Raw genomic sequence first — 122,162 nt, 5'->3', positions numbered from 1 at the left:
TATATATATATATATATATACATATATATACATATGCGCTACAGAACCAAATCGTTCTATTTTGTACGACAGTATAGCCTATATAATACAATTCGTTATGACAAAAGAAGGAATAGCATAGCCTACAAAACTGGCTGTACTCTCCAGGATCTGTTGGACACCGGCTATAAGGGGGGTTAGGCAAGGCAAATTAATGTTATAGACCTAATTAATCTGAATAAAACGTGGCGTATGATCAAAGGGATATATAACAATAACATCACAATGCAATAGCTATATATAACAGGCCTATATATATAATACCCACCCGAACCGGAGTGTGAAGCATGTGTGCACGGCAAGGTCACCATACTTATATTTGTCCCATGCACATAAAAAGCCTATATATAAATGTATGTCCTTCTCAGTTTAAATGCAGAATTTAATAATAATAATAATAATAATGAGAAAAAAGTGATAGGCATACATGTAGCTCATGCAGGCTTATGTGTTTTATATGGTGCGTGTGGTCTCTGTGTGTGTGTGTGTGTGTGTGTGTGTGTGTGTGTGTGTGTGTGTGTGTGTGTGTGTGTGTGTGTGTGTGTGTGTGCGTGCGTGCGTGCGCGCAAGGGAAAAGGGGGTTGTGTTCAATTCAAAATTCAATACACAAAAATGTTGTCCACTCGCAATTCCAACCGGTGGCTATATAGCTATATTAAAACGATACTGCGGACTGTTGGTTATTATAATAATTCATAATGGCTGCCAACAGTATATATAGATTGAAAAGTGTTGATGTTTGTTGGAAAACATAATCACCCCCCCCTCCCCCCCGTATATTATTAATAATACAGAAAGAAACTAAATCCGAGACACGAATGTTTAATTTATTATTATGTAAGCTATTTGGAGGGTGATTATATGGTAATTGCTCATTAGTCTTATTTTCGCTGTACCTTATGTCAAGGCCAAGGGAATTGTGTTGTAGAGGGTTCAATCTCCCGTTTCAAAGGATCCATTTCAGAAGCAATTTGTGAAACAGGAGAGATCAAGTTTTGTGTCCTGCATGACGTCACATTCTGACAGACATAATGCGACGCCATGGCTCTCTCTCTCTAAAGTCAAGTGGCACCTCGGAAATATTGTATCCGGACATGATTAACTTGGCATATATATACTGTATTTGGCTTAAAGGAAAAATGAATAAAATAAACTAAAGGGACCTTTCTTGTGTATACGTCAAAAATGGTGTGTCGACATTCAACCTTGTAAAGTATATACCAAACATCATGGACATATTAATGACCAATTATGACGCAATTAAGCGACCCATCCATCTAAGATTCAACAAGTTTTTTTTCCCCGTTTTTTTTAAATAGACTACAAGTCCCAACTTGTATTTCAGGCACGCGGGGGAGCATTGACCCATAATCTCCTTCTTTTATAGGCTGCGGGTCTATTCTGCGAGGAAGGAAAACGCAGTGTGAATAGCATGCAGTCTCTCCCTCTCCCTCTCCCCTCCCCTCCTCTCCCCCCCACCCCACCCCACCCCGCCCCAGTCTCTGTGAAAACTACCATTCACATTAAGCGGTGTCAGCGGAGGTAATTATACCTACTAATTGCAGATTAGAGGTTTTGGGTCAGTGGGGTCATTTGATAGTACTCTGTTCAATGGCGGATAATCATTTCACGTTGGTAAGCAGCCGGTATGTGCTTTATACGCGGAGAAGGCGTGCGCATGCCCACATGGATTAAAATACAGGGGGGAGAATAAAAACATGATCGTGAACATGGTTATATCGACACTATCAGTTGGGGGGATGGGGGGGGGGGGGGGTATTAAAAGCTATATAGTCGATAATCAATCCAGAGGCTCTGATTGATTGATTGATTCGTCGTGCACCTCGCTCTGAAACACGTGTGACCCGACCCGGCCCGGACTCGACTGGACTGGAGGGCCCATGACAGCTTATATGTTAGATAAACGGGTCACAAAAGGTCCTCCACGCACTCCACTGTACAACAGAACACACAGCGCTGCAGGGAGACGGAATCTGATATATCTGAGGGCCTTCATGCCGTATAACATAACATATAACTTAGTATTAGTAACGCCATTATAAGTGGAATTCAGTCCAATCCAAGTATACAATTCTCTGACATTAGATTAGGGTCCCATTCAGCATATATAGTCACGATTATATTGTAAAAGGATATTAATTAATTAATAGCCTATACACACTTTGTTCTTCCCCCTTTAAGCCATACCGTTTTACTTTATATATAGTTCCTGCATTGTTTTTTATTTCGATTATAGACTGTCTATCATAGCCTACTTTTATGACTACATAAAAAATGACTGTGAAACCGCATCAGACTATGATGAACACAACACTGTGCATTTAAAATAGAGTGTAGTTTATAAGCCCTATAAGTAGCCCATGTCTCAGTATAAACTACAGTATAAAATAGAATAGTTTTATAAGCCCTATAAGTAGCCCATGTCTCTATAAACTACAGTATAAAATAGAATAGTTTATAAGCCCTATAAGTAGCCCATGTCTCAGTATAAACTACAGTATAAAATAGAATAGTTTTATAAGCCCTATAAGTAGCCCATGTCTCAGTATAAACTACAGTATAAAATAGAATAGTTTTATAAGCCCTATAAGTAGCCCATGTCTCTATAAACTACAGTATAAAATAGAATAGTTTATAAGCCCTATAAGTAGCCCATGTCTCAGTATAAACTACAGTATAAAATAGAATAGTTTATAAGCCCTGAGTAGCCCATGTCTCAGTATAAACTACAGTATAAAATAGAATAGTTTATAAGCCCTGAGTAGCCCATGTCTCAGTATAAACTACAGTATAAAATAGAATAGTTTATAAGCTCTAAGTAGCCCATGTCTCAGTATAAACTACAGTATAAAATAGAATAGTTTTATAAGCTCTAAGTAGCCCATGTCTCAGTATAAACTACAGTATAAAATATAATGTAGTTTATAAACCCTTATAAGTATGTCTCAGTATAATCCCTGCACAGCCGGTCAAGAGAGCGACCTCAGCTTTTCAATTTGACCAAAAAAAAACGAGGGGAAAAAAGAATGCCACAACAGTTACAATTACATTACTAATATACTGACATATGAATTGAATTTTCATGGTGAAAAATACTATTTTATTTTTACATGCTGACGCTGCATACGCTTATTATGGAAGTGTATATTTGTGTGTGTTTATATACGTCTCTTGTTCTGATGAATTGAAAAGGGTGGACCCTATTGTAAAACGAGTGTAGGCTAATGCAGTTTTTGTGCTTGAAATGTACCTATTCGGCATATACTAATATACTTCAATCAATCAATCAATCACCCTTTTTTAATGTAGACACATGTAGATATTAATAATAATAATAATCTGTCAAACTAGTAAAAACCCCTAATAAAATGAGGGCTATGTCCTCTCTCTCTCTCTCCTCTCTCTCCGTCCATCGAGGCACCAACACAGAGCAGAAAAAGGAGAGAGAGAGTGCAGCCAGCCAACATTTTGTTTGCAGCGGATCAAGGCTCACCGCCTTCCATGCACTGCACTTTCTTTATCTTAATTCCAACTTGAAAAGATATAATTATCTAGTTTGAACAGGACTGCTATCAAATCCTTCTTTATAGGCAGGGCTAGGGGAAAAGCTCGAGTGGATTGCCGCGGCTCATGAGCCGCCTCGGTGTTGCCCGAGATAGGGAGTAATGAAGTTGTGGAGTCCGGAGATACAAAGGGCATTAACCTCATTAGCATGAAACCTTTTATTCCAACTATTGTGGGACCCTTTCAGGCCTCTAATCCTCCTATTTCAAAGCTGGGTTTGTAATAAAGCTTTTAGGTTTTTTTTTCCTTTCTCCCTTCTCCTTCTTTCCCCAAAGCTAATGGTATTCTCTAAAGATTTTTATTGCTGTTATAGTCTTATGTATATGGGCCGATTAAAGAATTCCCTGTATAGTTTTTGCGGGGCTGCTTATATGCGGGAGCCTCCTCATCCACCCCCACACTGACTGACTGACTGACTGACTGCATCCATTTGAAAAGATGTGAAACAATATTAAACAAACACATGTATAATACGCTGCTATTCACACCCCGCATCATATGTAGATATTTGTTTGCATATATATATACTCACAATACAAATCTATAATTTTAACGATCTGGGTTTTGGTTTTTTGCCTATAGGCCTATATATAAGGGTTGAGAGCTTAAGTTTAAATACATGTTTAAATATGGAGTAATTGTTTAGCAATAAATACATTAGCCTATAGGCTATTATGTAATATGTATGTCATTTTTTTTTGCCCACAAAACAAAAAGAATCCTGCTGTATTGTTTCTATGTTCAATTAAAAACAACAGCTTGCGAGCAATGCAGCCTAAAAAAAAGGACAAGATTTTTAACAAAGATCCCCGGGTTTTTTTTTTTTGCGGCACATTGCAACCTTCCCTTATCGCGTCGCGAGGGGTAGTCAGATTGTACTAAATTATGTCCAGCCAAGCCCCCTTGGTTCCATGGATTAAGAGATTAGAGTGGACCACTGGGCAATGCAGCCCCCCCCCTTTCCCCCCTCATATTACCCGCATGATAATTGCCTAAACTGATTTGCACTTTCACAAAAGCTTTGCAGGACTCTTTGTAGCTCGGGCAGAGCAGACGCCCCTCAAAAACAAAACTCCGTCAGATTGGAAGACCTCAATGCAATAATAAAACACTGAGGGGACAGTGTATGTTTTAATTAAATACATTCTAGAATGCCCCAGCAGTGCACCATACCACCATGACGTGACGTCCGAATAGGTATAGGTTATAATAATGCCTAATTTATTATGACCCGTCAGTATGACGGACGGTGTCGCACACCGAAAGATATAGCCGATCTACAAGCTCACAGTGCCCTGCATCTGCAACCTTGCGACAGATCGGCTATTTTCGGTAAATATAATTATGCTTAATCCTGAATGATTTAGATTTTTAGTGGCAGACAAAATGACATGCAGAGTAGACACAAGGACTACATTTGACTATAAAAGCATAATTGTGTCGATCACGGCCTCTTAGACCGATGCCATATGTTATTTAAAACAAAAAACATATTACTTTCACTGCGCGCAACATATTGATAAAACTTTATTGACAAAATATTGACAATTACATACTTCTTGGAAGTATACTTTGTGTTAAAATTGTAGCAAACTTAACACAAACACAAAATTATTTACATTCTGTAAAAGAGGGTTTAACAGAAACATTAAATTTTAGTATTTCTGTACATGGAATACGCATCAGTGCTTGTTGAAGTTTTCTCGCCTCGGCTGTCAATTCTTGCAGTTTTTAGTCCTTTTCGTGGCAACTTTCACGGGAGGGTCAAATCCTGACAGCATATATAGAGCCAGGATAGTGGGTTGTTATAAAGCTTTGTTTGGGTTAAAGGAACGTCCCTTTAAAAGTATAGCCTATACTCTATCTGCATGGCATGTGATAAACTTTTATAAAGTTTATTTTTTTATTTTGATTTTTTTTTCTTATTTCCCAAAATTTATTTTTTGTTATCTTTTTTTTTCTTTAATAAAAACACTATAACGCAGCATCGCTTTATACTTCATTGTTTGTTTTGTTCACAATCACTTTTACACGAGAATCAATTAATTAAAGACTGCACACTGTGTAAAAAGGAAAGAATCACGACAACACCTCTCAGTTTGAAAATAGAGTTAAAAGTTTGTTTTTGAGAAATAATTTTTTTCGTCAAATTAAAACAGCTACTATAGAAGGAAAAAAAAGAAGAAAAAAAAGGAAAAAAACTATACCATGCAATTCAAGTTTTACAAAAAAAAAAACAGTTTTTGTATTTTGGTATCTTGGGTGGACATGTTTTTTTCTTCCCTTTCTTACTTTTTTTTTTTTTTTTTAACTGCAGAAGTGCAAATGTCCAATGTGAATTGGAGGTGGGGGGGGGGATTGTTGGCTGATGGGGCGGGCGGGGAGGGAGGGAGGGAGGGGTATAGTGTAGTGGTGGTACCGTACGGTGGGTTCGGATGGTGCGTGGTGGTGGTGGTGGAAGGTGCTCGGATGCGTATAGGTACCGGTATAGGACCGCGACACTGTCAATCACTTTATGCCAGGGAGGGCAGTTTGAAACGGACTGACAGACGGACAGACGGACAGACCGACGTACGGACAGTGTGTGTAGTGTGGTGACAACAGCACTGCCACCAACCAACCACCGGATCCCTCTCACCCTCCTCAGCTGCCGATCTATCTCCGTAGATATTTGAAATGTGACATTGGCTTTACCCTCTCTCTCTCTGTCTCTCACTGTCCCGTTTCTCTCCACACACACACACACACAGCATCCATTATCCATGTCATCCTCCACTCCACGACACTGCTTGCTGCTGTCCCCACGTTTATGTATAATAGTCTTTTTTCCTTTTTTAAATATTAATCGTCTGAAGTGACGTCAATTTCCTCCGGGCTCTGCGACTGTTTGGTCGCCATTCTCCAACGGTTTATGTGATGTGTCCCTTTCTTCTTGCCTTGCGACTCCGAGCCCTCCTCTTCCAACTTTTGCCGTTTGAACTTGGTTCTTCGGTTCTGAAACCACACTTTTACCTGCACGGGGGAAAAAAACGAACATTGAAGTCAGGAATGGATTCAAGTAAAAATAAACAAAAAACAAAACAAACAAAAAAACACGCCCCTGCCTGCTGTGCGCAAAGCCACGCGTAAAGATTGTATTTGGATAATGTAAATAAATATACGGTACAAAGGTATATATTGCCCTAGAACAAAGATAATTCAGCTAAGTATAGGCTGTAGGAAGCCCTTGTAAACAAAACAAGTGGACGCGTGTGTTTTTGACGCAGTGACAAATGTAGGTCAGATATGCTACTGTGAATAACCCATTCGAGTAGCTATATACATTGATACATGGCGGAATGAATGAACGCGCTTCAGACCAATTACTATTTAAAATATATATTTTTATAGACACGTCCCATTGACTGACTTGGCTTCCTTTGAACAATACCAGGGGGAGTCTATATAATAAGATAAACAGCCTTAAATCGATAAACTGCCTTTTGCCGCTTTGTTATAACCCCGGCCTCAGTTCAGTCCCCTTTATACGGGCCTGTATGGCAGCTAAGGTGCATTTAATATGCCTTCACTCAGCTAATTGAAGTAGGTGATGGTTCATTTATCCCTTCAGCCCCTCCAAAGGCCCCCGTCCGTTCCGACAGACAGAGAGAGAGATAGAGAAAGCCCCGACACTGACACACGGGGACAAAAGACACTGGCCTCGTCCACACAGGGCTGATATATAGGCTCAAACACGTTCTTAAATATGGCATGCGGGGAATTCATTGAATCCTCCCTCCTTTCTTTCTTTGTATCGCCGTCGTATCCCCATAAAAAATGCTTAACTTGGTTAATTGCCCTCCATTTTGAATGGCAACATTCCACCCCAAAACAAGCCCTCCTGGAATGAGGTTATATTATAGACCCGTGTATACAATGACGGTGGATTTGATCCTCTGGCGTTTGTTGTGTTCGATTGAAAAACATTCATATATGCGCATCGTGCTAAAAAGCACGCACTGTAGTTATTGCCCGTGTTTTTATTCACTTTAAATGTATATTCAGCGCTCTCTGCCACCCCGCACCAGGCGCACCTCCAGCTATATCTAGGCCTATTTGTGTATAATGTGTATTAAAAAAACGACGCCTTTCTTACATCAAGAAATACACTGCACTTAAACAACACGAGTGCTCTCAGCCATGCCTTGAACAATGTATGTAGCTATTTTTTGTTGTTATATTGATTATTTTTTTATAAATACACCGAAATGACCAAGGCGGCACGTTGCATTGTAGTATAGCCTACTATAACCAAAGATCTATTTCACTATATATGAAGTGCATTAAAATGTCATAACGTGCGTTATTTGGTGGAAAAAAACAATAACAAAATGTATATGAAATAATATAGAGAGAGGCCCCAATGAATTAAGGCCGATTCTTACCTGAGTTTCTGTGAGACTAAGGCTGTGCGCGAGCTGTTTCCGTTCGGCTCCAACCACGTAATGGTTTTTTTCGAAAGCGTGCTCGAGCCGCAGTAGTTGTGACGGAGAAAATGCTGTCCGAATTCGTTTGGGCTTTCTGGCCAGTGCATTGTGCAAAAGGAAGCTCTCTGGACTTTGTTCATTACCTGTGAATCACCATAAAAAAGTGTATATACGTTAGGACCTTGTTATAATTATTGTTATGATTTAGATCAAGGTTATAATAAGACAATATTTCCATTAACTGGGCTGGCCTATATGATAAACACCGTCAGAAAGCAGAGCAACCTTTTTTAAAGGCCTATTTAGATCAATAAACCTTCGCTGAAGACATATAAAAGCAAAAAACAATAAACAATGTCCCCAGATAATGTGCTCTTGCTCTGCTAAATATGCTTAAAATAGGTAATAAGGTGGTTTGTTATTTTATAGGTTTGTTGAATGCAGATATTTTAATACCTTTGCGTAGAAAACACTGACAAAGCCACCTGGATTAAACCCATCGACGCAGCAAACAATAGTCAAAGACTTCACAGGTGTATAATTAAATTAGCTCAAGGATATATTTTTATTGGATTTTAGCTCAAGGATATCCTCGATAAATGCAGTCAAAAAAATGTATACGCAGCAAATGCAAATTATACAACTAGCGACTATAGGGGTTTACACAATAATTAGCCCAAATGCTTATCATTGAGCTGCAGATAGCAATGGCCGTTCCTTAATTTAGCAGGGCATGTTGGCAAAACATGTCGTTATTGTTGACAGAAATACAAAAAAAAATGTGCAACCACAAGCAGAAAAAAAAAGAAAAGAAACGAATGTGATTGCATTTGTTAATGAACATGTAATATGGATACTGCTTTGACATAATGACCCAATAACAATAGTAAATTTACATTAGACAATTTGTTTAAATTGCCAGAAACGTGAGAATGAAAAACACCACCCACCCAAATTTATCTTCCATCAGAACTGTTCCCAAATCTGTGTATTTATTTTAAACACCAAATTCTATATGGAGGGTTATGTAAAGTGTTTTTGCTGCTATTATTATTATTCGTTCAATAATTCGCCGGTATCACATTTTTTTGTGGTTTTGTTGGTTTTAGTTTCGCCACGCATGAAATTAATCAAGTTTGATCAAGAATTAGACCAAAAAGTCTGCACAATTTTTTCAATGAAATAACAATAAGGTTCGTGTTGAAAAGGCCGGCCTGTCAGCAGGTCAACCAACGGCAGCCAAAACACAAGACACGGGGAGAAATCTATAAATATAATTCGATCGTTTCAGAGTTGCAAATCTAATCTAATCGGCCTTTTTTCTTTTTTTTTCTCTCCATAAAACATACAATGAAATTATAGCAACCAGGACTCACCTTGGAATCTGTGACCCAAGTACCTATATCTATGTATTAACCAGGGGTAGAACGTGGAGGGGTCCCGTTGCTGATGGCTCGCGAAAAGAGGGTGCGGACTTCCGTGCGACGACGAGAGCGGATGGCCGGCCAGGGCGTGCGCGTGCTGCGGCGGCACCGAGTGCACCGGGAGTCCGCCGGAGTTCGACCCGGGGTGGCCCGCGGAGACCGCCTCGGCGAACACCAAGTCCGGGTTGGAGTAGACGCCGCGGCCGCCGGAGTGGTGGAAGCCGTTCAGGAAGGGGTTCATCTGGCCGGAGTTTGCATAGCTCAGCGCCGCCGGTCGTATGGGCTCCTCGGCCCTCGACAGCGGCAGGGGATTATCCTTCGCGACCAGAGACTCTATCGTGAAACACCGCTTGGGTGTCGGCTGAAACATGGCTTGATAGTCGAGATTCCCCAGCTTAAGTTTGGGAGTGTTGCAGCAGGGCGTTCTCGCTAAAACAATACCCCACAAAAATTACTCCACTCCACACTGCACTACACACACACACACACACACACACCCAAGAAGAAAAGTTTCTCGGCAATAAATAAGTTGCGGAAAAGGGTCGACGGGGCTTGGAGGAAGGAAGGAAAAACAAAACAAAATATAAAGCCCCCCAAAAACGGCAACGAAAAATCGCGACGAAAAAGTGGTCGCCTTTTACTCCAGACAATCCATAGATGTGATCGTTTTTCCTCAGCCGGGTTGTGCAAGCGATTTGTTAGTTCATGAGGCTAATTAGCGCTGGAGTCACATAAACAGCTTCCTCTGAAGCCTGTAATGGCATGGTGATTGGTCGACTGCTGCTCGCCTTAAGGTTGAAGAGGGAAGAGGCTTCAAGTGCGTCAATAGGAATAGGGGAGAGAGAGAGAGAGAGAGAGAGGGAGAGAGAGAGAGAGGCGGACTCGAGCGAAAACGGAACGGATTCGTTCAGAACCCACATCATCATGTTCAGAAACAGTGAAAACACACTCAGCTGAGCCAGTAGAAAAAAAGCATGCTGGTGAAGGTATACTTACGTTTGCATTTCTCTGTGTGTGTGTGTGTGTGTGTGTGTGTGTGTGTGTGTGTGTGTGTGTGTGTGTGTGTGTCGCCGATGAGGCCTATACATCATGACAGACTTGTTCGACTTCAACTATAGGATAGAGGGCATGATGTAGGCCAGGGTTATAGGACTTTAGTGGTCATTTCAAATATATAAGGTGAGGTCTATACATGGATATACATGTACTGCATGGTGTGTGTGTGTGTGTGTGTGTGTGTGTGTGTGTGTGTGTGTGTGTGTGTGTGTGTGTGTGTGTGTGTGTGACTGTGTATGTGTGTGTGCGTGTGTGCGCGCATGTTGATTAAACATCCAATGAGCTATTTTTAGGGACAGGCCTATTATAATTAGCAGATATTAATTAATGGATGCAGAAGAAGCACGATTAGACCATTATTTGTCCTTATAGTTTATTTTTAACGTTTTATTTTATTGTATTATTATTATTATTATATATTTTTTTTACACCAACCCGGCATATAGGCTATACTCCGTCCAATTGGCTGCATGGATATTTAGGTCGACATCGGTGCTGTGAGCCTGTGTGACCTGCATGGGGTTGTTATAATAATGTCAAGTGTATATGCTAAGATATTAGGCTATATATGCAGTCAGTGAATGAATTGCCTGGAAATTGTAATAATGCACATTCGATGTGTTCATCGAATATGGGACGTTTTGGTTTTTTTAGCACATTCATTCATGCCAAAATGTGCAGGTGTTTGTTGGAGTGCATGGCTATAGCTACACCTAGGCTATAATCTAGGCTACACATGGCATATATTCTCGCAGGGAGTAATGATTCAGACAACCAACACGCGATGGGGACTTAAGCTTTTTAGAGACCATTTATACGGTCTAGTGTAAGCCCTATCGTTTTTCACAGACCTCCGTTTAAGGCCCTTTATAAATTGATATAGGTGGGCTAAAGGGGGGGGGGGATTTCCCGTCATCAGTTAAGCTATAGTGCTGCTACTGTTGAGAAATCAATAAAGATGTAGGCCTTATAACACTAGAGAGTCTGGGATTACAGAATGATCATAGGCGATGTAATGGATTCATGTACAAATGGTGTTCAGCCTGAACCCCAGCGTTCAACTGCACTGACGGAGCGATGGTTGCTGTTTAGCCTATATATCCTTTAGGGAGAACGTTATACAGGCCTGGAGGATCTGTTGTTGATTTCAAGAACACAACATTAATTTTCGTAGATAGCCTACTATTTATTTTAAATTATACAAATAATATACATGTATTAATATTATTATTAGTATAGGTCTATAACGTTAATGGTAAACATACAGGGTATTATTATTATTGATTTATCCCGGGTGCATCTGTTTTAATGTAGCGTAGACCTGAAGGTAAATAGAAGTCTAAGTTGACAACATCTCCAATTTGTTCCAGTCTTTAAAACCAGTAAGCTGAAAAGCATACATGGATATACATGAATGAACTTGATACAATTCAATATTTTATAGGCTAACGAATAACGCTGTAATAATGTCGTATCATCAAGGCTAAAGTATCTCTTCCTTATAGGAAAATATATTGAGCTATATTTAAAAAAAAATCAAACACGTGGGTCAGTGACAGTGAGTGTATGTTTCGACATAATTTTACAAATATCAAATGCCAGCGTTATAGGTTATATCTCACTAATATATAATATTATATATTATATTAATATATAATATTAGATATAATATTATATCTCACTAATGCACTACTATAGCCTATGGGGAAACGTCCATAGAATTATTCAAAATACCGTATAGGGCTATACTGGCATTAAATCTATATTTAAAAATCCGATATACAAATGATTATATGACTATTTTTGGATCACCTGTCAAATGTGCAAAGCCTAATGTTTCCACAGCGACACTTTGGGCATCATTTCACGGGGAAATGCGTTGAGCGGTTTTTAATTTTCTCCACACAGCTTTGATTGATTGAAATATGTATTAACAGTTTGCAGAATTACAGTACATTTCCAGCACAACTCAATACAAAGACTGTTAACTGTGAGTGGAGGACGACTCAATAAAGCATTACACTTGTTTACAAGAGCTGGGTCCACCTTGTTCAATTCATTAAAAAAAGAAGCTTAAAACAAATCAATACATCAACCGGTTATGCCACACGTGTAGTTAAGTTTAGAGTTAATGAGTTGAGAGGCCTGATAATGGGAAGGAATCTAAGGATATTAAAACGCATTATTCTGACTTTATGACCTGCTGGCGCCAAGGGCAACATCACAACTTTCCTTCCTGGAAAGAAAGTGAAGCGCTCTGGTGACCCTGTCCCGTCAACATAGTGCTTTAACGCCATCCAGTGGACACAAGGTGAAAGTGCGATTTGAGTCATTTGAGGCATAGTCTCTTGAATAGCTTTCATTTAGTTTTAGTCACATTTTAGTCACCTGGAATGTTTTAGTGTTAGTCTAGTTTTAGTCGACTAAATATCATGAGATTTTAGTCGACTAAATCTGCAGTTGATCTGCTATTTTCAGCATACACCAAGTGTAAAATGACTTATACTGGATCTCTTGTCCACTAGTCAGTCCCTTCCTAACATTTTAGTCTAGTTTTTAATCTGTTGACGAAATTGTCAGTATACATTTAAGTCTTAATTTTAGTCACCATAGCTTAGTTTTCATTTAGTTTTTTCTTTCTCTTTATATGAAGTTGTAGTCTTTAAATGTTCTGATGAATTGAAAATGGTGGACTCTGATGTAAACAAGTGGTGTGCTTTTCATGGTTTAGTCCACAGAGTAACAGTTTTTTGTATTGACTTCTTGTGCCTTCGATTGAAACGTACCCATTCTACATACTGTGAAAAATAATAAGAAATAAATCAATACATACACACACACACACCTTGTACGGAAGTGGTATAGCTGTGGACGGACAGACATTTAACATCTGGAAAAAGATCTGGAAAACAAACAAAAAAAACATCTCGAAATCTTCAACGTCAAATCCGTAGGTCTCTACTGTATGCTGAATCACACCACCAATAAACTGAAGACTTTGATGATCAATCTCTGGCCAAACTGTATCGATAAGACCTGAGGTCGATTCTAAAAAAGAATCTTCTAAATCCTAAAAGTTTTCTGAAAAACCTATGTTTCTATGTCAGTGGTTCTCCCTACCTTTTTCATGTCAAGGACCCGCAGAATTATGTGTATTTGGCTGCGGACTCCCATCTGAAAATGTTGTTCCTGAGACCCCCCCAGAAGCAAAGATTTGTGTTAAAAACGTTCGAATAATACATTCAAAGATTTGTGCCACATTTTCACGATTTAAAAAAATCTATATGGTCTTGTAGATCTGCTATTTTTCAATAGCTGAAGTACAACATGATGCTTTAAAACACCAAAAGGGGTTCCGGTCCAGAATGGGATAATGTCAACCTGTGGGAACGCACCAGACAAGAACCAGATTGGTAGATGGTACACGAGTGGAAAATAATCATCAATGGCCTATATGTTCTGAAGGAACATATGTCGTCAGAATATCTTCTCTACATGTAGCAGAAATTATATCATATATGTAGGCCTACACTGACACTACTATCTATGCCCATCCGTGTGGGTATTAAGTCATGCTGACATTTCTACTGGCTATTTCAACCTTTATTTTAATTGGAAGACTTTTCAACTTGAACCATTTATGATTCGACTTCAAATAAAAAATACCAAAAATAATAAACATCAACTCACTCCAATGTGCAAATCAGTTTTCAATGTCAAACACACTCACTCACAGCCGACATCAAAACACGAACTCACTTAAGACGGACCTCATCTCGAGGCTACCAAAATGTTTTGTTCAATTTGAGCAGATGCTGAATCTACCAAAGCATGCCATTTGGGTCTAAAGATCGGTTGCATTATGCCGACTGGTTCCTCCAACAGTGGTTGTAAACAAATCATATGTCTAGTATCCACTGACCATGGTTTCCCTAACCGGACCACACAAGAATGATATGAATGGAGTTGATGTCACACGGGCGTCGGGCAGACGACATCAGTTCAGTCACACGAGAGAGACTCTGCTCACATTTTAGAGGATACCATTTATTTTGTTAGTTTAGGCCCAATCTGAGAATCCCATCATCAAGTATTAGGGAAAACAGCGACCCCTGTTGTTACTCGAAGTTTGTTGACGTGAGGCAACAGTGTCTTGAGAGACTAGCTTAAGCCTACTGCAGGTGACTTGAATGAGAGAGTAGCTTAGGCCTACTGCAGGTGACTTGAATGAGAGAGTAGCTTAGGCCTACTGCAGGTGACTTGAATGAGAGAGTAGCTTAGACCTACTGCAGGTGACTTGAATGAGAGACTAGCTTAGGCCTACTGCAGGTGACTTGAATGAGAGACTAGCTTACACCTACTGCAGGGCCCTTTCTGAAACCAGTCCCTTGACTTGAAGTGCTCTCGGGAGGTTCCCTCGTCAGGAAGTGGCCCTCCAGCTGAAGCTGGGTATAAAAAAAGTAAACTGTATATACACTTGCCCTCCTTGTGCAGAAACAGGAAACAGACACCATTCGTTGCCAGTTATATTGCATTGCATATGTTTGTGTGACATGTGGATTTCATTAATATGGAAAAAGGAAATACAGCGTGACTGTCATATACATCCATTTCCATGCGGACAGACAGCAGGGCTGCACAAGGCAATCGAGTCTAGATCGGCACAGACTCGCTCTTGAGGGCTTCATAAAGCCCAACACACACCGGGTGCGCAGCGACGCGGCAACGCCTGGAAAATAGAACGGTGGCGTATCGGAGCGTCAGGCGAGGCGTGAACGCGCGTCGGACGCCGCCGGTGTGCGATTAGGTTCATTGAAAATAACGGAGGCGGCTGTTTCGACGCGCGGCGTTCGCAGACGGTGTGTGAGGCCCTTAAGCCACTTCCACTCAAGGCTGCTTGGTTTCGGACGACACTTAAAATATGGCGCAGCCTCGCGTGAACACGCATATCGAGGGCAAGTGTGTAGGGCGAGTCGCGAGAAGCTGGTTTCAGAAAGGGGGCAACCAGGCAATCATATTCAGCATTCAGGTTTGAATCAAACGGACTCGTGTAAATCTGCATCATGTTGTCTGTGAAAATATGGACATAAGGGACAAATGCAAAGTGGTGAGCAAATTTGCTTTATTAATAAAGGTCTTTATCTATACACACGCAAACTCTGTGTCATACAGTTGAATGCTGCAAGATAGACGAATGAATGAACGAAGTTGAATGAAAGAATTTGAATTAAAGATAGACGTTGAATTCAACAAGATATAAGCTGAATGAATGAAAGATAGAAGTTGAATGCTTGCAAGATATATCGCCATTAATTCACCACCGTGGATAACTTTGGTTAATTGGATTCTTTTTTTCTTTTCTTTTTTTTTTTAACATGAAAGAATTTTTGCCTTTTTTTTTTCTTTTAAAACCAATTAGTTACCACACAAGCCATTGGTCGGCAGAGATGGAAGATGGGGGAGGATTCTAGGACTCAGCGGCGGACGGTAGTCCAACCGTCGTCGTCCACCTCCTCCTCTTCTTTCTTGACGGCGGGGGCGGGACGCTCTTTCTCTTTCTCGTCGCGCCAAGAGCCCTTCTCGCCGTCGGCCTCGGGTTCGGGGTCCTTCTCCCTGGGAGGAGGAGGAGCCGGTCTCTCCTCTCGGCGAGGCTCCTCGCGCTTCTCCTCACCAGCACGACGCCAAGTTGACCCTCCTGTTTGGAGACAGAGAACAGGTTTGGATGTCAAGAAGAGATTCAGATTCACACACCACCAGCTGGTGGTAAACAATAAACTCCTACTGAAACGAACCTTTTTCCAGGGTAAGGTTCTGTATCTTTGTCCTGATGGCATGAGGTTGAAGAAGCGATACAGGGGATGATGATCAGCGTCACGTGATATTGAGAGTGCTAGCCGTGTGATGGCATTATTGTTCATATCAGAAAGTGTTGGTGTGGGAAGTCCGATAATCTTGGAAGCAATACGGGTAATACTGAAAAGTTTGTTTCTGTTAGGCATCGTTCTTGCATTTTGTTTTTATTTGATTGCGATTGCGTTCACACTGCACTGGAGCAAGGAACCACAGCAGGGAACCTTATCAATGTGTTCTAGGCATGTAACGATATATCGCATATTGATCGATATTAATCCCCACAAAATAGAGATATATATATATATATACACACACAGCTCCATCTCACTGAATTAGAATATTTTGTTAAAAGTTCATTTTCTTCTGTAATATAATTTAAAAAAGTGAAACTTTCATATATTCTCAATTAATTGTGCATAAAGTATTTAAGACCTTTTTTGTGGGCAGGTGCAAAATCTAACTGGAAAGGTGAAATTAGCATCTCCATGAAGCTGGTCAACACACTGAAGCACAGTGTACTCTAAAAAGATGGCTGTGTTGAAACCATTGTTAAAGTTTTCACTGTCAGACCAACACCATGCAGATAACATGGCCTAAATCAGTGTGTGTGTGTGTGTGTGTGTGTGTGGGGGGGGCCGATATGAAATGTGAGCTTTAATCATATGCCATTATATTCAAGTGCTTCTGGAGAGAAATGAGACAGACTGGAGTCACTTTCAGTAGTAGAAGCCTGCAGAGGGGAGCTGTGTGTCTGTGTCTGTGCCCAGGTGATGGTCGTTGATGCTCATTAATACATCAAGGAAGGCAATTATGTTTCTGCACTGTCATCTATCCTAGCTCTGGTCCATAGCTCTAATGCTTTATATGATTCTGCCATAGAAGCATTAGAGCTATGGACCAGAGCTACATCTATCCTAAGATGTCATCAAAGAAAGCCTTTCTTTTGTTTTTACTCGAGCTAGGTTCTAAACAAGAAAAGCATGTTTACAGTTGTTGCACAGGAATTTGGTAGGAAAAAACTCTACACTGCTCCACTGGTTTATTGATTCAACGTGGGATCTTCTTCAGGAATCTTGAAGAATAAGAAGATCCCAGTGATGGAAACGTTGAATCAATAAACCAGTTTTTTTCTACCAGTGTTGCGGACTCCATTTCTGTCTCAACCACTCCTAAAGAAACATACGTTTTTCAGAAAACTGTGTGATTTAGAAGACATTTGTAGAATCTTGCCTAAACAACTTAAGTTTGTTTAGAATGGTTTGGTTGGAAATACCACCAAAATGTCCAAACCCTAAATAATAACATCCAGGCCAGTATCTTCAGTATCTACTGAAGAGTAGACATACAAGTACGTTACTCGTTTTGTGACGTCCTTATTGCAGTATCAGTATAATGTATGATTCAGCTCAGCCTCCAGTGTACAGATTTGACATGAATAGTATCTCAGTTCAACAGCATTGACAACATTTACAAGGTTATTAGTGACATCTAGTGGCTCTGAGGAGTACTCCACCTCGATCACCAATCTGGAAGGGAGCTTTTCAAGACTGAGAGACACTTCTGACAAGGCAGGCAGTGTGGCCTATTTAAGCTTTACATACAGTAGTAACTGCCACAAAATTGTGATCTTTTTTTCCAAAGATGTGATTTTAGCTCAATGCTGAAGTTGGACCGTTGGAGCCAACCGCCACACATGTCTTTACTTTGTGCTGGCTGGATCAGACAGCTCTTTCTATTAGAAGCTACAGAAGACATGACACGACTGGAAAGAGTCTCATTTTAATGATGTTTGGGAGACAAGAAACACTTTCCTGGGTTTTTTTTATGTGGGTAATGTGTTTCTAGATATTTTAGTATTTCGAAAGTGTCCATGGACTCCATGATGTCATGGACACTGGGCTCACTTACTTCCTGGACTACATGTTGTCTCAGTAAGACAGCCCTCCCCCTATCCACAAGGAGGAGCAGTGGACCAAAGCATTTTGGGGATTGTAGTCCATGACATCATGGAGCCCATGGATAAAAACACAAATTACCGACATATAAAAACCCCCAGGAAAGTGTTTCTTGACTCCCAAACATCATTAAAATGAACCACAGGGGTCCAAAAAAAAACCCTAGTTTCGGTTTTGGTGGTGGGTGAGAAAGCCTTCATCCAATCAGGATAGAGGGTAGCCTTCCTCCAATCAGGATCGAGCGGGGGCGGACCTTGGTGTGCGTGCTGTTGGCATGTTGCGTCCCCCCCCCCCCCACTGTAGAGCGTGTGCACATATTGTTACCGGGGCGGACCGGGTTTTTTATCCAAATCACTGAATTCTCCTTTAAAGTCTGCAACCGACATCATGCTACATTAAACCACGTTTAACCGCCGAGCACTTGGTACGATACAAGTGCACTTCTGCAGAGAAGCAGGCTTTAACCCATTCTGAACGGGAACACATTTTGGTGTTGGCATCATGTCGTGCTTTAGCTATTGAAAAATAGCAGATCTACCGCCACGAGCTTGTAGGTCTGCTATTTTTGAAAAATCGCCACGAGCTTGAAAAATCGCCACGAGCTTGTAGGTCTGCTATTTTTGAAAAATCGAACGACTGACATTTTTAGAATCTGATCTCAGGTCAGAATGGGTTCATCAGACCAGTGTGTGCCTAGTGGAAACCTCGTATGTGAATCTGATCTCAGGTCAGAATGGGTTCATCAGACCAGTGTGTGCCCAGTGGAAACCTCGTATGTGAATCTGATCTCAGGTCAGAATGGGTTCATCAGACCAGTGTGTGCCCAGTGGAAACCTCGTATGTGAATCTGATCCCAGGTCAGAATGGGTTAATAAAGCTTACCTTCTTCTGGCTCTTTGGGCGGCGGGGCTCTAGTGATCTCGCGCTCGGCCTTCACGGCCTCGCGGGGGCGTTCGGCGGCGGGGCGTTCGGCGGCGGCGGGGCGCTCGGCAGCGCGGGGGCGCTCGGCGGGCTCCCGTTCACGGTCGTCGGCGCGGGGTCGAGGGGGCGCGGCGCGCTCGCGGGGCGCCTCGCGGTCGCCGTCGTCACGCTTCAGGTCTCTCCAGCCGCCGCCGGCGGCGGGGGCGTCCTCCGTACCGGCGCCACCTCTCCTCCACACGCTGGGCTTCTCCGCGGGGGGCTCCTCTCTGGGAACAGAGAACACAACGTTAACACATTTAGACCATCATCCTGGTCCCTAAACTGCCTCCCCCTGGCCAGCCGGGGCGCCTGATGGAGGGGAAAGGAACTGGTTGGAATAACGTGTTCCTTCCACGCGCTACGTCCAACCAGGGAAACTCCCCCCTGTCAGGTGTAAAGGAGCAACTTGGACACTCAGGCATGAAGGGAGCATGAGTTCAAGTCCGTTGCTCTCCCCTTGTCCCCCATATATGGGGACTAGGTTGGTGGAGGGTGTGTAGAGCCCAGGATCACATTAGATGATTGACACAGGGGTGAAAAATGGGCTACAAAATCGAGGGATAAAATATATATTTTAGAACACATTTAGATCACACTGGGCTTCTCCGCGGGGGGCTCCTCTCTGGAAACAGACACAACACAACAACACAATCAGCGCCAGGATTTCTTTCAAAATAACAGCTCGGGGTGCCGCGCAGATATGGCCACTTTTACTCTGTAAAAGCGGCCATATCGCTTGAAGCGTCCGTACTTCAAAAGGAGACGGGAGTTAGTGGCAGAATATATGGAAGCAGAAGCTACAAATGACGCTGACCAGATACACCAAATTAAAAACTAAAAATATATAGATACTCTAAATTAAAAACCTCCACATATCACAGTGAAAAGTAAAGTAAATATCCCCCAAGGCAAACAATACTATACAATATATTATTTTTGTTTTTAGTTTTGTTTTCTCTCTTTTTATTGTAATGTCATTTATTTTACTTGTAAAAAAAAAAAAGAAAAGAAAAGGAAATGTTCAGTAATATGAAATGAAATTGCCTGTACATGATTCTATAATGGCAATAAACAAGTTAAAAAAATTGCCATATCGACCATGTGACATGAAAAGGTTTGGGGGAACCCTGGTTTTTTGCACAAAAGCTGGACATAGGAAGGAACTTGGAAGGGGCTAATTAACACCCCTCAAAAACACAATAAAATAAAAATAAATAATAACAACCTTGGCGGCGGGCGGCGCTCTCTGGGTCTCTCGTCATCGTTGTCGTCATCTTCGTCAGCCCCGCCTCCACGGGGAGGACCCCAGCTCTCCTCGCGGGCCTTCTCCCTTTCACGCCAACCGCCGCCGCCACCACCGCCTGCAGGAGCAACGCACACACATTAACACGTTAGAACGCCCACCACCACCAATGTGTCTTAGTTCACAGGATTCGAAAATAACGTAGCACCCAAATATTTCAACGGTTAGTGATACTCACAGGCACTACACCAGAGGGAGCCCTATACTGATTTTAAACCCTGCCTTTTTCACAACAATAATGGGAAAAACATCATTCCTGTACTCGGCAGCAGTTCAGTGGAATGGCTTCATGCCTTCCAGCCTCAAGGTGACCAGTTCCTTTGAAATTTTTAAATCCACATTAAAAAGATGGTTGGCCTAATTTTTATTTTAGCATACTAACTTTTATAGTGTAGAATAGATAAATGGCAAATGAAAAAAAAGGGGAAAAAAAGAAAAAAAATCCAGTTTTATTGGTCAGTTTTTATGAATTTTGTCCTGTTTTATGTTTGTTTTTTACCTCCTGTTTTTGTCTGTATTGTACTGTTATTGTCTGTTGCTCCCCTTCCCCTTTCCCCAAGAGGACCACAATGGAAACAAGCCTAACGGCTTTCTTGTGACTCTATCCTTTTGAAAATATATTTTTCAATAAAGTAATCAATCAAACCACCTGCAGGAGCAACGCACACACATTCACAACACGTTCAACCCCCTTTTTCACATCAAGGTCCATTGTTTGGAAAAAGAGGAACTAACCACGGAGACAGCAAAACGTGACGATGATAAAAAGGTGCTCACGCGGAACAAACACGGGATCAAGACATGGATAAAAAGAGAGAAGGATCCGTAGATCATAAAGTTAAAAAATGAGGAAAGCCTGTATTGATTTAAAAAGGCAACTGTTTCGACCAACAAGGTCTTCATCATCAGGGCCCCGATGAAGACCTTGTTGGTCGAAACCAAATGGACCCATACTTGCGTCAAAGACCTATAAAAGGTCCATTTGTTTACCAACTAGCTGGGGACCACCTGGAAACCCCTCAAAGGACCACTGGTGGTCCCCGGACCACCACAGAGAAGAATAACCCTAAAACAAATGTATCTAACCTGTGGTGTTACAGATGCTACTAATTAAAGCTCTGTTCCATTTAGTGGTCCTCAAACTTTTAAATTTCAAGGACCCCCACATAACTCTTTCAATTTACAATTTACAATTTAGGCATTTAGCAGACGCTCTTAATCCAGAGCGACTTACATTAAGCAAGAACAAAAAGCATGGGGAATACATCACATAAAAACATTTATCATGAAACATGCGTAAGCTAAGAAAGTAACAGTGGAATATCTATAATGAAACTATACATATAAGCTATACATCTATACTACTATGATATACATTATGTACTATGACGTGCTATGACTACATACAATGCACTTATGCTGTTTACATAACATGCTATAAGTCTGTCTCAAATGCTATCTAAGTCTACAGAATTGCTATCTAAGGGGGTGGGGTAAGTGCTATGGGCCATGATGGAGTCTGAACAGGTGGGTTTTCCCAAAATGGCGTGTGAGGAGCACAGAGCCAATCGGTGGTCTATGTACATACCACCAGCAGCAGCAGCAGCAGCAGGAGCAGCAGCAGGTTTAGCGATTGGCTTCCAGGGCTTGGCGTCATCTGCGCCCCGACGAGGGCCATCGTCGGCCCTCTTCATCACGCGGTCGTCGTCACCTCCGGTACCTTCAGGAAGGAGATATGGTGTTAGTACCAACATACAATAAGGTCAGACTAAAGAGGTCCTTCCTTTGTCCACCAGTCGACCTTGAGGCTTAATCAGGAGTTGTAGTAGCCACAGGATAATCTAAGCGGTGGATATTGCTCATGTCTTTTATGTATGTAAATTGTCTTGTTCTTTCAGTGTTATGTCAAATGTGTGTGTATATGTGTTCTGCATACTTGGCTGCTGTGTCGCAAGACAGATTTCAGTGTGAACTAGCCTGAGCTAACGTGTTAGGTTTCTGGTCTAGAGGGGGCGGGTCACGGCTGAGATTTGTGCGCACGCCCTGATTGGATCTCATCGATCTGTCCGTCACCCCGGCCCCTCCTCTCCCCCCCCTAGTGCAGCGCTACGTCACATCATTTGGAGCGACGCCCACCCGGAAGGGTTGACTCCCACTTTTAGACCAGAGCGGCCAATGCGTCCCTCCAGGCTTTACATTTTTTGCACCAACAAAAATGAAAGCCTGGTACCGAGGCTAGTGTGAACTGACAATAAAGTACTGTATCATATCATACCTCTCCTGGGACCCCAGGAGATAATAAAGTACTGTATCGTATCATACCTCTCCTGGGACCCCAGGAGTCGTCGTCCGCTCCGCCCCTACGAGGCCCGTCGTCGGCCCTCTTCATCACGCGGTCGTCGTCCCCTCCGGTGCCTCTCCTGGGACCCCAGGAGTCGTCGTCGGCCCCGCCCCGCCTGGCGGGGGGTCCCCTGGCGTCCGCGTCTCGGCGGGGCGCCCTGTCCTCGTCGAAGCGGCGCCGGGGCGGGCCGTCGTCTCCGCCGCCGAAGCCGGCGCTGCGTTTGGGACGCTCGTCGGCGTCGCCGGCTCCTCCGCGCCACGTGGGCTTGTCGTCGTCCAGGTCCCGCCGTGGGGGCGGGGCTCGGTCCTCGCCGCCTCCCCGGCGCCTGAAGGGAGGGTCTCTGTCGTCTTTGTCGTCCTCGCGGCCTTCCTGTCTCCGAGGCTCCCTGGGGGAGACGGAGAGACGGCGGACAGGGTTTGTTATTAAGAGGCCTTTATTCAGACACATCCGATGCTTCTGGCTTACGGAATGTACCTCACTGAATGGAGGGTGCGTCAAGGGACACTTTCCTGCGAGTCTGTGTGTGTAATATGTGGTTTTTTTTTTTTTTTTTTTTTAACATATGTTTATTCATTTTCTTTATATTACACAAGTATTTTCAACAATTGACATATATTCCCCCCCCCACATCCCTCTGGCAGCACAAATACAAACAAAATCTTAAAACGAAATGAATTGACAATAATAAATACAAAACAAAAATAAATAAATAATGACAAAACAAAAAATAAAACGAAAAACGAAAATAAAACACATTACATACAGTTAAACAGATTCACAATGTTCATCACAGTTCCCTACCCGGCTACCCCCACCCCCCAGCTGACTACTCGGATAACCACTATACATCCAAAGCCTCTTCAATATCACCTCGCCTAATGAAGTTCAAGAAATTCTCCCATATCTTATATAATACCTCAGGTTTCTTCCTAATTACATAAGTTAGTTTCTCATGTGCCAAACTGGTTGTAATATGTGGTTTTAGATATTTTAGACTCTGATGTCTTGGACACGCTGATATGGTTCCTTCTTCGCATTTGAGTAAATGGTGCGCTGTGACTGGCCAGTCGCTGTGATTGACAGCCTACACCTAAACCTAACCCTTACCTTAACCTCAGTAAAACTATACCTAAACCTAACCCTAACCTCAGTAAAACTATACCTAAACCTAACCGTAACCTCAGTAAAACTATACCTACACCTAACCTCAGTAAAGCATACCTAAACCTAACCTCAGTAAAACTAACGCAGTGGCTGGGGGCGTTTCCAAGAACCCGAATGCGAAGAAGATACCATATTAGCAATGGACACTGGGCTCACTTCCTTCCTGGACTACAATTCCCATAATGATTTGGTGCACTGCTCCTCCTAGTGGATAGGGGGGAGGGCTGTCTTACTGAGACAACATGTAGTCCAGGAAGTAAGTGATCCCAGTGTCCAAGACATCAGAGACACTGGGCTCACTGCTACAATCTAAAATATCTAAAACCACATATTAAGACCCCCAGGAAAGTGTTCTAAATCTTCTAAACGTCATTAACATAATATAAGGGTGAAGTGTGCCTTTAAGGAGAATTCTAGGAGTTCCATACCTGTCACCTCCCACAGGACGACGCCATTCTGAATCGTCATCAGTCTTCTTCCTCCACCCTCCTCCACCACCTCCTCCTCCTCCTCCTCCTCCTCCTCCACCCTCCTCCTTCTCAGACCTGTCGGACCACTCCTGAACGGGGGAAAGACATAACGCAACAGTCTTAGAGACATTGTACTGTATGAGACCCATTGGGTACTCAGGAAGGGGAAAGCTATTACTAGGGACAATAGAATACACACCCGTTACACAGCCAATACCATCTTTTACCATCAGGGGGCATCAGTGATGTGATGCCTCCTGGAACTATGACTGGTGGCATCATTTCTTTACTGTCTATGTACCGTGTGATCTGTTTGTTTCCATTATGTTTTATGTATATCCTGATGACTGCTGTGCACAAAACTAATTTCCGAAAGGACGAATAAAGTATCTATCTATCTATTGAGGTCCTCATGTGGCAAATTATGTCAAAGTTATTTTGATGCCCGAAAGGGTCCTGAAAGGGGTACAGGCTTTAGTTCCGACATACTATTGGTCCGACGGTACCGTCACTAGACCGACAGCCTACCTCAAACCCTAACCTGACCCAAAACGCCAAGCACGGGAGCAGCGCATGTTCCACCCTCGTTTACGTATGTCGGTCCGTTGGGGTGTCTAATTGCATGTGCTAAAAAGGCTGTCTATTTTCATGCAATTTTAAGGATTTATTTTAATAACCTGCTAAATTAATGCATTAAATTTACTTCGTTATTGCCATTATTAATTATTATTAATATTATTTTATTAAATATAAGGGGCTAATGTCAAGTTTTGTTATGTTTCTAAATATGAATGTCTAATCTTTGACCGTGACCCCTCCATATCACATTTACAGTTAATTAACGGCAGAAATCCTGCAATGAAATCCTAGCGTTTCTATTCTGGCCATAATTCTACAAAAGTAGGCAGGAATTATGATGAAAACAGGGGACATCAAAAGAGCTGATCTACAAGCTCAAATATTAGTGAATATTATGATATTTGTACATTTAAAAACAATAATCTAGCATTCTAGCTGATCTTGAGGCCTACAAAAAAAGGTAACAGTGCAGCAATAAATCTCTCTCTGTTTCTGGCACAACAGCGCCACTTTTGTCCCTACTGGTACTCATAGTCACATAGGTGAACACGGAAATTGCTGTTCCTTGGAGTGGTTGCACCACTCAAAAAAAATTGTTCTCTTTTTCTTATCAACTAGTCAACTAGTATCAACAAGGTCAACTAGTGGATTCACTAGTTGACTAGCTGAATAGTGGACTAGTTGAATAGTGGACTAGTTGAATAGTAACTAACGCACCGGTTTGGCTGACTTCTCCTCCGGGGCCTTCCTCTCCTGTTCGCGGCGGCTCTCTCTCTCCTCGATCTCCTGCTGCCGGGCGCGCTGCTTCCTCTCCTGTTCCTCCAGCTTGGCCAGGCGCTCCTGGTACACGGCCTCCTCGGCCTCGCGCTGCTCCTGCTCCACACGCTCCTTATCCTCTCGCTCTGCAACGGAACAACAAGTTAATTCAACCCCATTATGTTACGCTGCTCCTGTTCCACACGCTCCTTATCCTCGCGCTCTGCAACGGAACAAATGTAAATTTGAGCTCTGCTCATAGGACATTATTTGATCCATTTAGATTCTTGGCAAAAAATGTATCTTAATTTTGTGGAAGACAGATGAAATACCCTCATGTGGATGGCCCAAATAATGTCACTACTACCACTGTAGAGACTCAAGTATGAAACACAAAATAAGGCAGATGTGTTTGTAGAGGTATAGACCCCCTTTTTGGATCACATCGAAGAGCGCATTTGATTCCGTGTAGGACGGAACCCACCTTAACGTGCACACATGAATTATACAACCCATGTACCACTTGGAAATTATTATTTTCTCTATTCATTTTTTTTGTCTTTGTTTCTTCATTGTTGTTTTTATGTAAGTAACTGTGTATGTAAGTCTGCTGTGTTGTCCTTGTGTCTATGTAAAGAAAACCCTCAAAATAAATAATGAGGGGAAAAAAGCAATGGAACAACAATGGCCACTTCTTTAGTTCATTCAACCCCATTATGTTAACCCATTTAGGTCCGACGTAAAAATAAAAATAAAATCTTCTAAATCGGTTTTCTGAAATCCCCCCGTTTCTATATCAGTGACAGTGGTGCTCAATATTTCATGTCAAGGACCCAAAAGATGATGTTTTTGTTATGTTTGTTATGTTAATTGGCCGCCAACCCCCCCTCATCTGAAAATATATTGTCCCAGGGTCCCCCCCCCCCAGAAGCAAAGATTTGAGTTAAAAACGTTTGCTCTGAAAGAATATATATTCAAAGATTTGCGCCACATTTTCAAGATTTTTCAAAACAAAATAGCAGATCTATAAGCTCGTGGCACGGCACTCGGTGTCACGTTACGAGTTTGTAGATCTGCTATTTTTCAACAGCTAAAGTATTGTAGTAAAAACACCCTTCCCGTCCAGAATGGGGCTAACCTTTCTTGAGCGACTCCTCGTGGATGCGCTGGGCGTCGTCCTCTTTCTGGCGGTAGTAGTTGTTACGGCGGTCCTCTTTGCGTTGCTTCTTCCGTTCCTCCAGACGCTTCTTCCTCTCCTCCACCATGCGCTCCTGGAACGTCGCCAGTTTTTCCTTTGAGACGAAAGAGAAGATCGGAAAGGATGTTAAAGGGGAGTTTCGCACAAGCTGTTTTCTTACCGTATATGAAGACACGTATCCATTAGTCATCAAACAAAAAAACATGCCCAGCGTTCCATAACGAATTAGCAGATTTACTGTCCATGTGGGTCAAACGCTAGAACTCCTATTCAATCGCGCAATAGTTTTTTTTTTATACATCTGTTCTAGCTGGTATGACAGGTTAGTCCATGCATTGTTGTCGACACTGCACTCTTCCTGTTCTACGTGTGCTGACGTTAGACCCCTCCTACGCTTTTCTTAAAGGACTGCTGTTATAGAGCGTCGCAGTCCCTCCCCCTTTCAGAACGACGAGTGGCCCAGGAAATGAAATGCAATCCCATAGGAGTTTCAGAAAATATTTATTTAAAGACGGTTACGCCGCGGACAAAGCCAACTCGGATCGTGACAAATCATGACAATGAACACAATATTATGGGCCGATCAAATCATTAGAAAGAAGAAAATGAAGTCAGGAGACACAACACTATTTGTTTTGTTTTTCTTCTTATAAATTATTTGATCGGCCCAAAACATTGTGTTCATTGTCATGATTTGTCACGATCCCAGTTGGCTTTGTCCGCGGCGTAACCGCCTTTAAATTAATACTTAAAGAAAATCCTATGGGAGAAATGCATTGCGATTCATTTCCTGGGCCACTCGTCGTTCTGAAAGGGGGAGGGACTGCGACTCTCTATTACTAGTGGTGGGGGAAAAAATCGATTATCGATTAATCCCGATGCCGTCATGGGCGATAATTCATCGATGCACAAATGTCAAAAATTGATTATATAATGTATTTTTTTTACCAGAGCAAAAGGGCAGAACTAATCTGTGACTGCGCTGCGTCGTCGTACCGGGCCGTTTAGAGTGACGCACACAGCGCTCGCACACGCTTTAGCTTTCAACAACCAAAACAGAACGAGTTACCAACGCGGAGGGGAAGAGAAAAAAGATGACAGAAAGGGAACATTTTGGATTGTATGAGGTTGAGGGGACACGAGAACTCGATAAAACTCACACCATCGACCGCCTGTGAAATGTGGCCGAGATGGGACGATGTAGTGTGGCTCCGAAGTGCTAACATGGCCCGGAATCAGTCGCTCCCCACGACCGAATGTGAACGTAAATCCTTTGCAATAAAAGTGCTGATGGACTTCTAGTCGCCTTTTCTGAGTGCATGGGCAGCTGTCCGTGTGTTCGGGATCGGGGTGGTTGTCTTGACTGCATCTCTGGATGTCAGTGGGCAATATGGTCTTGTATACGTTGTGAGTTGTATCGAGTTCCCGTGTCCCCTCAACATCATAGAATCCAAAATGTTGCCACACATTTGTAAAATACTTTAAACCAAATGCTCCTTAATGTGTGCAAACAAACTGAAAAGTGCAACATATAGTCTCAAGAACTGACCCAAAGCTTCCTTAATGACACTTCAGTAACTGAAAATTAAATCCTTGAACACAAAGAAAAGCACCTTTTTTGTCCCAACAAAGAATAAAGACAATTTGACAGAGTGCTGCTGACCTCAACCGAAATCCTGCCCATGTATTTCTATGACATGACATCTTATGTCATTATTAATATATATTTATTGTATGCTTGTACAAACTCATTCTTTTTTTTAAAGAAAGCTGCTTATTGCTGTTCTGTATTTGGCCACGGACACCCATCTGAAAATATTTTCTTCTATGGACCCCCCCAGAAGCAAATATTTGAGTTAAAAACGTGCACTGTGAAAGAATATTATTATTCATAATCATTAGAAAGCACTTTGTTTATTAGTCACACAGTGACTGAGTGATTAACAGTGAGTGATTAATCATGATTAAATCGAATCGTAATGTAGCCCAATTAATCGGGATTTATTGGGATTAATCGAATCGTGACGCTCGGAATCGATATGTAATCGCATCGCCAGGTACCTGGCGATATCCGCCCCTAGTTATTACCTCATAGAAGCAGCTGTTATTACCTCATAGATGCAGCTCCGGGCTGCCGTTATCTTGGACACAAAGTTCTCCTTGTCCTCCATCATCCTGGACATGCGCTGCTTGTGCTCCAGGGCCTTCTCACGCTCCACCTTCATGTTGCTGATCTGGAGACGGATCAGAACGGCACCGGTGATGATTCAACTGGGTGGATCTTTGTTGGTTGTAAAGTGTCTTGAGACAACTTGTTATGATTTGACACTTTAATAAAATTGAATTGAATTGAATGTTTCTATGTCAGTGGTTCTCAAAAGATTCCATGTCAAGGACCCCAAAAATTATATGTATTTGGCCGCCGACCCCCATCTGAAAATATGTTGTTCCAGGGACCCCCCCAGAAGCAAAGATTTGAGATAAAAACTGAAACTCTGAAAGAATATATAAATATATATATTCAAAGATTTGAGGCACATTTTCACGATTTTTCAAAAATAGCAGACCTACAAGCAGTGCCGCGCTATGAGCTTGAGTTTCTTTTCTTTTTTTTATCCCACGATTTTGTAACCCAGTTTTTCTTTTTCACCCAGTGCCAATTGTCTAATGTAATCCTGGGCGCTACACTTCCTCTGCCAACCTGGGGGGGGCAGCGGACTGACCTCATGCCTCCTTCTATGCATGAGGAGTCCAAGCTGCTTCTTTTCACCTGACAGAGGGGAATTTCCCCAGCCGGACGTAGCGCGTGGAAGGGACACGTTATTCCGACCAGTTCCTTTCCCCTCCATCAGGCGCCCCGGCTGGCCAGGGGGAGGCAGTTTAGAGACCAGGATTACGGCATGTTTTTGTGAGGGTATCTACCCTAGGGGACACGGGGAGAACATGCAAACTCCACACAGAAAGGCCCCATCGCCAACCCCCGCCTCGGGTATGGGCACTGATGACGCGGAGGAGGGAACACGCCGCCAGTGCCCACAGCGTCCCCAGTGGGAATCGAACCCAGGACCTTCTAGCTGTGAGGCGACAGCACTACCAACTGTGCCACCGTGCCCCTGTGATCTTGAGTTTCAATAGCTAAAGTATAACATAATCCTTAAAAACACCAAAAGGGGGTTCTCGCCCCAAAATGGGTAAAAAAACGCCTTACCCTCTCCTCCTCCTGCAGCTCCCACAGCTCCATGTCCTTGATGCGTTGCTCTTCGTAGGCCTTCTTGATGAGGGGGATCTCCTCCAGGCGCTTGGCTCGCTCAAAGTAGTCAATCTGAAAGGAATTAACCGCCACACAACGCAGACGGTCAGTCCCAAAGGCTACATCTAAAGGTATTAACAGCCACACAGAGCAGACGGTCAGTCCCAAAGGCTACATCTAAAGGTATTATCAGCCACACAACGCAGACGGTCAGTCCCAAGGCTACATCTAAACCAGAGGTTCCTAAAACGTCTTCATGTCAAGGACCCCCAAATTGACACTTACTTTTTTCGTCAAAAATCAACTAATCTGAACTGAGAGTAAACATACCTTCTTCTCCTGGTTCTACTGTATATATACATAAACATACCTTCTTCTCCTGGTTCTACTGTATATATTTAAACATACCTTCTTCTCCTGGTTCTTGAGACGCTCTTGGAGCTCCTTCTTCTCCTTCTCCAGCTGCTCCACCTGTTTGGCCATGATGAAGTCTGGGTCCAGCTCCTCCAAGTCCTGCAGCAAAACAACACATTTAGACCCGAGAACCGTTCTACATATTGTCTTCTAAATCCTGACAGCTTTCGGAAAAACCCTATGTTTGTATGTCAGTGGTTCTTGGCCTTGGCTCCCAGCCCTTACCTCAATGTCGATGTCTTTGAAGGCCTTGGCTCCCAGCTCGGTCTTCTTGATCTGCTCCAGGCGCTCGCGCACCGTCTTCTTCTTGATCTGCTCGTGCTCCTGCATGATGCGCTCCTTCTCGCGCTCCTTGGCCTCCAGGCGCAGGCGGTCCTCCTCCGCCTTGCGGACCTTCTGCAGCTCGGCCTCGCGCTGCTCCAGCTCCTCCTTCTCGCGCGCGATGTTCAGGCTCTCCAGTTTCTCCTTGCGCTCCTCGATGGTCTGCCGGCGGGCCAGGATGCGCTGGTGCTCCTTGCGGCCGTTCTTCAGGTAGGCGGCGATGGCCACCTGGTGCTGCTCCTCACGCTCTTGCTGGAAAAAGCACAGGACAAACAAGGTTGGAACGCATGATGAAAAAAGAACATAAAAATCATAAAATCTGACTGAAAATGTTATGTTTTAGGCCGACCGGCTGAAGAAATCATTTCTGAAACCATTTATATTCCATTGCTAGTTTGATCACTTCAAATACTCTATCTTAAAGGAGAATTCCATACTAAAAGGCTTTCTTACCTTTCTTTGTAGTTGTTACGTCCCGGAGGTCCAGGTGTTATTTTGTGCAAAAGCTCCTTATTGGCCGTTTCCCCTACCATAAGCCCTAGATCAATTGAATTGAATGGGAATCGAATGGGGCTATGGGGTGTTGTGCTAATTCGCTTATTTCCATCGCTCAAAATTATCATTTCTTTGTATATATCGTCTCTTCATAATGTAAATAATATCCCAAGCGGCACACTTTACTACTTCTTTCGATGGAAATAAGCGAACTAGCATAACACCCCATAGCCCCATTCAATTCCCATGCAATGCAATTCATTGAGGGCTTATGGTAGGGAAAATAGCCAATAAGGAGTTTTTGCACAAAAAAACACCTGGACCTCTTTGGTGGGGACGTAACAACTACAAAGAAAGATAAGAAAGCATTCTAGCATGGAATTCTCCTTTAAAATAACTAATGACCAAAAAAAAGCCAATCTACAAGCTCACAACATGTCGCAGCTTGCAGATGTGCTATTTTCGGATAGCACAAAAAAAGTATAAAGTATCAAAAAGTATAAAAACACGAACATGAAAAGTAAATACTGTAACTCACCAGGATGGATGCCGGTCTGATGACCACGATGGCCTTGGCCAGAGAAGAGGACATGGCGGTCAGCTGGTTCCTGATCTGCTCCGAGGGCATGTTCTGCAGGAAGGGACCCACCGGGGAGTCCTCCTTAGCAGAGTAGTTCAGGTCCGAACCGAAGCTCAGGGTACGAGAGCTGTGGTCAATTCGAACCTTCAGGGGGGGAAAATAAATACAAGTTTAACTAATGCCTGAAAGCTCCATTATACCTTGAGATCAAAAGGAGTCTACAGACACGCCTCAAGCCTAAAACAGCTACTTTTTGACAGTTTGGTCCCTATAAAAGTCGATTTTAGCAAAACAATCCTACGGATGTACACCTTGGCTTGTAGCACACTATAGTCCGGTGCTTCACAGGAACAAGGACACTTGATGCAAAAGGAGGCGAGGACACTGGAGCAGCACGGACATTTAGAGCCTTTTATTTAGGTGCTAGTCTACAAACGACTAAAAGGTCTTCATCAAAGTCATGAATAATGATGACTCTGATGAAGACCTTTTAGGTCTAAACGTTAGTCGTTATTCTGTATACTTTAGCACCTAAATAAAAGGCTCTAAATGTCCGTGCTGCTCCAGTGACCTCTCCTCCTTTTGCTCCATTATGCCTTGGAGCAATACCTTGCCAGAAATAGCAGATCTACAAGTACTTTGTGTGTGCAGGGCTGGTCTCACCTGCAGATCACAGTGCCGGGCAGCGTCCACGATGGAGCGCTCCAGCTGGAAGGCGTCCACGAACGGAACCAGGGAGGCCAGACGGCTGAACTCGATGCTCGTGTAGATCTGAGCAACCTGAGAACGGAACCACATCACAGAGATCTGTTAAATCCTTTTAACCAGATTTAGAACCCTGAGGACGATTCTACAAAATGTCTTCTAAATCCTGACGGTTTTCTGAAAACCCCCCCCCCCATGTTTCTAATGTCAGTCGTTCTCAAAAGATTTTCATGTCAAGGACGCCCAAAAATATCTGTAATTGGCCGCCGACCCCCATCTGAAAATATGTTATTCCAGGGACGAAATAAAAATTTACCAACGTTTCGTTTGGAAGCGCATTTACTTTTTTGGCATCAGGACTACGAGTTTGTGCGACCTCTCCTTTCCATTTTAAACAATTAAAGTTGAAAATAATGTTTAAAAAGTGGTTAAAAGCTAAGGTGATGGTCTGGGCCGTGGCTCAGCGGTCCAGGCATCTTGGCTGGCAATCCAGTCTGGCAGTGTGCCGCGGGTTCGACTCCCGACGGCCTTTACTGCATGTCTTCCCCCCCATTTCTCTCTCCCCATTTCCTGTCAGCCTACTGTCTGTCCCTCTATAAAAACATATAAAATAAAGCCGAAAGCCACACAAAAAAAACATAATACAAATTTAAAAAAAAGTGACACAGATGTGTTCCAGGTCTTTAAAATGGGATAAATATGTGTAAGAAAGAATTCTAAGTGAAGACAAGTCTTACCTGCTGCAGGAGCCTCAGGATGGTGTTACACTGCAGGTTGGGAACGTACTGCTGGAGGTCAGACTCCTTCTCTGCCTGGTCTCTGACCCAGTCCAACACCTGGGAGGAGGAGGAGGTGATTAGAACATTAAAACGTACTGCTGGAGGTCAGACTGGTCTCTGACCCAGTCCAACACCTGGGAGGAGGAGGAGATGATTAGAACATTAGAACGTACTGCTGGAGGTCAGACTCCTTCTCTGCCTGGTCTCTGACCCAGTCCAACACCTGGGAGGAGGAGGAGATGATTAGAACATTAGAACGTACTGTTGGAGGTCAGACTCTGCCTGGTCTCTGACCCAGTCCAACACCTAGGAGGAGGAGGAGGAGATGATTAGAACATTAGAACGTACTGCTGGAGGTCAGACTCCTTCTCTGCCTGGTCTCTGACCCAGTCCAACACCTGGGAGGAGGAGGAGGAGGAGGAGGAGATGATTAGAACATTAGAACGTACTGCTGGAGGTCAGACTCCTTCTCTGCCTGGTCTCTGACCCAGTCCAACACGTGGGAGGAGGAGGAGGAGATGATTAGAACATTAGAACGTACTGCTGGAGGTCAGACTCCTTCTCTGCCTGGTCTCTGACCCAGTCCAACACCTGGGAGGAGGAGGAGATGATTAGAACATTAGAACGTACTGCTGGAGGTCAGACTCCTTCTCTGCCTGGTCTCTGACCCAGTCCAACACCTGGGAGGAGGAGGAGGAGGAGGAGGAGGAGATGATTAGAACATTAGAACGTACTGCTGGAGGTCAGACTCTGCCTGGTCTCTGACCCAGTCCAACACCTGGGAGGAGGAGGAGATGATTAGAACATTAGAACGTACTGCTGGAGGTCAGACTCCTTCTCTGCCTGGTCTCTGACCCAGTCCAACACCTGGGAGGAGGAGGAGATGATTAGAACATTAGAACGTACTGCTGGAGGTCAGACTACTTCTCTGCCTGGTGTCTGACCCAGTCCAACACCTGGGAGGAGGAGGAGGAACAGGTGATGATTAGAACATTAGAACGTACTGCTGGAGGTCAGACTGGTCTCTGACCCAGTCCAACACCTGGGAGGAGGAGGAGGTGACCATTAGAACACCTTGGCTGCCAACAGAAAGTGTTGATTTTGTCGACTAAAAACGAAGACGAAAAATGTTCGTCGACTACCTTTTTTCCGCTGACGAAAACTAAGTGAAACCTAAGATATGATGACTAAAACTAAGACTAAATATTACTGACAATTGTGTCAACAAATAAAAACTAGACTAAAATGTTAGGCAGGGACTAGTGGACGAGAGATCCACTATATTCTCAGCAAGTGTCAAATCTGCCATTACGACGGAATCAAGGCCCTCCAAAATACATTTTAGTCGATTAAATAAACTGTGGATTTAGTCGATTAAAATCTTATGACATTTAGTCGACTAAAACTAGACTTAAACACTAAAACATTCCAGGTGAAAAATGTGACCTGGAATGTTGAAACTAAATGAAAAAATGAAAACTAAATGAAAAAATGAAAACATGAAAACATGAAAACGAAATGAAAACATGAAAACTAAATAAAAAAATTAAAACATGAAAATGAAATAAAAACATGAAAACTATTGAAGAGACTACGACTAAAACTAAAATCTAAATTTGCTGCCAAAAACAACACTGGCTCTGATTAATACTTAATACACAGAGTGTTCACTTTAACGTCATTTGCTCACCTCAGTCACTCTCCCGCTCAGCTTCAGAGGGTGGAATTCCACCTCCAGCCAGTTGTAGAGCTCCTTCACGTCAGGTACGATGTACTGCAGCAGGTTGAATCTCACCTGGAATGGCAAAAAGGACACGCCACAGAACTCTGTCAACACAGCACACACTGGACAGCACACCATGGAACCAATGTTACGACAGGTACAACTGCCTTCTTCAGGGTATATGAAAAAACACACACACATATATATATATATATATATATATATATATATATACACAAGTTAGGGCTAAACATTCAACCAATCACATAATGATAGTGTTGCGGGCAATCAGGATGTCAGCTGTCTCACATTCCTGGATTATTAGGGAGGAGTTATGCCTCATGAATAACTGACTTTGGAAGGTTAATTCCTTGTCACTAAGACAAAATATATCCAAGATATTGTCTACACATTACAGTTTAGGAATATCAATTAGAGATGGAACCACACAGTAAAGACAGAGCACACACACACCCGACACGACACACACACACACGGCACACACACCCGACACGACACACACGGCACACACACCCGACACGACACACACACCTGCAGGGGGTGGGGCTTGTCGTTGCTTCAGAAGCGTACAGGGAAAAGCTCAAATATGGGGGTTTTTACAGAAATTAATGTGTAACCCATTTATGCCTGACGTCGAAATGTTAACATACCATGTCATTGATGAGACTCTGGCGTGTGGGAGGAGACTGCAGCCCCAGCAGCGTGGCCAGCCGGCGGTGTTTCTCCACGATGATGCCGTCCATGTCTAGGAGACGGGCGATGTCGGTGCGCTCCGGGGTGATGGGGATGGACAGCGTGGCCAGCAGGACACGGGTGGACATTCTGGACAGTGGCAAAATGGGAAGGGGAAGCATTAGTTTGTACAGCACATAGTCTCGCGGTACCAGACTGTTGACTCTCGCGGTACCAGACTGTTGACTCTCGCAATTTCCAAATGCTTCATCATACAGTCTGGAGCAACGGAAGAGCTGTCACGCGTAAGCGATAAAGCGGAAGTGGAGCCTCCTCCCCACTTCCGTTTCGTCTTTACAGTCGCACACATTTCATTCTAATATTTATTCTAAGCATATATAGCTTGTTGCTTAGCAGAAAATAAAAGAAAACAATAAAATGTAAAGATATTTTAAAATATATTTTCGTGGAAATGGCAGCTTCCGTTAATCAGCTCATGGGGGCTATAGTTCCAGACTCTATCACAGTAGGCTGACAGGAGAGACCAGACCAGGCCCTACATGATGAAGGGGCTCACCTCTGCATCTCCTCCTGGGTCAGGTTTTTGCGCATCTCCCTGGAGAGATGGTAGAGTCGGTGGAGGGTGCAGGCGTGGAACAGAGCGTTCCCAGACTTCCAGAACACGGTGGACACCTTGTTGTAGTAGTTTGCCATCAGCTGGGGCTTGGGAGGCTTCTTGGAGAGGGCGAACAAGCCATGGATGTCCTCCACGGCCTTGAAGGCTTCCTGGAACAGACGGATTAAGAAATTATCATCGATTCGGTGATTCTGTGAGATCAATGTGCTTGTGACAGTGCAATATGACAGTGCTTTCTCTGTAGCAGCCGGACACTTATCTTGGAATGGTCTCCCTGATCAGATCAGCTGAGCTCATTGATACTTTTACAAACCTAGCCTGAATTTAGCCTGAATCAGATCTGTGTCACTTCAAGATAGAAATCACATGGTGACCATTTTTTTCAAATGTGACTCCAGTCACATCCAGGTGGTTTCAAATCTGATTTAAATCTGATCTGAGGAGATCTGTCTCTGAATGCAACGACCAGATGAAGTGACCTGAGTCACATATCAAACTATCCAAAACATCATGTTTATGTAACCTGTCCTGCCTCTGAGATGCACCAGACTGGCCTGCCATAGGCTAGAGGCGCGGTTGGAACTCCTTTCTGCATATCCAAACGCCACCCGCAGCGCGACCCAAGCGCTACCAACATCATTACAGAGCACGAGTATTTTATAAGAAAACAACCAAACGAGAGCAAAAGAAAGAAAACAAGCGAGAGGACAGAAAAGAGAGAAAACAATAGTGCAAAACATGTTTGTTTTATAGGAATAATGTCACTTCATTATTATGTCAGCACTACAGCGGACATCTGTACCAAAGTCACTACGGTGAAATCTGTACCAAAGTCCTGACGTCACACTCGCTCATCCCCTGGGCTGGGTCGCAGAAGTTTCATTTATATGAATTGTTGTCCAAAAATAAATAAAACTGTCTCAGTGATATTGTCAGGGAGGCGTCTCTGTATCGTCACAACAGTCAGTCTTATTTGATACAAGGCCTAATGGCACACGGTGAATAGTCTGCAAATGGCCATCCCTAATTGACTCGACCTTAAACCTTGATCTTAAAGTTGACCTTGTATGCATCAATCCATCAAACGTGCTTCAGGCAAAGAACCGGGCAGAGCTAGTGAGCTACTGTACCGAGGATATTGAGAGAAATGGGGCTACACTGGCGGATAAAAGCCGTCAATATGCTGACCACAAAACCACAACATGTTGGTTTTCATTCCCCACTCAGAACTCCTCTCTGCTTGATAACCGTCATCAACAAAACAAGACACTGCGGGATATTACAGTTAACACCCTGATCGCCCCAGGACGACGTTCACCGTCCTTTCTATTAGTTTTATCCAAAAGACGAAGTTTATTGATATGAAAACCGATCGCATCGCTCTAATCTACAGCCTATAGGAGCGCCTGTTGCGCAATACTCGATGTTGCGTAACAGTGAGACGTCATCGAAAATGTCTCCCCCCCCCCCCCCCCCCTGTTTACCTGACGAGAACGAAAATCTTAAAACGTTAATAACTCACAATCTAAATCATCCCGTCAAAATTCTAAGAAAAGATCATTTGTTAAGACTGTCCAGTCGCTAGTCGCGATAGATTTAATACCTTACCTCCCGTTGTCGATCGCCTTTAGAGTGTTTTGGCTACATTTATCTGCTACAGCCACATCCGGGATAACATCCGGTCCGTTGGTAAAGGTGCTCCGTTGCTATAAATCGATTGGGCGCTATCATTTAATGGATTAAATAACCCTGTAAAAGACAGACCAACCTGCCAGAGCTCCATGGCTATGGCGCTGTCCAGCTGCACCAGGCGCGTCTCCAGGTGCATGGACTGGCTCTCGGGGTTGTTCAGGTTGATGGCGGTGCTCTGGTTGTGGTGGCGCTGGATCTGACCCAGGTGCATGCGCAGGTTATCACACAGCTTGCGGAACTCGGCCTTGCGGGTGTACTGGAGGCAGAACTTGAACGCTGCAGAAAACCCAACAAACAGTTATTGTTGCAACTAACTGGCTGCTCTCTACTCAGTCCTGAATAGCAAACATTAATTTAAACCAGGGGTTTTTCACATGTAGTGCCCCGTTTTCATAGTCAGTGCCATATATAATTATGACACCACATCAAAATGAAATATTTCCAACTGATTTTGAGTGTCCATATACAGTAGGATACACAACAAGCTAAGAAATATTTTCTTTCACATCAGGATGTAATGATTATTAAACTCAGAGCAGTAGCCCACCTACAGTATGTCCCAGAATTCCTCCCCAGTCATGAGTTAGAAGTTTGAATGAATGTACAATTATGTGCAGGATGTAAGTTGTACATGTGAGTGTCAGTGGAATAATTTGAACTGACTAAACCTTTTTTGGAATATTTAATTTTAAAAGAAAAATAATTCTCTGTCTCACTCTTATGCCAGTGTGCCAGTGATAACCCTCCCCTGTGCCAAGGTTGCCTACCCCTGATTTAAACAGTAATACAATGAATAATATGGATGCTAGCAGAGAAACGGTATGAATTTGTGTGTCCGCTGCGCACCTTGCTGGGCGATGTCATGGTAGAGGCGCTCCACCTTGGAGTTGTTCCGCAGCAGGTCCAGACACTGGCGGTAGGACTCCCACAGGAACTTCACCCAGGGCGTGAGGAGAAGGCGGTCCGTACGGTCCTGAGTGTCCTCTCCGCTCACAGCACTCAGAAGCACACTTTAAAGGAAATGTTCAAAACGGGAAGCTTAATGTCAACGGCCTTCTTTTTTTCCAGATCATGAGACCGAGCATCTAAGCAGCGTTGACTTTTAGTTTTAGTCATAGTTTATTTAGTTTTAGTCACCTGGAATGTTTTAGTGTTGTCGACTAAATATCATAAGATTTTAGTCAACTAAATTTACAGTTGATTTAATATTTATTTATTTGACAGGGACAAAGCTCATTAATCAACATGCAACCAAGTGTAAAATGACTTGTCTTTTACTTATATAGTCCTTTACTAATATTTTAGTCTAGTTTTTATTTGTTGACGAAATTGTCAATATATTTAGTCTTAGTTTTAATCATTTAGTTTCCATTTAGTTTGTCAGTGAAAAAACTGTCATTGTATTAGTCGACAAATTCAACACCGCATCTAGGATCTCTTCTAAGTTTACCACACCCAGGGTCACTCAACGCCCATCTACATGATCGATTCTAAACCTACATGTAGTTAACAAGAGATGTGGAAATGTTGTCCCGACACATACAATTAACAAAATGTTGAGCATCAAATGGTCAATGCGGACAGACCTCTCTGGGGTCTGGATGTTGTCCAGATCCTCGATGTCCAGGACCATCTGCTGAGACTCTCCTTTGGCGGTCTCCGTCTTCTCCTCGGCCAGCTTCAGGTACGCCCTGACCACATCCTCAAGGGATTTGATGTTCACCTAATAATTAAAGACAAAAGCTTCAAATGTAAACACTGAAAGTCTGAAAAGTAAGCAGCAAAGCGCTCTTATCATCATACACAGTGATGTAAATAGGTTTTCAGTGTAATGAGTCCCAGGATGCAGGGATGGCCTTTTTTATACTACAAGTAACAAAACAAACAAACAATACTACAGTTGTCAGGCATGTTGCACAGATGCTTAACATTGCTCTTATTTGCGGCCGCCCTCGTTGAAAACCATGTATTTCCAACTCCAGCTCGTCTCAATTCAGGGCTTCAGGCTGCATGAACAGCGCTCCGTTTCTGCCCCCCTCAATATCGTAACTCTTCTATTAGATGGCTCTGGTGCCCCTCAAATAGAGCACCGAAGTCTGACGTCACTTTCAGTAGAGGGCGTCAGTCCCCAGGTTCATGGATTTGTTTAGTTGCATTGAAATCCCCATTGAGGCGATTTTAGATCGCCTCATATAACAACTGTGTTTGAAAAATAAACATGTCACCCCGGCCGCTTCACTCATATGGATATGAAGAATCAACTGACTGAGAGAAAACGCTATTGTTACTGCTGCTGAATTAGTTATATTTTCGCTATAGAAGCAGACTGTATCATATATGAGTGACTGACTGTTGCAAACGATACAGAGACACCTCCCTGACAATAACGCCGAGACAGCTTGTTTATTTTTGGACCACAGCGCTTATAGTAGACGATATTAAGATCACCCCATGTTATTCTCCATAGAGAAATTACTTCCGCGAACCAGGGGAATTGTCGGGATGAGCGAGTTACGTCAGGACTTCGGTGCTCTATAGTAAATCCTTTACACACACACCTGCTGGCAGATGTTCTTGTACTGGTAGAGCCCCTCTTTGGCCAGGTGGCTCTTGCGCAGATCCACGCAGAGCTCCAGGTACTTGAGCATGATGGGCTCGTGGATCTTCTGCCATGTTCGATGCTTCTTGCTCTTGATGACATCGTAGAGAACGTCCAAGGCCGGCTGCTTCTTGCCAACCTCCAGGAACTCTGACCAAACAAACAAACATTGGATGGCGTTACTTTGATTGATTGAAATAATGTATTAACAGTTTGCAGAATTACAGTGTACAACAAGTATTTCAAGCACAACTCACAACTCAACACCAGAGGGAGTGCATTAACAAACCATCTGTACAACCCAGATTCGGCACAAACAAGGGACTAAATTATTTTCGCTCCTATGCCACCAAAATGTGGAACGCCCTACCAACAATCATTAAGACATGTGAATCCCTTGACTCCTTCAAAACCGCTCTCAAAGGGCACCTACGGACGGCTGCAATTCGAAATTGACCCCCGTAAAATCTGAATCCCCCCCCACCGCCCCCTTTTTCCCTCACTGTATAAGTTTCTTTTCCCTTTTTGCTTCCTTTATGATGAATTCCTGTTCTGTAACTATATAGAAGTGTCTATTTGTACGTCTCTAAATGTTTTGATGAATTGAACATGGTGGACCCTCTTGTAAACAAGTGTAATGCTTAATTGGGTCGTCCACTCACAGTTAACAGTCTTTGTAATGTATTGAGTTTGTGCTTGAAATGTACTGTAATTCTGCAAACTGTTAATAAATATTTCAATCCATCAAACATAAAACAAAGACTGTCAACTGTGAGTGGACCGACCGAATGAATAAAGCATTACACTTGTTTACAAGAGGGGTCCACCTTGTTCAATTCATCAAAACATTTAGAGACGTACAAATAGACACTTCTATGTAGCCAAAAGAACAGAACAGGAATATACTAACTACCATGTTATTATTGTTAACGTATCCCCTGGTTGAACTTGAACCTGACGCCAGCCCCATGTTCACTACATTGGCCACACACACACACACACACACACACTTGTCAAGTGCATCCATCCATATGTCCAACTAATCTAGGCCCACCACCATCACCACTGCCAGGACATTCACATGACATAATGACATTCATGGCAAATAAACATCTTGTGAAGCATCAACATCTAGCCATCAACACTTTGGACACTTGATAACCGCTTTTACAAACAACCAAAAGACTTGCTAGCATTCTTTTAACTTTAGGAACGCTGGCCCACTAACTAACTAGCTAGCTAACATGAGACCGCCCGGCCTAGTAGCCGCAGCAGTGACTGTGTGCAATATGGCCTCCCCAGTCCCCGCCATTCCAACGGAGCTTTAGCATTTAGCATGTTAGCAGAGGAGGTACGTCAACCGGGGTGTGGGGGGGCTTTAAGTGTGTCTCTATTCCCCGACATCTTCGTGAAATAATGGGCACCCTGTACTCACCGTTTGCTCGTTTGAGAGCATTCTCCGGCCGTTGAAAGTAGGCCGGCATGGTGGTTTTACGGGTGTAAGTGAATGCAGTGAATGCACTCAACCAAGCCGGGCACTGAAGGCAACGAACACACGGTGCCGACTCTCCGAGAAAAGGATGGAGGAGAAAACCTCGTGAGAATGAGAGAGTCGCGGCCCAGTCGGGGTTGCCAGGTTCAGGGTCCTAAGTAACACAGGTTCCTAACACAATAGAAGGGTATACGAATGCATAAAATGAATGGCAGTTCGAGTGGCAAATCGAGAGGGGCAAAGTGAGTGACAAAGTGAATATTAATGTTGTGTTGTAAAGTAATTTAATGCAATCAAATAAGACCTTTCTGTTTGTGACATCACGGTACTGGGGAGGCACTAGGCCAGGGGGACACTGGGGAGACACTGGGGAGGTACTGGGGAGGCACTAGGGAGGCCCTGGGCAGACATTGGAGAGGAACTGGGGAGGCACTAGGGAGGCCCTGGGCAGACATTGGAGAGGTACTGGGGAGGCACTAGGGAGGCCCTGGGCAGACATTGGAGAGGTACTGGGGAGGCACTAGGGAGGCCCTGGGCAGACATTGGAGAGGTACTGGGGAGGCACTATAGGGAGGCCCTGGGCAGACATTGGGGAGGTACTGGGGAGGCACTAGGGAGGCCCTGGGCAGACATTGGGGAGGTACTGGGGAGGCACTGGGGGGACACTGGGCAGACAGAGTTGGGACAGTAAGAAAAAAGGGGGGCTGCTTTGTCGGCCTGTAGGAAGGGCCTGCCGGCCAGAAACTCTTGTTGATCTGACCTCATCAAACCCTGTACACTCAAGACACGCTCCATATAAGGCCAGTACAGAATTCATTCCATATGTTGATCTGACCCCCCCATGCCAAAGCGCCAGGGCCGATTTACATTACTGACAGCTCTCTAGGATTTATCTGTTCCATTCTCCTTATATGGCTTTGGTCAGTCTGCCCCATCTTTTACTATATTTTGTTATTTTGGTTAAATCTTTCACTCAGTGACTGCCGGTTAGTGTGACAGTGTGAGCGACACACAAGGCATTATCTATCCCTAAACAACAATGCAAAATGGAGCGATTTACTGTGATAGCTTCCAAAAGCACTGCCAATGAATGATTTAGTTGTTAAATAAATAAATAGTCTAAATTTATATATAATAGTAGATTGGTAATTGGTGGTGAAAAGGGGATTTTCTACAAACCTGGCAGTTCTATAGGGAACAATCACACAAAAGTTCCCGTATGTGCTCTTCTGAAGGTGCGTTCAAAGTCCCGTCTCAACCTGGTAATTATGTCGACTGAGATTATATATTTAAAACAAAATGTGTGGATCAAATTAATATTGGTTTTAATGTTCTAATTTTCTAGGTTTATATATTAGATCTAAATAAGCACTCTAACTGGTCACGAATACGTGGTTGTGGTGGTGATTTAAGGCGAGTTTACGGGTCACTATATCAACGCACCATCACCCGTTATATCTGTACTGCGCATGTGTCGTTCCACATAACGTGAATGGTTGTGACAGTTCTTCTGACTCCGCCTTTCATTTGATTCCTCGTCAAGAAGAAGAAGGAACTACTATCCTGTTGACAGCAGCACTGTTTAATTGCTACCAGTCCCTTGGACTACTTTTCTATTTACATTTAGTTAATTCTTTGATTGATCTCACCACCAGGCATCGCATATTCAGGCTGGTATAGGCAGGAGTTCAAGGTAACGTTTTATAGCTGTATTGTTTTATGATGGGTGATGACTTCAGCAAGTTTTTCTTATTTATATTAAAAATAGTTGTGATTGTCAACTCTTTTCAGGGATGGAACATGGCAGCAACTGAAACACAGTTTATGCTAAGTGTCGGATTAATTGGTAAGCAAAGTTTTATTTCACAAGCTATAGTAGCTACAGCTGTTCCTTTTCTCTTTTTAAAGACTTATTAGTGTTGTTTTCCTGTGAACTTCGTCCCAGGATCATGGACTGCTGCATCACATGATACTGATGGCAGTGTGTGATATAAACTACCCTGTCAGGCTGGGCTCTCTATATTACACTGGACCACTCTTGGTCAATTTAAGTAATAATATCTGCATGCTTAGGAGCCTAGGACTAATATGTAATTGGACAATTCCATTAAATCTAATTTAATTTAATAGGCAACAAGGATATCACTTAAGGATTTGGCCTTTTTTAAGCACTGTCAGCAGTGAGCGGAAAAATCCTGAGGGTTGATTTTTAACTCTGAACGTGGTGTACACATGGTCCATTTGTACACAGTTACAAATGTAACAAACATTAAAACGGAGGATTTTAGGGCGGCTGTGGCTCAGGAGGTAGAGCAGGTTGTCCAATGATCCCTGGGTTGGCGGTTCCAATCCTGGCTTCTCCTGTCTACAAGTGTCCTTGGGCAAGACACTGAACCCTACACTGCCTCCAATGAGTCGGTCGGTGTGAGCTCGCCACCGTCGGTGTGTGAATGTGGGCAGTGAGGACGCTGGCGTCGACTGTTCGCCGCTTCACCTCCCAATGTATGAATGAATGAACCATTGTAAAGTGCTTTGAGCAAAAGTGCTATAAAAATTCATTATTATTATTACTGTATATCACTAAAATAAGTGATATATCAACCATTACCCTTTTGAAGAATGAAATCCTGCTGTTTTTCTTTTAGTAGGTTCGAACCTGTGTACACAAACAATGTCTCGTCTCTCGCCTCCCTCAGAGAAAGACGTGAATGGAGACACCCTGTGGGTGTGGAGCTTTCCCTCCGTCAGTACAGAACTGAGAGAAGTGTTGCTGAGAAAGTGCTGTCTGACGCACGACAGCCGAGGCCTCAACACCTTTGTGTTTGGTCAGTTCTGTCGTACGTGGTTCTACATCTCCACCGTTGAAGTACAGGAGCCCAGTGCCCTGAATAAGGTATAAGTAGTGCCTTTTTAAATGGACACTCCCAATCATTTTATTTAAAATGATCTGAACAGTAATGACTCTGGCATGAGTTGCTATTATAATGTATTTGCATGTCTATGAAGGTTGGGGTAATTGGGTAATGCGGTGATAATAGTAGGAAAAAAAAGCCTTAAATGACTTTTGTTTTTTGTATGTCATTTCATTCTGTAGGTCACGCATTTTTCAATAGTTGTTACAGCAAAAGACTTCAACCCTGAGAAGTATGCTGCGTTCAGTAGAGTACTATGCAGGTACAGTCAGTGTACACATGAAATAATCCAAATAATGTTTCCAACTCTTCACAATTATTACAGTGGGATTCAAATGGCACTTAATATTCATGTTGCTGTGGTTGTTTTGTATGTTTTATTATTATTATTCAGAATGTACAACAAACATGGCAGTCCGGTGAAGATGATGGAAGGTTACATCGCTGTGCTCACCAAAGGCATTTGCCAGAGCGATGAAAATGGCTCATTTCTCATCAAGGATTACGATGTCAGGAAGGCATATTTAGCAGGTTCTGTAAAAGGTAAAAGGTTACTGTCGCTAAGAGGCCCTGAGCCATAGCCTGTCAAACTTAATCTCAGTGCACTTGAATTATGAGTCGACGTTTAGATTGAAACAGACATGTCCTGTGATGAATTACTGTGTGTGTAACATGTTAGGATCATAATCAGTTATTGGCAGTTATCTTTCATGGCCACACCACTGGCAGTTATGTGAGGCCGAAATGGCAAGCAATCCGCATGCCTGGGCCTGAAATACTAGGTTTTCAAGCTAACATGTCATGTCGAAGTTCTCTTTAGCGAGTGACACAGCTGTGAGTGACAGTATAGTATACATTAGGATTTAGCTATGTTTCGCACTAGATGGATAGATGGAAGATACCGGTAGTTACCTTTTATCATTCCGTGGGGGAGTTAAGGCTATGTACAGTTAAGTATATAGAAACATAACGTTTTTGTAACTTTTGAATAAATATTTTCTCAGAAAAATGTGGTCAGGATTAAGAAGGCGTTTTTAGAATCTGCCTCAGTCCTAAGTAATTCAGACCTTCTCACTGTAACATAATTAAAATGAGTAGAAAGATCACAACACTATTCAGATTACATCAGAGATCTAAAGGGGTTATTGCTGTGCATCATTCTCTCTTTCAGACGTTGTGTCCCAATTTGGAATGGAGACCATCATTCTATATACTGCCCTCATGCTGAAGAAAAGGATTGTTGTCCATCACCCCCGTGTTGAAGCACTGCTTGAGTTTACCAGGTGAATATTGAAAGGAGAACGTAAACATCTTGGTTTACAGTTTGATAATCATTAGTAATGCATATTATTCAGCCATGTGACCATAATGCTATTTGATTGGTTATATATCTTACAGACTGACATACTATATACTGAGTTTAAGGTTAGGGTAACAGAGAACGTTCAGAGCACATGATGCTCTGAACAGAACTGCAGCCTCACTCCCAATCTTCCGCCGTAGTCTGAAAACCCACCTGTTCAGACTCCATCATGGCCCGTAGCACTTACCCTATAGCCCCTTAGAAAGAACTTTATGTAGACTAAGGGCCGATTCATACTCCTATTTTAGAGCTGAATAAAAGTCGGTTCGGCTCTGTAGAGCCTACAATGTGACGTCATTTGAGGTTCGGGGGGGGGGGGGGGGGCGGGTACCGTCCTGAAGTCGGCTCTTCGGTGCTACTGAAAATTTCTGACGAGCCGAAATCATTTCGGCACTACAGCGCCGAAACAGCGGTAAAAATAGGAGTATGAATCGGCCCTTAGATAGCATTTGATACAGACTTATAGCATGTGATGTAGACGGCACTAGAATTGCATTGTATGTAGTCGTAGCACTTTATAGTGTATATGTATAGTTTATGTCTAGTTTCATTATATATAGATTCCAATGTTACGTTCTTAGCTTACGCATGTTTCATGAAAACTACTTTTCATGTACAGACAGTATGTGATGTATTGCCATGGTTAATGTAACTCTGGAGCGTCTGCTAAATGCCCGAATTGTAAACATGATGGCTTAACGGCATTTTCCTTTACCAGTGCCATGTGGACAGCTAACTATCCACGGCCGTAATCAGTTTTGCCAATCATGTTCATTGGAATTATTTTGGATTTCCTGCCAGAGTTCTACCAGCTCTGACGTGGCACAGGAAAGACTGGTCAATTCTCCACCCATATGTGCACCTGACCGACATAGAACTGGATGACCTCAAGAAATGTCCAGGTGAGGAAAACTGCTGCTTCACGGACTCAACTTTATGGGTTTTAGTGCTTTCCGATGTGTGCTGTGCTGTCGAAAGAGAAACATATTTTGTGAAGAGGCTCACGCTCACGTTTAGCGATTAGCCAGTATAGCCACCATCTGTATTATTGCCAACCTTACAAATGTGCATTCATGAATCTGTGTCTTCGTTCTCCCTGTAGGATACGTGGCAGGATTTACAGACCCAGAAGTGAGCAACAAATTGGACTTGTTTGACGTGTACGTGAACCTCCCCGACAACGTCATCACAGTATCGCAGAGTGCCAAAGGTGTGATTCATTCATTGCAACATGAATATGTTTTCCAATGATGACTCTTGGAATCAAATCATGGTAAAGCAAGAGAGGGGTTTGTTTTTCACCGAATACCGTTGTGTTTAACAGAGGCCATGGCTATGGGAAAGCTCCACAAAGACATTGGCCAATGTATTGTCCAGTCTGCAGAGGACGCCGACAGAACGGACGGTCAGGTTATCAAGGTGAGGACACACTTTGAATACCAATAATGTTTATCAGTGAGACCTTTAGTATTTTCAATTAAATTCAAACTGTATTCAAGACACTCACAGGGGGGTCCATAGGGCAGAACACATAAAACACAAACTACTAGTAGTAGTAGACGCATAGCAATATGACACTGTCTGAAACCAGGGATGCATCATGTAGAACATGAACCGTGTAATTTATACACTGAATATTCTATTGATTATGAAATGAGTAGTACATATGGACACATTTTGATACATAATAAAATAAATCAGTATACAGTAAATCATTACTTTTTTTTCTCTTAACACTTAAAAAAACCGAACAAAACATGTATTTTATATACATTTTTAGGACCATGAAGTTTTTGTAATTGTGTAACCTTTTTAATTTACTTACTCATTCTGTTCACAGGACATTTCTGTAAAGACAAAAGAGATACTTGCGAACTTGGTTGCGCTGGCGGACGAAGGAGAGAACTCTAAGATCACACTGGAGGGTTTGAAGCAGCGTCACTTCCCCCCCGCGACGGAGAACTTCCTGTTTCATTTGGCGGCGGCTGAGCAGCTTCTAAGAATATGACGTTGACCTACTTTCACATTGCTTTAAAAAAGAAAAGTAATTAAAATGTTTGACATTATTGCTTAACCTCTTAACAATATTTTTTTTTGTTTAAAAAAAAAAATATTATTTACAGCACCTTTCTAATGGAATAAACTAGTCACATTCATCCTTTCTTACGCCGGCTGGCACATAAGGCAGCAACAAAGTTTCTCCACTTGTTTGAGGCAGCGGTGGCCGAACGGTTTGCGGAGCGGTCTTGATATCGTGAAGGTCGCTATAGTTCGTATCCCCGGACCGGCACGTTAAAATTACCACCGCTGAAGTGCCCTTGGACAAGGCATTGAACCCCATACCATGAAATGTTCTATGAGCAGGGCCTGGCTGTAAACAAGTTCTTGAGCTTAGTCCAGTTACCCTGGGTAAACATAGTACCTTTCCTTTCCTTTATCTGTCTTTGGCCATCTTCTCTGTTGTTGCTGGAGCTCCTTCTCTATCATCGTCCTACGCCATGTCATTTTAGGCCTTCCTTTCCTCCTCTTGCCTTCTGGGGTCCAGTGAAAGTCAGTGTAATGTCTTCTGGGGTCCAGTGAAAGTCTGTGTAATGTCTTCTGGGGTCCAGTGAAAGTCCGTGTAATGTCTTCTGGGGTCCAGTGAAAGTCCGTGTAATGTCTTCTGGGGTCCAGTGAAAGTCAGTGTAATGTCTTCTGGGGTCCAGTGAAAGTCAGTGTAATGTCTTCTGGGGTCCAGTGAAAGTCCGTGTAATGTCTTCTGGGGTCCAGTGAAAGTCCGTGTAATGTCTTCTGGGGTCCAGTGAAAGTCAGTGTAATGTCTTCTGGGGTCCAGTGAAAGTCAGTGTAATGCGACTCTTGGGATCGCGTCGATGTCCATTCTGAGGACATGTCCATCAATGTCCATCACATTCATTCAGTCGAGATAAAAATATGAATTTCTGTGCCGGCATACAGTAACGTGACAGCATGTAGCTACCATTGCCAACAAGCGCAAGTGTGATATTAGCATGTTATATTTGAGGTAGGCCTAATTCAACCAGGGTTTTGGAGACTGAGTATAAAAGTGTCAATACAGTGCCTGACAATGCAAAGCTACCTGTGCGGCCACGTGTTGCTCTGGATAGACAGAAGTTACAATTCATATTTTTGTCTTTTGCACCAGTTCCATTCCTCCAGTGAATACAAAAGAATGATTGTGCTTTGATGCCAGCTGAAATTATAAGGATGTATTCTTTACTTATAGTTTGTTTTACAAATTAGTTATGAGATCATTAAAACGAACATAAAACATATGGAAAATAAATATTAATGTTTATTTTTATTAAAAATATTTTAATAAAGTTTAATATACTAACCACAGTTCCAGTCACAACTTTATAATGCAATAGAATAGATAAAGTAATTTGTCATGGGTTTTTTTTTATACCATGCGTTCTCATTGATTGATATTGTGTACATTTCATCCACATTATGCCTGCAATATTTCAGATTGGTCACGTTTTGTAATATAATTGCTAATTTAATAGATCAAAATTAAAGTATTTTTATGAACTGATTAATATCTTTGAATACACAATGTACTCATTAAAGAAATGTGATATCACAAATGTATATTTTTATTTCAAATAAATAATCTACACATTTATTGCAAGGGGGGGGAAAATATATGAAATTCCATGGATTTGATCATAAATTCCATTGCATGCACTAGACATGCAGTAACACAAGAGTTAAGTTAACAAACAATTGCATTAATTATTTTGGTATTATGCAAATTACATTTCAACGAGTATTGCAAGTCTAAGGGCCGATTCATACTCCTATTTTACAGCTGTAATGCCGAAATTATTTCGGCTCGTCAGAAATTTTCAGTAGCACCGAAGAGACGACTTTAGGACGGTACCCGCCCCCCACCGAACCTCAAATGACGTCACATTGTAGGCTCTACAGAGCCTAAAATAGGAGTATGAATCGCACCTAACACCTGGATGTAGGTTTACGCCCAGGGATTTTATAATGCCACTGTAGAGAGCACCGAAGTCTGACGTCACTTTCAGTAGAGGGCGTCAGCCCCCAGGTTCATGTATTTTTTTAGTTGCATTATAATCCCCATAGGCGGATTTTAGATCGCTTCATATAAGAACTATGTTTGAAAAATAAACCGACCACCCCGGCCTTTCTGTCAGGGGGTTGGCTGTGTGTCGTTAATGATGTTCATTAATATTTGATACAGCCAGTTTCTGGAGAAAATGGAATTAATGTGGCCGCAAAAGCCTTGAAACTACATATGAAGGCAATGTCGCTGCTAATATACGTCACGCCCAGCTGTGAACACATTGCGTTCCTGAGATTCCTCGTTGACGTAAGCTCAGCTGGTGGTGACTCAACTCGTACTAACCACGAAACATTAAATATCAATGAAATAAAAATAAACGCCTACCCAGAAATGTAGTCTCTGGGTTATTTGACTCGTTTTTAACGCTTATTTTGTTACTCTTTGGGGATATTTGTACATTTCCACCTTCAGTCGATGCTTCATATCCATATGAGTGAAAAGGCCGGGATGATCGGTTTATTTTTCAAACGCAGTTCTAATATGAAGAGATCTAAAATCGCCCTATGGGGATTATAATGCAAATAAAAAATACATGAACCTGGGGACTGACGCCCTCTACCGACAGTGACGTCAGGACTTCGGTGCTCTATTCCCTGGACAAGCAGACTTGTCTCCTCATAATCCTCTATGATAGAACAGCTGGCCGTCTGCAGCCGCAGCCTGCAGATCCTTCTCCACGTTTTCCTTTTTGATCTGCCAGGTTGGATGAGGTGACGTTGAATTGCAGTCAGATGGAATTAAAGGACAGGACAGAAAATAAACACAAATTCACTTTTAACCCATTCTGAGTGGGATCCCCTGTTGGTGTTTTAAAAGCATTAAAACACCTTGTAGGTCTGCTATTTTTGGAATAAAATCCTGATAATACGGCACAAATCTTTGAATATATATTCTTTCAGATGACTTTTTTTTTTATTTCGACGTCAGGTCTAAATGGGTTAACAAACAGCCTTACCGTTCCCAGCTGTGGGAAGAGGCTGAAGGAGACGGGGATCATCATTCCCAGGATAAGTGCAGTGCTGAAGTGGCGTAGAGGCGTCATTAACATGGGGTTCTTCTGGAACACTCTGGTCCTGTGAGGAGTGGTTGCAACGGACCCGGGTTACTACCGAACTGTACTTCTACCGCTTCCTTCCGTCTACACCAGAGGTGCCAACACTGTTTTGACTTGCGAGCTACTTTCAAAACGACGAGATCTACCCACCAAAAAACAGTATTATCCCATTTCAGATTTTTTCTGTTTTTATGTACCTAGTCTAGTGTGCACTTGAGGAATAGAGGGGCGGAAATGGAACTGGTAGGGTTTAAAAATATATAGCTGTATGCTACTGACATCTGCGCAACACACTTGAAAACAAAGACTTGCATTGTGGGTTTGAGCTGACACGCACTTTTTGATGTCAATCAATCGAGTCAAAAATATTTTTTTATATTTAAATTATATATATGTATTTTATCATGTGTTCTACCTGCACAGCCTTTGTGATCTACTGGTAGATCATGATCTACCTTTTGGGCACCACTCTACACCAAACAGACGACCTATAAGCTCACAGCGTGAGTTCACAAGTCAACACACGTGTTGTGAACTTGTAAAGCAGCTATTTTTGGAGAATGTTCCAGCTTGAATATAGGCATGCTGGGGTTCAAGTGGTTTGCACGATGGTGTTATTCACTTAATTCCGAAGCAGGGTGGATTAATAATAGGACATTTTCAGTTGTCTGCTCTACAATAACATTATTTAATCATACTTAATGATTGAAATCTTCATGTAATTATTAATTAAGCATCACACATAATGTTGTCAACTATGCCTGGGAATAGCAATCTAACATTGTAGTGAATACACCGGTTGGAAACGGGTAGTTACTCACCTTTTTAAGAGGAACAGCAGGAGATTGGGAAGGGCAGCGGTCGTACCCATCAGTGTAGCTCGTGACAACGCAGTGTCCCTTACAGCCTATAAACACAGAAAGGGAAATCAATAAAATGCTGTCATTTATTCATGTAAAAACAATACAAATGGTTGGATCCGTACCTTCTCTCCTGCTGCTTTAGAGACACCAACAGCGTTGCCGTTAGAATCAAACACTTGGACTCCATTCAGTGACTCCTCATTTCTGATAACATACACATTGAAGGCGGCCAGAACAGCTAGGGGGAGACACACTTAGATTATACCTTTGTCAATCAATTATGAGCACTCGGATGCATACACATTGTATAGACTGGGTACATTTAAAAAAAAAAAACTCTTAACTCTGAAGGCAAATTTTAATTATGTTCATTTATGGCATATATGGGTTTTAGGGGTAATGAGGTTTGTATTTGCTATACTGTATGCCCAGCTCAAAAATGGCATACTGCCTCTATATATGCCAGAATTTGGATGGAACTACAGTATACCAGGCATACAAGGTTCATTTGGATGGAACTATACCAGGCATACAAGGTTAATTTTGTCTGCCCTCAAGATGATCAGCTAACGTTTCCTAGAAAGTGCTCCTCCGACTCTAGCCTTTCTAGCCGAGTCACGTTAGCTACTGTACAGTACAGTACCGGCTGTTAGTGTTCCACACTTCTAAGAGTTGGTGCCATGGCTGCAACATATGCTGAAAGCTTTCAGGAAGATCACCCCATGCCGTTTATTATGTATGAAAAGGTGATTCAGCCAATGCTGAATGCTGCAGCCGAAGGTGATTTGCATGGAATTGATCCAGTCACACAACAGCGAAACTGTAGGAAACGTATATCTGCCGTAACACTGATGATGACTGGGAATAAGTTAATGTGTGCACTGCACATCCACCTGTATACAATATGACAGACAGAAAGATTAGACAGCACATTATGAAAAAAGCTATTTAATAAAGCCAACCACTTTTGCTCTTTTTTATCAAATTTAGTTTTTTTCTGGTAATGTATAGATGTGTGTCTACTTTCTACACTACCTGCCCCAACACCCCTAAAACCCATAAATTAACACGGATTTGCCTTCAGCACTTTAAATAAGCACATGTTCTTAAATTCGGGCCAAGTTTAGTAATATTTCACTTACCAGAGAGGGGGATTGGCAATATTGACCTAAGGAAAGTATGGAAGGGTGAGCTGATAATTCCAAGTCGACTAATGACTATTTGAGGGATTGCCTGAAACACAAGGCATGGTGATGTGATGTTTGGTTAGAATTATACGTTTTATACCTTTCAACCGCTCTCAGTGGACTATTTAAGTGTATAGTGTATATTATTTATAGGAAAAATATGAAGCGATAAAATAAACATTGTATAGCACACAATATTCACTACAGTTATACACACCCCAGCACATGTTGCATATGTAACTGATCCAACAACCAATAGAAGCTGCTTAAAAGACGTCTCCATTCCCTGGTGATGTGATGTCGACACGAAGGAGAAACATTAATAAAACAAAACTGCAAAAAATATATATACACTGGTTGAAAGTGAGAAATTGATAATACCTTCTCTGCAGAGGAATTTCTGTTTGCATAGTTGAATCCAGCACTGTAACTGTGAAGCAAAAACTGCAAGACACATTTCTCCTTTATATAGAGTATAAAAGTATATACAGTATATATATATATATATATATATATACACCGGTACATATATACACACACCATGTATTTTGTTAGTTATTTGCTGTGACAGGTTTTAGTATAAGCCACTACATCGAAACAATATATAGTGCCTTTAACCAAGGCACTTTACATTCATTACATTCACCCATTCACACCGATGGTGGAGGAAACCATGCAAAGCACCACCAACCTAACCTGACTCTACCGGCCCCATACAGCCGCGTATCGCTCCGGCCAGAATTCGACCGGAGTACATCGTCTCTGTCTGAGAGATTCCAGACTCACCCAGCTGGCAGAATGCAAATGTTGTCCAGCAGGGGGAGTGGTTCTACCAGGCTACCACCAACCAGCATATCAGGAGCAATTAGGCGTTCAGTGTCTTGCTCAAGGACAGTTCGACACCAACTCTGGGGGAGCCCACAGGGTTCGAACTGGCGCCCTTGCGGTTACCATCAGGCCACTCTACCCCTGATCCACCGCCGCCCGCTAATGCCGGGCCACTCACACACTTGCCCCTGCCTCGTTCCTTTCGGTTCGGCACGCCGACCCACCCCCCGAACGCCCTGGGCCACGGCCCGAAACAGGGTGCTGCTCGCCCCTTTTTCTCCCTTATACTGGTTTCTTTACTTGTACTGTAACATATAATACTGCCTGCATTTGCCTATTTGCATTATTGTATTTACTGTAGCTGGGCAGCATTTCCTTTTCGGGTTTATGATCCGTTCGGGAGTAGATGAAATCGCTACGTCATGTTGTAGTCATTGTTTTGTAGTCATCAGGATGATATCGCTACGTCATGTTGTAGTCATTGTTTTGTAGTCATCAGGATGATATCGCTACGTCATGTTGTAGTCATTGTTTTGTAGTCATCAGGCAGGAACCATCAATCTGGAACGTCCTTTTCCCTCTCTCAATAAAAGCTGCAGGCTACGAGAGCTTTTATTGTCATTCTTCCGGTTTGAGGGAAAGGAAGTTTCTGATGATGGTTCCTGTTGACTACAAAACAATGACTGACACTAGACCGGTTCACGCGGCAATTTTGTAACACAGACCAGGCTTTCCTCCGAGGTGGAAAGCCTGGTGAATTTTTTAGAAACATAATTCAAGACCTACCTGCCAAAACAATGCTGGATTGACTCCTCTATATGGAAGAAGGCTTGCAACAACCTGAAAAAACAAACAGAAAAGGTCAAAACAAAAAGAAACACAGACTTTTCATTAACACATCAAATGCAAAATATATTTTCTTTAATACAGTAACACTTACCAAAGGGGCTGATATTGGTAATAAAGCTAGAAGAAAGAAGAATACACAGTAAAAAAGGCATATTATCAGCTGCTGTCATTCAACCACACGGTACTATAGCGTGAAATACAATAATACTCGTCACAAAAGGTGCAAAATATGCACAGCGCCAACATTGCTCTGCATATTGCATATAACATAAAAACAAAACCAACTGTACCCGGAGGACGGAACCCTATAGGGAGCACAGCACCAGAATCAGCATGTACAGAGGACTGTGAAGAGGAGAATAATAAGAGACAACGTTTTATATAGTTTAACCCACTCTGTACGGGAACCCCTTTTGGTGTTCTAAGCATTAACTTATGCTTTAGCTATTGAAAAATAGCAGATCTACAAGCTCATAGTGCCGCGCTACGAGCTCGTAGGTCTGCTATTTTTGAAGAATCGTGAAAATGTGGCGAAAATCTTTGAATATATATATTCTTTTGGAGCGAACGATTTGAACTCAAATATTAGCTTCTGGGGGGGTCCCTGGAACAACATACCACAGACGAAAAACAGTCTAAGTCCAAATTTCATTCTGACCCCTCCACGAAAAGGCCTCGTTGTCCTGAACCCTTATCTATCATTTATACATTATGGATCAATAGTGTGGACTTAGACTGTTTTTCGTCTGTGGCATTCATTATCTTCAGATGGGGTTCTGCAGCCTTGACATGAAAAAGGTTGAGCACCACTGACAACATTCAGAAAACTGAGAACTTCAGTCCTCAGCCTCAGGTCGAAATGGGTTAAATGACATTGGAATTCTAAAATGAATCTAAAGTTTTGATGATGTCTTCATGCGGGTAGATTTGCTGTAATAACTGTTTTATTTTTTTATTCTAGTGTTACTTACCATAGAAAGAGCCCATGCATCTTTATCCTGGAAGAGACATAGAAACACACTGGTTTTATGCATCAGGAGGACAGACATCAAAGAAAAACAACTATAAGCTGGTAGGCTACTGTATAGAGACTATATTTCTATCATTATTTAATAGGCCTACCCTTTCTTTTTGTATTTCTCCACTTATGAAGACAGCACGTGCATTCTGTATTTCAGCCTGAAGAGAACAATCATAATTTGATAGGTTTTTAATTCATAATACATTGCTGTTGTTATTTATCATTAATACTATACTGCATGCATGGAGTGGATGCTACTCACATCCGAGGAGAACAAACAACTAGGATCCAGAATACTAAGACAGATTCGTAGTCGACTGAAGAATGACTGCAATGAAAAGAACATTCATTTAAGTGTGATATCCTCATTCCTTAACCATAATCAATGGGATGGCATGATACTGATGAACTTGATGAATTGAAAATGGTGGGCCCTCTTGTAAACAAGTGTAATGCTTTATGGTGTCGTCCACTCACAGTTAACAGTTTTTTGTATTGAGTTGTACTTGAAATGTACTGTAATTCTGCAAACTGTTAATAAATCAATCAATAAAGAAAACTAAACATAAACAATGATGCGCAGCAACGTTACCTTTCCTTCATTTTTCCAGTGCAATAAATTAGGATCCATTCGTCTGTTCTGTTATAGACTATGAACTATGGCAAAAAAAAAGGGGCAAGATAATATTAAATGAGCAGTTATTGATCATGCATTCATTGCATTGATTCGAGCCTTCGAGGTCATATTATTCTATTCTTCCACTTCCGCACTGAGAATCTCACACATGGCCATTGTGGGCGTGTTTTCCAGCTTGTGCCGTAGTGGTTCTAAAAGCTGCGCAAAGTATCATTTGCATCACTGCACTGCAACTCGACGTCTTCTATGTACGTCACAGCTCAGCTGCGCCTCTCATTCATATAATCCAACATGGCGACCTCCATTGGAAGACTGCTCAGGACCTCTGTGAGTGACAATGAAGTTATACTGTCTCTTAAAAGTGTTTATTCGATGTTTGTAAGTAAAAGTATAGCGTTGATAAGCGGGACGTGACGTTGTAATTATAATAAATACGTGTTGTCGTTCATGCATGCGTCACTGAAGTCTTGTCACTCACAGATCGAGTTGACAAGCGCGAGCGCGTGAATCATTCATTAATACTGGCGTTATGAGTTCTGTTCTGTTTGAGTAAATAAACAATACATGGACGTTTAAATAAACGTCTTAAAAGTACACGTGTATTGCTATAATCCCTTATCTTGACATATATAAAACATTTACATTCTGACTCTTTATTTCTTAGGCAAGAGTTGCTGCAGGAGGACTGAAAGTTGCATCACTCAGTCCCCATGGAGCCTCAGTCTGTTCTACTGTCCATAGGGCCTGTCTGTCAACCAGTATGTACTGTAATTATTGATTGATAACCTAGTCTGTCAACCAGTATGTACTGTATTGATTGATAACATGTTGTTCACCTAGTCTGTTAACCACTACTATAGTCTACTTGCCAGCCCATAGAACCTGGACATGTTGAGAACACCAGGGTTTTATGTTAGAAATGTTGAGTATGGGTCCCCAGCATGTAGAAACTGCCGGATGCTAACTTGCATAATGAGAATTTTTCATAATTGGCATAATATCATGTGACCATACCATTAACAACCTATAGAAGGAAAAAATATGCAACATTTCATCATGCTTTATGTTGCATGTGACGTGTCAATCTAGGGGGTTTCGAGAGTGTTTTTTGTGCAAAACGAATGCATATTCACCTATTGTGAAGCACTATGTACTGTATAATAATGGCGAAGATTATATTCACTTCTGTATATTGTAATGTTAGCCGCAATTTGCAACTCTAGATTATTTTTATAATGGAATGAATACCCTGATGATGAAGTGATTACCCTGCTTGTCTTAAATTACGTTTGAAATGACGAAATGACAGTTATTTATGTCAAAGATCTATTACGTTTAGATTCTACTAAGTGTGTCTACATTAGATTTCACCAGGTGATAATTCAGGCCAGGCCAGGGCAAATAAAAAATATATAACGCAAGCATTCTTTAATTAATACATTCTAATTGCCTCTTCCCAGGTGCTCTCCGATTGGCCCCAGCTGTCACTCAGCCGGCACCACATTTTAAAGCTACAGCTGTCCACAATGGAGAGTTCAAGGAGATGACCCTGGACGACTTTAAGGGCAAATACCTGGTCCTGTTCTTCTACCCCCTGGATTTGTGAGTCATTGTGTTCATTCTCATAACATACACGGTATTAGCGATAAAAGTATAGTTCATTTTCAATGAGACCTGCGTTTTTTTTCTCGCAAGCGTATTTACGTGAGCGCCGCCCCGTGAATTTGTTGCCCGCGTGCTCGTTTCGTGCACACGCCCGCGACTCACCAGACCTGGATTCGGTTTCGCTTATTTTTTACGCTTGCGTTGTCGCGCCCCTCTTGAGCAGACCTGTCGTTGTTCGTGTTATGTTGATCGTGTGCATTCCTCGCTCCCTGTTTGCAAGGCCCTTTATACTGTAATATTAACACCATTGTGCTTTGAATGCATTAAAGCACTTGTCTAATTTTGTACCTTAAATACTTATGCTTAGCATCTGGTTTGTTTTGATCATTTTGGTAGATTTGAGCACATTCATGTTCTATCATTGCTGTGAATGGCTCAATTTGTGTGTTTGTTTTTTTTCGTAGCACGTTCGTGTGCCCGACAGAGATCATCTCGTTCAGTGACAAGGCCAGTGAGTTTCATGACATCAACTGTGAGGTGGTGGGGGTGTCTGTGGACTCTCACTTCACCCACCTGGCATGGATTAACACACCACGCAAGGTACACTTCAATTATAAACTCATCGTGCTAAGCATGGTTCTTCTAATCTCGAGGGTCTCAAACACACACACAAGCTCACAGTTCATCACATTGCAACAGGTTGTGAGCTTGTACATCTGCTATTTTTAAATTGTTTTGAAATGTTCGCCTAAAGCCCTACGGTTAACTTAAAGCCTAAAGGTTAACTTGTTTCTGGTAGTGGTTGTCGTAACCACTTGACTTCTGAAACTCCTACTAATGTGTCCTGTTTAGGCTGGAGGCCTGGGCCACATCCACATCCCCCTGCTAGCTGACCTCACAAAGCAGGTTTCTAGAGACTACGGGGTTCTTCTGGAAGGTCCAGGCATTGCACTGAGGTACAGCATGTCCATGTTGCCTACATAAGAACAGACATGTCAAATGTCAAACTTTGAGCATTGCTTTGGAGCATACTAAACCGTTAATTCCATTATTTCCCTCCAGAGGGCTGTTTCTCATTGATCCACAAGGCGTGGTTAGGCACATGAGCGTGAATGACCTGCCAGTAGGTCGCTGTGTGGAGGAAACCCTTCGTCTGGTGAAGGCGTTCCAGTTTGTGGAGACCCATGGGGAAGTGTGTCCCGCTAGCTGGACTCCAGACTCTCCTACAGTGAGTTAAATTGACAAACATAGATATTGCTTAGACATTACCAGGACCGTGGCGATGCAAGTATTTATTTTGCAGACATCTCATGTGTTAAAACTAAAAGCAAATATGAATTAATGCTCTTGAATACTAGAATTGCATTAAATGTGCATTCAACCAATACTTTGTTTATTTGTTTTTTAGATCAAGCCAACCCCTGAAGGTTCAAAGGAGTATTTTGAAACGGTCAACTAATGAAGACGTCAACTCACAGCTCTTACGAAAAAAGAAAGTTCTGTTTTAAGAGGAATGCCACCCTGTTGCTCTCTCTCGTTAAAGTTGCTTACCTACTTAATTCAGCATACATCGCACAATGCTGTTGCTTGCTGAAAATACTTTGTCGGCAAGCGACATAAACTTACTTCACAGCTAGCTCTCAATATTGTCAGTCCAGACGATCCAAACTATTGCACAAAGCTCCAGCGTACTGATTTCAGCCCGAAGGTCTTTGCAGATGAAAATAGTTAAAACAGGGAAAGCTGGTTTCTTTAGCTTCATTTTTGTAAGTGTGTAAAATAGGTATTCGCCATTCTGAGGTATATCCTGCTACTGTTCAGATATTGCATTGTCCAGCAACATGTTTTCTTTGATCTGGTCGATTGTTTGCATTGGTGTTCCCTTTTAAATACTAGTTCAATTACAAAAAGTTGCATCTGTTCATACTCAAGTCTGTAATAAATATATTCTTTATAAATTATTTTGCTGTATTATGAGTTAATATCTGCAGAATGAACATGCATTCTTGAATAAAACAATTACCGATGGGTTACTCCCACTGGTGCAGTTTCAAATTTAGTTTTAATAACTTACTCAATTAGTGGTGCCACCATGTTTAATACCATTTCGAACAGCAACATTTCAATATACTATGGCGTTATCTGAAATCCCTGCATACAGCAGTTTACCTTTGGTTATATTGAAATGTCCATATTTAATCCTCCACATAGTGATATTACTTCCAAGCATTTTCTTTTGTACTTTAATAGTAAAATCACATTTACATAACCCCTGTACATAAACATGTTTATTTTGTTTCTTTTTACAGCAAGTTAATATGCAGGTTCAAAATGTCTAATCAGACATTATTATTATTGGTACACAACATGAGGTGCCAAAATCAAACTTCAGTGGGGAGAATTCAAATTAGAAAAAAAACAAGGCATTGCCACTTCTCATACATGTAAGGTACATACTGTATTTACACAAAGATGGGGGGGAGGAAAGCATTTGAAATACTCTGCAGCACTGTTGTGGTTATGAAAACATCTAGTTAAGTGTACATAAATTTCACTTTGTACAGTATGTTTGCAGAAACAAAGCTATCGCGTCGTTCCTTCCGACATTCACGATGACGTATCAGGTTTAGGCAAAGGAAATATGAAATGAAGGGAAAATGGCTTCACCAGGAGTACAGAGAGAGCCTTTTTAAAGCTTTAAATAAATGGGGTGTCAAAATAACACAAGATGATCATGAAACAGCAGCTCATTTCCTGAACGGCTCTCGCTACATGTCACCGAAATATACCTTTTTATACGCTTTTTGAGACCCGACTCGAGATGCTCACAACGGGGGCGACGCTAAAGTGAACGGATAGCGCCGAACAAAAGAGAATCTGATGAGCGGATGGTTTTTAGTGAAAACTTCATGCAATTTCAGGCAAGATGTAACAGCGCCACCACCAGCCCCACCCCAAGCACCGACAACAAAAAGAGGAAGAAAAAAAAAAACTAAATATAGTTTTTGTTTAGAACTTGTGATTCATTTAAAAAAAACACCCTGTAGTAAATCTGTACAACGAAAATACATTTGGGATCTACATCTAAAGGTACATTGTTTTTTTTTAAGGTTATATACACTTTTTCCCCCCTATCCATATATTATCTTTACAAGTAGACTTCATTCAAACCCAAACATTAAGAAAACGTAAGACTAAACAGGGATATGGGATCACATTAAACATCCATTTTTAAAACAAACTTTTATTTATACTGTACCTCAACCATTGATCAGTCCCTCTTTTTCCCATCTGTACAGTAAGGACTAAAATATTTGGATTGTGGATGGATTTATACTGTAGCAGAGAATAAAATTTGTCAAAATGGCGGGGTGAGGTCTCGAGAGATACTCGAGAGCGCGTACGTCCGATCCGTAACCGTAGCTGAAGTAAATTTCAACAACCAACTGTACTCTGATGTCACTTGTTGTAAAGTTATACGGAGACCAAAATACAATAGTAACGATATTTAGATTGACTAATACAAAATAGAATCAAGTCAGAGCACAGACACAAACCCAACTCTCCAATATTCTAATACAATAGAACAAAGGCTTTCAATATACGTAGGCCTCTTCACTGAAGAGAGCGAGACTATTCCATCAGTAAAGATCTAAGGTCTAGATCTCAGGTGGGACTGGGTTAGGAAACAGAAGCCATGTTATCCTTTTTTTAACATTTGTTCTGAAAAGCAAATTGATAAAAACAGAACAAATGTTTTGATATCTTTTTTTTCTCTCCCCGCAGATTTGCTCTTGTTCACTCGTGTTGTTTTGCGGCGTTCAGACTCATTCAGAAAAATGGAAAACTACATTGTTACAAAGTGAGATTCTCCACAATCTCTTTTTGCAAAAGGTGAAGGAAAGAAATGACTTGTGCCCGTCGCCTCTCGTTAGGACGTGCCCGGGTGGATCCATGGATGTCCCCGTGATGTCACTTTGCACTCAGTCGATTTTCACATTTGTGTAGATCTTCCTCACAAAGGCACTCGTTCCCATGTATCCGACAGCACCTATCAAACACATTACAGTGGGTCAATATCTGCATATGTTGTACCTACACTATTCTTCAAAGTCAATCACTGGTTAACTCATTCTGACCTGAGACCAGATTCTAACGTACAGAAGAATGGTGGTTCTTTAACGCATTTTGACCCGAGATCAGATTCTAAAAATGTCTTCTAAATCCTGACAGTTTTCAAAAATAGCAGACCTACAAGCTCGTAGCGCGCCACTCGGTGGCGCGCTATGAGCTTGTAGATCTGCTATTTTTAAATAGCTAAAGCACAACGTAATGCTAACACCAAAAGGAGTTCCCACACCAAAATGGGTTAATGAGTATTCTTGTTATTAGGGTCTTTGTTTAAAGAATATTTGGTGACTTACCCTGGCATGCCCAAAAAATTGGGATGCCAGGTTTTGAGGTGGTTAATAATGATGCACAACTCACCACACATGATTCCCAGGGAAGTACTGAACACAGCCATGTAGCCGAAGTAGAAGGAGGTCTGGAACAGCCCATACATCCTTAGACACAGAGGAATGACATGAGGTCAGAGTTTCTGCATATGACGATCTCTTCATTTTGCATGACGTCTGACTACTGTAAAATGTATCATTTATGGCAGTGGTTTCCAAAGTGGGGTCTGGGGCTGGGCTGGGGACCTCACTGAGAGTGAGAGTGTACATATTTGTACTCTCTCAGAGTTAAATTAACATTGATTTTACAATATAAATTGGTTCTCAGAGACAGAAATGCCATTAAATGGGGGCCTGTAACCTAATGCATATCAAACTGGGGGAACTTTAAATAAAAACGGGTTGATCACTGCTAAAGTCGTAAGAATCTTACGGGGGTCCCTGGCATATCTTTTCAAATTGAGGTCCGCAGGCCAATTAGTGTCAATTTGGGGGTCCTTTACTCCTTGACATGAAAAGGTTTGGGAACCCCCGATTTATTCATTCATTCAAACCTTTATTTATTCTCGAAAGACAGTGAGGTCACCCTCGTTTGCAGTGTCGTCGAGATGCACATCGTACAACATTTCAAAGCAATAAACAAAACAGAAGAGCAACACTTTGGGGTCAAGTCTGCAATCAAAGATTTAAATTGACCGTATCTTATGGGAGAACAGATCATTTAAGCTGTAGGTCATTCCACGTGGTTGGGGCACTACAACAAAAGGCTGTTTTTCCCAACTTTTTGGGACATTCAGAACCTTTTTTTTTAAATTATATTTTTTATCCCACGATTTTGTAACCCATTTTTCACCGCTGTGTCAATCATCTAATGTGATCCTGGGCTCTACACACCCTCCACCAACCTAGTCCCCATATATGGGGGACAAGGGGAGAGCAACGGACTTGAACTCATGCTTCCTTCATGCCTGAGTGTCCAAGTTGCTCCTTTACAACCTGACAGGGGGGAGTTTCCCTGGTTGGACGTAGCGCGTGGAAGGAACACGTTATTCCAACCAGTTCCTTTCCCCTCCCATCAGGCGCCCCGGCTGGCCAGGGGGAGGCAATTTGGAACCTTTAGTGTGAGCCAGTGACTGGCTATGTGTTACAGGATTCCAATACAGCAGAGCCTTAATATACAACGGTAAAGTTCCATCAATTGCTTTAAAAATAAAACAGATAGTGATGTTTATTTCGCCTAGCTGTCGGCCAAGGAGGGCCAACCCACTCTGTCATATAGGATGCAGTGATGAGTTCTGTAAGGGATGCTACATTGGTACCAGGAAGGACAGCTGAAACTCACTTGGTTTTGAAGAAGTAGTAATAAAAGGAGTACATGTAGACATAGACAGCAGTAGACGCAGCGGAGAGGAAGCTTGTCCATTGCCTGGCACAGGAGAAAAACAAACAGAAAAACAACAAGTCAAGACCGTTTAGAGGCAAGGAAGTATGTTCAACAACAACAAGGCACACAAGCAGCCAGCCTCTACTGTGCACTGTCACCACCGAAGACTGCATTGTGATTTGTGTGACTTTTCTCAATATTAAAAACTATTCACAAACTGCACTCACAGTAATCTACTATTGATTGGACAGCAAGGCCACACATACACTGTATGAGCAGCAGTACTAGTATATATTCTGGATTGGTACCAAATCCAATATTTCCAACCTCTCTGTATTTATGCCCCATTCTGAGATTTGTAGGGTTTTCATGTCTATCCAATTTTAGTAAAGTCCACGTCTATCCTATTTTTAATAGTGTGTCGAGTACTCTGCTGCCAACTAATTTCTATTGGGCTGTCCCTTTTTTAGGAGACAAGAAGTAGGTTGAGAGTAGAGATGTCCTGATGCTGTATCGGATCGGCCCATATTCGTCATATCGGGTCATGTCGGTATCGGCGAATATGCCAGTCTAACCACCGATCTGACACAGGGGGTAAGGAAGGGGTCGACACCATGACAGGTAAATAAAGTGTTGGGGCATCATGTGGAGTTTGCTTTGGAGTTGCCCAAACTGCAAGTGCATGTTTGAGTGAGGAGTCAGCTATAAACACAACAGGAGATATATAGCTAGATAGCTATAAACACAACATGAGATCACAACACTGGTATCGGGACATCCCTAGTTGCGAGTCTATTATTCCAACCGAGAAGGGACAACTAGCACTGGGAACCATTCTGCACAAGTCCCAATGTCCCAGACATAATTTTATGTTTTTTTTTATGTTTAAAAACAAAACATGTGACTAAATTTGACTGAGGGAATGCCATTGGATTTTTTTTTTAATTTATTTCTTTCATGCCATATGAAAGCAGGGAATCATAGCTTCAAATTGACATGTTGGTTGTTCAGTTTGACAGTTTTGGAGATATGGCTTATAGAGTACGGTAATGTCTTGCAGAAAACAGCGAGTTGAGAAAACAGGCTTGAAAGGTTCACTTCTGGGGTCTCTAACATTACACCTAGCTAGTAGCTACATGTTTAAGCAATTATTTCATATTTACATGTCTTCTGTGGTCTCTAACATTACACCTAGCTACATGTTTAAGCATTTATTTCATATTTACATGTCGATTTCAGCTCTGACACTTATTTCCGACATGCTAGTAGTATGTGAAGAGTCTGCCTGTGCTATGAACATATTTTGGGAAAAGCTGGAATTTGTGCGACGCTAGTCTCACAGTCAAATCTGGTCACATATGTTGCGATCATTCTGACATTCAAATTGTATATTTTGTCAGACAGAAGAATTAGAACGTCATTAGATCTTTGGTAGTCCTCACCATCTGTAGTCCTCGGCGTTGAGCAGGAAGTAGGTACATACGATGGTGACGCACACGGTCACGATGCAGAGGATGACCAGGACCAGCATCATGAAGCCGTACACGTAGTAAATTTTATAGGCCCAAAAAGACGTAAAGATGAAGTACCTGAAAGAGAGAAGAGAAATGAGAATAATAACAGTGTATATCTCCTGTTGCAGTGTTGTTTTTGGCAGCAAATTTTGATTTTAGTTTTAGTTTAGATTTCAAGTCTCTTCAATAGTTTTCATTTAGTTTCAGTCACATTTTAGTCACCTGGAATGTTTTAGTGTTAGTCGACTAAATATCATAAGATTTTAGACAGTTGATTTAGTCGACTAAAATGTATTTGTGGGCCTTGATGCCGTCGTAATGAAAATAGCCGATCTACAAGCTCACAACGCGTCACGCTGCGACGCGTTGTGAGCTTGTAGATCGGCTATTTTCAGCATGCAACCAAGTGTAAAATGCCTTATACTGGATCTCTTGTCCACTAGTCCCTTCCTAACATTTTAGTCTAGTTTTTATTTGCTGACAAAATTGTCAGTATATTTAGTCTCAGTTTTAGTCGTCATGGCTTAGTTTTCGTCAGTGGAAAAAGGTAGTCGACGAACATTTTTCGTCTTAGTTTTAGTCAACGAAAACAACACTGTTGTCCTGTTGTGCTTCATCTACCAGGCCAGGAAAATGTACTTACATTTCAATGAAAATGGACCCAAAGGGAAGGATCCCTCCAAGGCAGACAATGACAGCTGGCTCCATGAACCTAGAACATCAAAGGTTTGCGTCAGTACACCAACCGTGAATGATTCTATGGCCTCTAGTTTGAGGTCAGCGATCTCTGCCTTTTATCAACCACCCAGCGTACCGTTTCCTCTCTCAAACACAATCAGATTTAGTTTTAGTCATAGTCTCTTCAATAGTTTATTTAGTTTCAGTCACATTTTAGTCACCTGGAATGTCTTAGGGCCGATTCATACTCCTATTTTACCGCTGTTTCGGCGCTGTAGTGCCGAAATGATTTCGGCTCGTCAGAAAATTTCAGTAGCACCGAAGAGCCGACTTTAGGACGGTACCCGCCCCCCCGAACCTCAAATGACGTCACATTGTAGGCTCTACACTACAGCACCGAACCGACTTTTATTCGGCTCTAAAATAGGAGTATGAATCGGCCCTTAGTGTTAGTCTAGTTTTAGTCAACTAAATGTCACAAGATTTTTAATCTAATCTAAAATGTGTTTTGGCAGGCCTTGATGCCGCCGTAATGACTGTTTTTACACCTGCTGAAAATAGCCGATCTACAAGCTTGCAGCGCGACGCGTTGTGAGCTTGTTGTGAGATCTGCTATTTTCAGCATGCAACCAAGTGTAAAATGACTTCTACTGGATCTCTGTCCACTAGTCCCTCCATAACATTTTAGTCTAGTTTTTATTTGTTGACGCAATTGTCAGTATATTTAGTCTTAGTTTGTCAGTGAAAAAAAGGTAGTCGACGAACATTTTTGGTCATAGTTTTAGTCGACGAAAACACTGGTGTGGAAGTGGCGATCCTGATGTCAAGGGTGTCAATATTCCACAAGCACTCTAACCGGTACTACAGACCACATTCCACAATTAAGGCTACAGTACAGACACACCCAGTCCCCATTGTGTTTCGAGTGGAAAAATCACATCAATCATCTTATCATCATACATCATGACGTAGAATGTCTATTTGCTCAGACACATATTACGTGAATGCATCATCAATGGGAATTTAACAAAAGATACCGATTTGCTCCTCAGACACATGACACAAATAGCCAATTTGCTCGTCTACATGTGACGTAAATCCTCCATTCATTGTCCATTGCATTTAATGCCAAATCGGCTATTTTAGGAGACCCTCAAAAACCCAGAAGATAGATGTCTGAAATTCAACCACGGTCTGAAAGTGCCTACGATCTAATTGGCCACAGTGAAGCATCAGCTCAGTGTGATTTAGGATTTCTCCGTTCTCAGTGTCTCTAGAACCCTGTGGACTTCTGAGCTACTTCATGTCAGAATACTACCACAGAAATAAATAAATACTTCAATGCCAATCAATGCTCTATTTCAAGAACGTAAATTCACATGTGTCACACAAAGACGAAGTTTCTATACTTTGTCGTCTGTTGACGGCGACAATGATGAACTACAAATATGATTGTACGGTATGTGGAGTCACACGTACCATTTCTTCTCTGGGATTGGCCGTGGCACCGCGTTGACCCGGCAGGGAAAGTTTGGTTGGCCGGACAGATTTCTCCCCAAAATGGTTCCCACCAGATTTAGAGGCAGAATGACAAAGAAACAAATACAGCAAACAGCAACCTGTCAGGAGACATAACATAGTTTGACATACTTAAGATTTACATTTAATTTAAAAAGGAAATCTCCTTTTCTTTTTTTGACTTGCACCTCTTTGTCCCCGATATCAATGTACAGTATTAATTGCATGAATTGAATATGTGTATACCGGTAATTGATGTACATCTCTCACATGTTGGAACTAAAACACAAGAGTTATGGTGGGAATCCAGGTGTTTCCAGACCACTTTTACACACAGCACCACTTAACACACATAAAACATGTAAAAGCTCATATTTCTGGTAGTTAAGCCAGCAAGGTGCCCAATACATAATTCTCCAAATTATTTGGCATAGTACTGATATTACACTTGGTCCGGCGTAGTGTGGAAGGATTTCTTTAACGATAAATGAAACTCCAACACAATTTAAAAAAAAACACCTCGTTTAAATGTAGTGGTCAATGTTTCTACAGTATAAACACTTTTCTCAAGAGTCGAGACATTCATTCTCCATAAAAAATACCCTAAAATGAATTGGTCTGTAATGTGTATACCTGCACAGTTGTTCAAAAGGCCGAAATACTGACACATGTCAATGTATGATGGAACAAAACTGTTCATAGAAAGAGAAATAAATTCTTTACCGCCTGTACTGACACAGATTCGACTACACAGTTGTTAGAATAACTTTGTGATGCTTTGTATGGTCCCCGTTAATATTTCTTTAAAGCACCATCGGATGCTTCATAGTCTGGATTTTCGGTGGTGAGGTGACCACCGCTCCGGTGGTGAGGTGACCACCGCTCCGGTGGTGAGGTGACCACCGCTTCGGTGGTGAGGTGACCACCGCTCCGGTGGTGAGGTGACCACCGCTTCGGTGGTGAGGTGACCACCGCTCCGGTGGTGAGGTGACCACCGCTTCGGTGGTGAGGTGACCACCGCTCCGGTGGTGAGGTGACCACCGGAGCTGAAATAACGTTGAGCGGTGGTGAGTAAAAACAGAGCTGGGGCGGTGGTTTGCTCTTCGCCGTGGCTCGTGATGTCATGTTGTAGTTCAGTGGTCACCTCACCACCGAAAATCCAGACTAAAGGCCTAATAGTCTGGATTTTCAGTGGCGATGTGAACACCGCTCCGGTGGTGAGCTGACCACCGGAGCTGAAATAACGTTGAGCGGTGGTGAGTAAAAACAGAGCTGGGGCGGTGGTTTGCTCTTCGCCGTGGCTCGTGATGTCATGTTGTAGTTCAGTGGTCACCTCACCACCGAAAATCCAGACTAAAGGCCTAATAGTCTGGATTTTCAGTGGCGATGTGAACACCGCTCCGGTGGTGAGCTGACCACCGGAGCTGAAATAACGTTGAGCGGTGGTGAGTAAAAACAGAGAGAAGGGCTGGAGAGGTGGCGGTGGTTTGCTCTTCACCGCGGCTCAGTGACGTCATGTTGTAGTTCGGTGGTCACCCCACCACCGAAAATCCAGACTATGTATGAGCCTTTAGGGGGCCATTAGCAAAAAAGAAGGTTTACAAGACTTCGTTTGTGCCAACTTCAGTGGACATTGAAAAAAAAAACTTTAAAAAGCTCTACCACCTAATCCCCTAAGCCCGTGATCACTGTTGCTGCGTTATGGTAATGTATTTTATATAGTATTGTAATGCATTTGTGTATTTTTATTATGTAATTATGTTTTTATTGTTTTATACTGACTGCCAGTGTGCCAAAGGCAAATGTCCATTTCATGTCATACTGACCTGACGAAGACCTGTGAAGATCGAAACGTTGTCGATTCAATAAAGTAATTATTTATTACTACCTCCTTCCATGTCAAATGTAGTGGACAATAAAGTTTTCTTTATCTTTAAGGTCATTTACACACTGGCGAATTAGCGACGCGATGCGAATAAGCGATCTGAAAATGCGAAATATTGCATGTTGCAGTTCGCCTGCGAATCTCTGCAAAATACGACACCAGAGCGAACAAATAAAGAGCGAAAACAGTCGCATTTTCGCACATTCGCCACTGATGTGGAAGCTTGCATGGACTTAAATTGTTTTAAACCAGTTTTAAACTTAAATTATTCGCACGAATATATCGCGTCGCCAATTCGCCAGTGTGTAATGACCTTTAGAACACACAGTTAAAAGTACAGCATGCCGTGCATCTCTTACCATGGTGCCGAATGGGATGGCTCTTGAGGCGTGGTAGTAGATGGCGATGAAGTTGATGAAGAAGGCGGTGCCACACACCATGGCTGGGATCAGGAAGGCCCCAATGAACATCTGCTTGATCCATCTTCTGCCTGCGTTATCAAAAAAAAAGGAAAGACAACCACATTTTTACTAAGAGTATAAAAGGCAAAATGGGAGTTTTACAACAACGTCCCACCTAAACGATTTAACCAGCATCATGTTGTGCTTTAGCTATTGAAAAATAGCAGATCTACAAGCTCGTAGCGCGCCACCGAGTGGCGCGCTACGAGCTTGTAGGTCTGCTATTTTTTGAAAAATCGAAGAAAGACTGACATTTTTAGAATCTGATCTCAGGTCAGAATGGGTTAATCAGACCAGTGTGTGTGTCCAGTGGAAACCTCGTATGAATCTGATCTCAGGTCAGATTGAATGCATGGGTTAATGAATGCATCGAAGCCATAACCGTACATCCAAGGGAGTTTAGTTCAGTCACAATGTTATAATATTACCTCCTTGTTTCGCGTACAGGCTGCCTCCAAAGTAGCCGTTAACGGGAGATGTTGCAGCGTACACAAAAATGGCGGTACTGAGCATGGATCCTCTCCTACAGAGAAGAATGATACATCAGTAAAAGGTTAACCCCCCATAAATCACAGCCACAAACCCCCATGGCACCCTCCCTGCGTTTCACTCACTCACCCTGCATTTACACCAAAAGACAATTTATTGTGCATCAGTGTCACCTAGTGGCCGTCGGCAAAACCCCAAAAAAGCACTCGCACCAAAAGCAACATCGTCGACGCTACAGCTTTATGTTTGCCCGAGTGGAGTGTAGAGGAGCTTGTGTTGGAAGCAATCAAGAAGAAATGTCACATTAAGCATAGAGTATGGAGGCACATTATAATGTTTCTATTCCACGGTGCCAATGTAGGCTAAATTACATGTTGACTGACTCCTATGTACATCTATGGTTCTGTCACAAATTCACTAAATCAACTTTGGTGCTGCTGACAAAACATTTGCTGGAATTGGTGACTATATGCCCTAATAAATAATCACCGTGAAGAGCCGATAGCACGCATAGTGCAGACCTGTGTCCGTCTCTGGTGAATGTGAAGTGCAATGGCAGTTTTTCACAACCAAAAATAACTTCCGATAGAGCTAGACCTTGCATTTGCTCAATATTGATTCCTTTCACATCAGCTACAGTTTAATATTTTTTCTATCCTATTTTTTTTATAGCTCATTTGCATAATGTTAAATGCTTTCATATTGTCATTTGTCATGTCGCTGCAAACTTGTGAGCAAATGTCTCGTCGCTCCAATGTAGCCATGGAAGATTAACGACTGCTGGTCGCTTTGTCACTCGTAGTCGCTTTTGGTGTGAGTGCACTCAGTGCAGGGTCAGCCCCAAAACAGCCCCAAAACTCACTGAACAATAGGTTTCACCCACTCCGCCCTAAACCTCACACAACACCCTGGGATTTCCTCATTTTCTTCTAGCGATACTGAGATACAAGGCTGTAATTTCACGATATACACAGTATGTGTTTGTTGTAGTTTTTTCTCCAAAATGATAAAATAAATCATAATGCAATAGAAACTTGACATTATATAAAAGGATAAAAAAACGTTAGACCTTGAGTTCTTAGTTAAATCCTAATACTCACTCTGTGTACAGATCCTCAACCATGGCAACAATGATGACAATGAGAGACACAGAGAAGATCTGGCATCCTGAACCAATGAGCGAAGAGAAGATCATCGGATGGCTGGAAGGCCGGAACACATCTCCGTGTACCTGCTTCCAACCGTACTCGTCACCAAGGTCCCGATCCTGGAGTGACCAAAAGGGGAGACGCACATCCTCAAAACCAATGTGAAATTATTAATCACTAGACTGTTGCCCGTCTCCAGGTACCATACAAGTCGGGACCGATGCGAGTCGTGAATACACACCCCATCGGTTGTGAAATAATGGCAAATCAGGGAAATCAGGGAAGCCAGTACTCACACACAACTTTGAGGCATTCATTTAGAACAGCGTCCAAGAGACAAACACACACAGGTTTCATGAATAAATAGAAAAAGATTAAACTTATTGGACTTTATAATATGAAACAGATGATGTGACAGATAGTTAAAATGGTGCCGTAAGCCAGGGGAGCAGTTTGCGTGTCACATGAAATAGCAAATCCCAGGAATTAGAGAAAGATCACATCGGCGATCCCAAGGGGGTTATGAAAACAGCTCACTTAAAACAATGTATATATATATATACACACTCAATGAAACTTTACCATGTCATCCATTTCCTCTTCTTTGCTATATCTGGCATAGTCCTTCCTCAGTGTTCTCATCAGAATCATGGACACCAGACCCACCAGGAAAATAACCATCATGAAGGAGTTGAAGATGGAGAACCAGTGAATCTGCAAAACGAAATGGAAAAAAGGATTGAGTAATCAGTAATGGACCATACAGTAGCATATTGACAATGACACACATTTGGAGTACATTATTTAACTGATCTGAATCATTAAGCACAGTTAGTTCAATGTTCAAATTAAATAAATAAGTTTAAATTGTGGAACATCACGCACCCACTAACTATCCCGCCTGAAAAAGGTGTGGTAACTGCTGTTAAAGAATATGTAATGTATCTTGGCTTATAAATTGAAATTGCTACCCGCCTGGTGTTTAGATATTTTAGTGAGACAAATTATATTTCAGTTGTTTGAACAACATGACATGCAGGTTCAGCTTAGCAATGCTTCACTGTAACAAGTTGGGAAGAATATGAACTGTTTCACCATCCAGAATTAAAAAAAATTGGAACAGGAATGAGGGCTTTGTTGGCCTTCCACATTGGCCGGAAAAGCCACATCTGAACCAATCAACTTACTCGATGCTGAAAAAATGATGGATCAAGGTACTTGTCAAATCTGTCTTCAAACTTCACATCAGACTTCTTCCACTTAACCTGTGATGAGAAAGGTGTCATTGTACTGGCATTTAATAGGTGATGCTTTCTAAAAATGTATTCCTTAAAGAGCACATTTGCTCAATACTCACCGAGTAAGACATTCCAATTCTTGTGTTTGGGACCAGCTTCACTTTGCCTTCGCTTGTCAAGTTCACGTCAACAATCCTGTTGCCATTGAAACCAATCTCCAGTTTCTTGTAGGTCCACAGGTAGTGGTCCTCGCCATTTTCATCTGCCTCACCCACAATGCCTGGACAATTCAGATGGATGTTATTATCAGAGTTCATGGCAGATGTCACAAAGGCCTGCCTTTACAGTATTGTGGTGCTTGTTTTTCAAGTTAACAGGTGCTGTAGGTGGTTTTAAGTGTTCAGCAGACCTAAGCTATGAAACAGGAGCCTGCATATCTAAAAAGAAATGCGCCTCTGGCCTGATGGAGACATTCCGGTGCTATTGCATGTTTAGCCAATTAATTAAGTCATGTTCTGTATACCAACACTTTTCCAAAGCATACTACCTTTCAATTAGATTTAGGAATTATTATCTGATATTCCTTATTTTAATTTTATTCCAACTTTTAGATGTTGTGATAACCCACATTAAAAGTATTTACATCTATGGCTAATATTCACATTTTACAATGTCCAGGGACAACGCTATTTTAGCTAGACTTTTCAATGGCACTTTCAACTGGATATAAACGTGCATACAATTCACTGTGGCATTACCCATCTAAAAGCAAGTTCCACGTCTGTAAATTGATTTTTATAAGCAATGCGCGTGTCCTGAAATGAACGGAAACCAATGGCATCCTGGACGCATGCAAATTCTTTTTTTAAACAATCGTATACCTTGGAAATGTGTTGCCAGTAATGTAGTTGCCAGTAATGTAAATGTGTGGCCAGTAATGTAAATGCCAGTCAGTGGGCTAAACATGCAACACCACAGATACGGTCGTTTACCGTGACAAAGTGAATACCGAATAGACAAAGGTTTCCCGCCCTCTCAAACTGGATGAGTAGTTACTAGTAAGTACAGACTCCGAGGTATTTGGTAAAGCGCTGGAATTTACCCAAGGAACCGGATCTGAGGTCAAAGTCTGACTATACGTCGTGTTATATTTAATGAACTACGATGACATATTCAATTGTACAGTGAGTGTGTCTTAAGGCTCAGGCCCCACCCATTGTCCACAATATCATCAGGTTACACAGCTGCTGTGCTCACACCCGGCTCTAGGAGTGGTTCAACTGTTGTACCAGTTGCCAAGAAGTCTATTAGGTACCACACTACCTATTACTGTAGGTACACACGTTGTAATAATTAGCGCCTTAGTTGTTTCCTTTTCAGATAACAAGCAAGCCCTCCAGGATGCAAAAGATAGTCCAATCCACGGCGAGGTCAACGTTATTAGTGGTTAAAGGTAGTGTAAGTGATTTTCTTTAGTTTAAAAAAAGCTCCATATTGTGATAGTACTCGTTGCTACAGTAACGGGAGTCTCCATGTCTCTCCAGCTTTTTATTAAACAGAAAATGCATTTTCAGAAACTGAAAACTGGGATGGGAAAAGTGATGACACAAAGAAATGAGCAGACAAAATTGGAACTGGGACACTATTAAAAAAATGAAGGCTGTATTTTCTGGAGAGACAGGGAGACCTCCGGAACTGAACAAACACTATATCGATGATTACCATCAGAATATAGCCATTTTACCTTTTAACAAAAAACTGCCTGATGTACTAGTCTTCCAAAAGGTAAAGGATTAATGGACAATTCATTCCTCACTAGCATTAATTCAATAGCCTGTTCAACAGATAATGAGTCATTACAAACTGCTCGTATTCACCGGCAGAGAGATGACACGTGCTCAGACAATGATATTCAGATTTGGATGTTTGATGATAAGTCTCTCAGCCATACTATTGCTGTGCATGAATTAGGCACAAATGCATGTGTGAGACAACATGCTGTAGTATTTCTCCTCGTTGAGCACTGACAGCGCATATAAATAATGATAATTCTACAGGACCAATATTTAGAGTGCATACTTCTATATGAAAAAATGTTTTGGGGAAAAACAACTGTCTCTGTAAATGCACAAATGGCCATGGCTAAGATAGAAGGGAAAAAACACATCAAGAAAAAAAGAAAAGAAAATCCCTGGTGTAAATAGTGAGCATCACTTACCCCAGATAGGTAGGTCGTCTATGTACATTATAATAATAAATATTATATAATAAATACTGAGCATCACTTACCCCAGATAGGTAGGTCGTCTATGTACATTTGGTACCAGTAGTGATTCTTTATAGCATAGACAAAAGCATCCCGTTTGGCTTTGTCAAGCTCAATTTCACAATACGTTGTTTGTAGCACTTCATCTGTAAGGGACACAATAACATAACTATAGTTTATTATGTTTGCTCTTTCTGTGAAGCACTTTGAACTACACTCGTTGTCTGAAATGTGCTATATGAATACAGATTGATTGAAATGCTACAGTGAGAAGCATGGATGGATGGATGGATATGAGCATGAACAACTGCAATCCATAGTAAATAATCAACACTGACTGAACTCTCACAGCCAGCTGCTGAAAACTGATCAACTCAATCTAACGACTAATGAGTCAATGTGTCAGTTTCAATTATAATACCTTTGAACTTGATGTCTAGGCCACTGAATTCCAGCTCCACCCCCTGCAGAGCCTCTCCGAGGGTCTCGTGGTAATGACTGATGGTCTTCTTGCTGCCCACACAGAAGGGCAAAGAGAAGTACTTGTACGTCTCCTGCCGGTTGTGGTAAGGCCCCACGGTGTTCATCCATAACACCACCTCCTCTTTGTCTACGTACTGCAAAGGAAACGGAAACCGGAAAGTTCAAGCATTGCTGCGCCTGTTTTGCAAGTCTTTCTGGGTCCACGTCGTACGTTATTGACAATGACAACCAGAAACAGATCCGTCATGGCGGTGGTGGCAACCACATCTACAGTCGCTATAGGTATAGCTAGCTAACAAGAGATTAAGTAAGGGGATGCTATCATGTCAATGCGAGTCAACTATATATTAAAATAAAATGCGTGCATGTGGAAAATGGTGCACTTATTATTTGCAGACAGTAGTGAAATAGTACAGTACAAGTACATCCAAACCTCTCCACCACACACACCATGCATCAGAAGTTGTTGTGTCGACAATTCTACATGGTTTCAATCCATTTGGTATTGCTTATACTGGGTGAGGTCTGAGGTGTGCTGCTTATTGCTCCCATTAAAACAAAACTGCTCAGTGATGACAGACAACAAGAACACATTGGACTGTCTGGACAGACAGACAGGAACGGAACCAGCCAGAGCAGAGGCCCTGGACTGGACACCCGGCATCAGAGCAGGACAAAACAGCCGCAACATTGCCAAACAATAACTTTAAAAAATCGTTCCCTTTTGGCCACGCTACGTTCTAAACAGCCTTGACGACATTCCACAGTTTAGTGAATGCCGTAAGACGCAGCAAGACCTCGGTGTTTTTTAAAAGCTTACACAGTTCGGTTTCAGGGGGCTAGCAAGTGAGCTAACGTTAGCCACAAGCTCTCTAGACTACAGTAGTAGTAATAAGGCCGTAGCTACTGTCTGTAGGAGTAGCCAGTCTGCTGCTTCTAAGTCAATGTTTATAAACTAGCTCAAGCTAACGCCATTATTCTAACGCCGTGGCTATACGGGTGACATGTCACCAACCAGGTCAGTGTTGTCGCCGTGGGGCAGCAGCAGCTCCTTTTACAACTCTTCCCCAACAACACGTCCCACTCCCTCCACGGCTCACAGACACAACCCGTCCATTATTATACAGCAACACACACACACACAGCAAGGCTTCCCCGTTCTCAATCGGCCTCAAAGCGCTCCGTCTTACCGTGTGTTCGTGTTCGTCGGCGTCGACAGGTAACAGCGAGCCCGCTATGGCCAGGAGAGTCGCCGCCGCCGCCACTGCAACCTTCCACCGGGTCGACCTCATTGTTTTTTTCGGGGGGGAAGGAAAGTATGCAGACGAGGAGCCTGGCTCGGGGTGGATGTTAGCTTTGCTGCTGGGGCTACTTACTCTCTCCCACCTTCTTCCTGGTTGTATGACAGAGGCAGTTTTCTAGAGAGGATGCTCCTCCGCCTCTTCGTCGTGCGTTGCGTACGCAGCACTGTGGGGGGAAACTCGCGACCGAGCTCCTCGCGCTCGCGTCCGATTGGTGCCGCCGCGTCACGTGGTCGGCCTCCTCCACTCCGGAGGCCGCAGCGCTGAGCGGAGCGCTGAGTAAAGACAACTTGTTTTTTGGTTTCACAATTTCGGGGGCCAGCGAGCCGCAACCTTCAAGCCACGTCATCCGACTGCCAGGAGGAGTGTGTGTGGCGTCCGGACTCCGGCGTGTGGACTACAGTATAGCGGCGTCTCGAGCTCACCTTTTACGGAAACTTGATCATCTTGTGAAGTGAAATGAGCCTAGTAGTTGCCATTGATGGCAGATGGCATCCAGAAAAAAAGTACAGCATACAATGTGAAACAATGGATTGGTTTAATTAATTAATTCTCAGTTTTACAAATGCATTAATTCATGCCTTATCAATGTTTATAAATATAAATTAATTAATTGGTAAAACTGAGAGTGTGACAGTGTAGGCCCTATTGTAAACAAGTGTAATGCTTTATTCGGGTCGTCCACTCAGTTAACAGTCTTTGTATCGAGTTGTCCTTGAAATGTACTGTAATTCTGTTAAAACTGTTAATATTTCAATCAATCAAAATTGTGTACTATGATAGAACTCCATGTGTGACTGATCATTGTTACTGTACATGTGCAGATACAAATCACACCTGTGTGAAGTGAGGGGCGCTCTTATCAGCGTACATCATCATGACATAAAATAGACTATGCCTATTTGCTCAGACACTATGACGTAAAATTCTCCATTCATTGTCAATGGGAATTTAATGTTTGTGTGGACATAATGGACACTAAGCCAATTTGCTCAGACACATGATGTAAATTGTCCATTCAATGTCAATGGGAATTTAATGTTTGTAAATCTACACTAATAGCTGAATATATATATATATAGCAAAAATACTAGGGTAAGCATATCGGCCAAATCAAAATCAAAACTCTGCCAAACTACAAAATGAGTGAAATTCAATTGGTGCACAGACTGCATATAATATAGGCTACATTATTACAATGGCTCATGTATTTTTTCATTCTATCTTTAATTGATAACACATCCACATAAACAATTATTAACATCAACATCATTACATATTTGTAATTAACAATTCTGTGGTAGGTAATTGCTTTAATGTACAAGACTGACAATAAAACATTGCATTTCCTGATTCAGAATTCAATCACATTAATGAAAATATTGGGATTACCTTAAACTTGAACGCAATCACATGAAACATAAACCAAGTCATTGTACAAAGAAAGGAATATAGATGTCTCACAGACAGAATACATATTAAACATTTTGATATTCAAAAACTCAATTTATCATATTAATCTCTGGCTGTACTTCAGACAATCATGTCAAATCATGTCTGTTTATGCAGTAGAATATGAACAACTCTTAAATGGCATGATTTGAACCAACAGTTGACTAAAACTGTGAATCAACCGTCCATATACATTTTCTAGATTAAAACTAACCTGTTCATGTTAAACTGAGATTTTTAATCTGTGTGACTGACAGGAGAGATGATCAGAGGAGCTGAGTTTATTACACCATCATGTAGTCCAGTATTGAAGTATGGATAGAGTTTCTCAGTGAAGGAGCAGCCAGTGAAAGAGTAGAGATGAACTCTAGCCTCCACATCGTGAAAGGAGACCAGACCCTCCTCATAATCCACAAACACTCCCACTTTCTGGAGCTTCTCTCTTACAGGGAGGAGGACATCAGGGTCAGCAGCAGCATAGTACTCATTTCCATTCCTAAACCATATAGACCAGTAACCGTTGTTGGGGGTCAGTGTGGTTGTTACCTTCCTGTTGATGGACTCTCTGGCCACTCCTAAATACCACCCTGTCTTCCCTTTAACCTGAACCTCATAGTAAAACCTTCCAGAGGAGAAGCTTTGTTTTCCTAAGACATTGACACATAGAGAGAATCTCTCTTTGTTGTCTGGGAGATTCTTCTTCACGTCTCCAAGACTCACTTGTTTTCCATCCTCAGACAGGATGAGGTTGCAGTGTGCTGTATCAGGGTCCAGAGTTACATCCACAGCATATTTCTGGACCCTCCTCAGCTCAGCATCACGCAGCTCCTTCTCCATCTCTTTACTGAGTGTCTTCTCCAGCTGAGCCACAGCTGTCTTCACTGTTCCCAGGTGTGGAGACTGATTGACCTTGACCTTTGTCCAGTCCTTGGTGGGTCTCCACCCAGTGTTGATGGATGTGAAGTTCTGGAGGAGGTGGAGGTGGTCTTCAGTGAGTGAAAGCTGCTTCAGCTCAGAGCTTCTCTTCTTTAACTCAGTGATTTCCTGTTGCAGTTCTTTAATGAAGCCTTCAGCCTGTTTCTCTGTTGTTTTCTGCTTCGCTTCAATCCCATCAATGAGCTCAGCCTGGCTTCTCTCAATGCAGCTGATCAGAGCAGTGAAGACCTGCACACTGTCTGCTATCTCTCTGTCTGCATCTTTCTTACTGAGATCTACTGAGTGTTTGACCTCCTGGACCTTCAGTTGTCTCTCCTGGATCATCTGCTGAACTTCAGCCTCTGTCTCTCCCAGCTCAGCCTTCTTTCCTTCATATGCCTCTTTCATAGACACAATCTGATGTAACTTGTGGTCTGACTGAGTGCAGAACTGACAAACACACGTGTGGTCGGTCTTACAGAACATCTCCAGAGGTCTGTCATGTTTCTGACACATATAGTCCTCCAGGTTCTTCACGGGGTCGATTAGTGTGTGTCGTTTTAACGCTGGGACTGTGCGATGACGCTCCAGGTGAGTCTCACAGTAGGAGGTCAGACACATCAGGCAGGACTTCACGGCCTTGAGCTTGTTCTCAGTACAGACGTCACAGGAGACGTCATCTGGTTCAGCAGGTTCTGGGGTTGTGGCTGAAGTTGTTTTCATCTGCTTTGACTTCTTGAACTGATCGGCCATCTCGGAGAGGACTTTATTGACGGAGAACGCTGGTCTCTTGTAGAAGGTTTCTTTGCATAGCGGACACTGACACACATCCTTAGTGTCCCAGTAACGTGTGATGCAGGCGTTGCAGTAGTTGTGTCCACATGGAGTGGTGATCGGATCAGTGAACACATCCAGACAGATAGAACACAGGAACTGCTCTTCAGACAGGAGGCTGCTGCCGGCACACGCCATCTCTACACGCTGGAAATAGAAAGTGAAAGAAATGTAGTTCTTGAATGAAACTTCTCACAGCTCAATGGATATAACTCAATCTGATGTTTGTTTTGGAACAGAGAAATGTTGACAGTCAGGTACATATTTATACACACTATGATAGTACATTTACTTAACTACATTTACTCAAGTACTGTACCTTGCTGTACTTTACTTGAGTATTTCCAATTTTCAATACTTTTAATTCTACTCCACTCCATCTCGGATCCAAATATTATACCTTTACTTCATTATTTGTAGATTTATCATTACAAAACATACATTAAGCATACATTACATACTTAAGCCCTATATATATTTCGTCCATTTGAAAATAGATGATCTACATGCTCACAATAGTTTGCGATGCAACACATTGTGAGTTTGTATATCTGCTATTTTCAAAAGATCTTTTTAAATACTTGAAATGGGACATTCTGTATACATGAGTTTTGGTAGGCCTACTTTAAGTATATTTTGATGCCAATACTTTTGTACTTTTATTCAAGTAAATTTTGTGTACAGGACTTTCTACATGGTAGTATTGATACTCTTACAATTTACAATGTATATAGGCATTTAGCAGACACTCTTAATCCAGAGAGATTTACATTAAGCAAGAACAAAAAGCATGGCAATACATCCCATACATAAAAGAAAGTAGTTCATGAATCATATTACATAAGCTAAGAACGTAACAGTGGAATATCTATGAAACTACAGTATATGCATGTATAGGCCTACATAGTGCTGTCTTTATGAGTCTACATAAAATGCTATCTTAAGTTACATAAGTTGGGCCTTTGCATATGCCTGTAAATTTGTGCTACGTGATGCCATGATGGAGTCTGAAGAGGTGGGTTTTCAGACTACGGCGGGCGGGGTTACTAGTACTACGAATAGATAGAGATATCCACGCTTTGGGGGCAAGCTATCCACGGCTTTGGGGCGACAGTTCTTCACTGTTCGAAATTCCGGGGCGACCGTTCTTCACGTTTTGTGGGGGGCGAGTTGGAAAAGGGGAGAGCGTACCTGGTTACCAGTACGAATAGTGCCTCGGGCCCATTCTTGACTTTAACACACGGGCGGACTGGTTGACAGTTACATTATTGAAACCTGTGATTTATACTGAGGATATCAAAGAATAGTATAAGATCATGTATGGATATATACTGTACATTCTCTGTCAATGAATGATATATATAATTTATATATATTGTAGCTGTCCCAGCAATGGGTATTTTGTAATATTCTATTTTATTGCTTACCTTTCTGAAAATGTATAATATGTGAACATTATACATGTATATGTTTATTTGGGTACATATTGTATTTGTATGCTGTGTGTGGTCCTTTATTGCTGTTCATTATGACCTAGAAGGGCATGCAGGAGCAGAGCCCTGTGATTAGAGTGAGGCAGCATTGATTGCACCACTGTGAGCTGATCTCAGTCAGAACAAGCTGAGTTTCAGTGGTGCAATTAAGGAGCTCTTCCCACGTCTAAAAAGAGTGTCCTTAAATAAAGAATATTAGAGAAGATAACGTAGCTCTCCTAAAATAATCTGCAGAAGGCGCACACTGTATGTTACATGTTGTTGTTTTCTTTGTATGTAAACAGTGTTGTAATTCTGTCGATCGTTTAATTGTTTGTGTACATCTCACTGTGTTTGTTTATATAATACGGACATCATGATTGACTGACAAGGACATTCATATTTCATGTTTCATTGTGTTTAAAAGGATATTATGTTTTGGCCGTGTTGCAGTTTTTCACGTTGTCTTTTGGGGAAATAAACAACCTTGAGATATCAGTTGGAGCGTTTGTTATTCTGCTGGATAGGAGCGGTTATATATATATATATATTGTATTAAGTCATATAGTTTGTTGTACTCACCTGTGTAAGTATTTATGTGAAAGATCCGTCTGAAGGTGTGGTAGAGAGAGTGCTGTCTGCCACCCAGCTTCTGTCAGCGCTGTACTTTCAGTTTAGATTTCCTGAGAAACCCAAACTTCCTTGTTGCAGTTAAAGGGACACTTCACCCTTTTTTGCAATGACGTTTAGAATATTTAGAACACTTTCCTGGGGGATCTTTATGTGTGTAATATATGTGGTTTTAGGTATTTTAGATTTGAGCAGTGAGCACATCCACTCTGTTAGTAAATCAAGACATGTGTGGTATGACTGTGTACTGATAGAACTCATCATTGTTACTGTACATGTGCAGATAAAAATCACACCCGTGTGAAGTGAGGGGCGCTCTTATCATCGTACATCATCATGACATAAAATAGACACTATGCCTATTTGCTTTTTGCTATTTTGTCAATGATGGGAATGTATTGTTTGCGTGGACAAAATAGACACTCTAAAGTGTAGAAATAACACATAATTGGTTCCACAGTTGTAAAGTTTTCTGAATGGAAGCATTTTCTTGTACATTCTCGTAAATCAAATCCCCAAAGATCATTAATATTAGATTTATAATTAACAGTTCTATAGTAATTGCATTAAAGTGCAAGACTGACAATAATACATTAGTATTCCTGATAAACATTATTCATGCTCTTTAATTTAAAAACAATGTCAAACTGGAAGGCAATACAATAAAACACACAATCAAGTCTTTGTACTAACAAAGAAAAGAAAATATTTCAACAGTCAGATATACAATAGGAGCGACAGTAATCAATGGTTTGATTTGAACTGGCAGGTGAATCTGTAAATGAACCTTCCATAATTAATTATACACCTCTATTGTCTTAAATGAAAACCTTTTAGTGAAGCTGAGGTTTAGTCTAATCTGTGTGATTGACAGGAGAGATTATCAGAGGAGCAGAGTTTTAACTTTTTACCACCATCATTCAAACTGGGACTGTTGAAAGTTGAAAGTATGGATAGAGTTTCTCAGTGAAGGAGCAGCCAGTGAAAGAGTAGAGATGAACTCTGGACTCCACATCATAAAAGGAGACCAGACGCTCCTCATAATCCACAAACACTCCCACTTTCTGGAGCTTCTCTCTTACAGGGAGGACAGCAGCAGGGTCAGCAACTTGTATTGAGTTGTGCTTGAACTGTACTGTAATTCTGCAAACTGTTAATAAATACTTCAATCAATCAATCAAGCTATAAGTACAAAGGTCTTCAAATTAAAAAAGGCATCAAAATATACTCACAGCCACAGCAGCCTACCAGCAAACCCTATAGCTGCAGCATGTCTATTGGATTGTAATTATTAATGCATTGATATTTTGTTATGAGCTTGTGCTATATAATATGTATGTGCTGCACTGCAGCACATACATATTATATAATGGAATCACTAAGTAAAGAAAAAGTACCTCGAAAGTAGGCTATACTGCTAGTTATGCACTTCCCACGGTCAAATTCCACCTGTTTAAGGTAACATTTGTACGCTCAGTTACATAACTATGTAATATTACGTTGCAATAGATTATTAGATTATGATCTATATTGCACTAAAATAGGCCTCAGTTGTCTTCAATTTACTTTATACAACATTATGTCATCAAGTTGACTTGATGATGAAAAGCAATATGGATGTATTTTTGTTTTTGTAAAGTTGTCAATTTGTGTCAATGTAGGACATTGTTTATTAGGCCTACTGATGCAATAACGTGATTCGTGATAATCAAGTTATTGCAATAGATTTGAAGGCCTTTTGATAAGGCTCTAGTGAATGAATTAATACATTATTTTCTTTCTTTTTTGGTAACGAAATGTTACATTTATTAGGACAGGAGATCCTAATTAGCCCATTATATCTAGGCATATTACTGTTAAACATATCCGTGTGTCCTGAACCATGAGAATGAACAGGAGAAATTATGTACAACAATTCAACTTATTTCATGTTCAACAGAAGAGAGAAAGGTTTTCAGCTGAGAAAGACATTTCTTTATTTACCAGACATGAAGCAGAATGCACAATGTCAAAGAGTGGCCACCACTTCATCTCACGCCTTCAGTCCTCCCTTGGAATAACTCACACTGCCCTCTCCTGGCTGAAATCATATCTCTCTGACCGCCACCAGTTCATCTCCATCAACAACTGTCACTCCTCCACTGCCCCAGTCACCCACGGCGTCCCCCAGGGCTCTGTACTTGGTCCTCTCCTCTTCATCATTTACATCCTACCTCTTGGGCAAATCCTCCGTCACCATAACCTCCAGTTCCACTGCTATGCCGACGACACACAACTCTACCTCTCCACCAAGACCATCACCGCTGCCACCCACTCCACCCTCACCACCTGCCTCACTGATATCAAACTATGGATGCAAAATAACTTTTTAAAACTAAACTGCAACAAATCTGAAATCCTCCTCATCGGCCCCAACTCTCTCACCAGCTCCATCCAGAACTTCACCCTCAACATCGATGGCTCCACTGTTACAACCTCCCCCCACATCCGTAACCTTGGTGTCACATTTGACTCCACCCTCTCATTCCTCCCCCACATAAACCAGATCACCCGTACCGCCTTCTTCCACCTCAGGAATATCGCCCGCCTCCGGCCTTCTCTGTCTCTCACTGCCGCTGAAACCCTCATACACGCATTCATCACATCCCGGATTGACTACTGCAACAGTATTCTCTATGGCACCACCTCCAAAGTCCTCAATAAACTCCAACACGTGCAAAACTCCGCTGCCCGCCTGCTCACCAGTACACGCTCCAGAGACCACATCACACCCGTCCTCCACGACCTACACTGGCTTCCCATCAAACAAAGAATTCACTACAAAATCCTGCTCACCACCTACAAAGCTCTCAATAACCTGGCTCCCCCCTATCTTTCCGATCTTCTTGAACCATATGCCCCCCCCCGTTCCCTCAGGTCCAGTGAAGCCAACCTCCTGAAGGTCCGCAAGGCCAAGTACCGCACTTGGGGTGACAGGGCCTTCTACGTTTCGGCCCCCAAACTCTGGAATGAACTCCCCAACCACCTCAGAGCTGCCCCCTCTCTCCCCTCTTTCAAAACCTCACTCAAAACCCACCTCTTCAAAATAGCTTTCCCCAGTTGACGTCTCGTTTATCCTTTTATCTTTTTAACCCTGTATCTGTTATGTTTTATTTTGTCTTTTTTCTCTTAATAAAGTCTGTTCTTAGTGTTCCCTGTAAAGCGCTTTGGGTATTCAGAAAAGCGCTATATAAATCTGAGCTATTATTATTATTATTATTATTATTATTTAATTGATAACACATCCACATAAACAATTATTAACATCAACATCATTACATATTTTTAATTAACAATTCTGTAGTAATTGCTTTAATGTACAAGACTGACAATGAAACATTGCATTTCCTGATTAAGAATTAATTCACATTAATGAAAATATTGGGTTTACCTTAAACTTGAACGCAATCACATGAAACATAAACAAAGTCATTGTACAAAGAAAGGAATATAGATGTCTCACAGACAGAATACATTTTAAACTAAATATTTTGATACTCAATTTATCATATTAATCTCTGGCTGTACTTCAGACAATCATGTAAAAATCATGTCTGTTTATGCAGTAGAATATGAACAACTCTTAAATGTCATGATTTGAACCAACAGTTGACTAAAACTGTGAATAAATCGTCCATATACATTTTCTAGATTAAAACTAACCTGTTCATGTTAAACTGAGATTTTTAATCTGTGTGATTGACAGGAGAGATTATCAGAGGAGCAGAGTTTTTACCACCATAATTTAGTCCAGTATCGAAGAATGGATAGAGTTTCTCAGTGAAGGAGCAGCCAGTGAAAGAGTAGAGATGAACTCTGGACTCTACATCATAAAAGGAGACCAGACGCTCCTCATAATCCACAAACACTCCCACTTTCTGGAGCTCCTCTCTGACAGGGAGGAGGACAGTAGGGTCAGCATTAGCCTCGTACTTATTTCCATTCTCCAACCCTATAGACCAGTAACCGTTGTTGGGGGTCAGTGCGATGTCTCCCTTCCTGTCGATGGACTCTCTGGCCACTCCTAAATCCCACCCAGTCTTCCCTTTAACCTGAACCTCATAGTAAAACCTTCCTGAGGAAAAGCTTTGTTTTCCTAAAACAGAGACATAAATTGAGAATCTCTCTTTGTTGTCTGGGAGATTCTTCTCCACGTCTCCATCACTCACTTGTTTTCCATCCTCAGACAGGATGAGGTTGCGGTGTGCTGTATCAGGGTCCAGAGTTACATCCACAGCATATTTCTGGACCCTCCTCAGCTCAGCATCACGCAGCTCCTTCTCTATCTTTTTACTGAGTGTCTTCTCCAGCTGAGCCACAGCTGTCTTCACTGTCCCCAGGTGTGGAGACTGATTGACCTTGACCTTTGTCCAGTCCTTGGTGGGTCTCCACCCAGTGTTGATGGATGTGAAGTTCTGGAGGAGGTGGAGGTGGTCTTCAGTGAGTGAAAGCTGCTTCAACTCAGAGCTTCTCTTCTTTAACTCTGTGATTTCCTGTTGCAGTTCTTTAATGAAGCCTTCAGCCTGTTTCTCTGTTGTTTTCTGCTTCTCTTCAATCCCACCAATGAGCTCAGCCTGGCTTCTCTCAATACAGCTGATCAGAGCAGTGAAGACCTGCACACTGTCTGCTATTTCTCTGTCTGCATCTTTCTTACTGAGATATACTGAGTGTTTGACCTCCTGGACCTTCAGTTGTCTCTCCTGGATCATCTGCTGAACTTCAGCCTCTGTCTGTCCCAGCTCAGCCTTCTTTCCTTCATATGCCTCTTTCATAGACACAATCTGATGTAACTTGTGGTCTGACTGAGTGCAGAACTGACAAACACACGTGTGGTCGGTCTTACAGAACATCTCCAGAGGTCTGTCATGTTTCTGACACATATAGTCCTCCAGGTTCTTCACGGGGTCGATTAGTGTGTGTCGTTTTAATGCTGGGACTGTGCGATGACGCTCCAGGTGAGTCTCACAGTAGGAGGTCAGACACGTCAGGCAGGACTTCACGGCCTTGAGTTTGTTCTCAGTACAGACGTCACAGGAGACGTCATCTGGTTCAGCAGGTTCTGGGGTTGTGGCTGAAGTTGTTTTCATCTGCTTTGACTTCTTGAACTGATCGGCCATCTCGGAGAGGACTTTATTAACGGAGAACGCTGGTCTCTTGTAGAAGGTCTCTTTGCATAGCGGACACTGACACACATCCTTAGTGTCCCAGTAACGTGTGATGCAGGCGTTGCAGTAGTTGTGTCCACATGGAGTGGTGATCGGATCAGTGAACACATCCAGACAGATAGAACACAGGAACTGCTCTTCAGACAGGAGGCTGCTGCCGGCACACGCCATCTCTACACGCTGGAAATAGAAAGTGAAAGAAATTTAGTTCTTGAATGAAACTTCTCACAGCTCAATGGATATAACTCAATCTGATGTTTGTTTTGGAACAGAGAAATGTTGTCAGGTACATATTTATACACACTATGATAGTACATTTACTTAACTACATTTACTCAATTTTCAATACTTTTAATTCTACTCCACTCCATCTCGGATCCAAATATTATACCTTTAATTCATTATTTGTAGATTTATCATTACAAAACATACATTAAGCATACATTACATTACATACATTAAGCCCTATATATATATTTCGTCCATTTGAAAATAGATGATCTACTTGCTCACAATAGTTTGCGATGCAACACATTGTGAGTTTGTATATCTGCTATTTTCAAAAGATCTTTTTAAATACTCGAAATGGGACATTCTGTATACATGAGTTTTGGTAGGCCTACTTTAAGTATATTTTGATGCCAATACTTTTGTACTTTTACTCAAGTAAATTTTGTGTACAGGACTTTCTACATGGTAGTATTGATACTCTTACAATTTACAGGCATTTAGCAGACGCTCTTAATCCAGAGAGATTTACATTAAGCAAGAACAAAAAGCATGGCAATACATCACATACATAAAAGAAAGTAGTTCATGAATCATATTACATATTAAGCTAAGAACGTAACAGTGGAATATCTATGAAACTATATGCATGTATAGGCCTACATAGTGCTGTCTTTATGAGTCTACATAAAATGCTATCTTAAGTTACATAAGTTGGGCCTTTGCATATGCCTGTAAATTTGTGCTACGTGATGCCATGATGGAGTCTGAAGAGGTGGGTTTTCAGACTACGGCGGAAGATTGGAAGAACCCTGCTCTCACGGGCGGGGTTACTAGTACTACGAATAGATGGAGATATCCACGCTTTGGGGACAAGCTATCCACGGCTTTGGGGCGACAGTTCTTCACTTTTTGAAATTCCGGGGCGACCGTTCTTCACTTTTTGTGGGGGCGAGTTGGAAAAGGGGCGAGCGTACCTGGTTACCAGTACAAATAGTGCCTCGGGCCCATTCTGACTTTAACACGGGCGGACTGATTGACAGTTACATTATTGAAACCTGTGATTTATACTGAGGATATCAAAGAATAGTATAAGATCATGTATGGATATATACATTCTCTGTCAATGAATGATATATATATATATATATATATATATATATATATATATATATATATATATTGTAGCTGTCCCAGCAATGGGTATTTTGTAATATTCTATTTTATTGCTTACCTTTCTGAAAATGTATAATATGTTTTGATTGATTGATTGAAATATTTATTAACAGTTTGTAGAATTACAGTACATTTCAAGCACAAACTGTGAACATTATACATGTATGTTTATTTGGGTACATATTGTATTTGTATGCTGTGTGTGGTCCTTTATGCTGTTCATTATAACCATGCAGGAGCAGAGCCCTGTGATTAGAGTGAGGCAGCATTGACTGCACCACTGTGAGCTGATCTCAGTCAGAACAATTAAGCTGAGTTTCAGTGGTGCAATTAAGGAGCTCTTCCCACGTCTAAAATGAGTGTCCTTAAATAAAGAATATAAGAGAAGATAACGTAGCTCTCCTAAAATAATCTGCAGAAGGCGCACACTGTATGTTACATGTTGTTGTTTTCTTTGTATGTAAACAGTGTTGTAATTCTGTCGATCGTTTAATTGTTTGTGTACATCTCACTGTGTTTGTTTATATAATACGGACATCATGATTGACTGACAAGGACATTCATATTTCATGTTTCATTGTGTTTAAAAGGATATTGTTATGTTTTGTGTTGCAGTTTTTCACGTTGTCTTTTGGGGAAATAAACAACCTTGAGATATCAGTTGGAGCGTTTGTTATTCTGCTGGATAGGAGCGGTTATATATATATATATATTGTATTAAGTCATATAGTTTGTTGTACTCACCTGTGTAAGTGTTTCTGTGAAAGATCCGTCTGAAGGTGTGGTAGAGACTAGAGAGTGCTGTCTGCCACCCAGCTTCTGTCAGCGCTGCTGTCAGCTGTACTTTCAGTTTAGATTTCCTGAGAAACTCAAACTTCCTTCCTTGTTGCAGTTAAAGGGACACTTCACCCTTTTTGCAATGACGTTTAGAAGATTTAGAACACTTTCCAGGGGGATAGATCGTTTATGTGTGTAATATGTGGTTTTAGGTATGTGTGTGGATAAAATAGACACTCTAAAGTGTAGAAATAACACATAATTGGTTCCACAGTTGTAAAGTTTTCTGAATGGATTAATTAACTCTAAGCATTTTCTTGTACATTCTCGTAAATCAAATCCCCAAAGATCATTAATATTAGATTTATAATTAACAGTTCTATAGTAATTGCATTAAAGTGCAAGACTGACAATAATACATTAGTATTCCTGATAAACATTCCATGCTCTTTAATTTAAAAACAATGTCAAACTGGAAGGTAAATAAAATAAAACACACAATCAAGTCTTTGTACTAACAAAGAAAAGAAAAGATTTCAACAGTCAGATATACAATAGGAGCGACAGTAATCAATGGCTTGATTTGAACTGGCAGGTGAATCTGTAAATTAACCTTCCATAATTATACACCTCTATTGTCTTAAATGAAAACCTTTTAGTGAAGCTGAGGTTTAGTCTAATCTGTGTGATTGACAGGAGAGATTATCAGAGGAGCAGAGTTTTAACTTTTTACCACCATCATTCAAACTGGGACTGTTGAAAGTTGAAAGTATGAGTCTCTCAGTGAAGGAGCAGCCAGTGAAAGAGTAGAGATGAACTCTGGTCTCCACATCATAAAAGGAGACCAGACGCTCCTCATAATCCACAAACACTCCCACTTTCTGGAGCTTCTCTCTTACAGGGAGGAGGACAGCAGGGTCAGCAACTTGTATTGAGTTGTGCTTGAACTGTACTGTAATTCTGCAAACTGTTAATAAATACTTCAATCAATCAATCAAGCTATAAGTACAAAGGTCTTCAAATTAAAAAAGGCATCCAAAATATACTCACAGCCACAGCAGCCTACCAGCAAACCCTATAGCTGCAGCATGTCTATTGGATTGTAATTATTAATGCATTGATATTTTGTTATGTGCTTGTGCTATATAATATGCATGTGCTGCACTGCAGCACATACATATTATATAATGGAATCACTAAGTAAAGCAAAAGTACCTCGAAAGTAGGCTATACTGCTAGTTATGCACTTCCCACGGTCAAATTCCACCTGTTTAAGTTAACATTTGTACGCTCAGTTACATAACTATGTAATATTACGTTGCAATAGATTATTAGATTATGATCTATTGCACTAAAATAGGCCTCAGTTGTCTTCACTTTACTTTATACAACATTATGTCATCAAGTTGACTTGATGATGAAAAGCAATATGGTTGTATTTTTGTTTTTGTAAAGTTGTCAATTTGTGTCAATGTAGGACATTGTTTATTAGGCCTACTGATGCAATAACGTGATTCGTGATAATCAAGTTATTGCAATAGATTTGAAGGCCTTTTGATAAGGCTCTAGTGAATGAATTAATACATTATTTTCTTTCTTTTTTGGTAACGAAATGTTACATTTATTAGGACAGGAGATCCTAATTAGCCCATTATATCTAGGCATAATACTGTTAAACATATCTGTGTGTCCTGAACCATGAGAATGAACAGGAGAAATTATGTACAACAATTCAACTTATTTCATGTTCAACAGAAGAGAGAAAAGGTTTTCAGCTGAGAAAGACATTTCTTTATTTACCAGACATGAAGCAGAATGCACAATGTCAAAGAGTGGCCACCAGGGGTCAGATAATACTGTCTATCAGTGCCTAAAGCCTGATCAATGGAGGACGTTCCAACGTTTACATAACTTTACTGAATATCTAAATCTTGTTCATATCACTCCTCTATGATGCTTTCCCTTTTTGACTATATAGTTGTGTATATTCATACGTCTCTAAATGTTTTGATGAATTGAAAATGGTGGGCCCTATTGTAAACAAGTGTAATGCTTTATGGTGTCGTCCACTCACTGTTAACAGTTTTTGTATTTGGTTGTACTTGAAATGTACTGTAATTCTGCAAACTATTAATAAATCTATCAATCAATCAATAAAAAAATCTTACGGTTAGTTATTCAGGATTAAACCGTTGAAAACACAAAGGAAAAGGGAAATGAGTGAATTTAAAAGATGATTAATTCAGTGTCCTGCAGTGAAGACGGCGATGTCTCGAAGTATCTATTGTTTTACAATGACTGCATAAACATCCTTTTGAGCAGACAAAAGACATTTTGGTTATCATTTAAGTGGTTAAGGGTCTAACAATTCCCTTTCTTAGTAGTAGATAAATGTAAATGATTTCAAGGTCAGAGTTGACGACATGGTAATCTCTCTAGCAAAGCAGAGGTTACATATCTGGGCTGTATCCTGAACAATGAACTGACGGGTGACGGCATGGCAAAAAGGTCCATCCAAAAAGTAAATCCGAAAGGACAAGATTCTTGGGGAGAATCTCCTCATTTTGTTAACCAGAGGGCTCTCAGGACATTAGCTGGAGCCAGTGTTGTTTTTGGCAGCAAATTACTATTTTAGTTTTAGTCAGTCTCTTGAATAGTTTTCACTTAGTTTTAGTCACATTTTAGTCACCTGGAACGCATTAGTGTTAGTCTAGTTTCAGTCGACTAAATGTCATAAGATTTTAGTCGACTAAATCTACAGGTGATTTAGTCGACTAAAATGTGTTTGGCGGGCCTTGATGCCGTCGTAATGGCTGATTTTACACTTGCTGAAAATAGCCGATCTACAAGCTCACAACACGTCACAGAGCTTGTAGATTTTTTCATCTTTAATTGATAACACATCCACATAAACAATTATTAACATCAACATTACATATTTTTAATTAACAATTCTGTAGTAATTGCTTTAATGTACAAGACCGACAATGAAACATTGCATTTCCTGATTAAGAATTAATTCACATTAATGAAAATGTTGGGTTTACCTTAAACTTGAACGCAATCACATGAAACATAAACAAAGTCATTGTACAAAGAAAGGAATATAGATTTCTCACAGACAGAATACATTTTAAACATTAAATATTTTGATACTCAAAAACTCAATTTATCATATTAATCTCTGGCTGTACTTCAAACAATCATGTCAAATCATGTCTGTTTATGCAGTAGAATATGAACAACTCTTAAATGGCATGATTTGAACCAACAGTTGACTAAAACTGAATCTACCGTCCATATACATTTTCTAGATTAAAACTAACCTGTTCATGTTAAACTGAGATTTTTAATCAGTGTGACTGACAGGAGAGATGATCAGAGGAGCAGAGTTTTTACCACCATAATTCAAACTGGGATTGAAGTATGGATACAGTTTCTCAGTGAAGGTGCAGCCAGTGAAAGAGTAGAGATGAACTCTGAACTCCACATCATAAAAGGAGACCAGACCCTCCTCATAATCCACAAACACTCCCACTTTCTGGAGCTTCTCTCTGACAGGGAGGAGGACAGAAGGGTCAGCAGCAGCACAGTACTCATTTCCATTCTGCAACCATATAGACCAGTAACCGTTGTTGGGGGTCAGTGTGATTGGTCTCTTCCTGTCGATGGACTCTCTGGCCACTCCTAAAAACCACCTCGTCTTCCCATTAACCTGAACCTCATAGTAAAACCTTCCAGAGGAGAAGCTTTGTTTTCCTAAGACATAGACACATGGAGAGAATCTCTCTTTGTTGTCTGGGAGATTCTTCTTCACGTCTCCATGACTCACTTGTTTTCCATCCTCAGACAGGATGAGTTTGCAGTGTGCTGTATCAGGGTCCAGAGTTACATCCACAGCATATTGCTGGACCCTCCTCAGCTCAGCATCACGCAGCTCCTTCTCTATCTCTTTACTGAGTGTCTTCCCCAGCTGAGCCACAGCTGTCTTCACTAACCCCAGGTGTGGAGACTGATTGACCTTGACCTTTGTCCAGTCCTTGGTGGGTCTCCACCCAGTGTTGATGGATGTGAAGTTCTGGAGGAGGTGGAGGTGGTCTTCAGTGAGTGAAAGCTGCTTCAGCTCAGAGCTTCTATTCTTTAACTCTGTGATTTCCTGTTGCAGTTCTTTAATGAAGCCTTCAGCCTGTTTCTCTGTTGTTTTCTGCTTCGCTTCAATCCCATCAATGAGCTCAGCCTGGCTTCTCTCAATACAGCTGATCAGAGCAGTGAAGACCTGCACACTGTCTGCTATCTCTCTGTCTGCATCTTTCTTACTGAGATCTACTGAGTGTTGGACCTCCTGGATCTTCAGTTGTCTCTCCTGGATCATCTGCTGAACTTCAGCCTCTGTCTCTCCCAGCTCAGCCTTCTTCCCTTCATATGCCTCTTTCATAGACACAATCTGATGTAACTTGTGGTCTGACTGAGTGCAGAACTGACAAACACACGTGTGGTCGGTCTTACAGAACATCTCCAGAGGTTTGTCATGTTTCTGACACATATAGTCCTCCAGGTTCTTCACAGGGCCGATTAGTGTGTGTCGTTTTAATGCTGGGACTGTGCGATGACGCTCCAGGTGAGTCTCACAGTAGGAGGTCAGACACACCAGGCAGGACTTCACGGCCTTGAGCTTGTTCTCAGTACAGATGTCACAGGAGACGTCATCTGGTTCAGCAGGTTCTGGGGTTGTGGCTGAAGTTGTTTTTATCTGCTTTGACTTCCTGAACTGATCGGCCATCTCGGAGAGGACTTTATTAACGGAGAACGCTGGTCTCTTGTAGAAGGTTTCTTTGCATAGCGGACACTGACACACATCCTTAGTGTCCCAGTAACGTGTGATGCAGGCGTTGCAGTAGTTGTGTCCACATGGAGTGGTGATCGGATCAGTGAACACATCCAGACAGATAGAACACAGGAAGTGCTCTTCAGACAGGAGGCTGCTGCCGGCACACGCCATCTCTACACGCTGGAAATAGAAAGTGAAAGAAATGTAGTTCTTGAATGAAACTTCTCACAGCTCAATGGTTATAACTCAATCTGATGTTTGTTTTGGAACAGAGAAATGTTGACAGTCAGGTACATATTTATACACACTATGATAGTACATTTACTTAACTACATTTACTCAATTTTCAATACTTTTAATTCTACTCCACTCCATCTCGGATCCAAATATTATACCTTTAATTCATTATTTGTAGATTTATCATTACAAAACATACATTAAGCATACATTACATACATTAAGCCCTATATATATTTCGTCCATTTGAAAATAGATGATCTACTTGCTCACAATAGTTTGCGATGCAACACATTGTGAGTTTGTATATCTGCTATTTTCAAAAGATCTTTTTAAATACTTGAATTGGGACATTCTGTATACATGAGTTTTGGTAGGCCTACTTTAAGTATATTTTGATGCCAATACTTTTGTACTTTTATTCAAGTACATTTTGTGTACAGGACTTTCTACATGGTAGTATTGATACTCTTACAATTTACAATGTAGTTTAATTTAGCAGACGCTCTTAATCCAGAGAGATTTACATTAAGCAAGAACAAAAAGCATGGCAATACATCACATAGATAAAAGAAAGTAGTTCATGAATCATATTACATATTAAGCTAAGAACGTAACAGTGGAATATCTATGAAACTACAGTATATGCATGTATAGGCCTACATAGTGCTGTCTTTATGAGTCTACATAAAATGCTATCTTAAGTTACATAAGTTGGGCCTTTGCATATGCCTGTAAATGTGTGCTACGTGATGCCATGATGGAGTCTGAAGAGGTGGGTTTTCAGACTACGGCGGGCGGGGTTACTAGTACTACGAATAGATAGAGATATCCACGCTTTGGGGGCAAGCTATCCACGGCTTTGGGGCGACAGTTCTTCACTTTTCGAAATTCCGGGGCGACCGTTCTTCACTTTTTGTGGGGGGCGAGTTGGAAAAGGGGAGAGCGTACCTGGTTACCAGTACGAATAGTGCCTCGGGCCCATTCTTGACTTTAACACACGGGCGGACTGGTTGACAGTTACATTATTGAAACCTGTGATTTATACTGAGGATATCAAAGAATAGTATAAGATCATGTATGGATATATACTGTACATTCTCTGTCAATGAATGATATATATATATATATATATATATATATATATATATATATATATATATATATATATATATATATATATATATATATTGTAGCTGTACCAGCAATGGGTATTTTGTAATATTCTATTTTATTGCTTACCTTTCTGAAAATGTATAATATGTTTTGATTGATTGATTGAAATATTTATTAACAGTTTGTAGAATTACAGTACATTTCAAGCACAAACTGTGAACATTATACATGTATGTTTATTTGGGTACATATTGTATTTGTATGCTGTGTGTGGTCCTTTATGCTGTTCATTATGACCATGCAGGAGCAGAGCCCTGTGATTAGAGTGAGGCAGCATTGATTGCACCACTGTGAGCTGATCTCAGTCAGAACAAGCTGAGTTTCAGTGGTGCAATTAAGGAGCTCTTCCCACGTCTAAAAAGAGTGTCCTTAAATAAAGAATATAAGAGAAGATAACGTAGCTCTCCTAAAATAATCTGCAGAAGGCGCACACTGTATGTTACATGTTGTTGTTTTCTTTGTATGTAAACAGTGTTGTAATTCTGTCGATCGTTTAATTGTTTGTGTACATCTCACTGTGTTTGTTTATATAATACGGACATCATGATTGACTGACAAGGACATTCATATTTCATGTTTCATTGTGTTTAAAAGGATATTATGTTTTGTGTTGCAGTTTTTCACGTTGTCTTTTGGGGAAATAAACAACCTTGAGATATCAGTTGGAGCGTTTGTTATTCTGCTGGATAGGAGCGGTTATATATATATATATATATATATATATATATATATTGTATTAAGTCATATAGTTTGTTGTACTCACCTGTGTAAGTATTTATGTGAAAGATCCGTCTGAAGGTGTGGTAGAGAGTGCTGTCTGCCAGCTTCTGTCAGCGCTGTACTTTCAGTTTAGATTTACTGAGAAACTCAAACTTCCTTGTTGCAGTTAAAGGGACACTTCACCCTTTTTGCAATGACGTTTAGAAGATTTATTAGAACACTTTCCTGGGGGATCTTTATGTGTGTAATATGTGGTTTTAGGTATTTTAGATTTGAGCAGTGAGCACATCCACTCTGTTAGTAAATCAAGACATGTGTGGTATGACTGTGTACTATGATAAAACTCATCATTGTTACTGTACATGTGCAGATAAAAATAACACCCGTGTGAAGTGAGGGGCGCTCTTATCATCATGACATAAAATAGACACTATGCCTACTTGCTTTTTGCTATTTTGTCAATGATAGGAATGTATTGTTTGTGTGGACAAAATAGACACTCTAAAGTGTAGAAATAACACATAATTGGTTCCACAGTTGTAAAGTTTTCTGAATGGATTAATTAACGCTAAGCATTTTCTTGTACATTCTCGTAAATCAAATCCCCAAAGATCATTAATATTAGATTTACAATTAACAGTTCTATAGTAATTGCATTAAAGTGCAAGACTGACAATAATACATTAGTATTCCTGATAAACATTATTCATGCTCTTTAATTTAAAAACAATGTCAAACTGGAAGGCAATAAAATAAAACACACAATCAAGTCTTTTACTCCTTAATTGGAAGTCCGATAAGGCGCCTTCCTTTCAACAATGGCTGAAAGAAGTTCTATCATTCCTGCCTCTGGAAAAACTCAGGTATAGAGTGGACAGAGCCCAAAAAAACTTTGTCCTAGCTTGGAGTGCCTTTGTGGAGTTTGTTGAGGACTTTCCATTTCAGTGAACTGTAACCCGTACTGTGTCCGACTGTGCCCAACTATGTCCCTGCCCTGACTCTTATTTATTTATTTATTTTTTGATCTATGATTGTCCACTGCTTTGTCCCACCACTTTTTTTTTTTTTTTTAGCCTAGGGGGGAGGGGGGAGGGGGGGAGGGGTCGTATATGTTTGTGTGTTTTGTGTGTTTACTTACATACATGTAATACAATGTATTATCAAAATGTAATAACGGAAGAAAATGTAAAAATAAAGTTTACAAAGAAAGAAAAGATTTCAACAGTCAGATATACAATAGGAGCGACAGTAATCAATGGTTTGATTTGAACTGGCAGGTGAATCTATAAATTAACCTTCCATAATTATACACCTCTATTATTTTAAATGATAACCTTTTAGTGAAGCTGAGGTTTAGTCTAATCTGTGTGATTGACAGGAGAGATTATCAGAGGAGCAGAGTTTTAACTTTTTACCACCATCATTCAAACTGGGACTGTTGAAAGTTGAAAGTATGGATAGAGTTTCTCAGTGAAGGAGCAGCCAGTGAAAGAGTAGAGATGAACTCTGGACTCCACATCATAAAAGGAGACCAGACGCTCCTCATAATCCACAAACACTCCCACTTTCTGGAGCTTCTCTCTTACAGGGAGGACAGCAGGGTCAGCAACTTGTATTCAGTTGTGCTTGAACTGTACTGTAATTCTGCAAACTGTTAATAAATACTTCAATCAATCAATCAAGCTATACAGTAAGTACAAAGGTCTTCAAAAAAGGCATCAAAATATACTCACAGCCACAGCAGCCTACCAGCAAACCCTATAGCTGCAGCATGTCTATTGGATTGTAATTATTAATGCATTGATATTTTGTTATGAGCTTGTGCTATATAATATGTATGTGCTGCACTGCAGCACATACATATTATATAATGGAATCACTAAGTAAAGAAAAAGTACCTCGAAGGTAGGCTACTGCTAGTTATGCACTTTCCACGGTCAAATTCCACCTGTTTAAGGTAACATTTGTACGCTCAGTTACATAATTATGTAATATTACGTTGCAATAGATTATTAGATTATGATCTATTGCACTAAAATAGACCTCAGTTGTCTTCAATTTACTTTATACAACATTATGTCATCAAGTTGACTTGATGATGAAAAGAAATATGGATGTATTTTTGTTTTTGTAAAGTTGTCAATTTGTGTCAATGTAGGACATTGTTTATTAGGCCTACTGATGCAATAACGTGATTCTTGATAATCAAGTTATTGCAATAGATTTGAAGGCCTTTTGATAAGGCTCTAGTGAATGAATTAATACATTATTTTCTTTCTTTTTTGGTATAACGAAATGTTACATTTATTAGGACAGGAGATCCTAATTAGCCCATTATATCTAGGCATATTACTGTTAAACATATCCGTGTGTCCTGAACCATGAGAATGAACAGGAGAAATTATGTACAACAATTCAACTTATTTCATGTTCAACAGAAGAGAGAAAGGTTTTCAGCTGAGAAAGACATTTCTTTATTTACCAGACATGAAGCAGAATGCACAATGTCAAAGAGTGGCCACCAGGGGTCAGATAATACTGTCTATCAGTGCCTAAAGCCTGATCAATGGAGGACGTTCCAACGTTTACATAACTTTACTGAATATCTAAATCTTGTTCATATCAATACCCGTTTTGACTATATAGTTGTGTATATTCATACGTCTCTAAATGTTTTGATGAATTGAAAATGGTGGGCCCTGTTGTAAACAAGTGTGATGCTTTATGGTGTCGTCCACTCACTGTTAACAGTTTTTGTATTTGGTTGTACAGTAATTCTGCAAACTGTTAATAGATCAATCAATCAATAAAAAAAAACATCTTACGGTTAGTTATTCAGGATTAAACCGTTGAAAACACAAAGGGAAATGAGTGAATTTAAAGATGATTAATTCAGTGTCCTGCAGTGAAGACGGCGTTGTCTTGAAGTATCTATTGTTTTACAATGACTGCATAAACATCCTGTTGAGCAGACAAAAGACATTTTGGTTATCATTTAACTGGTTAAGGGTCTAACAATTCCCTTTCTTAGTAGTATGTAAATGTAAATGATTTCAAGGTCAGAGTTGACGACATGGTAATCTCTCTAGCAAAGCAGAGGTTACATATCTGGGCTGTATCCTGAACAACGAACTGACGGGTGAAGGCATGGCAACAAGACCGATCCAAAAGGACAAGATTCTTGGGGAGAATCGCCTCATTTTGTTAACCAGAGGGCTCTCAGGACATTAGCTGGAGCCAGTGTTGTTTTTGGCAGCACATTTCTATTTTAGTTTTAGTCATAGTCTCTTGAATAGTTTTCACTTGGTTTTAGTCACATTTTAGTCACCTGGAACGCATTAGTGTTAGTCTAGTTTCAGTCGACTAAATGTCATAAGATTTTAGTCGACTAAATCTACAGGTGATTTAGTCGACTAAAATGTGTTTGGCGGGCCTTGATGCCGTCGTAATGGCTGATTTTACACTTGCTGAAAATAGCCGATCTACAAGCTCACAACGCGTCACAGAGCTTGTAGATTTTTTCATTCTATCTTTAATTGATAACACATCCACATAAACAATTATTAACATCATTACATATTTTTAATTAACAATTCTGTAGTAATTGCTTTAATGTACAAGACTGACAATGAAACATTGCATTTCCTGATTAAGAATTAATTCACATTAATGAAAATGTTGGGATTACCTTAAACTTGAACGCAATCACATGAAACATAAACAAAGTCATTGTACAAAGAAAGGAATATAGATGTCTCACAGACAGAATACATTTTAAACTAAATATTTTGATACTCAAATACCCAATTTATCATATTAATCTCTGGCTGTACTTCAGACAATCATGTAAAACCATGTCTGTTTATGCAGTAGAATATGAACAACTCTTAAATGGCATGATTTGAACCAACAGTTGACTAAAACTGTGAATCAAACCGTCCATATACATTTTCTAGATTAAAACTAACCTGTTCATGTTAAACTGAGATTTTTAATCTGTGTGATTGACAGGAGAGATTATCAGAGGAGCAGAGTTTTTACCATCATAATTCAAACTGGGATCGAAGAATGGATAGAGTTTCTCAGTGAAGGAGCAGCCAGTGAAAGAGTGGAGATGAACTCTGGACTCCACATCATAAAAGGAGACCAGACCCTCCTCATAATCCACAAACACTCCCACTTTCTGGAGCTTCTCTCTTACAGGGAGGAGGACAGGAGGGCCAGCAGCAGCCAAGTACTCATTTCCATCCATCAACAACATTATAGACCAGTAACCGTTGTTGGGGTTCAGTGTGGTTGGTCCCTTCCTGTCGATGGACTCTCTGGCCACTCCTAAAGTCCACTCAGTCTTCCCTTTAACCTGAACCTCATAGTAAAACCTTCCTGAGGAGAAGCTTTGTTTTCCTAAGACAGAGACATAACAGGAGAATCTCTCTTTGTTGTCTGGGAGATCCTTCTCCTCGTCTCCATGACTCACTTGTTTTCCATCCTCAGACAGGATGAGTTTGCAATGTGCTGTATCAGGGTCCAGAGTTACATCCACAGCATATTTCGGGACCCTCCTCAGCTCAGCATCACGCAGCTCCTTCTCCATCTCTTTACTGAGTGTCTTCTCCAGCTGAGCCACAGCTGTCTTCAGTGTCCCCAGGTGTGGAGACTGATTGACCTTGACCTTTGTCCAGTCCTTGGTGGGTCTCCACCCAGTGTTGATGGATGTGAAGTTCTGGAGGAGGTGGAGGTGGTCTTCGGTGAGTGAGAGCTGCTTCAGCTCAGAGCTTCTCTTCTTTAACTCAGTGATTTCCTGTTGCAGTTCTTTAATGAAGCCTTCAGCCTGTTTCTCTGTTGTTTTCTGCTTCTCTTCAATCCCATCAATGAGCTCAGCCTGGCTTCTCTCAATACAGCTGATCAGAGCAGTGAAGACCTGCACACTGTCTGCTATCTCTCTGTCTGTGTCTTTCTTACTGAGATCTACCGAGTGTTTGACCTCCTGGACCTTCAGTTGTCTCTCCTGGATCATCTGCTGAACTTCAGCCTCTGTCTGTCCCAGCTCAGCCTTCTTTCCTTCATATGCCTCTTTCATAGACACAATCTGATGTGACTTGTGCTCTAACTGAGTGCAGAACTGACAAACACACGTGTGGTCGGTCTTACAGAACATCTCCAGAGGTCTGTCATGTTTCTGACACATATAGTCCTCCAGGTTCTTCACGGGGTCGATTAGTGTGTGTCGTTTTAACGCTGGGACTGTGCGATGACGCTCCAGGTGAGTCTCACAGTAGGAGGTCAGACACACCAGGCAGGACTTCACGGCCTTGAGCTTGTTCTCAGTACAGACGTCACAGGAGACGTCATCTGGTTCAGCAGGTTCTGGGGTTGTGGCTGAAGTTGTTTTCATCTGCTTTGACTTCCTGAACTGATCAGCCATCTCGGAGAAGACTTTATTAACGGAGAACGCTGGTCTCTTGTAGAAGGTCTCTTTGCATAGCGGACACTGACACACATCCTTAGTGTCCCAGTAACGTGTGATGCAGGCGTTGCAGTAGTTGTGTCCACATGGAGTGGTGATCGGATCAGTGAACACATCCAGACAGATAGAACACAGGAAGTGCTCTTCAGACAGGAGGCTGCTGCCGGCACACGCCATCTCTACACGCTGGAAATAGAAAGTGAAAGAAATGTAGTTCTTGAATGAAACTTCTCACAGCTCAATGGTTATAACTCAATCTGATGTTTGTTTTGGAACAGAGAAATGTTGACAGTCAGGTACATATTTATACACACTATGATAGTACATTTACTTAACTACATTTACTCAATTTTCAATACTTTTAATTCTACTCCACTCCATCTCGGATCCAAATATTATACCTTTAATTCATTATTTGTAGATTTATCATTACAAAACATACATTAAGCATACATTACATACATTAAGCCCTATATATATATTTCGTCCATTTGAAAATAGATGATCTACTTGCTCACAATAGGTTGCGATGCAACACATTGTGAGTTTGTACATCTGCTATTTTCAAAAGATCTTTTTAAATACTTGAAATGGGACATTCTGTATACATGAGTTTTGGTAGGCCTACTTTAAGTATATTTTGATGCCAATACTTTTACTCAAGTAAATGTTGTGTACAGGACTTTCTACATTACAATGTAGGCATTTAGCAGACTCTCTTAATCCAGAGAGATTTACATTAAGCAAGAACAAAAAGCATGGCAATACATCACATACATAAAAGAAAGTAGTTCATGAATCATATTACATAAGCTAAGAACGTAACAGTGGAATATCTATGAAACTATATGCATGTATATGCCTACTTTATGAGTCTACATAAAATGCTATCTTAAATTACATAAGTTGGGCCTTTGCATATGCCTGTAAATTTGTGCTACGTGATGCCATGATGGAGTCTGAAGAGGTGGGTTTTCAGACTACGGCGGCAGATTGGAAGAACCCTGCTCTCACGGGCGGGGTTACTAGTTAATATCCACGCTTTTGGGGAGAGCTATCCACGCCTTTGGGGCGACTTTTCGAAATTCCGGGGCGACCGTTCTTCTCTTTTCGCGGGGGGCGAGTTGGAAAAGGGGCGAGCGTACCTGGTTACCAGTACGAATAGTGCCTCGGGCCCATTCTGACTTTAACACGGGCGGCCCTGTTGACAGGTACATTATTGAAACTTGTGATTTATACTGAGGATATCAACTATAAGATAACTATAACTAGAAGAGCATGTATGGATACATTCTCTGTCAATGAATGATATTGTATTAAGTCATATAGTTTGTTGTGCTCACCTGTGTAAGTATTTCTGTGAAAGATCCGTCGTCTGAAGGTGTGGTAGAGAGAGTGCAGTGAGCTGTCTGCCACCCAGCTTCTGTCAGCGCTGTACTTTCAGTTTAGATTTACTGAGAAACTTCCTTGTTGCAGTTAAAGGGACACTTCACCCTTTTTGCAAAAATAATACATGTTAATGACGTTTAGAAGATTTAGAACACTTTCCTGGGGGATAGATCCTTTATGTGTGTAATATGTGGTTTTAGGTATTTTAGATTTGAGCAGTGAGCACATCCACTCTGCTCTCCACTCCTCCCCTCTCACAAATCTCTCCTCATCCTCTCCTCGTTCATTTCTACGAAAGTTAGTGAATCAAGACTTGTGTGGTATGACTGTGTACCATGATAGAACTCCATGTGTGATCATTGTTACTGTACATGTGCAGATAAAAATCACACCCATGTGAAGTGAGGGGCGCTCTTATCATCGTACATCATCGTGACAAACTAGACACTATGCCCATTTGCTCATACTATGACGTAAAATTTTCAATGATGGGAATTTAATGTTTGTGTGGACAAAATAGACACTCTAAAGTGTAGAAATAACATGGTCACATCGGTTCCAGTTGTAAAGTTTTATGAATGGATTAATTAACTCCAAGCATTTTCTTGTACATTCTCGTAAATCAAATCCCCAAAGATCATTAATATTAGATTTTCAATGAACAATTCTATAGTAATTGCATTAAAGTACAAGACTGACAACAATACATTAGTATTCCTGATAAACATTATCCATGCTCTTTAATTTAAAAACAATGTCAAACTGGAAGGCAATAAAATAAAACACACAATCAATTCTTTGTACTAACAAAGAAAATAAAAGATTTCAACAGTCAGATATAGAATAGGAGCGACAGTAATCAATGGGTTGATTTGACCTGGCAGGTGAATCTGTAAATTAACCTTCCATAATTATACACCTCTATTGTCTTAAATGAAAACCTTTTCATGTGAAGCTGAGGTTTAGTCTAATCTGTGTGATTGACAGGAGAGATTATCAGAGGAGCAGAGTTTATACCACCATATTTCAAATGGTGGTATAAATGAGGTGAAGAACAAACAAAACAGTTGCTGTTCCACAGCGTTTCTGACTTACGTTTGCTCTTGGACACACACAGGTTGGAGGGTTGCAGGAGGTGGTAGAAGGTAAGGTGGAGGTTTATTATGTTTGGGAGACAGGCAGCAGTGGTTTGGTGATCTGGGCTTTGGGAAATGAGTGCAGCTAGGCCACTTATATAGCCTCCCACACCTGTGCGTGGCCAGGGAACAACCTGCCATTCAATCAGGTCTGATTGGATTGATGAGCCTCTCCATGAGGCTTTTGACACAGGGACTGAAGAATGGATAAAGTTTCTCAGTGAAGGAGCAGCCAGTGAAAGAGTAGAGATGAACTCTGGTCTCCACGTCATAAAAGGAGACCAGACGCTCCTCATAATCCACAAACACTCCCACTTTCTCGATCTTCTCTCTTACAGGGAGGAGGAGGACAGCAGGGTCAGCAACTTGTATTGAGTTGTGCTTGAACTGTACTGTAATTCTGCAAACTGTTAATAAATACTTCAATCAATCAATCAAAGCTATAAGTACAAAGGTCTTCAAATTAAAAAAGGCATCAAAATATACTCACAGCCACAGCAGCCTACCAGCAAACCCTATAGCTGCAGCATGTCTATTGGATTGTAATTATTAATGCATTGATATTTTGTTATGTGCTTGTGCTATATAATATGCATGTGCTGCACTGCAGCACATACATATACATATATACATATACATATACATACATATTATATAATGGAATCACTAAGTAAAGCAAAAGTACCTCGAAAGTAGGCTATACTGCTAGTTATGCACTTTCCACGGTCAAATTCCACCTGTTTAAGGTAACATTTGTACGCTCAGTTACATAATTATGTAATATTACGTTGCAATAGATTATTAGATTATGATCTATTGCACTAAAATAGGCCTCAGTTGTCTTCAATTTTCTTTATACAACATTATGTCATCAAGTTGACTTGATGATGAAAAGCAATATGGATGTATTTTTGTTTTTGTAAAGTTGTCAATTTGTGTCAATGTAGGACATTGTTTATTAGGCCTACTGATGCAATAACGTGATTCGTGATGATCAAGTTATTGCAATAGATTTGAAGGCCTTTTGATAAGGCTCTACTAGTGAATGAATTAATACATTATTTTCTTTTTTGGTAACGAAATGTTACATTTATTAGGACAGGAGATCCTAATTAGGCCATTATATCTAGGCATATTACTGTTAAACATATCTGTGTGTCCTGAACCATGAGAACGAACAGGAGAAATTATGTACAACAATTCAACTTATTTCATGTTCAACAGAAGAGAGAAAGGTTTTCAGCTGAGAAAGACATTTCTTTATTTACCAGACATGAAGCAGAATGCACAATGTCAAAGAGTGGCCACCAGGGGTCAGATAATACTGTCTATCAGTGCCTAAAGCCTGATCAATGGAGGACGTTCCAACGTTTACATAACTTTACTGAATATCTAAATCTTGTTCATATCAATACACTCCTCTATGATGCTTTCCCGTTTTGACTATATAGTTGTGTATATTCATAAGTCTCTAAATGTTTTGATGAATTGAAAATGGTGGGCCCTGTTGTAAACAAGTGTGATGCTTTATGGTGTCGTCCACTCACTGTTAACAGTTTTTGTATTTGGTTGTACTTGAAATGTACTGTAATTCTGCAAACTATTAATAAATCAATCAATAATAAAAAAAAACATCTTACGGTTAGTTATTCAGGATTAAACCGTTGAAAACACAAAGGAAAAGGGAAATTTAAAAGATGATTAATTCAGTGTCCTGCAGTGAAGACGGCGATGTCTCGAAGTATCTATTGTTTTACAATGACTGCATAAACATCCTGTTGAGCAGACAAAAGACATTTTGGTTATCATTTAACTGGTTAAGGGTCTAACAATTCCCTTTCCTAGTAGTAGGTAAATGTAAATGATTTCAAGGTCAGAGTTGACGACATGGTAATCTCTCTAGCAAAGCAGAGGTTACATATCTGGGCTGTATCCTGAACAATGAACTGACGGGTGAAGGCATGGCAACAAGACCAATCCAAAAAGTAAATCGAAAGGACAAGATTCTTGGGGAGAATCTCCTCATTTTGTTAACCAGAGGGCTCTCAGGACATCAGCTGGAGCCAGTGTTGTTTTTGGCAGCAAATTTCTATTTTAGTTTTAGTCATAGTCTCTTGAATAGTTTTCACTTAGTTTTAGTCACCTGGAACGCATTAGTGTTAGTCTAGTTTCAGTCGACTAAATGTCATAAGATTTTAGTCAACTAAATCTACAGGTGATTTAGTCGACTAAAATGTGTTTGGCGGGCCTTGATGCCGTCGTAATGGCTGATTTTACACTTGCTGAAAATAGCCGATCTACAAGCTCACAACGCGTCACAGAGCTTGTAGATTTTCTCATTCTATCTTTAATTGATAAAACATCCACATAAACAATTATTAACATCAACATCATTACATATTTTTAATTAACAATTCTGTAGTAATTGCTTTAATGTACAAGACCGACAATGAAACATCGCATTTCCTGATTAAGAATTAATTCACATTAATGAAAATGTTGGGATTACCTTAAACTTGAACGCAATCACATGAAACATAAACAAAGTCATTGTACAAAGAAAGGAATATAGATGTCTCACAGACAGAATACATTTTAAACTAAATATTTTGATACTCAAAAACTCAATTTATCATATTAATCTCTGGCTGTACTTCAGACAATCATGTAAAATCATGTCTGTTTATGCAGTAGAATATGAACAACTCTTAAATGGCATGATTTGAACCAACAGTTGACTAAAACTGTGAATCAACCGTCCATATACATTTTAAAACTAACCTGTTCATGTTAAACTGAGATTTTTAATCTGTGTGATTGACAGGAGAGATTATCAGAGGAGCAGAGTTTTTACCATCATAATTCAAACTGGGACTGAAGTATGGATAGAGTTTCTCAGTGAAGGTGCAGCCAGTGAAAGAGTAGAGATGAACTCTAGCATCCACATCATAAAAGGAGACCAGACCCTCCTCATAATCCACAAACACTCCCACTTTCTGGAGCTCCTCTCTTACAGGGAGGAGGACAGGAGGGTCAGCAGCAGCCTTGTACTCATTTCCATTCCTCAAAAATATAGACCAGTAACCGTTGTTGGGGGTCAGTGCGGTTGGTCCCTTCCTGTTGATGGACTCTCTGGCCACTCCTAAATACAACTCAGTCTTCCCTTTAACCTGAACCTCATAGTAAAACCTTCCTGAGGAGAAGCTTTGTTTTCCTAAGACACAGGGACATGTAGAGAATCTCTCTTTGTTGTCTGGGAGATCCTTCTCCTCGTCTCCATGACTCACTTGTTTTCCATCCTCAGACAGGATGAGTTTGCAGTGTGCTGTATCAGGGTCCAGAGTTACATCCACAGCATATTGCTGGACCCTCCTCAGCTCAGCATCACACAGCTCCTTCTCCATCTCTTTACTGAGTGTCTTCTCCAGCTGAGCCACAGCTGTCTTCACTGTCCCCAGGTGTGGAGACTGATTGACCTTGACCTTTGTCCAGTCCTTGGTGGGTCTCCACCCAGTGTTGATGGATGTGAAGTTCTGGAGGAGGTGGAGGTGGTCTTCGGTGAGTGAGAGCTGCTTCAGCTCAGAGCTTCTCTTCTTTAACTCAGAGATTTCCTGTTGCAGTTCTATGATGAAGCCTTCAGCCTGTTTCTCTGTTGTTTTCTGCTTCTCTTCAATCCCACCAATGAGCTCAGCCTGGCTTCTCTCAATACAGCTGATCAGAGCAGTGAAGACCTGCACACTGTCTGCTATCTCTCTGTCTGCGTCTTTCTTACTGAGATCTACTGAGTGTTTGACCTCCTGGACCTTCAGTTGTCTTTCCTGGATCATCTGCTGAACTTCAGCCTCTGTCTGTCCCAGCTCAGCCTTCTTTCCTTCATATGCCTCTTTCATAGACACAATCTGATGTGACTTGTGCTCTAACTGAGTGCAGAACTGACAAACACACGTGTGGTCGGTCTTACAGAACATCTCCAGAGGTCTGTCATGTTTCTGACACATATAGTCCTCCAGGTTCTTCACAGGGTCGATTAGTGTGTGTCGTTTTAATACTGGGACTCTGTGATGAGGCTCCAGGTGAGTCTCACAGTAGGAGGTCAGACACATCAGGCAGGACTTCACAGCCTTGAGCTTGTTCTCAGTACAGATGTCACAGGAGACGTCATCTGGTTCAGCAGGTTCTGGGGTTGTGGCTGAAGTTGTTTTCAGCCGCTTTGACTCCCTGAACTGATCAGCCATCTCGGAGAAGACTTTATTAACGGAGAACGCTGGTCTCTTGTAGAAGGTTTCTTTGCATAGCGGACACTGACACACATCCTTAGTGTCCCAGTAACGTGTGATGCAGGCGTTGCAGTAGTTGTGTCCACATGGAGTGGTGATCGGATCAGTGAACACATCCAGACAGATAGAACACAGGAACGGACAGGACAGGAGGCTGCTGCCGGCACACGCCATCTCTACACACTGGAAATAGAAAGTGAAAGAAATGAATGAATTGAATGAAACTTCTCACAGCTCAATGGTTATAACTCAATCTGATGTTTGTTTTGGAACAGAGAAATGTTGACAGTCAGGTACATATTTATACACACTATGATAGTACATTTACTTAACTACATTTACTCAAGTACTGTACCTTGCTGTACTTTACTTGAGTATTTCCAATTTTCAATACTTTTAATTCTACTCCACTCCATCTCGGATCCAAATATTATACCTTTACTTCATTATTTGTAGATTTATCATTACAAAACATACATTAAGCATACATTACATACATTAAGCCCTATATATATTTCGTCCATTTGAAAATAGATGATCTACTTGCTCACAATAGTTTGCGATGCAACACATTGTGAGTTTGTACATCTGCTATTTTCAAAAGATCTTTTAAAATACTTGAAATGGGACATTCTGTATACATGAGTTTTGGTAGGCCTACTTTAAGTATATTTTGAAGTAAATTTTGAAGTAAATTTTGTGTACAGGACTTTCTACATGGTAGTATTGATACTCTTACAATTTACAATGTAGGCATTTAGCAGACGCTCTTAATCCAGAGAGATTTACATTAAGCAAGAACAAAAAGCATGGCAATACATCACATACATAAAAGAAAGTAGTTCATGAATCATATTACATATTAAGCTAAGAACGTAACAGTGGAATATCTATGAAACTACAGTATATGCATGTATATGCCTACATAGTGCTGTATTTATGAGTCTACATAAAATGCTATCTTAAGTTACATAAATTGGGCCTTTGCATATGCCTGTAAATTTATGCTACGTGATGCCATGATGGAGTCTGAAGAGGTGGGTTTTCAGACTACGGCGGAAGATTGGAAGAACCCTGCTCTCAGGGGGCGGGGTTACTAGTACTACGAATAGATAGAGATATCCACGCTTTGGGGGCAAGCTATCCACGGCTTTGGGGCGACAGTTATTCACTTTTCGCAGGGGCGAGTTGGAAAAGTCATCCACTCTGCTCTCCACTCCTTCCCTCTCCCAACTCTCCTCATCCTCTCCTCGTTCATTTCTACGAAAGTTAGTGAATCAAGACTTGTGTGGTATGACTGTGTACTATGATAGAACTCCATGTGTGATCATTGTTACTGTACATGTGCAGATAAAAATCACACCCATGTGAAGTGAGGGGCGCTCTTATCATCGTATACATCATCATGACAAAATAGACACTATGCCTATTTGCTCATACTATGACGTAAAATTCTCCATTCATTTTCAATGATGGGAATTTAATGTTTGTGTGGACAAAATAGACACTCTAAAGTGTAGAAATAACATGGTCACATATCGGTTCCAGTTGTAAAGTTTTATGAATGGATTAATTAACTCCAAGCATTTTCTTGTACATTCTCGTAAATCAAATCCCCAAAGATCATTAATATTAGATTTTCTATGAACAGTTCTATAGTAATTGCATTAAAGTACAAGACTGACAATAATACATTAGTATTCCTGATAAACATTATCCATGCTCTTTAATTTAAAAACAATGTCAAACTGGAAGGCAATAAAATAAAACACACAATCAAGTCTTTGTACTAACAAAGAAATTAAGAAAAGATTAACAGTCAAGATATAGAATAGGAGCGACAGTAATCAATGGCTTGATTTGACCTGGCAGGTGAATCTGTAAATTAACCTTCCATAATTATACACCTCTATTGTCTTAAATGAAAACCTTTTCATGTGAAGCTGAGGTTTAGTCTAATCTGTGTGATTGACAGGAGAGATTATCAGAGGAGCAGAGTTTATACCACCATATTTCAAATGGTGGTATAAATGAGGTGAAGAACAAACAAAACAGTTGCTGTTCCACAGCGTTTCTGACTTACGTTTGCTCTTGGACACACACAGGTTGGAGGGTTGCAGGAGGTGGTAGAAGGTGGCGGTTTATTATGTTTGGGAGACAGGCAGCAGTGGTTTGGTGATCTGGGCTTTGGGAAATGAGTGCAGCTAGGCCACTTATATAGCCTCCCACACCTGTGCGTGGCCAGGGAACAACCTGCCATTCAATCAGGCCTGATTGGATTGATGAGCCTCTCCATGAGGCTTTTGACACAGGGACTGAAGAATGGAAGGAGCAGCCAGTGAAAGAGTAGAGGCATGGACTCTGGTCTCCACGTTATAAAAGGAGACCAGACGCTCCTCATAATCCACAAACACTCCCACTTTCTGGAGCTTCTCTCTTACAGGGAGGAGGACAGCAGGGTCAGCAACTTGTATTGAGTTGTGCTTGAACTGTACTGTAATTCTGCAAACTGTTAATAAATACTTCAATCAATCAATCAAGCTATAAGTACAAAGGTCTTCAAATTAAAAAAGGCATCAAAATATACTCACAGCCACAGCAGCCTACCAGCAAACCCTATAGCTGCAGCATGTCTATTGGATTGTAATTATTAATGCATTGATATTTTGTTATGTGCTTGTGCTATATAATATGCATGTGCTGCACTGCAGCACATACATATACATATATACATATACATATACATACATATTATATAATGGAATCACTAAGTAAAGCAAAAGTACCTCGAAAGTAGGCTATACTGCTAGTTATGCACTTCCCACGGTCAAATTCCACCTGTTTAAGTTAACATTTGTACGCTCAGTTACATCATTATGTAATATTACGTTGCAATAGATTATTAGATTATGATCTATTGCACTAAAATAGGCCTCAGTTGTCTTAAATTTACTTTATACAACATTACGTCATCAAGTTGACTTGATGATGAAAAGCAATATGGATGTATTTTTGTTTTTGTAAAGTTGTCAATTTGTGTCAATGTAGGACATTGTTTATTAGGCCTACTGATGCAATAACGTGATTCGTGATAATCAAGTTGTTGCAATAGATTTGAAGGCCTTTTGATAAGGCTCTAGTGAATGAATATTATTTTCTTTCTTTATTTTTTGGTAACGAAATGTTACATTCATTAGGACAGGAGATTGTGTCAACTTTTACATGTAGGCCCATTATATCTAGGCATATTACTGTTAAACATATCCGTGTGTCCTGAACCATGAGAATGAACAGGATAAATTATGTACAACAATTCAACTTATTTCATGTTCAACAGAAGAGAGAAAGGTTTTCAGCTGAGAAAGACATTTCTTTATTTACCAGACATGAAGCAGAATGCACAATGTCAAAGAGTGGCCACCAGGGGTCAGATAATACTGTCTATCAGTGCCTAAAGCCTGATCAATGGAGGACATTCCAACATTTACATAACTTTACTGAATATCTAAATCTTGTTCATATCAATACCTGTTTTGACTATATAGTTGTGTATATTCATACGTCTCTAAATGTTTTGATGAATTGAAAATGGTGGGCCCTGTTGTAAACAAGTGTGATGCTTTATGGTGTCGTCCACTCACAGTTAACAGTTTTTGTATTTGGTTGTACTTGAAATGTACTGTAATTCTGAAAACTGTTCAATCAATCAATCAATCAATAAAAAAAAACATCTTACGGTTAGTTATTCAGGATTAAACTGTTGAAAACACAAAGGAAAAGGGAAATGAGTGAATTTAAAAGATGATTAATTCAGTGTCCTGCAGTGAAGACGGCGATGTCTTGAAGTATCTATTGTTTTACAATGACTGCATAAACATCCTGTTGAGCAGACAAAAGACATTTTGGTTATTATTTAACTGGTTAAGGGTCTAACAATTCCCTTCCTTAGTAGTAGGTAAATGTAAATGATTAAGGTCAGAGTTGACGACATGGTAATCTCTCTAGCAAAGCAGAGGTTACATATCTGGGCTGTATCCTGAACAATGAACTGACGGGTGAAGGCATGGCAACAAGACCGATCCAAAAAGTAAATCCAAAGGACAAGATTCTTGGGGAGAATCTCCTAATTTTGTTAACCAGAGGGCTCTCAGGACATTAGCTGGAGCCAGTGTTGTTTTTGGCAGCACATTTCTATTTTAGTTTTAGTCATAGTCTCTTGAATAGTTTTCACTTGGTTTTAGTCACATTTTAGTCACCTGGAACGCATTAGTGTTAGTCTAGTTTCAGTCGACTAAATGTCATAAGATTTTAGTCGACTAAATCTACAGGTGATTTAGTCGACTAAAATGTGTTTTGAGGGCCTTGATGCCGTCGTAATGGCTGATTTTACACTTGCTGAAAATAGCCGATCTACAAGCTCACAACGCGTCACAGAGCTTGTAGATCTGCTATTGTCAGCATGCAACCAAGTGTAAAATAAGTCTTTTACTTATACTGGATCTCTTGTCCACTAGGCCCTTCCTAACATTTTACCCTAGTTTTTCTTTTAATCTGTTGAAGAAATTGTCAATTATATATTTAGTCTTAGTTTTAGTCATCATAGCTTAGTTTTCATTCAGTTTCCATGTCGTTTTCGTTGGTAAAAAAAAGGTTTCTTCGTCTTGGTTTTAGTCGACGAAAACAACACTGCCTGGAGCTCTTATTCAGCCCATATTTGACTATGCCTGCACCTCCTGGTTCTCTAAACATCTCAATGTCACAAAAAAACAATGCTTAAAATCTCCCAGAACAAACTAATACAGCTTCTTCTATGCCTATAGGGCCCATGACCCACCTTTGTGCAATCATGCATTTTGATAGCATAGTAGGTAGAATACAGTCAAGCAAATTGAAAATGCAAGGGTCTGACATTCTAAAAATGTAAATGCAGCTCTGCCCTCTCCATTCACTTGACTGATTACCTCATAAGGGTGAGCAACTCTCACAGCCACAACACTAGAGGGAGCGTGAATAATGATCTGGTGCCGCCCACATTTAGAACAAAATTAATATGGGTCAATTCACCTTCCACAGCAGTGCCCCTCAGGTGTGGAATTCCCTGTGCCCCCTTCCCTCAAAACAAGCAAATCACTGGCTTTCATTGTCAGCAGGTCAAAAGGAGAGAAGGTGATTGCCCCACCAATTTAATTAATGGATTAATCGATGCTACCTTTTTGGACCAATGTGCTTTGACTTGACTGTACCCTGTACCGTTTGCATTTTTTTAAATTGTCAAATAAAATAATAAATCAATCAAACCAACAGCAACTGATTTCCAGATAACTCAACAAAAAAGCTGATTTAAGAAAGGTTTCCATACTTTATGATGCCAGGCGTCTGAGGGTCTTTATATAATCCGTTGTGCTTATAACCATGAGATCCACTGAAGGACGCCATCTTGACTCGTTCTGGATTCTGCACACTCAGCGCTATTTGATACAACTGAGAGGGGAGAAACAGTCAAGTTAACCCATTCTGACCTGAGATCAGATTCATACGAGGTTTCCACTGGACACACACTGGTCTGATTAACCCATTCTGACCTGAGATCAGATTCTAAAAATGTCAGTCGTTCTTCGATTTTTCAAAAATAGCAGACCTACAAGCTCGTAGCGCGCCACTCGGTGGCGCGCTATGAGCTTGTAGATCTGCTATTTTTCAATAGCTAAAGCATAACATGATGCTAACACCAAAATGGGTGCCCGGTCAGAATGGGTTAAGACTACAGGAGGCCTAAAGGCTCAAGATTCAAGATTCAATAATTTATTTGCCATGTCAACAAGTTGATAGGAATTTGTCTTGGTTCATACTCAACATATACAGACAACCATAGATACACAAACAAGAAGGACAGTACAATACAAAAACAAAAACCAGCAGCATGGGAAATGACATTCAGTTCTTTAAAGTGCTATATGCATATACTGTACTATGAGTTCAGATGTCTAATGGCTACGGGGTAAGTGCTATCCCTGAGCTCTTGATACTTCTATATCTCCTGCCTGATGGGAGGAGATTGAAGAGGTGATGTGCAGGATGGGAGTTGTCTGCAATGTACATACATGCAATGTACATACTGTACATAGTCTAGATTTTCGGTGGTGAGGTGACCACCGAACTACAACATGACGTCACGAGCCACGGTGAAGAGCAAACCACCGCCACCGCCTCAGCCCCTCAGCTCCGGTGGTCAGCTCACCAATGGAGCGGTGGTCACCTCACCACCGAAAATCCAGACTATGTACGAGCCTTAATACCTAACAGATGATTTTTTTTTCTTCTCAAGAAACACAATTTAGATATTAACACACACACACACACACACACCACGTGCACACATATAATGGAAGACTAATGACAGAAACAGTTATTTATAAGAGTCTGAAATTCTAACCTGTTGAGACATGCGAGTAGGAACTGCGGTGTCATCTTCTGAATAAAGGAATAGTATAGTGCTTCTCATTTTCCTCAAACTGTAGAATTTGGGGGGAAAAAACATTAGTTTGGGCTAATTGTTCATTGGATTATGATCAATTGTAGTGCATCACTAAGGAAGGATACTTACTTGTCATCACTAGGGAAGACACTGTCGTCTGCGATTGGGTTCAAGAACCCAAAACTTGGTACTTTCTTAAAAAGCTTAAAATGGAAAATTAAAGTTAAAAAATTAAAAAATTTAATTAAATTAAAAGTAAATTAAAGTGAAACATCTAGGTATTGTGAATCAAAACATCTAAATGAGGACAGTATAGCTATATAAATATACCCAGCTCATGGGATCAGCCTTCTCTTCTTGAGTATTTGTGAATGCAGCCTCAAGGATAACTCCATCAACAACCTTGCCTATAATAAAGAGTGAAAACTGTCATCATTTTGTCTAACAATGTGATAAAAAATGCATTTGTACTTGTTATGATTGTAATACTAATTACAATTAATTAATCTAATTAATTAATTAATCTATAGGCTTATTCACTCTGCATTTCTTTAATAACAAAACCTACCTTGCTCTAACAATTTCACTGCAGTGTTGGTAGCCACTCTGCAGAGATCAAGTCAAACACTAGTTACAGCTTAGCCTGACAATGTGACCTTTTACAATGAAAATTCAACTCAACTGCACAATGAAACAAAATGCAAACAAACAACAAAAAAAGGCATAAATGCTGTGAACAGACAATGGTGAATTTACAGTGATATGGTCCTTTAAGTCAGCACAAAACCAAACCTGTGCAAAATGTGTTAAATCAATATGTCATATAACTTCACAATTTGAATTCATTGCCTTTGACTTACCCAGTGCCAATTGATTGTCCCCAAATGACTACGAGACTGTCTCCACAACGGGCTTTGACCCACTGGTACAGATAGAGGGCATCAGTGGTCAGACCTGCTTCCGTAGGTCGCCCAGTGGAATCTGCAAACCCTGGAAGATTTGTTTGAAACTTCAGCAATACAGACTGAGAGATAGGTCCTCGTACTGACCACAAGGTGGCAGTCAGTCAAAGGAAATTAGTTAGGCCCCCAAACCACACCAATGGGTCACCATGATGAACTCCTTGCAGCCAAATGGTTGCAACATGCATATAGATCAGTACTTCCCAAACCTTTTCCCCAAATCAACATTTATTAGGACCTCCATTTGAAAACATATGCCAGTGACCGACCCCGATAAGGGAGGATTTGTACGGCTCTAGCAGTGATTCTGACACATATTAATTTCATGGACCCCCCCCTAGTTTCACACGCATTATGCTATGGACCCCCGATTTAATGGCATTTCTATCTCTGGTATACCCCAATTTATATTGTATAAAACCACCGATAATTTAACTCTGAGAGTGAACTACAAATGCACTCTCAGAGTTACGGTCCATTTGGTTCCAAACTATCATTTAGCTGGGGACCCCCTGGAACTCCCTCAAGTACCCCCATGAGGGATCCCCGGACCCCACTTTGGGAACCACTGACGTAGATGTATTGGCGACCCATGGGTGTGGTTTGGGGCCTTTGAATTGAACCAGTTGAGTCACTTGGGTCGACTTGCGGGTCGACGTGTGTACATCACACCATTGGGACCAACGCTGAAACCGTCTTGTCGCGTCTCGACCCTTTGGTGTGGTTTGGTGTGGTTTGGGCTTTTGACTGATTGTGCTGCACAGGTGCAGCAGTGCCTTTTGGGGTGTTAACTCAAATACAACAATCTGCGGTTACCTACCTCTGTAGTCCAGCACCAACGCGTGGTAACCAAGTGCACTCAGTAGCTGTTGACACATGTTGACACTTAACATTTTGACAATTATTACGACAGTGTCTACTAAAAAATTTGAAAATCAATGTGGTTGTCACCTGTCACTCACATTTGCCACTCCAACACGATGAGTAGCTGCCCTGTTTCAATAAAAGGCATGATTCATTAAGAAGAAGAAGATCTAATCAATAAATTATTCTAAAAATGTCTTGTAAATCCTGACAGTTTTCTGAAAAAGCTATGTTTCTATGTCAGTCATTCTTCGATTTTTCAATAATAATAGCAGATCTACAAGCTCGTAGCGCGCCACTCGGTGGCGCGCTATGAGCTTGTAGATCTGCTATTTTTCAATAGCTAAAGCATAACATAATGCTAAAACCAACAAGGGTTCCCGCCCAAAATGGGTCATGTGTAGTGTACGGCTGTAATGCAAAGTAACTCAAGAACCGTCAGCCCCACCGACTTCAAATTCGACACGTGGGACACAGAGAGACAGATACAGAAATCTCCATATATGGACATAAAAGGGACACAGACAGATGGGTGTAACGGGTATTCTGACACTGGTACAACGGGATATAGCCGGTCACGGGGCATGGATGATGGATCTCCAACTTCCATCGTTCGTTACAGACTCTGTGCTCTACAGCTGGGCACCGGTCTAGTAAATAATAATAATAATAATAAGTATTATTCTTCACACCTTGTTCCTCCATTGCCATGCAGATATATGACAACTGGAGATCCATTTCCCAAAGAGTTCTGGTACCATGCCAGGTCCTTCCCTTGTGCCTCTTTCCACTGACCTTCAGGAACAGTGTGCCTTGAAGAATGCAAAACAGACCCACAAGATTAAGTTAAAATTGATTCACCAAAAAGTGTTCTTCCTTAGGAAGAGGTTAACGCAAACTTCTAATCCGACAATCATAGCAACTCAATTCATATAGGCCTGTTGGCATGCAGGTCAAGATGATCTGACTGCTATGCAGTTAAAATTAATGGGTAAGACACTTTGATGGTTGTTGGTGCCAAAGTATTTCAGTTTTCAGAATCTACTATCTATCTACTGGGAGTCTGGGACTTAAGTTTAACACACAATCAAACCAGGCAAGTTTTTTCCAAACTGCTATTGACCACTTTTCCTGTGTCATTTTTTCTGTTCGTGGCTGACAGGAGTGGAGCGGTGCCTGGTGTGGTCTTCTGCTGCTGTAGCATAGCCCATCTTCCTCAAGGTCAGATCTGTTCGGTTGTTTTAAACCTTTGAAAATCGCAGATCAGCATTTTTCTGACATACACTCAACAACCATGCCTCTTTCAAAGTCACAAAAATCACCCATCTTGCCCAACAAGGTGGACTCTCTTGTAAACAAGTGTAATGCTTTATTGGGTCGTCCACTCGCAGTTAACAGTCTTTGTATTGAGTTGTGCTTGAAATGTACTGTAATTCTGCAAACTGTTAATAAATAAATTGATTGAATAAATATTTCAATCAATCAATCAATAAGGATGCAGCAGATTATCCTGACCGGTCTACAGGCCTAAATTCATGAAGTTGCTGCCATATGATTGGCTGATTGAGACAGCAAAAACACTACTCCATGTTTTGTTTAAATACTCACCATACACCAACAGAGACCCCTTCCTCTGGGGTTAAGGTACATGTTTAAATACGCACCATACACCAACAGAGACGCCTTCCTCTGGGGTTAAGGTACATGTTTAAATACTCACCATACACCAACAGAGACCCCTTCCTCTGGCGTTAGGTACATGTTTAAATACTCACCATACACCAACAGAGACCCCTTCCTCTGGCGTTAAGGTACATGTTTAAATACTCACCATACACCAACAGAGACGCCTTCCTCTGGCGTTAAGGTACATGTTTAAATACTCACCATACACCAACAGAGACCCCTTCCTCTGGCGTTAGGTACATGTTTAAATACTCACCATACACCAACAGAGACCCCTTCCTCTGGCGTTAAGGTACATGTTTAAATACTCACCATACACCAACAGAGACCCCTTCCTCTGGCGTTAGGTACATGTTTAAATACTCACCATACACCAACAGAGACCCCTTCCTCTGGCGTTAGGTACATGTTTAAATACTCACCATACACCAACAGAGACCCCTTCCTCTGGCGTTAGGTACATGTTTAAATACTCACCACACACCAACAGAGACCCCTTCCTCTGGCGTTAGGTACATGTTTAAATACTCACCATACACCAACAGAGACCCCTTCCTCTGGCCTAAGGTACATGTTTAAATACTCACCATACACCAACAGAGACCCCTTCCTCTGGCGTTAGGTACATGTTTAAATACTCACCATACACCAACAGAGACCCCTTCCTCTGGCGTTAGGTACATGTTTAAATACTCACCATACACCAACAGAGACCCCTTCCTCTGGCGTTAAGGTACATGTTTAAATACTCACCATACACCAACAGAGACGCCTTCCTCTGGGGTTAAGGTACATGTTTAAATACTCACCATACACCAACAGAGACCCCTTCCTCTGGCGTTAGGTACATGTTTAAATACTCACCATACACCAACAGAGACCCCTTCCTCTGGCGTTAAGGTACATGTTTAAATACTCACCATACACCAACAGAGACCCCTTCCTCTGGCGTTAAGGTACATGTTTAAATACTCACCATACACCAACAGAGACCCCTTCCTCTGGCGTTAGGTACATGTTGACAGTGTGGTTAAGCGAGAGTTCAGCAGGTTGGGTGAGGTCGACAAAGAATGGGAGTCGTACTAGAAGGTAGAGGAGGAGGATGTTTGACATTATTTTTTAAATCACTTCTTTAAAGATAATAAGAAGAGTTCAGTTGAAATGGACAGGAGGACATTTAACTCACTTCCATGAGAATATACAACACGTGGCGTAAAGTCAGGTAACATGTATTGTATTGCAATAGTGCAAATAGCACAGCATGCCAATACGCCTCTTTTGAGCCAACGCCTCCACAGGGATCTGAAGTAACCAGAGAGAGAGAGATTATGTTTGTATTTTTGTCAAGTAACTTCAGTTAAGTTTTTACTACTGCCTGAACAGTTCCTAGAGAGAACAGTAGGGGGAGCAAGAGGAGAGGAAGTGAGAGAGAGAGAGATTATGTTTGTATTTTTGTCAAGTAACTTCAGTTAAGTTTTTACTACTGCCTGAACAGTTCCTAGAGAGAACAGTAGGGGGAGCAAGAGGAGAGGAAGTGAGAGAGAGAGAGAGAGATTATGTTTGTATTTTTGTTAAGTTACTTCAGTTATGTTTTTACTACTGTCTACCACTACTACTGTATGTAAACGAAGCCTGTATGCCAATAAAGCTCATTTGAATGAGAGAGAGAGAGAGAGACTAGAAATAGGAAATACAATAAGGAATACATTAAAAACCATTGTGTGTACACTGTTTATCAAAAGTATATGAAGCTAAACGTCTCCTATATGGATAACTATCTCTGACAGAAAATGCACAATCTTTTCTATAGTTTCACAAGATAGTACTATTACCCAAAGTGTTAATGTAAACACAGCTCTGTTTACACCTTTATTTATCTGCTTTGGCAATGTAAACGTACGTTTTCTCATGCCAATAAAGCTCCTTTGAGTTTGAATTGAAATTGAATTGAGACAGAGAGACTTTATCATCAATAAACTTTGCATACAGCTGATATACTCACGGTAACAGTTTCTCCTCCGTTACTGCGCCCTGCAGGTGGGAAGCAGTCGCGGGTGTACTACTCGCTATATCGACCCTTTTCCTCATGTTGTCAACACAGTATGTATTCGTGCAACCAAGCAATATTAATTTGAAAGTTAGGCTAGTATAGTAAACAAAACACACAGGCTTGTAAGGCGCAGGGCAGGCTAGCATACAATGCGACCAAAGAGGTTAAAGTACAGTTTGATCAGAGAATGAGGATGTAAGGGGCGGAACGAAGCTATAAGTTAAGGTGGCCTCGGGGAATGCCTATATAGTAGGCAAAATATTATTGTGACTCTAATGACGCGACCTTAATAAGAACAAAGTGGAAAATAAATAAATAAAACTAACCCCACAATGATTTGACTTTTTACTGATAAAGACCAACTTATTGATCTTTTCAGTGTTAGAAAGTAACCAAGTACTTTTACTTAAGTACGATTTT

General features: G+C 41.2%; 11 protein-coding genes across 14 annotated transcripts; 2 read left to right on the top strand and 9 right to left on the bottom strand.

The window, feature by feature from the left end:
• Positions 1 to 6,140: 6,140 nt before the first annotated feature.
• emx2 (empty spiracles homeobox 2) lies at positions 6,141 to 9,960 on the bottom strand. The gene is made up of 3 exons (XM_080781867.1): positions 9,467 to 9,960; positions 8,049 to 8,233; positions 6,141 to 6,636 (listed from the first exon to the last, which is right to left on the bottom strand). Exons 1-3 carry the CDS (start codon positions 9,882 to 9,884, stop codon positions 6,466 to 6,468), a joined length of 774 nt encoding a protein of 257 aa, XP_080637993.1. The 5' UTR covers positions 9,885 to 9,960; the 3' UTR covers positions 6,141 to 6,465.
• A 5,715-nt stretch (positions 9,961 to 15,675) lies between these two features.
• Positions 15,676 to 42,628, bottom strand: eif3s10 (eukaryotic translation initiation factor 3, subunit 10 (theta)). Of its 2 annotated transcripts, none has more exons than XM_080782448.1 (23): positions 42,473 to 42,628; positions 40,997 to 41,187; positions 40,025 to 40,161; positions 39,285 to 39,448; positions 38,515 to 38,714; positions 36,687 to 36,895; positions 36,088 to 36,259; positions 35,384 to 35,488; positions 33,652 to 33,750; positions 32,873 to 32,989; positions 32,168 to 32,353; positions 31,039 to 31,386; positions 30,808 to 30,912; positions 30,358 to 30,471; positions 29,261 to 29,383; positions 27,090 to 27,243; positions 25,913 to 26,097; positions 24,575 to 24,705; positions 22,964 to 23,367; positions 22,230 to 22,361; positions 20,564 to 20,699; positions 19,261 to 19,565; positions 15,676 to 16,265 (listed from the first exon to the last, which is right to left on the bottom strand). In XM_080782448.1, the coding sequence occupies exons 1-23, from the start codon at positions 42,519 to 42,521 to the stop codon at positions 16,045 to 16,047; spliced, it is 3,987 nt and encodes a 1,328-aa protein (XP_080638574.1). In that variant the 5' UTR covers positions 42,522 to 42,628; the 3' UTR covers positions 15,676 to 16,044. The 2 variants fall into 2 exon arrangements, with proteins under 2 accessions (XP_080638574.1, XP_080638575.1); XM_080782449.1 differs by having other exon boundaries at positions 22,233 to 22,361.
• A 1,456-nt stretch (positions 42,629 to 44,084) lies between these two features.
• Positions 44,085 to 49,494, top strand: dennd10 (DENN domain containing 10). 2 transcript variants are annotated; one of them, XM_080782004.1, is made up of 10 exons: positions 44,085 to 44,222; positions 44,321 to 44,375; positions 45,226 to 45,422; positions 45,624 to 45,703; positions 45,836 to 45,984; positions 46,613 to 46,724; positions 47,606 to 47,706; positions 47,907 to 48,014; positions 48,129 to 48,223; positions 48,645 to 49,494. In XM_080782004.1, the coding sequence occupies exons 2-10, from the start codon at positions 44,330 to 44,332 to the stop codon at positions 48,810 to 48,812; spliced, it is 1,056 nt and encodes a 351-aa protein (XP_080638130.1). In that variant the 5' UTR covers positions 44,085 to 44,222; positions 44,321 to 44,329; the 3' UTR covers positions 48,813 to 49,494. The 2 variants fall into 2 exon arrangements, with proteins under 2 accessions (XP_080638130.1, XP_080638129.1); XM_080782003.1 differs by having other exon boundaries at positions 45,175 to 45,422.
• sfxn4 (sideroflexin 4) lies at positions 49,489 to 57,494 on the bottom strand. The gene is made up of 14 exons (XM_080782007.1): positions 57,316 to 57,494; positions 56,986 to 57,051; positions 56,825 to 56,881; positions 56,674 to 56,700; positions 55,993 to 56,047; positions 55,794 to 55,819; positions 55,640 to 55,693; positions 54,407 to 54,469; positions 54,243 to 54,311; positions 53,981 to 54,071; positions 52,961 to 53,076; positions 52,797 to 52,882; positions 51,877 to 51,994; positions 49,489 to 51,614 (listed from the first exon to the last, which is right to left on the bottom strand). Exons 1-14 carry the CDS (start codon positions 57,352 to 57,354, stop codon positions 51,537 to 51,539), a joined length of 945 nt encoding a protein of 314 aa, XP_080638133.1. The 5' UTR covers positions 57,355 to 57,494; the 3' UTR covers positions 49,489 to 51,536.
• Positions 57,495 to 57,623: 129 nt separating this feature from the next.
• Positions 57,624 to 60,926, top strand: prdx3 (peroxiredoxin 3). Its single transcript, XM_080781363.1, has 7 exons — positions 57,624 to 57,687; positions 58,025 to 58,118; positions 58,821 to 58,962; positions 59,430 to 59,565; positions 59,818 to 59,921; positions 60,028 to 60,193; positions 60,374 to 60,926. Exons 1-7 carry the CDS (start codon positions 57,652 to 57,654, stop codon positions 60,422 to 60,424), a joined length of 729 nt encoding a protein of 242 aa, XP_080637489.1. The 5' UTR covers positions 57,624 to 57,651; the 3' UTR covers positions 60,425 to 60,926.
• Positions 60,927 to 61,192: 266 nt separating this feature from the next.
• On the bottom strand, positions 61,193 to 77,918 carry tm9sf3 (transmembrane 9 superfamily member 3). Its single transcript, XM_080781558.1, has 15 exons — positions 77,677 to 77,918; positions 76,425 to 76,620; positions 76,027 to 76,149; positions 73,857 to 74,017; positions 73,687 to 73,764; positions 73,082 to 73,213; positions 72,452 to 72,618; positions 71,291 to 71,385; positions 70,761 to 70,891; positions 68,478 to 68,617; positions 66,964 to 67,032; positions 66,249 to 66,395; positions 64,765 to 64,848; positions 63,454 to 63,530; positions 61,193 to 63,016 (listed from the first exon to the last, which is right to left on the bottom strand). Exons 1-15 carry the CDS (start codon positions 77,776 to 77,778, stop codon positions 62,949 to 62,951), a joined length of 1,770 nt encoding a protein of 589 aa, XP_080637684.1. The 5' UTR covers positions 77,779 to 77,918; the 3' UTR covers positions 61,193 to 62,948.
• A 1,407-nt stretch (positions 77,919 to 79,325) lies between these two features.
• On the bottom strand, positions 79,326 to 83,098 carry LOC308328090 (E3 ubiquitin-protein ligase TRIM39-like). The gene is made up of 2 exons (XM_080781789.1): positions 83,043 to 83,098; positions 79,326 to 81,135 (listed from the first exon to the last, which is right to left on the bottom strand). Exon 2 carries the CDS (start codon positions 81,124 to 81,126, stop codon positions 79,477 to 79,479), a length of 1,650 nt encoding a protein of 549 aa, XP_080637915.1. The 5' UTR covers positions 81,127 to 81,135; positions 83,043 to 83,098; the 3' UTR covers positions 79,326 to 79,476.
• A 3,717-nt stretch (positions 83,099 to 86,815) lies between these two features.
• Positions 86,816 to 90,531, bottom strand: LOC308328390 (E3 ubiquitin-protein ligase TRIM39-like; the record flags this gene model as incomplete). The annotated part of the gene is made up of 2 exons (XM_080782166.1): positions 90,443 to 90,531; positions 86,816 to 88,474 (listed from the first exon to the last, which is right to left on the bottom strand). The coding sequence occupies exon 2, from the start codon at positions 88,463 to 88,465 to the stop codon at positions 86,816 to 86,818; it is 1,650 nt and encodes a 549-aa protein (XP_080638292.1). The 5' UTR covers positions 88,466 to 88,474; positions 90,443 to 90,531.
• Positions 90,532 to 93,798: 3,267 nt separating this feature from the next.
• Positions 93,799 to 104,300, bottom strand: LOC308328342 (uncharacterized protein). The gene is made up of 3 exons (XM_080782118.1): positions 104,247 to 104,300; positions 101,440 to 103,089; positions 93,799 to 95,483 (listed from the first exon to the last, which is right to left on the bottom strand). Exons 2-3 carry the CDS (start codon positions 103,078 to 103,080, stop codon positions 93,825 to 93,827), a joined length of 3,300 nt encoding a protein of 1,099 aa, XP_080638244.1. The 5' UTR covers positions 103,081 to 103,089; positions 104,247 to 104,300; the 3' UTR covers positions 93,799 to 93,824.
• Positions 104,301 to 107,798: 3,498 nt separating this feature from the next.
• Positions 107,799 to 109,879, bottom strand: LOC308328341 (zinc finger protein RFP-like; the record flags this gene model as incomplete). The annotated part of the gene is made up of 1 exon (XM_080782117.1): positions 107,799 to 109,879. One exon carries the CDS (start codon positions 109,877 to 109,879, stop codon positions 108,233 to 108,235), a length of 1,647 nt encoding a protein of 548 aa, XP_080638243.1. The 3' UTR covers positions 107,799 to 108,232.
• Positions 109,880 to 113,178: 3,299 nt separating this feature from the next.
• Positions 113,179 to 121,863, bottom strand: LOC308328237 (lysophosphatidylserine lipase ABHD12-like). Of its 2 annotated transcripts, XM_080782005.1 has the most exons (13): positions 121,695 to 121,863; positions 120,879 to 120,994; positions 120,669 to 120,774; positions 118,699 to 118,818; positions 118,105 to 118,135; positions 117,963 to 118,008; positions 117,041 to 117,170; positions 116,749 to 116,786; positions 116,511 to 116,587; positions 116,310 to 116,383; positions 116,139 to 116,217; positions 115,065 to 115,186; positions 113,179 to 113,584 (listed from the first exon to the last, which is right to left on the bottom strand). In XM_080782005.1, exons 1-13 carry the CDS (start codon positions 121,778 to 121,780, stop codon positions 113,563 to 113,565), a joined length of 1,047 nt encoding a protein of 348 aa, XP_080638131.1. In that variant the 5' UTR covers positions 121,781 to 121,863; the 3' UTR covers positions 113,179 to 113,562. The 2 variants fall into 2 exon arrangements, with proteins under 2 accessions (XP_080638131.1, XP_080638132.1); XM_080782006.1 differs by lacking the exon at positions 120,879 to 120,994 and having other exon boundaries at positions 121,695 to 121,783.
• Positions 121,864 to 122,162: the final 299 nt, after the last annotated feature.

Source organism: Protomyctophum bolini (genome assembly GCF_963924005.1).
Source record: "Protomyctophum bolini genome assembly, chromosome: 14".
NCBI classification, from domain to species: Eukaryota; Metazoa; Chordata; class Actinopteri; order Myctophiformes; family Myctophidae; genus Protomyctophum; species Protomyctophum bolini.
This window is presented reverse-complemented; position numbering and strand designations above follow the sequence as displayed.

Excerpts from the sequence above, each read along its gene's own strand:
- emx2 (XM_080781867.1), bottom strand. The coding sequence starts at position 9,884 with ATGTTTCAGCCGACACCCAAGCGGTGTTTCACGATAGAGTCTCTGGTC. Across the intron at positions 8,234-9,466 it reads CTTGGGTCACAGATTCCAAG|GTAATGAACAAAGTCCAGAG; the intron begins GTGAGTCCTGGT and ends GGTGATTCACAG. Across the intron at positions 6,637-8,048 it reads TTAGTCTCACAGAAACTCAG|GTAAAAGTGTGGTTTCAGAA; the intron begins GTAAGAATCGGC and ends TCCCCCGTGCAG.
- eif3s10 (XM_080782448.1), bottom strand. The coding sequence starts at position 42,521 with ATGCCGGCCTACTTTCAACGGCCGGAGAATGCTCTCAAACGAGCAAAC. Across the intron at positions 40,162-40,996 it reads ACAAGAACATCTGCCAGCAG|GTGAACATCAAATCCCTTGA; the intron begins GTGTGTGTGTAA and ends TTTAATTATTAG. Across the intron at positions 32,990-33,651 it reads TCCTGAGGCTCCTGCAGCAG|GTTGCTCAGATCTACACGAG; the intron begins GTAAGACTTGTC and ends TTCCGTTCTCAG.
- dennd10 (XM_080782003.1), top strand. The coding sequence starts at position 44,330 with ATGGCAGCAACTGAAACACAGTTTATGCTAAGTGTCGGATTAATTG. Across the intron at positions 45,423-45,623 it reads AGCCCAGTGCCCTGAATAAG|GTCACGCATTTTTCAATAGT; the intron begins GTATAAGTAGTG and ends TTCATTCTGTAG. Across the intron at positions 48,015-48,128 it reads AGTATCGCAGAGTGCCAAAG|AGGCCATGGCTATGGGAAAG; the intron begins GTGTGATTCATT and ends TGTGTTTAACAG.
- sfxn4 (XM_080782007.1), bottom strand. The coding sequence starts at position 57,354 with ATGGATCCTAATTTATTGCACTGGAAAAATGAAGGAAAG. Across the intron at positions 57,052-57,315 it reads ACTGGAAAAATGAAGGAAAG|TCATTCTTCAGTCGACTACG; the intron begins GTAACGTTGCTG and ends TTTTCATTGCAG. Across the intron at positions 51,615-51,876 it reads TCTTCCCACAGCTGGGAACG|ATCAAAAAGGAAAACGTGGA; the intron begins GTAAGGCTGTTT and ends CCAACCTGGCAG.
- prdx3 (XM_080781363.1), top strand. The coding sequence starts at position 57,652 with ATGGCGACCTCCATTGGAAGACTGCTCAGGACCTCT. Across the intron at positions 58,119-58,820 it reads TAGGGCCTGTCTGTCAACCA|GTGCTCTCCGATTGGCCCCA; the intron begins GTATGTACTGTA and ends GCCTCTTCCCAG. Across the intron at positions 58,963-59,429 it reads TTCTTCTACCCCCTGGATTT|CACGTTCGTGTGCCCGACAG; the intron begins GTGAGTCATTGT and ends TTTTTTTCGTAG.
- tm9sf3 (XM_080781558.1), bottom strand. The coding sequence starts at position 77,778 with ATGAGGTCGACCCGGTGGAAGGTTGCAGTGGCGGCGGCGGCGACTCTC. Across the intron at positions 71,386-72,451 it reads GTTGAGGATCTGTACACAGA|GAGAGGATCCATGCTCAGTA; the intron begins GTGAGTATTAGG and ends TCTTCTCTGTAG. Across the intron at positions 68,618-70,760 it reads CCATCCCATTCGGCACCATG|GTTGCTGTTTGCTGTATTTG; the intron begins GTAAGAGATGCA and ends GTCTCCTGACAG.
- LOC308328090 (XM_080781789.1), bottom strand. The coding sequence starts at position 81,126 with ATGGCGTGTGCCGGCAGCAGCCTCCTGTCTGAAGAGCAGTTCCTGTGT.
- LOC308328342 (XM_080782118.1), bottom strand. The coding sequence starts at position 103,080 with ATGGCGTGTGCCGGCAGCAGCCTCCTGTCTGAAGAGCACTTCCTGTGT. Across the intron at positions 95,484-101,439 it reads TGATAATCTCTCCTGTCAAT|CGTGTAGAGATGGCGTGTGC; the intron begins CACACAGATTAA and ends TTCTATTTCCAG.
- LOC308328237 (XM_080782005.1), bottom strand. The coding sequence starts at position 121,780 with ATGAGGAAAAGGGTCGATATAGCGAGTAGTACACCCGCGACTGCTTCC. Across the intron at positions 120,995-121,694 it reads ACGGAGGAGAAACTGTTACC|ATCCCTGTGGAGGCGTTGGC; the intron begins GTGAGTATATCA and ends TGGTTACTTCAG. Across the intron at positions 120,775-120,878 it reads TGTTGTATATTCTCATGGAA|TACGACTCCCATTCTTTGTC; the intron begins GTGAGTTAAATG and ends TCTACCTTCTAG.